This window comes from Rhodamnia argentea, chromosome 11, assembly GCF_020921035.1.
Source record: "Rhodamnia argentea isolate NSW1041297 chromosome 11, ASM2092103v1, whole genome shotgun sequence".
Classification (NCBI taxonomy): domain Eukaryota; kingdom Viridiplantae; phylum Streptophyta; class Magnoliopsida; order Myrtales; family Myrtaceae; genus Rhodamnia; species Rhodamnia argentea.
Genome location: NC_063160.1, coordinates 21,005,265 through 21,125,277, shown reverse-complemented (window position 1 = coordinate 21,125,277; position 120,013 = coordinate 21,005,265). Strand labels below are relative to the sequence as shown.

General features: G+C 41.0%; 14 protein-coding genes, 1 long non-coding RNA gene and 1 other non-coding gene across 27 annotated transcripts; 6 read left to right on the top strand and 10 right to left on the bottom strand.

The window, feature by feature from the left end:
* Positions 1-8,349: 8,349 nt before the first annotated feature.
* LOC115735689 (auxin-responsive protein SAUR50-like) lies at positions 8,350-9,165 on the bottom strand. Its single transcript, XM_030667070.2, has one exon. It carries the CDS (start codon positions 9,090-9,092, stop codon positions 8,655-8,657), a length of 438 nt encoding a protein of 145 aa, XP_030522930.1. The 5' UTR covers positions 9,093-9,165; the 3' UTR covers positions 8,350-8,654.
* Positions 9,166-12,331: 3,166 nt separating this feature from the next.
* Positions 12,332-14,552, bottom strand: LOC115735698. The gene is made up of 3 exons (XM_030667079.2): positions 14,379-14,552; positions 14,155-14,220; positions 12,332-12,627 (listed from the first exon to the last, which is right to left on the bottom strand). The coding sequence occupies exons 1-3, from the start codon at positions 14,424-14,426 to the stop codon at positions 12,580-12,582; spliced, it is 162 nt and encodes a 53-aa protein (XP_030522939.1). The 5' UTR covers positions 14,427-14,552; the 3' UTR covers positions 12,332-12,579.
* Positions 14,553-17,284: 2,732 nt separating this feature from the next.
* On the bottom strand, positions 17,285-21,145 carry LOC115735686 (bZIP transcription factor 29-like). The gene is made up of 5 exons (XM_030667066.2): positions 20,967-21,145; positions 19,373-20,776; positions 19,124-19,256; positions 18,951-19,035; positions 17,285-17,919 (listed from the first exon to the last, which is right to left on the bottom strand). The coding sequence occupies exons 2-5, from the start codon at positions 20,656-20,658 to the stop codon at positions 17,702-17,704; spliced, it is 1,722 nt and encodes a 573-aa protein (XP_030522926.1). The 5' UTR covers positions 20,659-20,776; positions 20,967-21,145; the 3' UTR covers positions 17,285-17,701.
* Positions 21,146-31,862: 10,717 nt separating this feature from the next.
* LOC115735688 (protein BASIC PENTACYSTEINE4) lies at positions 31,863-33,093 on the bottom strand. 2 transcript variants are annotated; one of them, XM_030667068.2, is made up of 2 exons: positions 32,950-33,093; positions 31,863-32,843 (listed from the first exon to the last, which is right to left on the bottom strand). In XM_030667068.2, the coding sequence occupies exons 1-2, from the start codon at positions 33,019-33,021 to the stop codon at positions 31,971-31,973; spliced, it is 945 nt and encodes a 314-aa protein (XP_030522928.1). In that variant the 5' UTR covers positions 33,022-33,093; the 3' UTR covers positions 31,863-31,970. The 2 variants fall into 2 exon arrangements, with proteins under 2 accessions (XP_030522928.1, XP_030522929.1); XM_030667069.2 differs by having other exon boundaries at positions 32,983-33,093.
* Positions 33,094-36,285: 3,192 nt separating this feature from the next.
* LOC115735915 (NADP-dependent D-sorbitol-6-phosphate dehydrogenase) lies at positions 36,286-39,559 on the bottom strand. Its single transcript, XM_030667354.2, has 6 exons — positions 39,306-39,559; positions 38,655-38,749; positions 38,454-38,571; positions 37,814-37,946; positions 36,923-37,142; positions 36,286-36,817 (listed from the first exon to the last, which is right to left on the bottom strand). Exons 1-6 carry the CDS (start codon positions 39,436-39,438, stop codon positions 36,587-36,589), a joined length of 930 nt encoding a protein of 309 aa, XP_030523214.1. The 5' UTR covers positions 39,439-39,559; the 3' UTR covers positions 36,286-36,586.
* Positions 39,560-43,827: 4,268 nt separating this feature from the next.
* LOC125312814 lies at positions 43,828-47,710 on the top strand. Its single transcript, XR_007196885.1, has 3 exons — positions 43,828-43,838; positions 44,821-44,822; positions 47,472-47,710. It is a non-coding gene; the product is annotated as an uncharacterized LOC125312814 (long non-coding RNA).
* A 12,974-nt stretch (positions 47,711-60,684) lies between these two features.
* Positions 60,685-63,298, top strand: LOC115735670 (V-type proton ATPase 16 kDa proteolipid subunit). The gene is made up of 3 exons (XM_030667047.2): positions 60,685-60,973; positions 61,588-61,873; positions 62,886-63,298. Exons 1-3 carry the CDS (start codon positions 60,895-60,897, stop codon positions 63,016-63,018), a joined length of 498 nt encoding a protein of 165 aa, XP_030522907.1. The 5' UTR covers positions 60,685-60,894; the 3' UTR covers positions 63,019-63,298.
* A 755-nt stretch (positions 63,299-64,053) lies between these two features.
* LOC115735671 (30S ribosomal protein S31, mitochondrial) lies at positions 64,054-64,583 on the top strand. Its single transcript, XM_030667048.2, has one exon. It carries the CDS (start codon positions 64,102-64,104, stop codon positions 64,405-64,407), a length of 306 nt encoding a protein of 101 aa, XP_030522908.1. The 5' UTR covers positions 64,054-64,101; the 3' UTR covers positions 64,408-64,583.
* Positions 64,584-67,229: 2,646 nt separating this feature from the next.
* LOC115735662 (kinesin-like protein KIN-7E) lies at positions 67,230-74,898 on the bottom strand. 3 transcript variants are annotated; one of them, XM_030667029.2, is made up of 15 exons: positions 74,747-74,898; positions 74,113-74,302; positions 73,165-73,423; positions 72,375-72,464; positions 72,144-72,244; positions 71,918-72,031; positions 71,761-71,842; positions 71,620-71,687; positions 71,457-71,522; positions 71,238-71,362; positions 70,184-70,520; positions 69,622-69,726; positions 68,625-69,530; positions 68,014-68,315; positions 67,230-67,728 (listed from the first exon to the last, which is right to left on the bottom strand). In XM_030667029.2, the coding sequence occupies exons 3-15, from the start codon at positions 73,382-73,384 to the stop codon at positions 67,401-67,403; spliced, it is 2,844 nt and encodes a 947-aa protein (XP_030522889.1). In that variant the 5' UTR covers positions 73,385-73,423; positions 74,113-74,302; positions 74,747-74,898; the 3' UTR covers positions 67,230-67,400. The 3 variants fall into 3 exon arrangements, with proteins under 3 accessions (XP_030522889.1, XP_048128159.1, XP_030522892.1); XM_048272202.1 differs by lacking the exon at positions 74,747-74,898 and adding an exon at positions 74,426-74,714; XM_030667032.2 differs by lacking the exons at positions 74,113-74,302; positions 74,747-74,898 and having other exon boundaries at positions 72,375-72,460; positions 73,165-73,302.
* Positions 74,899-86,425: 11,527 nt separating this feature from the next.
* LOC115735668 (B-box zinc finger protein 19) lies at positions 86,426-90,700 on the top strand. Of its 5 annotated transcripts, none has more exons than XM_048272820.1 (6): positions 86,426-86,869; positions 87,168-87,264; positions 87,393-87,508; positions 87,599-87,838; positions 87,981-88,070; positions 90,526-90,700. In XM_048272820.1, exons 1-5 carry the CDS (start codon positions 86,777-86,779, stop codon positions 88,062-88,064), a joined length of 630 nt encoding a protein of 209 aa, XP_048128777.1. In that variant the 5' UTR covers positions 86,426-86,776; the 3' UTR covers positions 88,065-88,070; positions 90,526-90,700. The 5 variants fall into 5 exon arrangements, with proteins under 5 accessions (XP_048128777.1, XP_030522904.1, XP_030522903.1 ...); XM_030667044.2 differs by lacking the exon at positions 90,526-90,700 and adding an exon at positions 90,313-90,501; XM_030667043.2 differs by lacking the exon at positions 90,526-90,700 and adding an exon at positions 89,562-89,700.
* Positions 90,701-91,199: 499 nt separating this feature from the next.
* On the bottom strand, positions 91,200-115,064 carry LOC115735665 (fructose-bisphosphate aldolase 1, chloroplastic). The gene is made up of 8 exons (XM_030667037.2): positions 115,031-115,064; positions 105,339-105,346; positions 93,758-94,037; positions 93,022-93,291; positions 92,655-92,764; positions 92,436-92,526; positions 91,862-92,131; positions 91,200-91,725 (listed from the first exon to the last, which is right to left on the bottom strand). The coding sequence occupies exons 3-8, from the start codon at positions 93,932-93,934 to the stop codon at positions 91,447-91,449; spliced, it is 1,197 nt and encodes a 398-aa protein (XP_030522897.1). The 5' UTR covers positions 93,935-94,037; positions 105,339-105,346; positions 115,031-115,064; the 3' UTR covers positions 91,200-91,446.
* TRNAE-CUC lies at positions 94,850-94,922 on the bottom strand. The gene has a single exon. It is a non-coding gene; the product is annotated as a tRNA-Glu (tRNA).
* LOC115735664 (endoglucanase 24-like) lies at positions 95,465-98,790 on the bottom strand. The gene is made up of 4 exons (XM_030667036.2): positions 98,122-98,790; positions 96,891-97,190; positions 96,604-96,765; positions 95,465-96,466 (listed from the first exon to the last, which is right to left on the bottom strand). The coding sequence occupies exons 1-4, from the start codon at positions 98,536-98,538 to the stop codon at positions 95,855-95,857; spliced, it is 1,491 nt and encodes a 496-aa protein (XP_030522896.1). The 5' UTR covers positions 98,539-98,790; the 3' UTR covers positions 95,465-95,854.
* On the top strand, positions 101,530-105,998 carry LOC115735667 (CCHC-type zinc finger nucleic acid binding protein). 3 transcript variants are annotated; one of them, XM_048272814.1, is made up of 4 exons: positions 101,530-101,674; positions 103,236-103,441; positions 104,258-104,347; positions 105,204-105,998. In XM_048272814.1, exons 2-4 carry the CDS (start codon positions 103,317-103,319, stop codon positions 105,745-105,747), a joined length of 759 nt encoding a protein of 252 aa, XP_048128771.1. In that variant the 5' UTR covers positions 101,530-101,674; positions 103,236-103,316; the 3' UTR covers positions 105,748-105,998. The 3 variants fall into 3 exon arrangements, with proteins under 3 accessions (XP_048128771.1, XP_048128773.1, XP_030522898.1); XM_048272816.1 differs by having other exon boundaries at positions 101,539-101,674; positions 103,242-103,441; XM_030667038.2 differs by lacking the exon at positions 101,530-101,674 and adding an exon at positions 102,322-103,087 and having other exon boundaries at positions 103,235-103,441.
* LOC115735669 (protein FMP32, mitochondrial) lies at positions 107,351-110,315 on the top strand. Its single transcript, XM_048272817.1, has 7 exons — positions 107,351-107,753; positions 107,908-108,039; positions 108,155-108,214; positions 109,466-109,542; positions 109,624-109,680; positions 109,802-109,868; positions 109,944-110,315. The coding sequence occupies exons 1-7, from the start codon at positions 107,559-107,561 to the stop codon at positions 110,061-110,063; spliced, it is 708 nt and encodes a 235-aa protein (XP_048128774.1). The 5' UTR covers positions 107,351-107,558; the 3' UTR covers positions 110,064-110,315.
* Positions 114,044-119,033, bottom strand: LOC115735663 (subtilisin-like protease SBT3.9). Of its 3 annotated transcripts, XM_030667033.2 has the most exons (11): positions 118,708-119,033; positions 118,511-118,602; positions 117,975-118,072; positions 117,701-117,856; positions 117,479-117,590; positions 116,656-117,199; positions 116,305-116,402; positions 115,951-116,190; positions 115,403-115,517; positions 115,127-115,325; positions 114,044-114,802 (listed from the first exon to the last, which is right to left on the bottom strand). In XM_030667033.2, the coding sequence occupies exons 1-11, from the start codon at positions 118,792-118,794 to the stop codon at positions 114,234-114,236; spliced, it is 2,310 nt and encodes a 769-aa protein (XP_030522893.1). In that variant the 5' UTR covers positions 118,795-119,033; the 3' UTR covers positions 114,044-114,233. The 3 variants fall into 3 exon arrangements, with proteins under 3 accessions (XP_030522893.1, XP_030522894.1, XP_030522895.1); XM_030667034.2 differs by lacking the exon at positions 117,975-118,072; XM_030667035.2 differs by lacking the exon at positions 118,708-119,033 and having other exon boundaries at positions 117,964-118,072; positions 118,511-118,535.
* Between the last annotated feature and the right edge of the window lie 980 nt (positions 119,034-120,013).

Sequence of the window (120,013 nt, the reverse complement as noted above, 5' to 3'; positions counted from 1 at the left end):
CTTGCATCTATTGTGTGTACATGTGTGATGCATAAACATACATACTTATTAGGTTTGATGAATCCAATCGGACATAACATGGACCTACTGAAATAGATGGTTCAAATGAACGCGAGTTGCATCCAATTAGTCCACGTAATAAGATGTTCAGATCGAAAGTTTCTGTCGACGCTCCTCTTGTTACCACTTTCCTCCTCGTGCTTTCAATTTTTCCATAGCGTGGAATGTACGTCGAGTGTCCATATTTCATCTAACAACTACAACTTTGTCAACAACGAGCGGTGGTGAGCCCTCCTTGAAGGCAAAAAACGCTCTCTCTCTCTCTCTCTCTCTCCCTCTCTCTCTCGCTGCCCCTATCCAACTTATTTAAGAAGTCCCTCAAAAATCGGACGCATCAACTTGACAAATCAATTAATGGTGAGATGAGCGTTGTACTTTGACTTTAGCTGCCACTATAAACCAACGATGCAACAGACTCATCCAGGAGAGTGGACAGGAATCCGTCATCGATCACAGCCAGGAGAACCACCCATGTCCCCATTTTTCAAAAGCTGAAGGGATGTTAGTGAAAATGAGAGGGACATAAGACGCTGTACCCCTTTCTTCTTCTTAAGCTCCTCCTTAGGTATCACGCTTGTCAGATCAAACAAGGGCCTTAACGATAACAGTTTCCCCATTTTCATTTCGACAAAACGGGCAACAGTAAAAGCCTGTGCACTTTATGCTTACAAAACATAATCAAGAGGAGAAAGAAAGAAACTCAAGCTCTGTCATGAGTTCCGTGTCCCTCCCTCTCTCTCTCTCTCTCTGTCTGAATGACTTTTGGCCAGTAATGTAATTACCAACGCCAAGGTCGATGTCATGAGTTCATTGAACATGTCTCTGTGATTCTGCGAGACGGCAGCAGCTCTTCGACCTGTGTTTTCTGTGATGAAAAGAGACGTAGCAGAGAAAATGTACGACAGAGAGAGAGAGAGAGAACTGGGCCTTTATGCTTGGTGTTATTAATGTCGAAGGTGTCTTTACTTAACAGCCACAAACTCCTCTCTGACAATTACCACCTCCTCTTCTTCAACTGCTTTCCCCGGAAAGGAAGAATATCTTCCCTGTTCCCCCACCAAAAGAGTCTCATCTTTGATTCCAGAGGATCTCCCTCCACACAATGAATATCTCTTCATGCGCAGCAGGGCATGTTATGATAATTCTCTCTCGCCCCACCGTTGCTCATATCTAAATGTTCAAACTAGTAAATGAAGTTCGGGGTTTAATATTTGAACGGTTTGATACCTTCCCTCATGCACGAGTTAAGAAATTTGGCCTGAGGTTTAAAGTATAGAAATCTATAATAGGAGAGACACCCAAAAAACAAAAAAAAAGCGACATGAAATATTAGTATTTTCTTTTTTTTTTTTTTTTAAATTTCTTTTCTTTTCTTTTCTTTTCTTTTCTTTTATATATATCTCTCGCCAGCAATCGCCTGTAGAGGTGTTAATGGGCCGGGTCTCAGCCCGGCCCGAAACTAAACAGTGCCAAGCCCGACTTGGCTCGAACCCTCTTCGGGCCGGGTTGGTTTCTTTTTTCTTTTCTTTTTTTCTTCTTTTTGAATCAAAATCACTGGACATGTCGCTCAAATGAAAGAATATAAAAAATGAAAATGAAAATAAGATAAATTAAAAAGAAAACGTGAGTAAAAAAAAATGGCGAGAATCGGGCCGGCCCCACCTAGCCCGATCCTAACATTACCAAGCCGGTCCGAAAGGCCCGAAAATTAGGATGAATTTTCAAGCCGGCCCGGGTCAGGCCGACGCGGGCTTTTTTGACACCCCTAATCGCCGGCCACCGGCAAGTGCATCACTGCATGTGCATGTAGGAGACGACCTAAGGCCCACAATCCTGCGAGATGCATCAACTTTATATGCACTTGGTTATGACAAACAAGGTGTTTTGGTTGGTGCTTTGCATCTATTTAACGTTATCTTATAAGCTGGTTCATTCTGGTTACAGAACAAGTCAAGCCATCGACCAGGAGAAGAGGAGGTGGGTTAGATATGTGGAAAGTTGTCTAAAAAATTCCTAGACCTGATGCATTTTTACCGATTCAATTCTAACCATTTTAACTTTACCAATTGAATTCTAAATCTTTTCACCTTTTACCAAATCCAAATATGACTTAGGCCCTTTGAATAGAAAAAAAAAAAGATAAGGAAAAGGAAAAAGAAAAGAAAAAAATAAATAGAAAATGCACCGATCGTGTCATGTAGGACAAATGGTATCCACGTCGCGGTGTCGGGCTAAAGTGGCGAGATAGACTCAATTGCCAAAAGGGAAAAAGATTTAGAGCTCAATTAACAAAATTAAAAAGGTTTAAAAACGAATTAACAAAAGTGTAATAAATTTAGAATTTTTTAAATAATTTTCCCGATAGATCTCCAAAATAGGGAAAATGCCAAAAAAAGGCCCCAAGTGTACTTGTTTTCTCAATTAAGGGCTGAAAGTACAACTTGTGTCAAAGAAGGGCCTCAAGTGCCTTTTTTTATTCAAACGAGGGCCTGAACACGAACATTTTTGTCTTTTTACATTTTGTGATTGTTTTCCTTTTTTTTCTTCTGTTTTTTTCCTTTTCTTCTTTCTTGTTTCCTTTTGTTCTCTTCCTCATCACCAGTGGCCGTGGGTTGAGTAGTCGCAAGGGCTTGCCTCACTCGGCTCGAGCGAGGCCGGGCCGAGTCGCCGAAGTGGCGGACGGCGAGGACGTGGTGACGGCGGCGACGAGGCCGAGGTGGAGGCGACGGCGGGAGTCAAGATCTGGTTGAGGGCGAGCTTCGCATTCGAGATCGTCGCTCATCACGGCTAAAGTGACCTTGCACCCGTCTGCGGCCAACGACGAGAGAGCCGCGAGCCGAGCGGCCGTGATCGCGGGCGGCGAGGACGCGAGGCGGAGAGGCCGAGGCAGGGGTCCTCGGGCCCGTTTGCGCCCTACGGCCCACTTTCTCTCTCCAAGTTTTTGCAAAATCTCTCCTCGTCGCGGGCGAGGCCCGCGCCCGGGCGGAGCGAGGGCTTGCCTCAAGCGATCCGGCAAGGGCTCCCCTCGCGCGGCGGCCGTGAGGCGGGCCCCTCACCTAGGCGGAACAAGGGCCAACCTCGCTCGATCGGCAAGGGCTCCCCTCGCCCGGCGGTCGCAAGGTAGGCCCTCGCGGGTGACCGGTGAGGCCACGCGGCTCACGACGAGACGGTGCAAGGGGAAGAAGAAAGAAGAAAAGGAAAAAAACATAAGAAAAAAAAGGAAAACAATCACAAAATGTAAAAAGACAAAAATGTCCCTGTTCGGACCCTCGTTTGAATAAAAAAAGGCACTTGAGGCCCTTCTTTGACACAAGTTGCACTTCAGGCCCTTAATTGAGAAAATAAGTACACTTGGGGCTCTTTTTTGGCATTTTCCCTCCAAAATATATTGCACTACATTTCCCTCTTAGGTTCTTGTCGCGCGCGCTCTCTCTCTCTCTCTCTCATCAATCATCATGCACATTATTTTTCTTTTCAAAAAGTAATCTCTTCTCCGAAATTTCAACATGTATAAAACTATGAGTTCAAGACTGAAGTCCGAGCAAACTGCCATGGGATGATCATGAATGCATTCTCTCTCCTACTAAATATTATCCAAGTGGCCTATACACGCATATGGAATAACGATGCCCTAGAATCGACTTACGATATTAATATATACCACGTGAAATCGGTGTGTACCTTTCAAAACGTCGAATTTCTATCGGATATTCAATACGAATCTCTTTAATTCTTACTCGATGATCTTTCATAAAACAACATGACTAAGCGTAAAATAGTTCGATTAGGCCGGTTCCCACCTCTCCTTTAGCTAAATAGTTCGAAATCAAGAACGACAAGGGCAAAGTGCATCTAAATAGTCGATGATGTTAAAATTAACTTGGTAGTCCATAAATTCGGAGGGAAACGTGGCTTTCAAGGAGAAATACTCTCTTCGAACTTTGCTTCTATTTTCTCTTCAAAATTGTTTTTCAGAGGCTAGGAAGGAAGGATGAAGCCATCGAAAGGAATCAGCCAAAGGCATAGCAAAAGGTGAAAGAAAGAGACAAGTACGCGTTGCTCTAACGTGGTACGAATCTTGTACCCAATGTCATGCCAAGCCGCAAACCTCGCCATTCTTTTCGTTGGCTTCGTTTTGTGAGGCATACCTAGAAGGGCTCGCTCGACGTATTGCTATTTTTACCCCTTCAATACCAACCCTCACTTTGGAATTTCAAAGCAAAACTTACCCTTACATCAAAATGCGCTTCCGTAAATTAATTTCAATTTTCACATGTATATTTTAGAATTGCCCTTTTCAAATTCGATACACAATTCAATTCATTTCTATCATTTTCATCATCTTAAAAGCCTGTTATGGGTCGCTCCTTATTCGGGCTCTCATGCCCCGATGATCACTCTCTAACCTCGTCGGGTCAGGTTGTTCCATTTTGCGTATAAATTATAGACATTGAAAGAAGGGAAAAATTCGATAAAAAAAAAAAAAAAAGGAAGAAGGGAAAAGTATCTTCTTCCCGTCAGTTAGCATTGATTGATCATGGCACGACCCCAAAGCATATGCAAGTGTACGAAGTGGACGGCCCAATTGTTTTGGTATGTCTACGATTGTTGTCTAATATCTACTCTGTCGATTCCTCGCATCACTGTCCTCGCCGCGTGAGGTGCACGTGATCCGTAGGCCCCTCGGGTCCCACCTGGCATTAGAATATTGGCCGGGAGATAGTTCGCGCACGGGGTTGTCCACGTGACCGTGTCGGGAGGGAGCCCACGTCTTGGGTTATTATCGCACAAACCCGTACCTTTAAATCGGATTGATCGGGTATTAAGGAGCGATGAGTTTCGGGTCGATCTCCAAAGGAAAAGGAAGAAAATTGTCGGCACTGCGACTGGTTCTCTCCACGGTATAACTCGTAAGTCATAAATAAGTCCGCCGGCGAAGGGGCGGTTTGACTTCTAAATTGGTTGTAGCTTCTGCTAAGATTGGAAGTGTATTGTACTTATTACCAGACATTTAGGCTCGGAAAAGGGTTGTCATTGACTCATTGGTTGCTATTCAACCCAAATCCATCCTTCATCTAAAAACAATCTTTAATACCCATTTTCGAGGCCTAATCCAGGGACCTTCTAGATTGAATTTCACTGAATTATCGATTCCTACTTCTGATTTCATGAGGGAGAATTGTGATGCCAAGCAGCAGCTCGGCCCGGTCCAATATTGACCTCGAGGTACACCGAACGTCAGCAACTATGACGACCTCTTTGATGTCTTGTTGGTGTTGAGGTTACTGTAAGGACGACGGAACATGAAAAGAAACAAATAAATCTGCAGCCCACAAAAGGTTTTAAAAAAAAAAAAACATATTTTTCCAACTTTGCCCTGGTCATTTTGAAATTGGAAAAATAATTATTTGTAATGTCTCATGTTTCTTAAAAGTTTAAAATAGAATGTCGTTTTCAATTATGCTTTTGCCCTCTTTTTCTTCGGTCATGACCACATCCAAGGAACACTAAATACCAATGGTCCAAGTTTCAATATTTCCGCCTTTCATTAGGTGTTGTTGAATGCGTTACGTTGTTCTCGAGTAACAGGGAAGGCTGTGAAACAAAACTATTTCAAAATTTATCGCTGAAAACGAAAGGAGACGATTGAGAATTTCGTCGGGGACCAAATGCAACCTCTGTGGTCACACTTGTGAGATGGAAGAATGGTGAACATAGACCTTATCTTGATAATTTCAATCAATATGTCGAAAAGCCTAGTGGCACAAATCAACATCCTCAAAACGCATTCTTAAAAAAGAGGGTTTCATCTCGTGGTTGATACTTCCACCACCCTTTTGTCTTGTTTTCGTTTCCCTCACGCAAAGTCCTAAAGACGAAATGGACAGTTGATAGTGGTCAATAAGATCAAAACGCCATGTTTCTGTCAGACCAATCACAAACTATTGAGAATTTTCAATTTGATTGATCCATCACTAATCCAAGATCAATTGTTCTCTCTCTCTCTATATATATAATATAGATATAAATATATATGTATGTGTATATATATACATCTAATCTAGTTTTTTTTTTTTTGGTCAAAGATGTATATAATCTAGTTCAGGCGCAATACTTTTAGTCTACTTCCAAAGTAAATCATTAAGAATTTCTCTCTAAAACCCCATATTTCTTAAGGCACTAAATCCCAATGATGGTATCAATTACAATTTTACGGGATTTTCTTACTTTTAGATGTCAATCGGGGAACCTCGTAATACTTATCGAACACGTCTTTTATCATGGCTATTGAATGTCTTCTACAATGAATTATTTAGAGATTGACTCGCCGGGTCAAGTTTAAATGAAATGAAAGAAAGATTTGAAAGAGTGAATCACGCACTCAAGATAGACTGACTGACAATGAAATTTCAGTCGGGGAAAAGAAAAGATCGACATAACTTTCATCATTAAAAGTGATAACAGTTTGGCATGATAGGGACCCTTTCTTCCTGATTGCACGAAAGAACTAGCCTAGGAATCATCCGTCCTCAATCGCACCTTCTCTTGACCCGGTACGACTTTGATTCATATGTTTCCCCACCGTTTAAATTATCCCACTTGAGATTTACACTATAAAAAAGCACGTCACAAGGTAGGAAAATAATCTCGCCAAATTTGGGCAAGGGTCACCTTGCCCACCGCACATGGGCACGGCGAGGCCGTCCCTCACGATCATCGAGGGCAGCCTCGTTTCGACGGCCACAAAGTGAGGCCGCCCAGCCCTCGCTAGTGGGCCAACGAAATCAAAGAGAAATAAAAAAATTAAATGACGAAAATATCTTTGATCAGATCATTTTTTGAAACAAAGAGCCACTTCGGAGTTTCATTTGAAATAAGATTTATTTCGAGTTTTTATTTAAGAAAATGAGGTCATGAATTTTAAAGAATAAGATTTCTGTAAGCAAAAAAAAAAAAAATTTGCTGGGTAAATTTATTTGTGCTCGACCCTTAAGTCTAATCACACTCTACCATCAAATCAATCCTTTTTCTTTTCCCTTATCTCGAATGCTTTGTGGAGTCTTAGGCAGGAGACATCACGAAAAGGGAGACCCTTTGGCATTAATGAAACATATCATTCCTCAAAAGGTCCCATTCACTTAGCAGAAGGTCCAAACAACAAAGCTTTGTTGCCCACTTACGATTAAACATCCATAATCATGCTCAGCCTAAAAGTAAACAAAAATTGTCCTGACTAAGTTTCTCTAAATCATTAGTTATATATAAATGGAGGAGTTTTTTTCGCTTTGGCATGTTTGAACCCCACCTAATTAACCCGTACGGCCCCAACTAATCACGTAGGAACATCGATGATTAAAGGGACTCCGTGACGACTAATCTAACTATTCTAATATTTATATATCAAAACCAGGCATTTATCCAACAATTGGATCCCACGATATTTTACAAATGCTAATAACTTCTTTTGTCTGTCTTATCTTTAACTCAACTCTTTTACTTTGTCTCTCCACCCCCAATCACTTTACCAGGGCGGCATGCCCATTGGCTTTTGGTTTTTTCCTTATGGAATTGATTTCATTAGCATTACCACCTCTTTGAAATATCTGCTCTTTGCGTGACCGCTGCTCGCGTAAGCGTTGCTAATCTTAGCGGGACTTTCGGAATCGAATAGGCAGCTAGACTTTGCCTGCTTGACTGCTTTCCAGCTTAGATTGATTTAGTGAAGTATGCCAGTTTGCTAACTCCTTGCTTTGACTCTGCCTCTTTGGACTCACTAGCCTAAGGCTTAGCCAAGACTTCTTTTTTTCCACGCAAAGATGTAACCCCAGCACAACCGGTCTTTGCAAGGCAATTTTTCACTTGATCATCTATTTATTTATTTATTTATTTCCACACGGATCCGCGAGGGTAAAGGACCTTATCTCAACCCTATTCTCCTCGAAATCAAATCAATCATGGATTTGTATCATGCGAAATGACCCGAAATATAACCGATCATCTATTCCATGCATGAAATTTTATCCTTTTTTTTTTCCTTTTTTTTTGTGGAATCGCAAAATCTTTTCAAAGTTCTATGATTCAAAAATTTTCTTTTGGGAAATCTGGGATTGCCTAATAAGTACAATTGCATTCGGCACATCACAAGGTTGAATCTATCAATAAAAGGAAAGAGAAATATCCGAAAGGTATTTGGAAAGAAAAGGTTGCAATAAAAGCATGGGAATATACCACCACAACCTCCTAATTCAAAATCCAATAGTTGATAATTACAGGAATAATATTCGAACATTATGAACACGACAAACTTTGGTTAAAACATAATAATTTTCATTCTTTCAACTAATTCGATATTCTCCGAGATTTCCTACAATTAGTCAACCACTGAATATACAACAGACGTTGACCACCAACTAATCCTACTAGAGCTTCTGATGAAGAAATAAAATTACTCAACAAGCCCATCCTACTAAAAAAAGTAAAAGGTAAAAAGAAAAAGAAAAGGGGGAATATTAAAACACAAAAAAAAAAATCAAAAAGGAAAATAGAAATCGTCGAGAAAAATTCAGCCCACGCGCATCTCGGGAACTCCAACCTCAATCCGCGACGCCGTTGAGCAGCGGCCTCGACTCGCTCAAGATGCCCTGGGGCCCACTCCGGAATCCAGCGTGGCAACACCTTTGGAGCTCCTCGGGCCGGGACACGGTCCGGAGGATCTCCTCGAACGCCGCCTCGTCGCAGGGGATCGCGAGCGGGCCGTGGTTCGCGAACCCGTACTCCTCCTCGGCGCGCGAGAGGAGCCGCCTGAAGACTGGGTGGTTCAGGTACGTCGCGGGCACCACGTACCTCCTGCACCCGCCCCCCACGAGCACGGCCACGTGCCCCGCCGGGACGTCGGGGGGCGGCGCCGTCGACGCCTGGGCGGCCTTCCTGCGCCAGCGCCGCAGCATCTGCCGGATCGTCACAATGCGGCGGATCTTGTTGGAGCTCCCGAAGTCCGACGACATCCTTTCTTTCCCGAAGTCCGACGACATCCTTTCTTTTCCTTTCGTCTCCTCTTGTTTTTTTTCCCCGGGAAAGCGAAGGAAAGTGAGTGAGAGTCAGTGGAGAGAGAGAAAGAGAGAAAGCAAAGCGAGTTGGTGGGGGCAAGGGGGGAGAGAGAGAGAGCCTTTGAGGAGAGAAAATTGGTAGGATGATCTTTATAAGGCGAACAGGTTGGGCAAGTGCCACTGGACTTGAAGATAATTACGGAAAAACCAGAGAAGTTTCAGTTGATTTTGGGCCCCAAAAACTGTAAGGCAGGATCGCAGATTTTTGTTTTTCTGGATGCTTAGCAAAACGCGATCCACACCGTCATTGGCTCGTTTAAAAACTCGACGGGGATTGACGGATTTTATAGATTTAAAAGGACTTTAGCGAATTCATAAACAGGGAGAGTGATTGATTTGGATGGATGGAATTATTGTGCAAGTCGATACAAAAATCGGCTCGCGATCGGGTAGGACCGGGCAGCTGGCTGGCTGGAAAGGGCAAGCGTGACAAGAACGGGGTTAGTGGCATCGCTAGCTTTGGTCGGGGTCAACGAACGTGCATGGAATTTGACTTTGGGGAGGGGTTGCCATAATAACATGCAGACATTGCCGTGGAACAAACGATCGTTTGTGTCCGAACGCATAACCTTTGACCACAGCCTAGGCTGTGGGAGCAGGAAGGACCCCGAAAACAAGCGTAGGGCATATATGAAAAGCGGAAAGTTTTGCCAACGTGGCATTTCGTGGCATTCTTTCTTTGGTAGGTACAACTTTTTTTTTTCAAATTTTCCTTTTTGGTCGAGAGGTACAATTGAATCCGAGGCCGAATTTTTTATGGTATGGTTGAAATTTCTCAAATCGGGATTAGAACTGAAGATGTTGAGAATCCCTTCTTTTTTTTTTTTTACTGTCCCAATTACAATCTTGCAATCTTCGCGTTTGTATTTACCATAATAAGCATTAGATACGCTAGATTTCGAGTTTTCCATGAAGGGTAAGTACCAAAAATTTCGTTCATCAAAAAATCACTTCTTTCTTTATATGTAGGTAATAGATAAAATGTAATCATTTATCAAAGCTGACCAGATTTGGGAAATGCCGGGAAGTTGCGGATCATGTCAAGTGAGTCTTGGCGAGTAAAGATACGATTCGATTCTGTCTGCCTCCTTCCAAACATTAAGGCCGCGATCCACAACCTCGGACGGTGTCGCCATCCAACTGAAGCTACCCCCACCGACCGTTCTCTTCCATTTTAACATCCTCGTGACGAATGTATATGACTTGATAAGATCAACCCAACACTACGTAGTTGACCAGATCAAATCCAGACACCAAGTTCGTTATCTCCGAAAAAAATAGTAAAGCGAGACGAGAAACAAGTCAATCATCATCATATACTTAAATACATCATAAGGGCACCAACCAGAAATTTGCTCAATGGTGAGAAAATTTGTCCAAAAAATCTTAAACTTGTTGCACTTTGGCCAATTTAACTAGTAAAATTGAAATATTTAGGACTGAATTGACATAGGTCCAATCGATTTATGACTTTTTGAACAATTTTCCCCCCTTAAATGATTAACCTAGAAATCTCTCACTTTTCTTCGGCCAAGCCGAAGGACACTCAAATTTACTTTGCCTATAATGTATATCTCCACAAGAAAATAATGGTCATAATTGAGATTCTGCATGAACGAATTGATTGTCTTGCTGCTCGGCTAATCATGGATTCATACACGCCAAAAGCTGAAGGCTGAAACGGACAGATTTTTTGTGGGCTTTCTTTATTGGGTCCAGGATAAGTGTTTCTCTAATGCCATGATCTCTTGTCCCCCCCCCAACATCTTTATGAAACGGTAAAATCCCCGATTGCATTTTAGCTCATTGGGCAAGATTGAGGGGAATATATGCGGGGCCCACCAAATTAATTTGCTAGATGAGGCCCCCCACCCCCCCTTCCTTAATTTGCTCAATCGCTTTGGATCTTAGATGCACAGTCGAAGTCAAAGATCCATAGAATAAACGCCCAATCAAGATGCTCGTCGAGAGTGACCTTCGCAAACGGGGTCGCGTTAATCAATACCTTCGAATCACTTTTTGACTGTGCTAAAAAATGATTTTTTTCCTTTTTTTTTTTTTTTTGTTCTTAATGCACCGGAGGCAACGGAGGAAAATCAAATCCGATTTGTTATGCCAAACCGATTTTCCATGCCAAACGACGGAAAATATTTTTCTTGTCTTTTTCATAATTTTGTCAAATATAAAAAAAAATATTTTTCGAAAATCTCGCATATTCCTCGAAACAAATCAAACGGAGCCTTTGAAGAAAATCAGTGATGCCATCGTCTTCTTCATGCGAGAGTCTACCAACACTGTCGAGATAAGATTGTAAGACTTCGCGAACAATCAGGAGAAATTCGTTCGCCGTACGTCACGCAAATCTAATTTTTCAATCGAAACTTCTAGCGAGAGGAATTGATTACTCCTCTCCTGCGCCAACTTCATACCCATTAAACAATAATTGCGTAAGAGAGGTAGGTGAAGCCAAGAAGGGACCCCACAATGCCATTAGCTGAATTAGTTTTTTAATGCGCGAGGCGGGAGGAGCTTTATCTGAGCGTCGGGAGGAAGCTGGAATCCTCTGGCAAAGCGTGACTTAAGTAAGCCACAGCTTGTTTCAATCATTGGCTGATTAAATAACTAAGCGCACTTAACTCTCTTTGAAAAAAGATAAGAAATGTGAAGCACGTACTACGATTTCGTGCGGATGGTACGATTTCGTTTGCTGCTAAGCAAAAAACGAGGCGTCTCTTTCAGCGATTCTCAGTTCAACCGCTCGATTCTTTTGGGCTTATCGGTTACGACTGCGCCGGTTCTCGGCCGAGAATGACTTCGGTCCACGTGCAGTCTAATCGGCCTAGAGCACCACACTTAACAATTTGTTGTCCAAGAATCTGACCTAGAACTCCATAAGTCGAAAGAGGCGAGAAGAAAGAAACAAGTCCCATTATCATACACTGAATTTGATTGAAATCGCCATACTTCGAGCTTCAGGTCTGACCGAAATTGTCCAGAAGAAATCCTACCTTTCAGGAACCAAAATAACATTGACTAGGTGCATGAGCGTACCGCAGTAAGAACTTCGGATGAATATTCACGACATATATTCCTAAGAGACGCAAGGAATAGCTAAGCAGAAGCCCGAACTGAGGTGAAAAGACAGTAGTCAAAGATGCCATTAGTGAGCAAGGAGAATTATTTTCTCAGGAGAAAGTATGAGACAACCAGTGAAAAAATTCCGATGTTGCCCATTGCCATCAAATGGCAATGCCCAGATCCAGTGATTCTCAGAGATAAAACGAAAAACAAAGATCTACAAGCATTTGGAAACAGCCCAAAGCTATCTATGCCATGTTAAGCTGGTGAAATTCCTACCAATCCATTATTGTGACTCTTCCTAATCCACAACATAAAACAACGCCCAAACTCTTCAATGATGAGCCTTCGCTTCAGCTTTTCTTTGAGACTTCGCCTTTGCCTGGTAAGACAGAAGGGTGCAATGAGCTTTGAAGTTGTCTAAGCGTTAGCACAATTTCTCAGTTCATCCAGTAATAGGTAAGACAGAGCTTGCTGCTTACTTAGTGCACTCTAACTATATCTCATCTGAATGTCAGCAACACTAAAGCAACATTGCGAAGGGACAAATATAGTCATGCCATTGGATGGTACCTTTTTACAAGCAAGCATATGCATCCGACACTTTCAAAACATATTGCAAATTTACCATCCAGCGTCAACTCTCGGCCTAGAAAAACGTAGCTGAGATAGCGGTGGTCCTGGGATTCAATATACATTTTCAGACTACCCCTACATGCTCTTTTTCAACTTCTTCCTCAAGGTCTCTCTCTTTAAGTGCTGGCAGATGAAGTGTGCAGTAACGGAGATAACAAAAAATGGGGCAGTGTTAGGAGCAATGCAAGGCAAGTAGTGAAGAAACTCAAGCATATAAACAGCCCCATGTCTAACTGAATCAGATCTGCTATCAACCATACGAGGGGCTAAATCCAACAAAGCAATTCTAATCATCAGTAACATTCCGCCTTAACAGTCATATGTTGATATGTGTGAGAAGAAAAACTTGAAAGGTGAAGGCTATGCCTCGAGCGTTTCATAAGACCAGGGACCGCACAACATGTGAATACGCTTGCACAGAGACTGCCTTACTACTTGCAAGGACTTGAGTGGATAAAGAATGCCTCCCATGAGCGTGCACGAAATGCACAACATGTCAACAATGGGTGCAGCTAAGTATCTACCATGGAAGGAAGCATCATCACACTTCCAATGCAACTCTCGTGCTGACTTTTTCAGAAACAGATCAAGTGATGATTAAGGTTAAGTAATGTGTGCATCGCAATAATCGCGTGGACCTCCTCACACCAGAGAAGTTCATATCAATTTGCCCACATAACTTTGCCATAAATACTTCAAGTTGTAAACTAAAACCTGAAATCCTTCTATCCTTCCAAGAGGCGAAAATGGATTCGTCATGAAAAGTTGCATTTGCGACAAGAGAATCCTATCTTCCTCGTTTCATCTATACCGAAAGAAATAGGCGGAAGCTGAAAGCATGTAAGATATCCCTACACTGAAAAACGGTAACCAGTTTCTCGTCACCTGGAATCAGCTTCCGTATGCCACAAAACTCTCCGCAGATTCAACAAACAGATATGCTCAAGCACATTAACTCGATGATAGCGTTCGTAAGTACTAAGTAGCAATTCAGAGTCAAAGCTAGGCGACTGCACAAGCAAGTTGGAAAATCTTGCGCAATTGAACACAATCACGTCATCCCAATAGCCAAAATCACCTAATTTAATTTCTTTCGGGCGATTGTTACGCGCTCATTTGCCCGCCCTCCGCACGCAAAGAGCAATGACACAAAACAAGAGCCAATATCCCAAAAAACTTAGGGAAACTTCATCAGACCACCACAGATTCGCAATTGTAAAGGCGCTTCGTTACATAAAACGCGGCCTTCAATAATCAGACAGGATCACAGTACCTTCAGATACTTGAGCTTCATGTTTCCGTACACGACTCCGAAAGTGAAAGCCGAAACACGGGCGACCTGTCGCCATCCAAATCCACCCAAAAACACAGATTCAAACTAACGCTTCATCAATCATGCCTCCTATCGAGCTAAAAGAATGGAAAACTCATCGAGATCTAGAAACTTCGCATCACGAGCCGTCGTCGCGCGATTCACAGAGAGAGAGAGAGACTTACAAGAGCGAGGGTGCTGGTGCCGGAATAAGGTCCAGGAGGCGGAGCCATTTGTGCGATGACGACGCTCACCGGACGAGGATGGCGGTCGGTCGAAATCGAGAAGAAGCGACTGTGTGGGTGTTGGAGAGAACGGCGCCCTCGCTGTTAGCCCTAGATTTGGGATTAGTAATCAGATGCGGTCGAGTCTATGGGTTAAACGTGAATCGTTGACTGCAGGACAGTTGGATTTGACTCGCCGAGGGAAAATACTTGCATAGAACTGATAGAAGTGCATCGACTCGTCACACATTTCATGGCGCTTCCAAAAAATATAGATGCTATTAAAAAGTATTTCGAGGACTATTATCGAATAAATAATTTAAAAAAGTATAATCTCTTACATTTTCTTTTTCAAATTTAATATTTTCGTCGAGTATCTACAAGAATTCTTGATATTATTTTTCGCATTCGGGGCCGTCAAACCTCCTTTATTCCATAATGGGGAAGATACTTTTTTGTGAGAATGTAGAGAAAACGCACATGTCTTTGATAAGTCAGCACACAAGGTGATCAATGTGGCAAACAATCAAGAATTCAATGGTATTATGATCCATTGTTTGGAAGTGAAAGGGATCTCAACGGAATAGAACTTTCCTCTAGCTAGCCACCCACAAGCCACGGTTGACTAATGAATTGAAGACGTCTCGCAATTTGGGAGGTAATCCGCATTGCTTGAGATGTCAAATCTCGTTGGTAAAGGGAGGTCGAATTCTTCATGATTGGGGCATATTTTTTGGAGTGTGTGTGACTTTTCTGGAGATGGAAAACAAGTTGTTTTCCCTCCGAGTCCAGTACAAGAATTCGGTCATACACGGAAGAAATCAAATAACTCGACATTAATTGGAACACTCGCTTTTCCGATGGGATCCTCCACCTTCAAAGGAGGGGGTTTATTCAGAAACAAAGGGGTGACTAGCTTAGAGGTTCTGGCACATTTACAGGGATATGTTCGTCGACACAAGCACAACTTTGGACATTGTGGTCGGGACTCGACTTTGCAAAATAAATTGGGCTTTCACAAGATCATCATCGAGGTTGACCATAAAGTTATGACCGATTTTGTTAGTCCAGGACTTATCATTGGTAATGCTAGTTCTACTTGACATGAAGACATCGAAAAAGCTCACTCTGAGTTCAAAATACAACATAACCTTCTAAAAAAGAAATCATCCTGTCTGCCGACTTGTTCATTCTGAATTGAATACTTGCTTGGACATTATTTTCATTATCTGCTAGAGAGTTACTTCGTATTTTGTTCGCTGAGAAAATGTGGATGTTTTGTAGATTTACGACATTAGACTAGAGTTAGGGTTCAAGTTTAGGCATTTGTCATAGCCGAGTGCTCGATGCTGTTTTGATGAGACTGTGATAGCGGGCCGGGTCCGATTTGGATATGGGTTTTGTGTTCGACCCAACGGGAATCCCCGTACAGTTTTGCGGGGAATTGTGATTCCTTTTTCCTCGTGATCTTTTTAATAGAAGATTCTGACAGATGTAGATAAGCAAAAAAGGAAAGGCCTTGGAAAAAGGACCATAAATTTTAATCATGGGAACATGCAACTATTCGTGATAGAAAATACTTTAGTACTTACGAATCACGTGCTCTGTCTTGCAATAGTTTCAGTGAAGAATACAGCCGTCCAATGGTCTAAATCACTTCCAACTTTTTTTATTAATTCAATTGGGCATTTCAGTTCGCTACTTGGATTTAAGAACGTAAACAATATTAAAAGTTCGTCGCCAAACTTGTTAAACAATCAAATACGAAAAGTTCGTGATTTTTAGCGGCTCGTTTTCTGAAAATTTATCAAAAAAGTCATAAGCTTGTTGTAATTGTGTCAATTCAGTCTTGCACTTTTCTTTTGCCAATTCAGTCATAAAACATTAAAATTTGTTCATATCAAGATCGGTTGTCGACGTGGCACGATCGGTGTACACGTCAGACGATTTCGAGCCAAAATTGACGGATGAACTAAATTGGCAAAATGTAAAAAGGTCCAAGACTGAATTAATACAATCAGGATAAATTTAGGACTTTTTAAATAAATTTTCCAATCATTTTCTCAATGTTTTCCACCGCCACCCGCTACCACCGTACGCTTGCCACTTGACTTGAGCAACTCCATCACCACCTCTAAAACACTCCACCACCACCCCCACTGTCTCTCTTATTTAATAAGGTTGCAACCTTAATTCTAAGTTTGCACGCCCCCACGATCAAAAAACTTTCCGACCATCAATTTCATCACCCTATTTTATAACCCAAGTGGTCAGTAATTGTCGTACCCCCATCAGAAGTCTTTCTTTCCTCGTTCTAACAACATTGCATTTGCTCTTATTTAAATTCAGCCAAGTCTCGGAGGGTTAGTTTTGCCATTTCCCACAATTGCAATTGGTCTTTTAATTAATTGTGCCTAAGAAGTGTAGCGTACCCAAGACAATTTATGCGGAGAACAAACGCAAACGAATGATTACGATACCCACGTAGACGACCACCCTTCCAGGAACATCATGGGCGACTTTCTGAATGATTGATGATAATGAACGGCGATGTTCCCATCGCGACGGGGTCGTTTTGTCGACCCCACGGTCTGACACCATCGGCCCACCACCCAACATACGTAGTGATCGCCATAACTGTCCATAATTTCAGCACGTAATTGTAATTGACTTTCGGTTCGCTTCACATCCGTCAATTATTGACCAGAACCAGAAAACGAGAGAGCACCCAACAAAGCTCAAGCTGAAAAATAAAAGGGAAGCATGGGCATCTTGGACTTGGTTCAAAAAACGTTCACCCCAAGGCAAAAGACGATGATGATCATGATGCTGTAAAAATGTTTGCAAAGGAAATAGTGCCTGACATGTCGGATTACAAGAACATATGTTTATGCAGGCGAAAGAGTCGAGCTTTTAACTCTTCCAAAGCAACAAATCAAATCATGTCTACCCAGGGCGTATATTCTGACACAGGCATATCCCCCATGAAACAAAACCAGGAAAAAACAAAAGAAAAAAACAACGAATGCTGTGGACATGACTTAGATATTACAGCCTGTATAAGTATATATATATATGACTTCATACCTTAGATCAGAACTACAGATGCAAATGCAAATGGAGCAACATATAGATGTATAAAATTACCACGCAAAAGACTTGGGTTGCTTATGCAAAAACTAATGAATGAATGGATGCACTAGAAGAACTACTGCGGGGTGTCAAAGAACCGTTGACAAGTTGAGATTTGCTGAGGCGCCGGAGCTGTTGGAACCACCTGCATCCTATTGATTCGACTCCGATTTTGTGGTTGTGTTGCCATTTTGCTGCTGCGATTGAGGCTGCGGCTGCGGATGTTGCTGTTGCATCTGATGGAGCTGGAACATTTGGGAGTTCACAGTAAGCGGTGAAACCATGCACTTCGAAGGATGAGATTCTGCGCTAAGCTCCGTTGTTGCGAGCTTCAATCGTTGCACCTCAGCAGTTAATGCTTCATTCAGGGCTGTCACATGCCGTCAAAACAAAGTTAAGAGCTCTTTCGATGCAGTATGACGACCGCCATAACAAACACAGTAAATGCAAGGAGACTTCCATAGTAGATTTTTACTCGCTTCATAAGTCATCAGAAACAAGAGAAAAATACATTAAACTTAGAAATGTCCACGCATGTCTACACCAGGAAGTCAAAAAAGCAGTTTATTGGAGAGGAAGATAGACTCAGTAATAATAATCCACCTACACATAGAAGGTACGGTCCATGATATACGTTATACAGAGGGCATGACCTACTATACATTAAACTTAGACAAGTACATGCATGTCATCTACGCCAGGAAGTCAGGTGCAGCTTATTGGAAAGGAAGATAGACTCGTAATAATTATCCACCTACTGGTAGTACAGAAGAAAAATACCTTTGATATACATATGCAAAATAAGAAAAAATAATTTATCGCCCTGATTCACTATTTCCTCACATTATGTTCTGTATGTGCGAATAGAACTCCAAAGGGCTACCAAAATAGCGTGTAGTACTATTACGATGGGCTACTCTATTGCTTCATACTTTTGCCAGGACAATCAAAGAGGTGGTTGAACAAACCAATAGCCATCCAACCATCCCAATCTACTGCATCAATGGTTCCACTTCATGTGTACTTCCTCTTTAATGCATCAAATTTCAGTTAAAGAAGATACAAACTGAATTCAGTCAACCCCTTAAAAAAATTCAACTTTACTATATTCAACAAACTGCACTAAGTAAAAAAGAGTTACATACTAAAACTTCGGGCATGTTGAACATCGACAGACCATGAGATGATGACAAGGGTGAAAAGAAAGCGAGCCACTGCATCCTCTACTTTCCAGAAGATAAGCATGTTCGGGAGCATTTTAAGTTTGGTCCCAGGAGTCTAAAATGAGTGTACAACTTTTGACACCATTACCGTCTTCCAACATAGATTGCATCAGTAGATATACAACAAACTGATTGCAGATACCAAACACAATGTCAAAACTCAAAGTGCAGATCATACCATCACGTAGTTGAGCTTGTTGTTCCATGGCTTGAAGACGAAATTTCAACTCATTATTTTGGTTGGTGAGCCCAACAGAGTCTCGCTGGGTGAATAACAGGTACCACAACATCAGTTTAAGTAGAAAAGATCACTGGAAGAGTAAACTATACCAGAGAATGTGAACTCATTACCTGGAGGAGTGTAAGCTGCGCAGACAATGTTGTAGCTTCTGTTTGTAGAGTCTGAACCTTGTGCTCCAACTCCTGAATATACCTCATCTTTCGTTCTTTTGAACGTGCAGCTGATTGGCGATTCGCTAGTATCCTGAAAAAGTAAATAATTTTAGTAGGCAAATGCAAAAAAAGAAAGGAAAAAAACCAACTTTCTAGGCCAATAATAAATTTTAATCGTGCCTCGATTAAAGTACAGGTATGCCACACCTTTTAACACGCTTTGGATCAGTTAGGGCAATCTCAGCAAGTTTATCATTTGCCATAATCTTCTTCAATTCTGCCCCACTAAATTCTCCACTCCCAAACTCCAAGCTGAAAGTATTAGAATTTGCATCAATTGAATTTCGCGGGGAGAGCTGTCCAGGCCGAACTCCAGGAGAAGGAGGCAATTTTGTTGACTCGTCTGCGAAATTCAGCTTCTCCATGAAACTATCCATGGAAACACTCCTGAAGTGCCTGGAAGCTGGAGCAATATCTCCTCCGGCAGTCCTTTTGGTTCCCTCCCTCTTGTCACTTGAAGAATTCATTCCAAGTCTCTGCATGCTATTCCCACATTCATTCACGCTACTCTCTGCTTCGTTATCACTGCTGTCACCTCCATTCGTCTTTGTCCCACTTGCTCTACTGTCCAAATCCTCGCGAGTTTCAGTACCGTTTTTCTCATCGGTCCCAGAAGAGTTCAGCGCATCGATTCCGTCCAGATTCATATAAGCAGAAAACAAGTCATCTACAACTTCCCCTTCAGACTTTCGCTCACCCATGCCTTCTGCATTGCTGTAAACGCCTCTGTCCCAGCTAGATTCCTTTTTAACCAGCTGAGCCGGCTTAGCTGAGCTCATAGCCTCCCTCCCAGATACCGAGCGCTCCAACGTACCCAATCCTTTCGATGGTATAAGAGGTGGGGATGATTGCATGAGCGATGATAAAAACGGGATGTCGCTGTTAGACCGTCTATGTGCCTTACGCGGCGGCAGACTCTCACCAATCCGAGAAGGATTTCCCCTAGCAAACGGAGAGGGTGGCAATAAAGGATGCGAACTTGCATCTCGATCCTCCATTGACACATCCCCTGAAACATGGTCTGAGATCGAAGCCGACGGGGAGTCACGAAAAGGAGATGGACTCAACGGGGGCAATGTGTCGAAATTAAAGATCGATGGCTGCGACAGAGACCTCGAGTGAGTCGGTCCATGGCTGAAATTCGGAGAACCCATCTGCTGGTTCAAAGGCCGTGGCATTGGGATCTGGGAATATGGCGAAATCGGAGGGATCTGGTTCGGATGTGAAGGCGGTATACCGGCTCTTTTGTTACTGTCACCACCAAAACTATGTGGGAATTGCCGCATAGGTGCGCGCATGTCCGGAGCACTGAAGTGCGGTATATCAAGTTGGTTCATGGAGAATGCTTGCTTGGAGATTGAAGATTGCAAAGTCCCAAACGAAGATTGAAGCCCTCGCGATGTATCGTTACGAGAATCTTCAGCATCACCCATATTTCCCCTCACCAAAACCAACTCTCTTTCTCTCTCTACACAATGGCCTCGCCGAAACCTCTAATTACTTCCCACGAACAGCTCTAAGCAACAGATTTCCAACTTCAATTCACTTCACCTATCGATCAAAACCGCCCCAAAAAACGAAAAAAAAAAGAAAAAGAAGCAGACAAAATCAGACTCCAATCATCTGCCGAAGAAGTCAAACAAAATGAACAACGAAAGAGCAAAACAAACTGAAGCTAAAACATCGCCGGCCCGAGTGCCGAAACAAGACAAGCATCACCCGGAGGAGCATTCCACTTTACCTCGCAGCTCGACCCGGTCATTACAAGCAAAATGCCCGGAAACGCACGCAGGTTAAGCGAGTCCAGAGCGAGCCCACATCAGCAAATCGAGAATCTCTCCCCGAGACGATCTTCTTCTGTACCAGATTGTGGGGGTACTTCGGAGGCGGAAATGACAAAGAAGCAGGCGCTCTCTCTCTCTCTCTCTCTCTCTCTCTCACACACACACACACCCACACACACACTAAAAGGCGGAGCTTTCTCTCTCTATCTCCGTCTGTGGGAGCGCTTTCTCTCTCTACATATGGAATGGAGACGATGAGGAGTTCATAACTGGTAGAGGTACTATTACACGGATATCATGACTTAAGGCCTCCGCGTGAATTTAGTGAGAGAGAGAGGGAGAGAGTTTCTGAGGTGAATTTGCATTTGGGGCGAATTTCAATTTCATTCCGACTTCAATTTCCAAATGCAGTCACTTTCCTCCTGCGTCTCCGCAGCTTATTAAGGCAACTAATTTCGGGCCGAGATTATTTACCCGAAAAAGCACGTTTCCCTGTCTGAAAACTGAAAATAAGGGAATAAATTGAAGAATTCGTAAAAAAAAAAAGGAGGGAGGTGATTTCCCTTTCCTTTTATTTTTCTTTTCTTTTCCCTCTCTTTCTCACGCGCTTTTTTGACTCGTGTAGATCAATCATCATCGGTGACGTCGACATAACATGGAGAGCAGATCGGAGTCAACACGGTAGGAGAGGGAGGCTCTCTCTCTCCTACGACCCTTATTTATTGTTTTGATTTGACGTGAATTAACTAATTAATTAATTAGCCATTAGAGAAACAATAAAGAGAAATCCATACTCGTATGCCAAAAAATTTACGTGCTTCCCTGTATTACTAAAGTAGCTGCAGGTGTGATTGACATCCCCTCGTCTCGATTTTTCCTTTTCCTTGGAAGGTTGGTGTGGAAAATTTATGTCGATAATAACATCTACCTCCTCTCGACCTTACGAGTTCTCGATTCCTCGTCTCTGTATTTAAATCGGACTCCAAAACGGCCTTCAATAGAAGAAATTTACTCGTGTCAACAAAGTCCATGCAAGGACGGACATATGGCCTTATTAGTAAAGGGATTGAGGGTCGGGACCGGAGAGTATCGGGTCTGGAGTTCAATCCCCTTGTGTAGCACACACACACATATACATAAAAGAGAGAAGCGAGGGAAAATAAAAATAAACAAAGCACATGTGCTGTACATTCTAGATTACATCTATAATATACCAACTAATCTAGTATGTACGGCTAAGGGCCTGAAGTTGTTATATGCGCCAAACATCGTGGTTAGGGAAAATTTTAAATAAGGATATGAAGGCCCTTATTTTCTCGAAAAATGAACTTGAGTGGACCTTGTTTTAAATGAAAGGCTGAAGTGGCCATTCGGTGTTAATAAGGACCTGAAATGGTTATATTAGTCTCAAATAAGAGTCCGAAGTGGTCATGACAGTTTCAAATAAAGGCCCGACACAAGCCGACTAAATATTTCGATCGATTAAGGACATTTTCGTTGAAAGATAATTTTAATTCTTTTTTTTTTCTATGGTAGGCAAGGGTCGAGCGACCCTCGCCTAGCTCTCTTCGAGCATCGCCAGCCATTAACGAAAAGAAAAGAAAAAAAGGGAAAAAAAGTAAAAAAAGTAAAAAACGGAAAATGCCCTAGATCAATTTGAAGTTCATATCCTTATTCGAGACCGACATAGTCACTTCATCCACTTATTTAAAATGATATCTACTTTATGTCCTTATTTGAGAAAATGAATACACTCTATGCCCTTTTTCAAACAATGTCCATTTCAAGATCTTATTTGAAAAAATGAAAACACTTTAGGTCTTTATTTGAAATTTTTTCTCGTATTTATACATATGTAATACAATTTAAACGTACATTGCCGTGTTTCATCCAACGTCAACTTAAATTTATTCCATGAAATGACTTGAAAATTACTCATCTTTTACCAGGTATGCCAATATTGCTCGTGGCGATGTGCCAAGTAATCAAAACGCTACTGCCTTGCTAATCCATGCCCATGAAGTATGAACAAGCAATAGCACAGAAGCACAAGATAAAAACTAGTATTTTTTTCTATAAAAATGAGATAAATAGTTCTTGAACTTTAACTTAACTCGTATTGTGGTTCCTAAATTTTTAATTTGTTCAATGTGATCTTTAAACTTTAATCCAATATACAATATCGCCCATAGGCTTTAAATTTGTTCAATATGGTCTTTAAACTTTTGGTATATGTTCAATTTAGTCTTTGAACTATATAAAAATATTTCTTATTGCCTTTTCAGTAATTCAAGTTCATGGAGAATATTGACCATTTTCACATAGTCCAGGAACTAGATTAAATATGTACTAAAAGTTCATGGAAGTCCAGAAAAAACATTGCATATTGGACTGAAGTTCGTGGACCAAAATGAACAAATTAAAAGTTCAGATATTACATTGCACATTGAGTCGAAATTCATGGATCATTTGTGCAATTATCCATTTTTCTAACAATTGAATTTGTGTTTTCTTGAAGTTTACAACCTGACTATCTATGCCATTTATAATATGCGATATTGCGATAAAATCCAGGTCCTGCTGCAATTACATTAAAGCCCCTTTGCTTGGCTGCATTTGGTTCGGTCGAATCCAACAGGCCACGTCGTTTTCATTAGCTAATTAATAACCCCGTCATAGGAACAAACGTTTACCGCAATTTCCTTCATACGGCAGAAGTTCGCCATTTGCCTTTTGGATTTATTAAGAAATCAAAGCATTTCCTTGACGTTTTCCGTCTTTGTGGACAAGAAGTCTACGTGTGTTCACGAAATTAGTCCGATGCTCGAAGTCAAGGAATATTCAGTTTTCACGCACCAAAATTAAAGGTAAGTTTGTTAGCAGTCTGCCATAAGAACTAATCAAGATTGATACTCTAACATTAATTATGAATTAGGTTGTGTCGAAAAATGACATTTACTATACTTAGGTAATCATAATGTGTTGCTAAAGACCGCTTATGACTTATGGGTCAAAAAGGGTTTTGAGCACACTGTTAATGTTTAGTGAACTTACATGGTCGCACACAATAACGAAGTGAGTTCATATTTTCTCTGCGCCTTTATGTACTTAAGAAGTAGATTTTAATTTAATCTCATATTCCAAATATCTACGCGATCGTGCACGTTATAAGATAACGATTAAACGCACGATTAGATATAAACAGTTCGGCGAGCCCGAATCGCCCGGCCCCATTTCTTTTGCTACGCGTAAATATTGACTCTATATATAGACAGGGAAAAACCCTAAAGACGCCTGATAGAGAATAAAGAAAGTCTTGTTCTCAAGGAGAGAAAAACAAAAGAGGGATAGAGAATTGTTCTCTGTTCTTAGATCTTTGAGAGAGTCTCAAAGAGTAAAGGCAATCAAGCAAGAAAAACTCCAAGATCCGTAAGCTAGCATTTGGATCGTTGGAGACTTCAATTCGTGTGTGTGGATACTAGTAGAGGCGCAACATTTGGGGCGTTAATCCATACACAATCGATTATCAATTTATCTTCGATTCACAAAAGGTACGTCTTAAACACCTATTGATTTCAATATACGCATGGATCTTGTTTAGGGTTTTGGTTTATAAATATATTCCACTGCGTTTACCAATTTCGAAATCCTATCAAAGTTTGTTTCTGCGAAACAGGTTTTCATGACACGATTTTTCAAACCTTCACGTGTTTAGTTCACTTGAATCTGACAATCAACGAAAAAGACTTCACCATCAATAAAAATAAAAGTAGTTAAAATTGAGGAACATGATTTCTAGTACGTGGATCGACCATGTTCGTTTTGTTGCCATCGTATATATTTTTTTATCGGTCTTGTTTCTAACTTTCAATAGAGAGTGGGAGTCGAACTCAACACCCGCGATACTAGCGTCTCTATTCCCTTAATGCTCTCACCAACAGGATTGTATGACTAAATTGAACACGTACTAAAAATCTACAAATCATATTGGACAATTTAGAAGTTCAGGGTTAATATTGCACATTGGGCTAAAGTTAGAGGATCACATTGAGTAAATTAAAAGTTCATATATCAAATTACATATTGAGCAAAAGTTAAGAGACCCGTTTTCCTAAAATGTTACCTACTAATATTGTCCTTTTTGGCCAAATTTTTTTTTTATTTTAACAAAGTCAATATTTAGTTTACCTCCGTTTTTGTTTAAAGAAAAGGGAAATCTTTTTACGTGGTTGAGTTTTCTTCGTGGGCCCCATTTTTACATTCCTCAGGCCGAAGCGACATAGTTTTACTTGCTGCTTTAAGTATAATGCACGACATTGCCTAAACTAAGCACATAATAACAATGTTTTGCTGACTCTTTGTCATAATGTCTGATTATTAATGGCATCGTCTGGTGGAATACATGGGGCGTGAGAAGTGTGAAGTCCACGAAGCCTTTTTAAGCGGTGGAAAACTCGACGCCAAAAGGAAAATTACTGGGCCGTCGATGGACCTACAATCATATTTTTAAATTAAGCTTAGGCAAGACTTTTCTTTTTCTTTTTTCGCGCCTATGGAACTTTAGTGTGATTTTGGATTAGATTGATGTGTCCAGACAAACAAAGTGAAAACTCCTAAGTCGGAAAAACGCACAGACAATAACATTGTTTCGCTCGTTGGGGGGCGGTCGGTATCGAGGATCAAGAATCGCAAAAAATAATAAAAATAAAAAACAATATTATCATCTTTTAAAAAAAATTCAGATAATGACACGTGTCGAGAGTCGATTGTTTCGCTAATTCATTCGATACTTGTTGTGTTTTTAGCACTCTTGGTACATGGAAGTTCTTCCTAACTTTGGGATATTGTAGCGACCACTTCGGATTTCCCGCTTGGATGCCAAGCTACCAATGTTTTGAAATCAAACGAAGCTAAATCTTCTCATGACGGGTGCTTTTATTTTATGCCAACCTCCGTTGGAATGTTCTGTCCAAAAATCATATGCATATAAATAATATACAAGGGAGAGCGAGTGTATATACGAAACATATAACTCTGTAGTCACGAGATACGAGATACTTCAACACGATTCTCACATGCAAGTCATATTAGAAATGACAAGCAGAGCTCGACGAAAGGGGGCCGCAAATGCGAAATAAACCGGGAGAACTTTGTCTCCGATCTCACGTTAGAATTCCCAAACCAAAAATTTAAGCAAATAAGTGGGGAAGACCGCGTGTATGTTAAAAGTAGACAAATTTTGTAGACAAGCGATACAATTTAAGCAAACATTTCAATTGCGTAAAATTTTATAGTCTATAGGCAAATCACACATAACCACCACGAGATAATGTCGCCGAACCAACTACACATAGGAATATTGTAATTATGTAGACATAGACTATGACAAAGCATCTCATGGGGAATTCTCGTTTTACCGATTAATAACCCAAGTTAAAGGTGTGAAATCAGTTTAACTGAAAAATGACCATGTGAATATGACGCATTAAGTTTTATTTTACGGGGTTAATTAATCTTCTAAACCAGATGTCAAAACCTAATTACGATGTCAATCCAAAGAAGAACACCATTGGCCAAGCGTCGCTTTTCTCCATGTGGAAAAAGGCGGATTTGGTCATCTAATCAAACCCTAAAGAGCCGTGGAAAAAAAGTTCCACTAACCGCTCCCCTTTTCTCGTCCAAAAGCCTTTGCACGCGACAAGAACGAAAGCGCACGTAATTAAGAACATAACCAAACCCTAATCCAAGCCTTTCTTCTTTAATTAAGATTTAACCTTTTTTTTTTTTGGGCGTGATTTGACCCCGGCTTTTAAGGTAGGGCATGGATTCTTAGAATGCGTACTGGACAACGACTTTTGAGGACAGCGAATCATTAAACGAACTTAAGTCCCAAGCTTCCGCTAATTAAACACAGGAACATGCGCTAGTTTTTCGACATTCTCCAAGTTGCTTAAGCGACCTGCTTTACGCAAAGCTTCGTCGCTTGTTCTAAGCATGCTACGTATGCGTTCATGCACGTATGGATCGATTAAGTGGATCGAATTAACTTAAGTCGCAATGCAGGAATCTAATGAGATGCGTTGGTTATGAACAATGAGCTTATATTGAGTTTTTCACGCACAACCCGGCCTAGGTGGCACCATTAACGCTCACGTCGGCGATTTTCGATTGAAATTAGTCGGATTGACTCGATAGGCAAAACGTTAAAAGGTTTATGATTGAATTGACAAAATTGAAAGGCTTATGACTTTTTGAACAATCTCTCGATTTTCGGTATGCTATTGTGCCGTGAATTAGTGCAGTGGTAGTTTTCTTGTATACGTGGAGTTCGCATTTGTGAACCGTGAAATCTTTTGTTAATCGAACTTGGAGCACGTCGAGTGCCGTGGTGGAGTTACTTCGGTTCGGATTTTAAAAAAAAAACCAATGAGGTTTAGGTCATGTGCCCTGTGCATATGTATCTTGATCGGAGGTTGACGAAGTTGGTGTGTACCCATGTTATATCACGGTTGGAAAATGACCCTCGCTCTTATCAAATTCTCCATGCACGAGTCATATGTCAAAGGAGAAAATTGTCCAGAAAATTTTAAACATATTACACTTTTATCAATTCAGCCATATTTTTTTTTAAATTTTGTTAATTGAGTTTTAAACCTTTTCATGTTTATCAACTGGGTCATTTGGCCAATTTTAGTAGGAAACCGCTGACATAGATGCCGATCGTCCTACGTGGCACGATCGACGCCGACGTTGATAAATTTTAATTATATCTTATCAATTTTTTCTTTTATTTTTTTTTCTTATTGTGGTCGGGGAGGGTCATCAAGCCCTCACCAGCCACTTGCGACGAAGCATTGCCCGCGATCGTGATAACCTCACCCATATCTAGGCAAGGCACTTGCTCGAGGATCGCAAGAGCGTTATGGCTGGCGAGGGCCCGACGACCCTTTCTCGCCACATTAAGAAAAGAAAAATGAACAAATTAAAGAAATCAAAAAAATTAAAATATATCGAATATTGTATACGCTAACACCGGTCATGTCACTTACGATGTCTAGTATTTACATCACGATTCCAGCTAGATTTAACCGGATGAATTCAATTGACAAAATGCGAAAAAGTTTAAGACTCAATTGACAAAAATAAAAAGTCCATGATTGAATTGGCCAAAATGCAATCCGTTTAAAATTTTTTGGACAATTTTTTCTATGCAAAAGTATTGGATAAAGAACAAGCATATCGAGCATAAAACTTTAGAAAGCCACGTTAGAAAACAGCAAAATCTCGGCAATTGGATATGAATATTTAAGAAATCAACAAAAAAATTTGAACGTCTCCAATTTGCTCGAATGCATACAAAAATACATATCAAGATCGACAATTTGTGTTAGGATGTCGTAATCATATTTATTGTTCGAGTGGAGTCATGCTAGCATTAGAAGATTATACATATTACTTTATAGCATTTTGTAACCTACGTGATTGAATTACGACAAATACGTCCGATATACAACCTTTTTAATACAAGAAAACATGCTACCGATTAATTCACATTTCACCGTCCGGTCAAACGTCGCGAGAAAAATGTTGACCAACTTAATTACCGGTGGAAAAGAAAAATCGGAAAAAGAAAAAAGAGGGAGAAAAAGAAAAACCACCCCCCCCCAAAAAAGAAAAAGAAAACAAAGAATAAAGAAAGAATCGGTGCGGACCTCAAAAGTCACCGCCGGTCCCGTTCCTTGGACCGGACGGCCCAGTAGCGCGGGGCGTCGTACACGTGGCCATGCACGAGCCGTCGATGGAGGCATCGTGTTGACCCGACCGGAGCTGGGCCAGGGGACGGGACACGTGGCGGTGGATGCTGCCGAGATTGCACTGTGAGCACGTGGGCACTTTTTGTTTTCCATTTTTCCTAGAAAGACTAGAGGCTTATCCACTCGAATCGGAACACATGTAATTAAATAAAAATGGTCCCCCCCTAAAAAAAAAAAAAACGGGGCCCACGTAATAAAAGGTCGCCCCATTAATGCGACAGAGAAATGCCCTTTTGTCTTTTTATAACGAGGTCACTGGCCAGGACACGGCGTCGTTTTTACCTGCGCAGCCCCACCAAAACGAGACACATTGGTGCGCAATGTGAAAGAGCCCAACTACGTTTGCGCTCGAAAGCTCCCCCCCTCCCCCGCGATTGATGAGATGTTGACGTTGCCCGAACAGTCTCTTTAATCTGCGCACCACACGTGGCTCGAGTTACTCGAACGACCATTTCATTCTATGTACGATAAATAGCGCGCACAGTATAATTTGTATAGTATAATAAGATAGGATATAATCAAATAAAAAAAAAAAACAGCCCCTTTAAATTTGATTCCAAAGGCCCTGTTAGAAAAACACGTGCATGTTAAATCTCAACAATAGATTTTGGGCTGAGAATGCCACACAAACAACATGCAATTGAGAAAACTCAATAATAAATTCCTCCCCCTAGGGATTAGATAAGAGGCCCAAGCGGTTTTACTAACCCGACACATAAGATATGCGCGATACATAAGTAGAAACAAAAAAATAAATAAATAAATAAGAAAGTGGTCCGAGAGTATCGGTTATAAATGGAAATGAAATGAAATTCTCGATCCAAAAATGAATTTCATTGCATGCATATGGCACATAGTAAAGTCATTGAAATGGTACGCAACGCTCTTAGTATTGAAAAAAGTCAACCATAAATGTTCCAATCCTCGAGCATAGGAAACCATGAATCCGAAGGTCAAACATTGGATTTCACCTTCAATGTTGCATTCTGCGGAGTTCTCATGAATAGAATGTGGAGCGATTAAAAAGTAAAATCGAATGGGGAGAATTATCAAAAAAGTCCTAAATCCGTTGTAATTATGTCAAGTCAGTCATAAATCTTTTGTATTTATGCCAATTCAACCTATTTTGTCATTGACAATCACGCAGCTAATTTTATCAATATTTTAATAATTTTTTTCCTATTTTTGTTTTCCTTTTCTTCTTTTATTTTTCTTCCTTCTACCTTCAATCGGCCGCCAAGTTAAGAGATCGGCAAAAGGCAGAGGCCAGCCTCGCCATGGCCGGGCGAAAAAGGAAAAAAGAAAATAAAAATAAAATAATTCGAAAAAATATTGACTACGTCACCGTCAATCGGCCAAATGGATTAAATTGTCACAAATACAAAATGTTTAAGATTGAATTGACAAAAAAAAATTATGATTGAATTGACATAATTATAATATATCTAATTTTTTTTTATAATTTTTTTATTTTTTGTGGCGTATCCCGCTGTGAACGGTTCGTTAACCCCCCACGTGGAGGGGACAAAGGACAATTCTTTAGTTTTAGAGTTGGCCGTCTAAAATAATACCCATCAAACGATCCGAAAATCAATCATTGTGGGACGATGTTGAGAGGGAGATCGTAGGATGATGGCTATCCATTTGGACCGGTCTCCGCGCTGAGCCATGATAATGTCGTCTGATCACGAACATGCCAGGTGGGTTTAACCACTCGTTGACCAACATCATCCTTCGAAGATCAAATCAAGGGATCACGCAAGAATATCAATTAACAAAGCGGCAGAGCTTTTGTTTCCTCCTAAACCAGAAGATAAATTAATATAACACGGCACGATTCCTTGCATGAACTCGGTCTTTTATCTCTTACGGATCACGACGCATCAGAGCACTCGCGTCTTCGAATTCTCGATACGTAGGAAATTAGAATTTTTACCAAAGTTCACAACACTTCCGCAAATCTGTGTGCAATTCTAGGTGGCATCAGTGAAAGATTCTAAAGAAATTTCCATTTTGATTGACATGTGGACGCTCGAGAGGAAGTACTCGAATGTCAAACTATGTTTTCATTCTAATAGAATGGACTTTTTCACAAGTGGGGAGAGTTCAATAATTTTTGCTAAGCGTTCTATGTAGAAGACACAAAAGTACTTTGCCTTTGTCATGTGCTTCAGTTAACTCCTCGCGTAACAATTCGCAGAATACGCCTAGTGAAACTCGAGAAGGAGGTCAAACTGTTAAGGCAGATGTGAAATTATTGATTTTAGAATGATATTGAAAGCTAAGTAGCTGATACGTCTTAGCACGGTGTATCAAAACGATCGCGAGTGGCCAGAATGAATACACATTCAAATCCATTATGCTCATTTCATCATTCATGTATCACGGACCGAATTCTCCCGTGCTCATGGGAGAGAGACCAAAAGAAATAGAGACCATAGTCCGAGGAAGAGAGACCAAAAAGAAAAATCGAATTCCGAGGACGATTCAGACGGCTGGGCACAACGCCTAAGCCAAGACGTTGCCATGGAAATAGAAGCAAGGGCAGAAATCAAAGATGATAAATGGGAAGAAGGAAGAAGAAGAAGGGAAGAACGAAGCAACTCCAAACCTGCACTGAGGCTCGATGGTCGTCTGAGTAGATATGGATTTAATACAAGCAAGACTTTCCCGAGGCCCAGAGTTAGATGGAGAAACGAGAAATCCTTTTGCTATCTTCCAGACAGCCATAACTCATCGCAGTTCAGTCAAAACTCATGTTAAAACAGGAGATTTTACAGTCTAATTGAAAGTTGCTCGTCTATTCCAAATTCAGGCTAGAATCTTTACCAATCCTGCTTATTGATCCTACAAATAACTCTATCTCAGAGGGAGAAAATGCTCGTGCTTACCCACCCAATTGCTGGGCAGAGGAGTAAAACGAATCACTCCTCGCACTGTCATCGATACAACTGCACGACAGATTGCCCACCCAGAATCCTAAATGCGCAGCACCTGGCCGCTCCCAAAGTCCAACTTGTGTTAAAGAGGCATTTCGAGTTGGGTCGGAAACAGAGAAACATTTGCCGACAATAACACGAGTTTCAATTTTCAAACAAAGAGAAGGCTCAAATATAAACACATCTCATCCAAAAGATTCCTGGGGATCTACTTGATGGTGATGTAACGATTCGTTCCATGCTTGGCCCAGTAGTCCTTTAGATCTAAGGGTATTGACAGATCATGCCCTTCAGCTGCCAACCGACTGAGCAGTTTCGTAAATACACTCCCACTCATCTTGCGACCACTCACCCGGGCATGACGCTTGTGCGGAATCTGCGGTAGCGGATACATCGAAAGGGTGGTAGTGCAGCAAGATGACTGCCACCCGCCATTTCCCCATTTATAGCAATGCCGAGGAATGCCTGTACATGAGCAAACTGGAACTGGCATGGTGGAACCGTTAAAAACAACCAGGTTCAAACAGACATCAGCACTGTCCCACTTGGACCTCACCTTCCTTCCATGTGATAGCACCTGCACGTTCAAGTCCTCGCCTACTCGTTTCCCCTTCCTTTGTGTACTTGAGCCCTTTGATGCAATTCCCTTACCCTCTTTTGAGCGCTTTCCTTGGCGTGGTTTGACGGCATCAGCGGTAATGGATGATATGGGAAAAGCATCTGTTATACGTACATCCGCATTAAGAGCTTCAGCTATGTCAGCCTGAGAGTATGATTGCTGGTGGAGGCGCTTCAACCCGTGTTGATTTCCCCCAACCATTGTAAAGTTGATGGCATTTTCCCAGTATTGAAGTGCTGCTCTGGCATTGTCCCTCTCCATTAGGGCCTTATCACGCTCAATCAGTGCCTCATCACGCTGCCTGAGGGCCTCATTTCGTGCATCAATTGCTGCCTTCGTTTGAGCTTCCGCATCTTTGCATTCTTGAATAGCCTGCTCCTTCTCTCTAAGGATGTTCATTATCTTCTGATTCATAGCTAAAGCATTCTTTTCCTTCATTTGATGCTGGGGGGCCATATTCCACTGCACATTACATAGACATTCTTTAAGCAAGGATAATCATACAGATCGAAATTCATGAAAAAGCAACTTTTCCGTAGGCTAATAAGATATCACCGCATGTAATTACCAAAGTGTTCATCAACTTGTAAGGATAATCCACCTTATGTCTAGAATTTCCATGTTGCCCACCGTCGTCCATATTAGCTCCAGATTACTCGCAACTAAGGCATAAGCACTTGTCAAGGTAAGTATCAGAATGCTGCAGGGCGAAATCCCTGTTCACAGAAAACATAAACCAAAGCCTTAAATTCAAATTATAGCTCTCTAGCTAATGAAATACAGACTCCCGAGGATAAAAGGGATAAAAAGGAAAAGGCAAAATGGAGAAAAAATGTTGCTCGTAGAGAATTCTTTTTCAATAGAGCATGCAAATAACATTCCAATCTTGGTAAAAGCTATATAACAACTCAAACCTATTAAACTGGGAGCTCCCTTTTTCAAATTGTTTCGAACCAAAAAAAAAATGTTTCTGCCCCCAGCAGGAAAGCCACCACCACCAGGCAGGCATAATTCTGAACTAACTCCAAGATAATACAGACACTGTCAATAATCAGCTACTAAAAGCAAAGACTGCAGATACGTAAGAGCTACAAAGGTTTCTTACATAAGGATGGTAGAGTACCAATTGGCAAGAAAGAAGCTGCATTTAATGCCCGTATCCAATCAGTGGCTTTCCACACAACCAAACCAGGAAATCTCCCAGAAGACAAAAAGGAAAAAGAGAGAAGCATTCCATGGACAAGTAGACTTTATTTACGCGGACAATGAAAGCAAGAATTAAAAAAAATGACACTTAACAATGAATTTCAAGACAATTCCAGATGCCAAGTTGGATGCGTCAAGGATAAAACCAGAAGAAGAGCATTCTAGTAGCATTCCGTGAAGGAAGAGATGCAATTCATTACAGACTCTGTACTCATAATTTGTGCAAAACATTACATTAAGTGCCATCACATGATTAGCAGTGAGCCGCATATTCACACTAACACTAGTCAAACCATATAGAAACTTCCCAACACCAAGAACGAGCAAGTGCCTTCCACGTCTCCTATATGCCTGTAGCCGTTGAGACAAAGTCAAACGAATTTCCTTATTCCTTGTTCACTGTGTCTGTAGCAAAACCCTACCATACGTTATTTCATGCCAACAAAAAAGAAAGCACATTTTCCCGTATTGAAGATACTAGATAAGGCATTTAAACCATACAGTTGAACTTGGAGACAGCGACAAGCCTAGGAATTTGAACCATACCGTTGAACTTTCCTAATAAGGAATGATTCGACCCTCCAAATACAATGCCTTGTGCCTGTGATGTTAAAGGCCCATTAGTTACCAGAAGCTAATCTATTTCCAAAGTAAGCACGTCTCAAACTGCATATTCTGACGGGCCAAGCACAAGATATTTTGCTAGTATCAATATTCACACTTTAAAATGCTGTTCATTGTCATGAGGCAAACAATACCATTGACCAAGTCCGTGAAATGCAAACCTGCATTCGCACCACTGACAACCAATGAGTTGCTCAGTGCAGAGATCAACTCCTGGAAACTCTGTAAATTTTAAGACGTACTCCGCTATCCTACATTTTCCTCGTTAACAACCCAGAAATTTTAAAACTTGCAGTATGCAAGTTCAGAAACATGATGATCGGCAATCATCGAAAAGCAGCCAATCCAAGATCTTCCAGTGTATATAGCAATCCTTGCTGACACTATCACTGCCCAAGTGACCTCTGGGACAAGGCATATGCTCATGTCTCCATCCTCAGCAAATTTCACGCAAACACTTGATTCAAACACGAATGATGAAAATCATCCAGTCAACGGTTCCAAATGCTCCCTCTCCAAATTTGCCCCAAGAAAAAGGTTCCAGCTCCAAGCTGAGCAATAGAGCCTACCGCATTCCTAAACAAAGTCACCTACAACCACGCAATTCCTCCATGAACACAGCCATTCCCTAAACACCGTCCATAACATTCCTGCGAGGCTTCAGAACAATCTATACGACATACTTCCAGTTCCTCTCAGAGTGCAAGTGTATATACATATATAGCACATAAAGAGAGAGAGAGAGAGATAAATTCGCTATACACATGACTGAACCCTACTAAATCCGCGATAGTTACTGATAAAGATCGAAGTTTGGCGTAGCTAAGAGCAGAAACTCAACAGGCAAATAGAAACATGAGCAAGCCAAAAGTCCAACCAGAGAGCAGAGATCACGGTCGACAACGTAAAACACTGAGGACGTCAAAGCCTAAAGCTAACAAAGCGGAACCGACTGAGATCAAACACGATTAATGTCTTACGGTGGAATTAGTTCCGGTGATAACAGCGTCGCTGATCGAAACCACGCTTCGTTGCAGATGTATTCGCTCCAGGAGAATGCGAAAACATGGAGGTCGGGGCTATATAGAGAGAGAGAGAGAGAGAGAGAGAGAGAGAGAGAGGGAGCGATGGGGCAGAAGTTGGGGAATGCCCGTACATCTGAGATCCTACCTTCCTACGGCGTCGTTTGGACTCTCCCCACACCCCCCTCCCCCCCCCCAAAAAAACAACTCTCACCCTAAATTTATTTCATGAATTCAGGGTGCTTTATGAATAAATAACTATTTAGAAGTTAATATTCGACCAAAAAAAAAAAGATAGAAGTTAATATTATCGTCCAAAAAAAAGATAGAAGTTTATTCGACCAAAAAAAATATATAGAAGTTTATAATAAAGAAGAAGATAGAATTTATTTCGACCAAAAAAAAAAAGATAGAAGTTTATATTTGAAAAGGATGAGATTCAACTTTGCCATCGTAGGCTTTTTTAAAGCTTAGAAAGGAGTCGAAAAGGCTTAAAAAAGCATGAATTCCTTTTGCAACAGGTAAGCCAGTAACCCGAAACTAACGCCATTCTCTGGAAGAAATATATTGTTCCTTCCATTTCAACGGCCAATTCCACTGCCTCCGGTCGGTCGGTCACCGGCCTTCGCCTATCGCCTATCAAACTACGGCTGCCAGCTCGGGGCTAGCCGTGTCGCCATGACAGCACCAGATAGACACCCCTCTCCGTGCACATTGTGTTGCTACCAAGATTTATATCCGGTCTGGTCTGGTTGGTACTCACTACTCACACTTCTGGAGATTGTAAATCAAGACCTGCTTGTCTATCAAATTAAGCTTTCGGATTTAATGCAGATTGACTTTCGCTGCAGTCAATAACCGCCCCCTAACTGTACTATTGCATCATCTTTTCACTTGTTGTGCCACTTATCCATAATGCAATCAAGCAACTTCTTTAACTGTACAATGCAACAGGCAATATGAGTCCAGTTAATCTCATCTTGAATTTCTTTGCATTTCTATATGGTCAATGCAGATTATAGCTTCGACCAAAAAAAAAAAAAAATTGCAGATTGTAGCTAAACAGAAGCAGAGTGCCTTTACTTCGTTTGCCCCAGAAATGTAGCAAGAGAAGTTCACGAAAATAATCATGGAGGAGTTGTCGCGATACTTTCCGTCGAAACATTGAATCCAAACATTTTGTCGAGGTAAGTGATACAACATGCTTGAACATTGCCAGATGCGAGTCGACAAGAGACTCGGCACACAAGTGTTTCATCAAGCTACATGTATGCATTGCACCTCCCACACTATTATTCTCCATATGAAGCAATTGCTTAGGACCATGCTTCTGGACATACTCAAGCATAATACTCAAGCATAAAGGTTTATGCCCCAAAACTTCGCAGGTTGGTTCGTCCGATATGCCCGGTCGATACTCTTGATCAGGGCCATGTCCTCCTCCGCCAGCTTGAAATCAAAGACCTGAAAGTTCTCTTCCAACCTCTCAACCCTTGAGCTCTTTGGTATGACGACGGTATTGCGTTGGATACCCCACCTCAGAACTACTTGTGCCACTGTCTTCTTGTACTTTTCAGCCAGACCCTTGAATCAATAGAGAATTGAGGGGAATTGGCATAATACAGCAAAGCAGCAGAAACAAAAAGGAAGAAATAAAAGATCAGCCTGCATGATATAGACGAGCATTACCTTGAGAACTGGATTTTCCAAGCATGACTCGGAACCGAACCATTCTGTATTTGCAACTGAGCCCCCGAGGGGAGTGTGTGCAGTCACACAGATACCATGTTTCTGACAGAACTTAACAAGGGAATCACGTTGGAAATATGGATGGGTTTCAATCTGATTAACAGCAGGCTTCACTTTGGAGTAGGCCAGGCAATCTCTGGTTAGGAAGATGTCGTAGTTGCTGCACACAGTTTCCATACAATCAGACAGAGCAATCAGAAGGTCCGTAAAATGGGCAAGGCATTCAAAATTTCTGATTTGAGAAAAGAATTGTAACACATTCCCAGCCTCTTTGGTACTTATTACTTCTCATATATAGTACTGCTCAAAATAAGAATCTCAATTGCCAAGGAGGATGGACATAATGGAAAACCTAGATTTATGAGGCAGTTAGACTGCTCCTGCTCCTCCAGCATAGCATATAGCATTATTTGAAGTCTTATTGTTGTCACTTCTTCCCAGAGAAAAAATAGTAAGTGCAATCCATTCACCAAAGACACTCCTTCCATAAAAGATATATCAGTCGCTATGGAAATGTTATGCTCCCAACATCCGGTCCAAAATGAAAAAATCCAAAGAGGCAGCATCACCAAAAATGCTCTCGGCAGTAAACTCTTGCCGTGGACTTCAAACCATGAAGGAATGCTATCATTGACGATCCTTCGTTTAACTAATGCTGGAGGTCACCTCTCAATTACTAGATGTAAAGAAAATTCCGCAATGAATATGGGCAGTCCTTGAATTACAATCTCCTTTACTGTCACATTGAAGCTTCCCCTTCCAAGTAAAAGTGCTAAATATTTCGTGAGAGGTGCCTTAGAACATGTTAAACTATCCAAAAAGTTCTCAAACCTGATCCCGATGCTCCGAACTAAACCCACTGAGACAAGATCTTCCATGGCACGCCATGTTGTTTCCAAAGTTATGGTCGTGTCAATGTCCAGCACCCCCTCATCGTCCAGAGCACTAGCAGTTGAGCCAACTCCTGCATGCATGCACATTACAAACAAGGTATTTAGCATAAAAAACAAAATGCCTCTGGCAGAATCTCAGACTCTAATAAATGGAAGAGGTACTGATATGAGCAGAGTACAGATAAAGAGCTAAAGCTTTGTGAAGCAATGATGAGTGGAGCATATGGGACAAAATGATTTTTGGCAATCAAAATCACATCTACCACCATTCTTAACAAGAGCAGTGCAACATGAACATAACAGAAACTAACATGTCAATATCAAAAGACAGGCCAGGACACACACTTAGTTGATATCACCTTGTGGGGATACTCGGTTTTATTGTCATTACCAATTTACCACCTTTTGACTTTGAGCGTACAAACACCTTTTAATCAAGATGTAATGCTTTTGACCAAAAAAATAAAGATAAAAATAAGAAGTTATGCTCAGCAGCTCATTGAGTAGCTCGTAAAGTTTGGAATCGGATCACAGTTTACAAATAGAATCAGATGCCAATATGAGAGTATGGGAATCACCAGTGTGTCTAGTTGCTACTGGGAAGTGAACGAGGTAGAGATCCAAATAATCAAGCCGTAACTTCTTCAGACTGTCCTTACAGGCCTCTATGACATGCCCGTGATCTGAATTCCAAAGCTGCACGAGAGAGGATATTCCACAATACAGTAAATACTTGGTGTGGCATAGATTCAAAATTGTGGGAGGATCACCGAACCCACCTTGGTGGTGATGAAAAGTTCCTCCCTCTTGACAAGCCCAGTCTGCAACGCTTCAGCAAGTGCATCACCAACTTCCGCTTCATTCTGGTAATCAGCTGCACCAACACGAATTGGTTTAATACTATAAAATAACAATCTCAGAGGATATAGCTTGCAATGCATCACTTCAAAAATGTACTAAGTGTTACTAGAATACGGGCGACTTACTTTGAACTAATAGCGTGAATGAACAATAATCGTTTCTGAGTTCAACATAGTTAGAAAGAAAATTGTCTGAATGTCAAGGCACGCGAGACTAGCATAAGCATGGGAGAGATTTATCATCCTCGCGACTTATCCGACGAAAGCATTTAGGACAACGAGCCTGTAATTTCTTGCTCTAACATTCTCAGCAGACTCTCCGAACAGTAAAAGCAAGAGGAAATGCGCCAAAACCGTTCCTCTCAAACCGTTGATGATTGTCTAGTGTCAATCACGTTCACCAAAAGAAGGCCCGAGAAACTCCTAGTTCACACTTCTCAACACTTACCAGCACCAGATAATGAACAAAACAAACAGACACGGTAACACTAAATCGACCAGACGAGAGATCAACCAAACCCTAGGAAAACGAGGATTTGAAGACAGCTAAAGAAGACTTGGTGCGCGTACCGGCGCAATCGAAGTGGCGGTAGCCGATCTTGATGGAGTTGACGATGAGGTCCCTTATCTCCTTCTTCTCCATGCGAAACACCCCTAGACCAATCACTGGCATCTTGAATCCATTATTGAGTGTGATCGCCATTCTCGCGAGCACGCGCAATCTCTCGCGCTTCTGGTTTGCGATATCACAGCTGAAGAGTGGAGATGCCACAGCTCTTTAAGTTTCAGAGAGCGAAATGTGATTTAGCTGCTGGTGTTCTTCTTCCTTTAGACTATTAATATTATTATTTTCTTTTTTCATTGGTTTGAAATTAATTTATTATATTCGCTTTTTACATTTCGTCCTTTTTAGATTTTCGTTTGATTCCACACATGGAGAAGAGACACGTGGCAATTCCTGGACTTCTAATCTTTAAGCTTCCTGTTGGGCCCAAAAGTAAGGAACCCAAATCAGTGGAAGCCCCATTAGCTACCACTCTCAGAGTTAAAATTCAGGGAAATTTTCAAAAAAGGATTCCAAGTACTTTTATTTTCTTAAATAAATATCTAAAATGGTCCTTATTTTAAATAAATACCCGAAATACTTTTATTATATTAAATAAGGACCTGAAGTGATCATAATGGTTTCATCTCGCCGTCCGACCACCCAAAAATTCTGGTCGATCGGAGGTATTTTTGTCAAAACATACTTTTAACATAAACTTTAATTAAATTAAAAATTGAAAAAAAAAGAAGCAACAAGAAAAACACAGATGAGAGGGGATTGCCCTCTTGCTTGTGGCCGTCGCCCCAACGACGGTGGGACGGCAGCTCTGGCCGGCGGGGTTGTTGGCGCTTCGGCGAGGGTTGGTGACCCCCGCCGGGGAGAGGTGAGGGGCGGCAGGCCCTCGCCTCAGCAAGGAGAGGGCCTCAAACCTCTCCTAGATCCGGGTGAGGGTCGCCGGCCCTTGCCCGGATCCGGGGGGGCGCGACCCTTAGCTAGTCCAAGGTGATGGTCGGTGGAGGATCGGCCACCGTCTCCCCGGATCGGCCGAGGGCCGCGGTCGTCCCTTGCCTAGACCTGGGAGAGGGTTAGGGCCCTCTCCCTACCGAGGTGAGGGCATGCCGCCCCTCACCTCCGGTCGTGGGGGGAGGGGCACCTACGCACCAGCCCTCGGCTAGGTGCTGGCGACCCCCTCGCCAAAGCAGCCTTCTGTGTTTTCATCCTCCATCTTTTGTTGGTATCCGAAATTTCATTTTTCAAAGAACCATTCTCTTTTTCAAAAAAATTTCTTTCTTTTTTCAAAGAGACATTTTCATCCTTTAAGGATTGATTCTTAGATTTCAACTGCATATTTTCATTAGAAATGAGATTAGATTTTTCCTTAATTTGCGAAAATTTGCTTTCAAGAAAACTTATTTTATCCTTTTGAGAGACATCTTTCTATTTCAAATTGATTACTTCCCTTTTTAATTCATAAAGCCTTTTAAGAGTAGCTTTATAATCCGAACACAATTCATCTATATAATCATATACCTCATAAGGGATTTTTAGATGTGTTACCTCATGACAGATGTTGACATATTTCTCGTCACTTTCACATTCTATATTGTACCAAGTTTCTGCCTTCAAGGCTTTCTTAGATTTCACATCTCTTTTTTTTTCTTTTTTTATAGAGAGCAGTTCGGTTTGATGTGTCCTCTCTTTTTGCATCCATAGTAAGTAACATCTTTGTTATCATCTCCGCCTCCGGATAATCTTCTTTGGTCACTTTGTCTAACATCTCTTTTGTTTTTGAAATTTCTTCCTTTCTTAGCCAAGCTTTTGAATCTCTTAACCATGAGTGTTAGTTCCTTATCGTTTTCGTTTTCAAAATCGAAGCATCGGAATCGAGTGTTAGATTTCAAAGCAATTGATTTCTTACCTTTCGACGTTGTTTCTTCATTGATTCTTTCATCCTTGTAAGACTGAAGAGTTCCAATAAATTCGTCCATTGATAGAGGTGATATCCTCTAAGTTTTTTGAATGGAAGTTTTCACATTGTCTCATTCCTTCGTAAGTGCCCTTAGGAGTTTGTTAACTCGCATCGGTCCAAAAACAGGCTGCCCATGATAGTTGAGGCCATTCACTATTTCAGTGAATCTATCAAACATATCCTTCACTGACGCACCGGGCTTCGTTTTGAAAGCTTCGTACTCGCCAAGAATGGTATTGATATTGACTTTAGTCTCCTTGACTCTGTCTGATCCTTCATAAGTAACGCACTGCTTGTTCCAAATCGCTTTTGACGAGGAACAATCAGCAATACACTTATATTCAGTGGGAGAGAATGCATTATAAAATGAGTAAATAGCTTTAGTATCTAAATTATCTCTCTTTGCTATCTCGATAGCAGTTAGAATGGCGATGGGAGTAATGTTGGTATTATCTCCTACATTTGCCTTGCCTGAAGTGCTTGCGGTTGGATTCACAACTCTTTGAACAACATCCCAAAATTGGGGATCCTGGTATATATGCCTCAAATTTATTCTGGCAATCACGATACTCCTTTCTTTCGAAATATGGTGGTCGTTATTGCTTCCACTTTCAATCCATAGAGGAGAAAAATTGCTAGCCATAAAGATCGTTAGATCAGAAGTAATAACACTTCAATAAAATATGAGCACCGGTCTCTGATACCAATTATTGGGTCTAGCATTATCACCTAGAGGGGGTGAATAGGTGTTTACGGAGTATTTTAATAAACAATTGCAGAATTATAATCGAATAAGCTCAAGGCTTATCCTCGGATGATCAACACACGTAAGATTGCAGAATAGGCAATGTGCACAGCTTTACAATCACAAGATATAATCAGAAACGAGTAAGGGAAAGGAAAACTGCATAGGGTATTTATAGTGGTTTGGCTTTGTTCAAGCTTACGTCCACTTCTTCACTCGGCAACTAATCGGGCTGGATTTCACTAGTTAATCACTTTAGAGGTTACAACTTGGTAATCTCCCTTGAGACGAAGGACTCCACATCTAACGCTTAATACTCGTGTGTACACTTCTAAGTATTACAGTGAATAGATCAAGGAGAATATGTAAAGTTCAAGTTCTATCAATCTTGAAATTTTGAATCATATTCCCTCTTACGCCAACCTCTTTTCTCTCCAACTTTGAGATGTCTTTTATACTTCTATACCTCCAACTATCTAATGCAAGGCCTCTAGAGGACCGCTCTCCAAAACTACCCATTTAAACGAGACCGTATCCCAAAAGAAGATCTCGTAGCCGTTGAGGGATGCCAAAGGAAAGTATTCTCCGTTGGATCAAATCGCCCATACAATTATGATACTGGATTTCCATAGATGGAGTTCTTCATTAGGAAGGTTACGTTTGTCTCTCTTAATCTGCGTCCTTGATAGATCCTCAAGACAAAGAATCTTCAAGAATGATACGGCTCGATTACTAGCCACCGTGATGATATAATATATCAATTAAATCATCTTTCAATATGTTGTTCTTCTCCTCATTTCCTACATAACCTCCCCCTCTTCAAGCTCTAAATTTATCTACTTCAAGGCTCTTTCAAGACTTCAAAACCCTCACTTTTGATCTATTATCTCATAAGGCATACTCAAGAACCTTATTTTGTTCTAGTTATCTTTGTTGTTTTCTTCAGAAGAGTTGTTAATTTTAACACTTATTTGAGTTCAAGGTTATTAAGAGCTTGCTTTGTTGAGTATTAGCTCAAAGGTAAGTGAAAACCCTAAGAACTAAGCTAGAATGATCTACTTGGTACTCTCTTACTTGGTTGATTGGTTGTTTGTTTAGCGGGCAATATTTTATTCTACATGTGATTTAGTTTCAATAGTTGTGTGTTAATTTCTTGTGATTGTTAGACATGAATTTTAAAGCTTTTTACTTGTCTTGGGTGTGCTTGTGTGATTACTTAATGGTTTTGTTACATCTTGAATGGCAAAGGTATGCAAATGGTGAAACCAAGCAAAAAAAAAAGGTATTTTGGTCAATTTTGAAGAATTTTAGGGGTAATTTCGAAATTTATAAACGTAAGAGTGGGCTGTCAACATGATAATGAAATGAGTTTTAGTGTTAATTAGCAGGTTGTTATTTAATATTAACTAGAGAAAACAAAATCGGTTAAGAAAATGAGTTTAGAAGCTCTAGGGGCAAATCTGTAATTTTGCCGGGGGAGGACAAATCTACAAATACTGAGAGTTTTGGGGACTGTTCATGATTTAAGGAAACTTATCATGATAGTTGGTTAAGTTAATTTTCAGAGGCAATTGCTTAATTCAATGTAGTGTGGCCAATTACGTAAAATTGGAGGAAATCATATTAATTAAGTAAAGGTGGGTCATTCTAGTAGTTTTGCAAAATATGTGATGCATCTAGAGTGTAAATAATACGTAGTAGGTCATAGATAACGAAAGAATAGACTTTGGTAGTTAATTTATTTTATATGGCTTGATTTGATAAAAATCGAACTCTATGGATAGTAATACAAAATGAGAGATTTTATTAGGAAAAATAATCTAATTCTAAAAGTTTGGAATTGTACATGATGATTCTGCATATTCGTGGTAAAAGTGAGCTTAATCAATGAAAATATAAAATATAAAATAATACATACGTGAATTATTTAAATTATAGATTTGTAGTACCTAATGCTAAAGGTGTGTTTGTTTTTGAGAAAACCTTTTTCGGGAAAGTGTTTTCCGGATTTTCGTCTGTTTGGTTCGCAAAAATTAATCTGGTCAACGGAAAGCACTTTTCAATCAACAAAAACTTTATTCAGCAGATTAGGAAAGTGAATTCCCCAAAATAAAAAGGTGAAAACACTTTCCCAATCCCACTCTCTCACTCTCTACAGAGGTACGACTCTTTCATTCCTCCATTTTCCTTTTTTCACTTCTTCTTCACCGACGCTCACCTTCTTCATCGTTGAAGGTCCGGCTCTTCTTCACCGACACTCTTCATCTTCGCCATTGAAGCTCATCATTGAAACTGGCTCTTCTTCAACAACGCTCAACAAAGCTCCAGGTTCTCTCCCCTCTTTGATTTGAAAAAAACCTCTAAAAATTTGATGATTCTCGTTTCCGTTCATCTTCTTCAAGCGAAATCTTAGAAATCAGTTTTAAAATTTTGGTAGATCCTAGAGTTATCAAGCTTGATTGGAGATTCTACCCTACCACGAGAGCTATAAGGTAATATATCTAACGCTTGACCTTTTTGCTCAATTTTTTACTGATTTGTTCAAAATTTTCGACGGCATGTGCTTCGATGAAACAATATGAGTCAGATTCGGCGGGTGCTTCATTGTTTGATGAGTATTCCAATTTTATTAGTGTCTGTTTTATGATTTCGATTGCACAGGGCTTTTATAGCATTGGCACTTTCTTTGGCATCCTTGGGAATATTGTTTAGCTAGTCGTTGTGTAGAATTTGATTGAAAGAACTTTTTACAGTTTATTGTGTAGAATTTGATAGAGAAGGTTCATGATTATACATCTCATGTTTTGGTTCACCTAGGAGATAGACGTTGTTATCATTATTTGTTTCCTTGAACTATGTGATCCATATTGTTAAAAGAATGCAAGGTGTTTGTTAAAATGTCAAGATGGAAAGAAAACCATCGATTATAATTTATTATAGGTTTTTGCTGCCTAGAACAAATAAAAGAAGGTGCGTGTGTAAGACTTGTTAACAATGTTCTGTTTATTTGTGTAATTTGAACTTATATTCCGGTGATTGGAATTTGCAAGTAGTAGTTGCAAGAATGGAGATTCTGCATACCTTTGCTCTCTTTGATTACTCCTTCAAGGGTAATGTTCCATCTTTATCAAAGAACTTCGGAACCCAACTTTGGGATGATTTGGGTCTGCTTATGAGTTCATATGCATTTAGAGTTCCTTTAATAAACTCAACGGAACCGAGTCTTAAATCCTGAAAAGTCTGATGTTTGCTAAAATGACAAGTTAAGCTGCACTTGTTTTCACTTTTTGATGATATATTTTTTTTTATTTCATTTGAATGTTTGTTGTTGGGTTTATCTTTGAGATAAAACATATGTCTTGACTGGCTTTGAGATTAAGAAGCGAAAATTCTTATTATTGATTGTAGATGGAAAACAATGATGTTAATGGAGCAATAATGGGTGCATCAATGTTAGTAATGGCGGTTGGTTTGTTAGTCATGGAGGATGAATCTTCAAGTAGTCAAATACCTAGAGTTCCACGGGGCGAAAGAGATTTTGAGAGAGAGTTATTCACGAATCGTATTTTTCATTCTGGAGATACTAATTGTGTTAGCCAAATACGTATGAGACCACAAGTTTTCTTTGAATTGTGTAGAGTTCTTGTGTCAAATAATTTGTTACACGAAACAGTAAATGTGTCAATCAAAGAGCAATTGCTAGTCTTTTGGCATATTTTAGAGCATAATGTGAGGTTTAAAGTAATAGGGTCAAGGCTGAATAGGTCTATAGAGATTATTCATCGATACTTTAGAATTGTCTTACGAGCAATTCTAAAACTACACAAGCATGTTATAAGACCACCGGATGGCACTACACCCCCGACAATATCCAAGAATAGAAGATTTTATCCCTATTTTAAGGTATGTAATATGACCAATATCATGAACTTCATCTTGAAAATATGTTTTTACATTAACTAATTTACTTAAATACATTAGGATTGTGTTGGAGCTCTTGATGGTACTCATGTCCGTGCATCGGTTCCCCCAGAAATTCAAGGAAAATTTCGTGGTCGAAAAGACAAAACAACGCAAAATGTTCTTGTAGCTGTTACTTTTGATTTAAAGTTCATTTATGTGTTAGCTGGTTGGGAAGGCATAGCACATGACTCTTGTATTCTAACAAATGCACTTTCAAGGCTTGGAGGAATGAAAATTCCCGAAAGTATAGAATATTTCATGTTTTATATAAAATGTTTACCCTACTTCGTTGAAACATGTTGTTAAAACTTTACATAAAATTGGTAGGTAAATACTACCTTGCTGATGCCGGATATGGCATCCAACCGGGAATTATTTCATCATATCGTGGAGTTCGATATCACGTAAAGGAGTTTAGTGACCGCTCACCTGAGAATGAGAAAGAGTTGTTCAACCATTGTTATTCATCTTTACGGTCTACGGTAGAAAGGGCGTTTGGTGTTCTTAAAAGGCGTTTTCGTGTATTGGATGCGGAACCCTATTGGTCCTTTGATACTCAAGTTGATGTGGTCTTAGAATGTTGTATTCTACATAACTTTATTATGGGAGTTGACCCAAATGATCCTTTTATGCAAGAACCTAATGTAGAGGTTGAATCTCAAAGTCAAGAAATAAGGCATCAACAAACACAAAGAGAGGCGAGGGAGGAAAACAGAGAGTGGGCAGCAAAAAGAGATGATATCGCATGTGTAATGTGGGATGACTATAGTTGGCATAGAATGAATGTTTAGCACTTTTCTTAGAAGTTGCATGCTGTTTTTAATGTGATGTGAAGTATAGATTACTACTTTGTGATTGAAAGAGTTTTTGTAACGTGAACTTGATTTGCTACTCTAAATCATCATGATCTTTCCCTTTTCTCATTAGTAAAATGACATTTATTTTTGTGTTGTCCTTTATTTGTCTCAATTTCTTGTGTTGGATATATTCGATAATGTAGCAATGGGCAAGACTAGAAAAGGGAAGGCAAAGCATTTTAGATGGTCGGTTCCAATGGAGCGTATGTTTTTAGAGATACTAGCTGATGAAGCTTCAAAGGGGAACAAACCTTCCGCCACCTTTAAACCATCTTCGTTTGCTGGAGTTGCCCAAGTTATAAACGATAGATTTGGGACTGAATGTGAGCCCGACCATGTGGACAATCATCTTAGAACTATTAAAAACAATTGGGCTACCATCCAAAAATTGCGGGTTAAGAGTGGATTTCAGTGGGACCATAACTTGAAGATGATCACGCTTCTTCGGAAGGAAGTTTATGATGAAGAAATAATGGTAATATGTTTTTCAGATTTCAATGTAACTTATACTCTGAGCATTGTTACACATGGAAAAGGATGCATGTACCTATGATATTTGTTTTTATTATATCTTTACATGTCTCTTTGTCATATTAGGCTGCTAGAAATTCATTGAATCATGAGGTTTCTTTTGCAGCATGTTGAGATATGCAAGAATTGGAGGCTGCTATAGTTTTTTTGTTTGCTTATGCATCATATGCTCTTTACATATACAAAACCGAGAAATTAGTAGATGATGAGCAGATTGTATGTCTTGTTGTAATCATAACTGGCTTAATCTACTTGTTTATATACTTGTGTTTTTATGATTTTTTTTTGCAGGCACGTCCTACCCATGAGAAGTACTTGAACATGAAAATTGAGATGTACAATGAACTTACTCTGGTGGCTGGAAAAGACATAGCTACGAGAAGCTTTGCAAAACAATTTGGTGACATCGACTTGCCTCCTACTGTGGATGTGGACTGCTCAATTGATTTAGATGATAGTAGTGATAATATTACAAAAGGAATAAAAGATCCATCAAGAGTTAATAGAAAGCGAAGTCGTGCTCCTAATAAGGATGATAAATTTGCAATGCTATCGGAGCAAATTGGAGAGGTTGCTTCTGCATTAAAAAAGATGAGTAAAAATCAGTTGGATGTTGCTGAGCTCTACAAAGAAGTGATGGAGGTTGAAGGTTTTGATGAAGCCACCCTTGTATATGCCTTTGATTATTTGGTGGACAATGAGAGAGTTGCAAAAGCATTCATTGTCGGGAGTGCTAAGCTAAAGAAGTTATGGCTTGAAGATTTCGTAGATAAAAGAGGAAATGGAAATTGACAAGTGTCGGACTTTGGATGTTTGCTCTTCATACTATCGGATACTATTTGAACTATAGACTTATTCTTTGATTAGTTGTTGTAGTAGCTATCCATTTCTATCCATTGAATATTGTCATTGAGGTTTTGTGTGGCATTGAGTATGTAAAGTTAAAATTCACATCCTTCCAAACCATCCCGTACCATTGGAGCTAATTGGATGTTTGCACAATAAACAAGTACGTCTTTCTATTCCGTAGTTTAGGCACTTCACCTTTTCAGCATAATCTCATCAACATCAGTTTTGTAGCTTTTTGTGGCACAATTTATCCTAATATTTCAGGGAAAGATAGAGAAACTGGTACTAACCCAATTATGAAATGTTTTCAATCTGTTTGCTTTTTGAAATCACATCCATTTTCCATTTCAGGAGCACACGTTCGTAGATTCAGGTTTCCTTTTTATTTTGCGAGTTCAAATACTAGATTTGCTAGACTCATCGAGAAAATTCATTTATTAAGTAACATTGACTCAATAAATTAATTTGGAAGTGAGAGGGCCACTATTGTAGCCGGGCGCACGAGGCCGGCGAGCTTGATCTCATGTGGCCGATCGTTGGTCATCACCGAGGCCAAGTGATCACGTGAGAAAGAAGAAAAAGACAAAAAGAAAAGGAAATAAAATAATTAATTAAAAATTAATATATAATATAATATAAAAAGTATAAACCTTTTGTGCTAATAAAATCATATTTTTTACTTGAGATTCATGACATGGAAATCATTTTCCAAATGAAAACCAAACACCCGAAAACATTTTCGATAACATATTACCAAACAAAGGAAAACAAACCGTTTTCCGAGAAAATGATTTTCGAGAAATCACTTTCTGGAAAACATTTTTCTTGAAACAAACACACCCTAAATATGTATCTAGATTTAAAGACTTAAAAAAAAAATAGATATTAGCTTGGAGAAAAGAAAAGAAAGAATTACATAAATTGTACGTGACTAATCGATTGTTATGTTATATATGGGAAATGCCAAGGGATTAACGTCATATTTTTTTGTAATTATAGTTACTGAAATATGTGTGGTGTTTTTTGTGTTTTGTTAATCGTTGTTATGTTGACATATGATAAAGACCTTTGCCACGGCCTATTCACTACCGAGCGAATTGCCTTATATGAGTATGCGTTTGAGACTCTGGAGTTAGCCGGATGTTCTACCGTATGTTACGGTTCTCTACAAGGTTGAGATGACATGAAATTCTATGATGACATGGCTGTGTAGTCATAGTATGACATGGTTCGTGTAACCATGGTATGATGATAAGAAATGGCCATCTTCACATGGATGTACAGTGATGTATTCATCCTCACTAATGTATAGGACACCCGTGATGAATAGGTAAGAGGCGTGGCAAATGGATATGTATATTTCCATTTCCCATGATTTAGCGGTAACGATGTCTCATGAATAAAGATAGTTCTGGCCGGTGACCTATATGATTTCATTTGCGTGGATCGATGTGATATTTTGTAATGGTTTTGATATATAAAATGTCATCCACTTACACTTGAATGATTGATCTCGTGTAATATTGTTAATCTTTCAATAATATATCATGATACAAAATATTACTTATTTACTCACCATAAGTTGTTATTTTGTACTGTCCCGAGCTTATGATATTGTGGTTGTGGGTGGAGTGATAAGATGATCTTCTATTTTAGAATTAGAGATTTCATTTGTTGGATCTCGGCTCATTCCTTTATTTTTCAGACATGTAGGATGGATGTTCCTCGACCACCAATATTTGGAGCTGTTGTGCATCTTGAGTATATTTATGATGACATGAATGTTCCCGAGTCAGCTATAATGTATTTAAGGTATACCTCCATTATATGGATCGATGTTGGACCGGCTGAATGGATTCCGCATTTATATGTTGCCTGGTATCAAAACATCGAGGGTGGGTTAATTGGACCAATTAGAGACTTTGATGGTTCTCCTGATTTTGATGGCAATGATGAGTCAACGGGTGAAGTTGTCGACCCATAGGAATAGTTTGCTATGCACGGGCAAACTTTAGTATTAATGGGGTGTAGTAAACGAAGATAGATGACCCGAACCCTCTTCCCAGGACTGTGTTCTTTTGTGTGTAGTATGATGTTGCTAGCTATGTTGTAATATAAAAATCATATCATGTACATTTGGTAAACTAGTGATACAAATAAATGATGCATATATACTATTGTATGTTGTGATTATGGTTCTATTACTTCTGCATGCTCATAATAATTAATTAGAAAAAAAAAAAAAGAACACGTGTCGCGTGCGACGTTCTAAGACGTCACAAGATTCACCTTACTTCGCCTTATTCTGGCAATAATGTCCAGCTTGGATCTTGAATTATATCGGATAGATGTAAAGACTGTTTTTCTCAATAAAGAATTAGAAGAAAATATTTACATGGAACAACCCATTGGGTTTGTTACTGAAGGCCAATAGCAAAAAATATGTCGACTTTTGATCTTAATATATGGCTTTAAGCGGTCTTTAAGATAATGGTATATATGCTTTCATAATACCATAGTGGCATATTATTTTGAGATGATTAACGAAAATAATTGCGTATATATCAAAAGATTCAAATGTCATTTTGTAATTTTATCATTATATGTTGATGATATACTAATTACCGGAAGCAATATGGAGTTTGTCAAAATAGTCAAAAGTTGGCTATCTTCTAATTTTGAAATGAAAGCTATGGTCGAAGCTACATACATTCTTGGAGTTAAGATTTCAAGAGATTGTTCGAAAAGATTGTTGTCTCTTTTGCAAGAGACATATATAAATAAAGTTCTTGAACTATTTCGTATGCAAGATTGTAAATCCATTGATATTTCTATTACAAAAGATAAAGGTTTAAGCGGCAGAATATGTCCTAGGACTTCGCAAGAGTAAGAATGAAAGAAAGGTGTTCATTATATGAGTGCCGTTGGAAGCTTAATGTACGCTATGATGTGTACAAGACATGATATTTGTTGTGCAATTGGAATGGTGAGTAGATACCAATCCAATTCAGGTCAAGCACATTAAGCCGTTGTCAAGAGAATCCCGAGGTATCCGAAAGCTATTGCTGATTATGTGCTAAATTATCAAGGAAGCGATCCGCATGTTGATGGTTAAACCGATTCTGATTGGGGAGGAGATTTAGATGAGAGAAAATCTACATCTGAAAATGTGTTCTTACTGAATAATAGCGACGTATCATGGAGCAAGAAGAAGCAGGAGTGTATAGCTTTGTCTACCATGGAAGCGGAGTTCATGGCTTTGTCAGCAACAACGCAGGAGGGTATCCGGCGTAAGAGATTTCTGGATTATTTAGGTGTTACTGGTGATGTTGCAAATCCAGTTTTGGTATACTGTGATAGCCAAGCAAGAATAGCTTGCACCAAAGATTCCAAGTTCTATTGTAAGACCAAATACATAGACATTAAATATAACTATGTGAAAGATGTAGTTGCACGAAATGATATGAGCATACAGTATATATGTACGCATAGAATGTTAGCCTATCCGATGACGAAATCGAATCTTAGAGATGTTTTCCATAATCATGTGAAATCTCTTGGATTGCGTAGAATGTAATATACTAAATATTGTAATTTCCCTGAATATTCACTATTGATGAAGTTTGAAATTATTGCCTATGAATTTTTGTAATATTTATGGATAATAAAGCTTAGTGCTTTGTGTTGAGAAGGTATGTCAGACAAATGAGAGATTAGCACAATTACACGGATAATCGCCTCTATTTACTGCGTGATGAATAGAGATGAGACGAAATCTAAGCTCATTATCTATGTGATAATTGAGAGCTTGAGCTTAAATATAGATGTCGCCTTAATAGAATGTTGAGATGATGATTTAAAATTTATTATGTCCAAAAGTGAAATAACCTACATATTTTACTTTATCTCTCTTTATTGCCGGATATAAGTTCCGATGGATACTTTTGAGCAGAGTAGTTACGTGAATTCAAGTTAGACATCGAGTGTATCTAAGTTATCATTTGTACGATATTAAATAGATAGACATACGCTATATGGGGAAGAAGAAAATACCGTAATACGTATTTCATATTACGTATGCATGAGCCGACTAGTGAGAGTATGAAAAGTTTAGATCTCAACTTTTTAAGCCATGTGAGACTCTCAATGATAAGAATTCCTCATTTGGTGCCCTCACGACTTTTCATTATTCTCAAAATTTCTATTTAGTGTTCACTATCTTAAAGTGTTGTCAATGATCATGAAATTGAGTCGATATAATGAAACACTTTTAGAAAAGCAAGCCGAACCGAGATTGAAAGGTCTAATGGGAGAGGAAGATCGATTTAGAGTTTTAATTATAGATTTATATTCACAGACCGGTCAATTATGATTATTTAGTGTGATCATAACTGTGAATATAACGTATCATACATAAATGAGATGGAAAGAGAGATATGTATGTGACCGATCGATCTAGGATACAGCATACGGAAATCTATTTTTGATTATGTCCAATTTTGATCCGTCATATACTTCCAACGGATGTATGACAACAAGCTCTCGGTGTATGCTGGTCGCACGAATTATTTGTCGCTATAAACTTTGCAAAGAAGATAGAGTTGTGTTTGGCTCTCCGTGGGTGAATGAGAGTTGATGGCCCTATGTGAGCAAGTGAGAATTGTTGGAGTATGGGTCTTACGGTATGCTGCCCATGTGGACAACCACACCCAACCTACTATAGATAACTACTAAGGCGCTTATTAGTAGTTACATTTTGAACGTGGGAAAGTCACGTCTTTTAGTAGACATAACTTCTCCCTCTCTTCTCCCTTGCGGTTAGTCGTATTCTACATAACAAGAAAAATAAAAATAAATAAGAAACGGACGACGCTCTCTCCCCTCTTTGTTGAATCGCATTCAAAGCGAATGGAACTCTCAAGACTGCAAAATCGACATTTAATCAGTGGCAATTACGGTATGTTCTCATGATGTATTCGTTCCTTGATCGGTGATGCATGTTGTGTTTTGGGTAAGTTTCCGCATGTCCGATGTTTAGAACAGATGATCTAGTATCTATCATGTCATGCCCCATTCCCGGGCACGTAACAACCCTACAAAATCGCCTTAGGTTATAAAAGGACGACGTCCCGACACGTCATCGACCCATTCATTTTATCTTTGTGTTAAACGCATGCGGAACATGCAACTCCCGGACAACGGTTCAATCAACGTAAATAGATAAGCAAGACATCACATCTCAACACCAGCTAACTAGTAAAAGACTACCATTTTCAATAATAGAGATTCATTAATCCCGGGAAGTATGTTTATATGCACAAGCTCCACTTTAGGACTACTTCCTATAACCCTAAAAAATACCAGGTCGGGATTAACGCTACTTCCAAAATTACTCCAATAAGATCTACGTCCACTTCCAGTTCTCCACGCCTAAGGGCCTGGAAAAAAAATGGTTAACAGCAACGGGTGATATATAAAATATCCACGAGTCAACGCGTAAGTCCGACTAGAGCGCCGATTCATTCAAGGCGGCCTATACATGCAAATAACTATCGATAATAGATCAGTAGCGTGCAACTCACATCACGCTCTAACTATCACATGACCAGGCACAAATACAATAGTGTGCTATTAACACCAATACACTTACCCCAACCTTAGTCCACACACTGCACAGCACTTAGCATGACAAACAAATCACATGCAAATCGAGGTAAACAATCAGAACACTCATTACAATTCGCATACGCAATGTATCACACGCGTTTTGATTGATAATGACTCACCCACGAGACACTCCCGAGTGAGGTTTCATCCACGAGACACCCCCGAGTGACGTTTTATTCCCGGGATACTCTCGAGTGACGTTTTATCTCCGGAACACTCCCGAGTGACATTTTATTCTCGAGACACCCTCCAAGAACGTTTTATTCCCGAGACACCCTCGGGCTATTGATTTGATTCCTAGGACATCCCCGGGTCACTATCCTCGTTCCTAGGACCCCCAGTGCGACTTAACCATCATGTGACCACGCAAGCACGCTAGCCAATCAATCCAATTTATATCTTCGCATTTAGCCCAATGCACACGCGGTTGTGCTCAAAGTTAGGCTTAAGGCCATTTTCATGCTCAAAACTCGGTCCACACATGGTTACATGAATACATTTTATCCACTAGACTTTGCATCTTAGACAGGGTGACTATTCATCCGAATTATAAAATTCTCAGTCATCAAGGCACCCAACAACCATCAGACAATTACTCAATAATCACCTAACAATAATTAATTAATTAATAATTATCTTAATCACGGTTAATTAGCCCGACTGAAATTAATTAATCCGATTACACTTTATTAAGCCCATCTTAAATAATCGGTTCAACAATCTATAGTCCACTCGACTTGAGTTAATTAACCTGCTTGCGATCGGTTAAACACGGTTTGTCGGTTAAACACGGTCTACCATCAACTAGCCACAGACCATATTATCTAATCGGGGTCCACTTAAACTAACCGTGGTCATTTAGCCTAACCAGGGTTACTAACCTAACTCGACCACAATTAACTAATGAATCCGTAATTAACGTTAATTAAATTAGTCCTAAGCGCAATTAAAGACCTAATTAGAGATTATGGGTTAACTCACAAACTAACGACATTTGTCGACGACCACGACAACACATCGGCGCAGGCGGCTTACGGCGACTATAAGGGTCGGTTCGGGTCCACGGTGGCCGATGGGTTCGGATCTCACGAGCTCGGGTTGCGGGGTTTGAGGGTTTAGGGTCTTGGCGGCACAAGTTAGAGGGAAGTCGCAAGGGCCCGAGGCGATTGGGGGGAAAGGTTCCACGGCAAGCAGTAGCAATTCCCCGGTCCGACTTGGGTAGATTAGTTGGTCGTTGGGGGCTATGACGGAGAGCGGCAAGGCCGGGGGATGACGGGAGCTCGACTGGGGGCAAATGGACAGAACGACGGCAGGACGAGCTCGAAATCGGCCGAATGATGGCGATGGAGGCGGGTGGTGGTATCTGGTCGCACGGGTGTGGAGAGGGGGGTTGTCGTCATTCAATAGGGGGAGAAGAGAGAGAGAGAGAGAGAGAGAGAGAGAGAGAGAAGAAAATAAAGAAAAGAAAAAGGAAGAGAAAGAGGGGGATTGACGTGATGGGAGGCAATTGATGTGACTTGGCTAGGGGGACCTATATGGTCAAATCAATTTTGAAATTTTTGTCTTGTAGTACAAAATATCCGAGGGCATTTTGATCACTTTGCAAATTGGGACTGTTTGGTCATTGGGCTCAACCGACAGAGGGCAAATTGAGATTTCCACATCTTGGGTTCGGTCCGGGCTAAGTTCGAGCGCGAAGGGTCCTAGTACTATGACTCAGCGATTGACCATTCTAACTTAACTTTCACCGATTGATGTCTCAAAACAATGCATTGCGCGGAACAAGCGATCGAACGATAAAATAGACAGAACAAGAAAATAAATTGGACACCGGATGTACATGGTTCGGTCGTAGAGACCTACGTCCACGGGGAGAGCAGCAACGAATTCCACTATAGAACGAGCGATACACGGAGATTACAGACCAAACTCGAGTAATTCAAACACTCTCGGTGTTTCCCAAGCCCCAATTACATCCAAGAACATGCACAGTGTTTAGCCCCAAATTCCTAACGAAATAATCTCTTAATCTCGCAAAGGAATTAAAACAAATCTAACCTCAAGATTTAATCGGCTTCGACACTTGAATACTTGATGTAATTTCACGAAATAAACCCCACGAACAAGCACTCGATAAACGGTGCTTCAAGGACTCTGCATCAACTTCAAGACACCAAGCACTCACACGAAATCGGTGATTCAAGGCCTTCGTGCTTCTTTCTTTAAGGAACGCAAAAACCACAATATATATTATTAAACCCACCACCAGAAGGAGTCCAAGATGGGTCAACGAAAAGGTTCCTGTTTGACCGGTCCAAGAAGAAAAGCTTATCTTAGATTTTTCCTCTTTTGTTGTTATCTTGACAACCTTTAGTTGTTGACCTTATCTTTTTTTTGCTTTCTCACGATCAAACTCATATTCCAAGATGCGGTAGATATCTTTAGACTTCAAACAAACTTCATCCAATCTTCCCAAAAGATATCAAACGCATGCATATTGTGTTTTGCTCGATTTCAATTGTCCATAAAATATTTGATTTGGAATATTCACAATTTCACTTCGGGCTCAAACTCGAGACATATTTTAACAATCTCCACCTTGGCTCGATGTTTGAGCCAAGTCACAATCGCTTCGTTAAAATCCGAACTTCGCCGCTACTACTCTCCCATAGCCCCATTGGGCTCAACCGCCACAGATATCATCCAAGTCCAAGTTACGCTTTAACTTTGCCATAACCGTGAACCTCATCAGAATACCAACTTCACATGCACTTTTAACTGCTCTACAAGGACATTCCGACACAAGCTCCTTAATCGCAGATAAAGCAAAACCACCATTGCATCCATATCTGTCGGTAGATCGAACACGTACCTTATCAATATCAGCGGCGATAAAGAATCGTTGGCTCTACAGGCTCCACCTCGCTACAAGCACCATCCGTGTCGATTACCACGCTAGTATCCGCTTCCTCGGGAGTTTCTGGTTGCAACTCCACCTCAAGCCGAACACCGTTCAGATTCGTATTTAAACCGCCACAAACACTCCTACCCCGAAGTACGGGAGACTCGTCAAAGGTAACTTTTCTACTGCGAACAGGTGAATTTATATTTGAGCACCACAACCGATAGCCCTGTTCACCTCGTGCATAGTCATGGAATATGCACATTACCCTCACATCGAGCTTACCATCACTTACTCGATAATAACACGGGCAATCAAGCATTCTAAAAATAGAATAATCAGCAACATTACTCGACCACACTTCTTCGGGAGTCCGAAATCCGATCGTAGTCGATGGAGATCCGTTCACCGGGTAGCTCACCATACTAAGCGTATCCGCTAGAACTCTTCTAGCCATACCAGCACTAGAGATCATTTTACGGGTCATCTCTAGTAATATTCTGCTCATCAATTCCGCAAACCGTTGTGGTCTACTAGCACTAGTGCGATGTTTCACTATGCCCTTCGTCATGCAGAATTTATTTACCAGCTTCGAGCAGAACTCCATGCTACCGTCGGTTCGCCCATGCTTGATCAACTTACCAGTCTCCGTTTCAATCAAAGCTCTCGATCGCGTATTCCCGACAACAAGATCAAACTTGTGCTTCCGCACGATCACCCAAGGCTTCCTCGAGTAATCGCTATACCCTCGAACGGATACCGACGTCTCCGAGCGAAACCCCATCAATGTCTCACCTTGAAGTTCATACAGGCTTCCATGCTTGATTCCTTTCATTATCACCAAGGCACCTCGAGCAACCTTCGAAACTCCACCTTGTGAAGAATACCTGCATCCAGCTGAATCTAGGGCACCCAAGGAAATTAAGTTCTTTTTCAATTCTGGAACATATCTTACTCTAGTCAATGTCCTCACAATACCATCATGCATTCCGATTTTAACATCACCAACACCCATAACATCGCATTCGGCGTTGTTCCCTAACTGCATTTTACTACTATCCGTGCACCGATAAGTAGCAAACTAGTTCCCGTTTGGTGTAGCATGAAAAGAACAACCAGAATCCATAATCCATCCGTCAAATGACGAATTCTCAGTGACGAACAAGACCATATCGACACCATCGGAATCATCGCCTACAATTGCAACATCATCTGTAGATTCAACTCTAATTCCATTACCCGTTTCGTTTTTCAGCTTTAAGCAATTCCTTCTAAGATGCCCTCTCTTGCCACAATTCCAATAGACAAGACCACCGGTCCTAGGATGATCGCGTCTATTCGAGTTTATACTACTTCTACTACCACGAGTATCAGTCCTTCCTCTATTTTCACCTACTAAAGCAGTAGATACATATTCGTCAGATTCTCTTCTACGGATGTCCTCACTTAAAATCAAATCTCGAATACCATCAAACGTCAAACTTGTTGACCCGGAGGAATTACTAACAACAATAAGAGTAGTATTCCGGCTATCGTGCAATGAGGATAATAGAATCAAAGCACATACCTCATCTTCAAAGTCAATATTGACTGAACTCAATTGACTAACGATCACATTGAATTCATTGATATGATTAGTAACTAACGCACCTTCACTCATCTTCAAATTAAATAGATGCCGCATCAAATAGACCTTGTTGATCGCAGAGGGCTTCTCATACATATCCGACAGGGCTTTCATCAAATCCGCAGTAGTCTTCTCTTTGACGATATTAAACGCAACGTCACGAGCCAACGTCGCTCGAATAACACCCAACGCTCGTCTATCCAGCAATTCCCAATCGCCTTGCTTCATCGTCTCCGGTTTCTCCCCGGACAGGGGCAAATGCAGCTTCATCCGATATAGATAGTCTTCAATCTGCATCTTCCGAAAACCAAAGTCCTTCCCCTCAAATTTGTTGATTTTCACTTTTACTTCTTCTGTCGCCATCGATTCGCTTAACTCGTCAAACCCGGCTCTGATACCAATTGTTGCGCGAAACAAGCGATCGAACGATAAAATAGACAGAACAAGAAAATAAATTGGACACCGTATATACGTGGTTCGGTCGTAGAGACCTACGTCCACGGGGAGAGCAGCAACGAATTCCACTATAGAACGAGCGATACACGGAGATTACGGACCAAACTCGAGTAATTCAAACACTCTCGGTGTTTCCCAAGCCCCAATTACATCCAAGAACACGCACGGTGTTTAGCCCCAAATTCCTAACGAAATAATCTCTTAATCTCGCAAAGAAATTAAAACAAATCTAACCTCAAGATTTAATCGGCTTCGACACTTGAATACTTGATGTAATTTCACGAAATAAACCCCACGAACAAGCACTCGATAAACGGTGCTTCAAGGACTCTGCATCAACTTCAGCACACCAAGCACTCACACGAAATCGATGCTTCAAGGCCTTCGTGCTTCTTTCTTTAAGGAACGTAAAACCCACAATATATATTATTAAACCCACCACCAGAAGGAGTCCAAGATGGGTCAACGAAAAGGTTCCTGTTTGACCGGTCCAAGAAGAAAAGCTTATCTTAGACTTTTCCTCTTTTGTTGTTATCTTGACAGCATTTAGTTGTTGACCTTATCTTTTTTTTGCTTTCTCATGATCAAACTCCTATTCCAAGATGCAGTAGATATCTTTAGACTTCAAACAAACTTCATCCAATCTTCCCAAAAGATATCAAACGCATGCATATTGTGTTTTGCTCGATTTCAATTGTCCATAAAATATTTGATTCGGAATATTCACAATTTCACTTCGGGCTCAAACTCAAGACATATTTTAACACAATCCAATTATTATCTCTTAAATCCTTGAAAATCTAATTTTATTCTCCACACTAAAATTCATGATTTTTCTTATAGACATCGAAATTTCGGGATGTCACACATCGGATTCAAACTAGGTCTTGACATCAAGGGAGACAATAGTCGTGATTCTATGGATGACTTGGAAAGTCCGAAACTCCCACATCTTTTAAGCTCGCCCACTTAGCCTAACCGCAAGTGTTGACGCCACTCTCGCGTTAATAAAAAATTTTGCAAGATGGAACCCGCATTTGAAGAAAGAGAGGGATGTATCGACGACCTCACCCGAATTGTGGGTACAACCACCTGAGGGCTCCCTCAAGCTCAATACCAACCGCTCGTGGTTCAAAAGAGCTTCGAAAGCTTCAATTGCTAGTATTGTGTGAGACTCGAACGGGATGATGTGGACGGCTTCGTGAAAGAAGTACGAGCTCCCTCGGCGATTGTAGCGGAAGCCTTGGCCGTGAAAGAGAGTCTTTTGTTCATGCATAGAAAGAATCGGCGGCACGTGAGAGATTTTGGTGTATACTTGCTACAATAATCTAAGCAACACATGAAGGTTGATTTGCACTATACAGTATCAATCTAGCGATTGTAAATCTGTTGTGTAATGCTTGATGGGTCGAGAAGAAAGCCCTTGGGCTATTAGGGACATTATGGAAGACAATTGGACATTGCTAGTCCAAGGCGACAAGGTGCAAGTTGTCCATTGTCCCCTAGATACTAATCAAGCTACCGAGTGGATCACTAAGGCCCATCGAAATAAAATCCTCCAGACCAAATGGTTGTCTTTACTCCCTCAACCCCTTTGAGATTTTTTGTGTTTAGAAACTTACTTGTCTAAGTTCAGTAGAGCTTGCTTTATGAATGAAAATCGAACTGAATCGAACGTGGTTTTTTTATTTATTTTAAATCTCACAAAAGAAAACCCAGTCGAATCACCAAGCCCATTGGGCTTTTGCCCAAAATCGGAAAAAAAAGAAAAAGGAAAAGGAAAAAGCAAAAGCAAAGAAAGAAAGCAATCTCAATGATCGCTCATGATCGGATAGAGCACGATCCTGCCAATCCGAAGTTGCTGGGCAATTTCTCTTCCACGAGCTTCTTCTGCGGCTCAGAGAGGGAACGAAAAGTGAAACTCCCCAGAGAGAGAGAGAGAGAGAGAGAGAGAATTTTCACCGATCCCTCAAGCGACGAAGAAGAACGAGAAGGACCTTCTATCACCAGATCCAGCGAACGACGTCGGAGAAGGAAGAACCGAGGATGTCATCTACGTTCAGCGGCGATGAAACTGCGCCGTTCTTCGGCTTCCTCGGCGCAGCGGCTGCGCTCGTCTTCTCCTGTAAGATTCTTATTCCCCCCCAAAATTTCATTTCTTCCCTTTTGATTATGTTTCAATTTTGATCTCCAATTCACCATCTTCACTGAGATCCGAATCATAACGCGGTTGCAAGATCGGTGATCGCTTGTTTCATCCCTGCCTGTTTATCTTGTGTCCTGTGCTTACCAACGACCGAGAAAACTGATGAATGACGCCTCTGGAAAGAATCAAATTGTCGTGTTATGTGTCTGAGATTGTTCGACCTACTCGTTCGGGTGCTTAGCATTTTGTGTTACCAGAATGGTAGATAATGATTATTTATTGAGCTCTATGTTTCTGATTGACTAATTGATACGAACTTAATTTCTTTTTGGTTGCATTTAGAAAATCAGATACAACGATCAATTTAGTAGTACCTTGTGCCCGGGTGTCTGAAAATTGCCTTTGGGTCTGGCACCAAGTTGCGCACCTAGGCTTGGAAGCCGTAGCTTGCTACAGTTCTTTGGCACAAAGAATAGTACTTGCCGAGTAATCGAACTTGCCTTTATATGTACACTAGAGATGATTATGATTGCCATTCTTTGGTTGTTCACGTGTGTTAATGATTTGGGTCTGTCTTCGATATTGCTGAGCAGGCATGGGAGCTGCATATGGGACAGCCAAGAGCGGGGTGGGTGTAGCTTCTATGGGTGTGATGAGGCCCGAGCTGGTTATGAAGTCCATTGTGCCAGTGGTTATGGCAGGAGTGTTGGGAATATACGGGTTGATTATCGCCGTCATCATTAGTACTGGGATTAATCCCAAGGCCAAATCTTATTACCTCTTTGATGGGTATGCACATCTTTCGTCTGGCCTTGCTTGTGGTCTTGCTGGGCTATCAGCTGGGATGGCAATTGGAATTGTCGGTGATGCAGGCGTCAGGTATGCAAAACCTGTTTCTCCTACATTTTTTCACATTGAGAACTTTTGCAATATATGCCTGTACGATTGTTTCAAAGAAATCACCGCATAAAACGTACACCAAAAAAATAGCGAACCTTATATCGACTCTTTTCTTTTTAACCCTTTTAAAAAGGTATAATTCCAGATGAAGGTTATTTAATCTAGGGTCTGATTATTTAATTGGCGCATAAACAATATTTATCCCTCAATGAGCATGTTTTGTGCGTGGCTTCCTTATCCTTTGACATCAATTTCTGACTCTTGTGTTCGATGATCTGGCATGTTCTATGCATTTCTCAAGCTCCTCTTGCATTTGAGTGAAAGAAAGTGCCTACTGCCTATAATGGTGGAACCTCTTTGTGAGGCACGGTATCAAATGAAGTCAAATGAGTATCCTTTTGTATGTTGAAGTCAGGAGAGACTCAAATTGTGTGTCCACACGACTGTGGAAACATTATTGTAATTCCTCAGCATACTCACTAGTTGGACTGGAATGGAATTTTAGTGACAATGCTTCGCATGGATTTGTCAAAAATATTTATAGAGGCGGGAATATAAAAAGCAGATGACGAAGACTGACTCCTTTGTTGAGTTGCTTTGCAGTCTGATTTGTTAACTAGTATAATAATGTTAGTTGCCTGGAGCAGCACACGGAAATGGCATTTCAATACATTTTAACTGCACTGGAAACGTCATTTAATAGCAGCATTTATGCAATTCTGTGCATTACCTACAGCACAAGAAGTCTATGAGACATGACCAGTGATGTAATGGGGAACATAATTTTGGTTTCCAGTAGACTTCTTAATTATACTGAATGTATTGTTGGAGCATGGGATATGATCTGTTGCCAATTAGCTCATCCTTCTTTACATCTTGCCCTTTGGTTTGTATGTTTTGAAAGAAAAAGATATGAAAAATACATGTGTAATGTTAAAAACTCCCTTCTTATTTTAAAAAAACCCATGACCGCAATCTTCTTGTTATGCAGAGCTAATGCGCAGCAGCCAAAGCTATTTGTTGGGATGATCCTAATCCTGATTTTCGCTGAAGCACTGGCTCTCTACGGCCTTATTGTTGGCATCATCTTGTCTTCTAGGGCAGGCCAGTCCAGAGCTGAGTGAAGAGGACCAAGCAATGCATTACCGAACAGATCAACTTGTTCCGCAGGGGGCTCTTTGTGGAAAGGTTACGTAGTCTCAGTTTAGCATTAGTTGGACAGCCGTCGCAAGAATCTGATTTCCTTAGTCTTTCCGAGATGAGAAAAGAGCGTCTCTCTGCGCGAGAAAGGCTTGTGAAGCTCTTCTTCCCCCTCCCCCCACCCTCCTTTAATTTGTGTGTTATATACATTGTAAACCGTGATTCTGTAACTAATATTCTTGAGATTTCATGTGCATCTCATCCGTTTTGCATGCATGTTACATGGCTTGCAATGCAATTCTCTTGAAGAGTGGATTTTCGGTTTCGTTCAGGAGCTGATCTTTGTTCCTTTAATCCGATATGCCCTTTTTCTTGCTCATCGGCAGGAATGTCAGGTAAGTCGGTCTTGATATCTGGACGGACATATGCTCTACCTAAACGAGCTATGGAACCAGGTTGTAGTTCTTATGGCCAAAGCCTGAAACAAGCCAAACCAGTAATTGCTCTCTCTCTCTCTCTCTCTCTCTCTCTCTCTCTCTCTCTTCCGCGGTCGGCGTTAAAAGCCAACTGGTCGGTCATCACTCATCGGATGATTGACATATGATGGTGTTCACCAATAGGATGATTGACATATGAAAGAATTCGATTCCATCACTAGCTTCGTGGTAACTCTGCTAAATTATTTTTCTAAACAGGCGATGGACGTAAAAATTTTAAAAAAATAATCCTTTAATTTCATTTCGTGAAAATGTCGAGTATCAGGATCAGCATTTATATAGTGAAAAATTGTAAAAAGTCAAACTATTTTTTTGTTATCAGGAAAAAGTCAAGTATGACTGATGAAAATCTTAATTCCCGCAAAACATTTTCATGAATGGTTTATAGCAAGCGAAATAGCAACCAACGGGGCCCACTGGACTCCGGGTTCGAGATCGAGCCCATTGAACTCCCTTGTCGAGGCCCAATCACCGATCTACACCTTCGATCCACCTCCTCACTACTGTACAACACCGCAGCTTCGAAAGGCGCGGTGTGTGTGAAGCATCGGGTCCGCGCGTGCGTCAAGAATGGCGATGATGCAGTTGTTCGGTGCCGTCGCGAGACGAGCTACGAAGATGGCGAATCGACCGTCTCTGGCTTCTCCAATCTCTTCGCTGTCGTCGTCTTCGCTTCCTTCTCCATCGTCGACCGTAGCTCCTCCGCCGTTCCCGGTCCTGTGCGGGAGGGGCGACAAGAGGACGAAGAAAGGGAAGAGGTTCAAAGGATCGTACGGGAACGCGAGGCCGAAGAAGGAGAAGAAGATCGAGCGCATCAAGGACAAGGTTGAGGTCCCCAGGTCCACTCCTTGGCCGCTTCCTTTCAAGCTCATTTGAAATGAATTTTCACTCTCTTGCTCTTTTTTGAGTTTCGTTCGCGTACTTGTAGTTGTACTTCTGATTTACTGATTGGCAATGGATGGAAGCTGTTTGTGCAAATTGTCGGGGGATCTTCAGTTGGGATTCGCTTTATATTTCGATTTTGAGATTGGAGAAGTTTTGATTGTCTCTGACTCTGAGGTCGATTATTCTGCTGAGTTGAAGGTGTGCAATTGCATGGTGATACTTAGGAACTTTTGGATAAGAACGAGAGTTATTAGCATTTCGAATCACAGTGTTTTTGTTATTGGTAGTCCTCCTGGGCGTGTGATGAGACTGTTGATGACTGGAAAAATTGGAGAATAAGCCCATCTTTGGTGCAACTTTTAGTCCGAATAAGCAGTTGAAGTATGTACATAAGCGAGGAAAAGCAACTAAGATTAGTTCTTCACGCAGCAAATATGCTTTTACAATTAGCGGGTAGTGGTAAAGTCTGCGGTTGTAATAAGCTTTGGATCCGAGCTGTTAAGAAATTATGGAACCTGACATGCCAAGGTATGAGATAACTTGTCTGCAAGAAATTGAAATGTGAGGTTGCGGTATATCAATTTTTATATTTTAAAATGACAAGTTGCGTAAAGCTAATCCATCAGCGACCACCAGCCTCATTGGGAGGGATGGAGATCATGGCCATCCTAAAAATTTCAGCATTAAAATGGTAGATTATCGTGCTTACAAAACTTGGGGCTTACTCCTATGGCACATCGATCGTCATTAGTGCTTCTGCTGATAAGAGTGGGTTGTAATGCAATCAGATTGTGGAAAGGATATATTTGGCATCGCTGCTGTGATTGTCATGGATGACTCTACAATTTCTATATTGGAACTTGCCTGACAAATCCAGGGTTAGCTCCACAAGTAGGTCAAGTCCAATAATGAAATAAACCGGACCGAAGAAAACGGTGGCCACTCCAATTAAGATTGTTGAAGTATAGCACGCGCCCTTTGTTTCTAGGTTCAGTTGCAAACTTGTATCCTGTGTGAATGGCCCATATGTGGATGACCATTGTGACTGATTATGGAGATTCTGGCAGCAAGTTTATAGGGTGCCTTCCTCTCCTCCTCTGCTCCATAACATGTCCCTTGAGATTTTGCGGGAATACTAAACAAACAGATTAATGGGTGACATTGACAGGAGGATATGGATGCTGGAATTCAGGTAAATGCGAAGTAATTGGTTACAAGATCTGCATGTTGTCTCTTTAGTGAAATGGAACTGGATTTATATACCCTAGCTTATCAAAGCTGTTTTGCTCTCTTCTTATGACTGAGCTGAAGGGTGTAAAAATCTAAGTGCTTGTGTCTATGGTGGGAGCCATGTAACGTACTTTCACATGTGCTTGTCCTATTCAAGTCATATGTAGTGCATGCATGTGCAATCTTACACAGGTTCTTATAAACAAGAATGCTGGGAAAGAATCCAATGTGTGAACCAGAGCAAGAAGTTTTGGAGAAAAGATAAATTGTATTTTTTCTGTCGATAGTCTATTGTTGTGTAGGTTTTATCAGTCTCTAGATTCTGATAATACTAGCATTTGAATCATGTAAAAGTGATGGATGATAGAGATGGTTTCACATTTTTGGATATTCAATCTCTTACTGTGGAAATGTAACTCACTGCATAATAGGTGTCTTGCTAAACCTTTTTAGCAAAGGTGAAACTTATTCTACTACTATTTTTCAGGCTTACGGCAATACATAATCGCGGTAGCTTGTTTGCAACTATTAGTCTGTCAAAGGATGGATGAGTGCGAGACTCAAGCTATTTGGGCTTTGAGATTTTGAGTGCCTGCCGTGATTGATTTTATGGCAGCAATATACCATCAGGAGTGGGCAAAAAGAGGATCGGTGCTGTTAATACTTTATTTTCTATACCCTTCCATGAGAACTCGATAGAATCTTTTGGACAGTCATCAGAAAAGGTTTTTTTTTTTCCATTTGCTTGAACAAAGATTGAAATTAGGATAGCCATGAGAACAATCACCACCCTAATGTAGGAAGCCCAAGCACTATATTCAGCCGCTCTGGGCACCGTTTCCCTTAGTGTCTTGAAGAGAATTTGAGAAAATTAGTTCAAATTGTATAGGAAGCACGAAAGAACTCTGCTGAGGGCAGAACGGGCAGGTGGAAGAGAGCTTACATACAAAAAGACCAAGAGGATACAGTTAAATACTCAATTCAGCTGTCTTGCAGATTCGAAAGCAGCTCCAACTCAGGGGTCCAAGCAAACTCCAGATCTGCTTAAGAATGTCCTTTTAACGTCTCTTTCCGTGTTCCTTCCAATTGGAGGAAGTCTCTTCCTGCGGACTTTGGCAGTGATCTTCGATGCTCCAACGGAATTTTGGTGTGAGATTCATGATGAGGGAAGGCCAGGCAGGTTGCATCTGGACTTTTTTTTTCTCTTTTCCTTTTTTTGGGTCACGAGCAATGCTTTAATATGAATTCTGCTACCTACTATTGTACTACTGACACGAGCGAACTTATTTCACGTTTCACGTTCCTTCATTGTTATTTCACAGCTGAGAGATCATCAACTCCTAGGCCTGACCCTGGCATCCTCCATCTATTTACGTGGGTCATCCTTGGATTAAACCCTTTCTTCGTTTCAAGTAATCAAAGCTCGTCATTGGTATGAAACTACAAATGGGGTTCTATTGATATTCCATTAGGTAGGGAATGCGGATATGCATGACTAAGTTGCTTTATGGGTTTATCTCTTCGTCCAATACCGAGGAGAAAAAGTTGTTTGAAGAGGTACTAGACTCTGGCAAGAAGCAAGATAGAAAACCAAAAGCTTGATAGGATTATAGAATCATAACAATAGCTTGTAAACTTCAAATGTTTTTACACAAACAAAATGGGTCTGGAGGCTGCGTGGAGAAAGCGAGAGAGAGGGAGCTTGAAATAAAAAATGTAAGATACCAGATGTGGCATGACTCTCGTGTGACTACTTAACCTAAATAAGAAATGGCACTCCTCTGCCTCCAGCCGTGGGATCTCCTTCCCATGCTGGGAGAACTAAAGCTAAGCCCCAGCATCCCTCTAAGAGCCTTTCCTTGATCTTCGAACCGGACAAGCTTCGCGACCACAGAAGCGCTCTCCATAACACGATCTATGTCTTCCGTGTCGCTCCACAAGCGACTGGCCAGTTGAAGCCGCCTCCTCTTTGACTCCAGACTGATACCCCACTTCTGGAAGAGTCTCTCCCTATCTGCTTCCGAGAGTCTCCTGCGCATCAGCTTGCTCAGCTTCTCCCTCTCCCGATGAAGAGCCTTCAAACTGACCCATCGAATAAATGTCATTAGAATTCTGCCCCTAATGGCTAAGGCATGATATGTACAGAGGGTAAGGGATTAAGCAATGAATTCTTTTTCTCGGCCAAAGGAAAAAGATACAGGAAAATGCAACAACTGAAAGCCTTACAAGTCCGACCAAAAAAAAAAAAAAGCCTTACAACAACCGAATTGCTCCAAGGAAACCAGACCCTCTAAAGTATAACTCAAAAGGCACACAGCATGGAAGAGAGAGAGAGAGAGAGAGAGAGAGAGAGAGAGAGAGAGGAACCTTGAAGCAGGTGTAAGAACTCGTCCATCTGCCACTGCCTGGCCTCCGCTAGAAAATGTTTCCTTCAGAAAAGTCAGTCTTCGGAGCTCCACTTCCATGTAGATGGAATCCGCTGGATCGCCTCTAAACAGCAGAAAAAAGTATGTTCTGTGAACCAATGGAACGTTGCAAATTTGCCAGAGCCCCAGTATTGATCTTTGCTTTCTCTCAAATTCCGGTGGCCAATCTAATGGATTTGTCAACGCCTCTGAAGCTACTTCTTTCACATTACTTTCACAATCGTTAGATCTCGACTCCGCCCCCTGAATATATTTCTAACTCATGTCAGCAGATGTTTATGAACTAATACATTTTTTTTTCCCTGAAATGAACTAGTGCATTTTACAGATGTCCTCAATGACATTCTCAGCATATATAATATTTAAGCAAAACTTTAAACAAAATCAGGGCAGAAAGACAGGAAGGAAACTACATCTAAATTTCAACGAAGCCATGACAACTTTTAAAAGAGGCAGAACAAGCCAAATGCTGATGGATATATTAGAAGCAAAAAAAAAACACAATGATATTTTACCCTCATATGCACAATAAAAGCAAATGACTGCGTTTACCTGCTCATCTGCTAGTTGCTTCTCATAGGCACTGGCCATTTCCTTCAGCCCAGAAACGAAAGTATGAACACTAGTGAGATCTTCATCTGCAGCTGCACTGACACTCTGAGCAACAGAACCACTTTCCAAAGAAGATTGAGAATTATTTCTTGACAGCCTTGCAATGCCATTGTCGTAATTTAACGGAAGAAACTTCCTTTGAAATGCTTCAGGTCTTCCAGGAAAGATCCTCTCAGACTCATTAGGTGGTGTTGCGTTGATGTCTGCCTCCTCAAAGTTGGGAGAGGAGGAACCAGTTACAAGATTTGCTCTACAGCTCAAGCTCCTACTTAGCTTGAGATTTGTAGAACTCGAGTTATCAGCTGCTGGGACTCGTGGGGATGTATCACCATGAGGACTGATAAAAGGTTCAATTGTCCTCTGCACATCATGGAGGCTCTCTTCAAGGGCCCCATATCTGGAGTGATTCTGGATGTGACTCCGTTCTCCATTTTCATTGAATGTGGTTGATAATGAAGTCTGACTAGTTCCATCATGATCTTCTACTTGTCTCAGAGCTGATACTGCACTTTCACCAAGAGGACTGGAAAGGGCTTTAATATCGTTCTCCCTGCTCAATACTTCCATGTCAACACACTGAACATCTTTGCAGTAATCATCATATCCTTGACCAACTGATGGTGGTGAATATGTATATTCTGCTTCAGAATGTTCTTCAGTGTTCTCCCATATCGAATTGCTTAATTGTTCAGAGTTATTTCCGTTCATCTTGTTGTGATAGATGGTTCTGTTCGTTTTTCTAACACTCGAATCCAGAGAGTGAGAATAGGTGATGCCTTCTGACAATGAACAATCATCTTCCCATGTATCATCTGTTTTCCCATTAGATTGATGTCCATTTCCAATCTTTGTGGATAGAAGATAGTGAGAGTTAGAAACAGTAAATACCAGGGTGCCACTCAACTTAAAATTCCAAGACAAAAAAGTCAACGTGTACCAGTTTTTTAGGATCTTGATAATTTTCAACAAACTTCAGCAACTCTTCAGTCCGAGATTGTGCTACATCCCTTTGCTTTTTCAAGTCCCTAATCTCCTTATCCATCTGTAAAAGATTAACAGCCACAATCAACATCTCCATAACCACAAGTGATAAATAGGTGGACCACCTGTCCTAAAGGCTAAGTTTTCTGGATGAAGCCATCATTAAGAGGGTTTGCATTCTCAGTGATACTCATCCACAATAATATCCAGCATACAAATAATAAATCCATCTACCAAATCAAAATGTACTTGGCCACAGAAACGCTTCCATGTAATCTACTTCTCATTAGGACATTGAATGGTTCCTACTTAGTTATAGATGTCATGATCAAGGCACTGATATTGCCCAGGCTGAGCCATTCCAAATTGTTGCAGCTAAATACATTTTGGCACTCTAAAATGGGAATTGAATAAAGCTTACCTGCTAATTAACTTGGTCAAGAGTTACGATGTTGGTTGAAAACAAAATTTTCTTTAATTAGGGATTTGCAATTCAAAAAGTTCACAAAGTAAATTACCTTCTCAATTTGAAGATCTTTCTTCTTCAGTAGAGCTATGTAGTCGCAATTTGATGAAACAGGACCAGGAGCTCTCAATTCATTCTCCAATCTAGCCAACTCTTTCTGCAGATGTTTGACCAGGGCCTTATCAGACATGACCACATTAACTTGTGCTTTGGTAGTCACTTCCTTTGCACAACATGCAAACAGTAGAGTGTTTCTGGTCTGCTCGACATGACTACGAGCAGGGCTCAAAGTGCAGATAATGGCAGTCCTCGCATTTCCACCCAAGGCAGGTTGCAGTATGCGTGTCAGCTTTGAATCTCTGTAATTGATATGTCCATGTCTCCCTTTACTGCATTAATCAGTGGCATCAATCGTCAACTACGTCAAAAGTCACCATGCTAATCACATTCCTAATCCTGATCTCTAAGTAGAGCTCATTTTATACGCAGATTGGGAATAACAAGGAGCAAAAGAAAAGAGTACAGGACATGTTATAAAATCTCTAAACTCCCACATAAGTAGAATAAACTACGTTTTTTTTTTTACTGTCATGTGGTGAAACACTATTATTTTAATTGTCGATGCCCAATATGTTAATGACGTTGTGGAGAATCCTTGATTAATCTGAGCTCGGTTTTGAAGATTAGAAATTTTCAGAAGATATTGAGGCAAATTACCATCACAGAAACATCACTTGAGACCATATTCTTCATATAATAGCAATCTACAGGAGCGGTAACTGTTATATCTTTTTTAACCGGAAAAAGGGTAGAGCTATAATTCAGATATTCAAAAAAATAGTCTGTCGTTTCTTCCCTTGATGAATGGTCTTTGAACTTTGAAACAACCAATGACCACAATAAATATACAGTTTCACCTCAATTTGTGTGCTATACGTTAACTTAAGGCAGATATGCCATGACTACGTAAAAACTGAGCTTATCCATGCGTACGTTATCCAGTGAACAGCTAGAAAATTATTCAATCACTAGCAAGAAGGGACTTCAAAAAATGGGCAACCAAGGTTACGAAGGCACTTTTCCCTGAAAAGATAACTTTTGCTGACCTTAGCTTGCGAATGACGGTTCCCAGGGTCAGTAAACTGCGATTTATGTGGCAACCTTCCTTCAATCTAGCTCCAGCTGATAATGCTTGAGACGCACGCTCACTACCAGCCAAATCTACGAAGTTCTACAATTTCATGCAAGAACAACTTACTGAACTGGACAAGAAGGAAGAATTTAAGATACAAGCAACTGCAGAAAACTAGATTAACAGACAATACCACACTGGCAGAAAGGGTCGTGGAGTTGTCCTTGCCTAAAAACTCACGAGCAGAACTTTCAACTGTCTGTGGGAATCAGCATCCAAAGGATAACTTACTTAAGTGAACAGATGTGTTGCATGTAAATAATTGCACAGACAAAGGATGAGAAAAGAGGACGGACCAATTTGAGAATTTGATGAGATCTGGAGCTTCTCTCATTTAATAATGTTTCCCCAATTTGTCTCTGAGCTGTGAAAATAAAATGCTGAACTTAACACAAAAGATTGATAATGTAATGGCAGACCGCTGTTAGATGATTTACCTTCACAAATGGATACGAGCTCGTTAAAATGGTTCCAGTCCCGCAGAGTTTCCTCTGTTACTTTTTCCACAACAGTCCCTCTCTGATCAAACCGAAAGTCATATTACCATCTCTCAAGCATTGGACAGATAATACAGGAGACGAAAATGAGATGTACCTCCGGGTCATCCAGCAGCCGCAGAGAGGTGTTATCAGGGCTGAGGAGGTCTCTGACGACTTCATTATAGATTTCAATGGCAGAGAACTTCAAAACAAATGCTCTTTCTTCATGCTTTCCTCATAACAAGTAGCTCCATGTCATTGAGGTTTGCAGAAGAAAAGTAACAGTGACAGAACAAACTGTTGGATGTGGAGATATAACTTCAATGAATAGTTTTCCTTACTTTGCATATATAATCAAATATATCAGCTACAGTGAGCTCTGTTATTCCATTCATGGTGTACGTCTTTCCACTACTTGTTTGCCCATAAGCAAATATACTGGCTGCAGAGAGAGAGAGAGAGAGAGAGAGAGAGAGTATTAGACTAACTAGTTTCTCTTCAGATGAAGAAACTGGAAGCATACATCACACATATTGAGAAAGGTGAAAAAAAGGGGGGATTTCCATACGTACAGTTAATGCCACTGACAACTGAGAGAGCAATTCCCCTTGATCCTTCTTCATAAACCTCCCTCGTAGAACAGTCACCACGATATACCCTGTCTATCACACAAAAGCATATGCAGGAGAAAGATTAGGTCATTTAAACTGGTCTCAGAAATCTAGCCTTACCAAGACATAAATATGTCTTAGAACGTAGAGAGCAAAGTCAAAATAGCTAAGTTTATTGCATTGCTCAAAGACAATGAACTCCACATCTGAAGGCCCACTGCTGTACAAAACAAGTAAATGCCTGTCTAGACATCGCCTTCAATACAAGTTAAACTAAAAAAACAATGGGATTGATTCAGAATTTAAGTAAGATTCCAGAACTTTTTTAAGTAGACTGGTTGTTAGCAGTGATGAACAGTATCCATTTCTGTACATTCAATGTACTCTACGGATAGAGGTATACATAGAGTTGACATGTGTTTTTATTACTATGAAATTCATAAATGAAGTACTGATACAAGTTCTACCCTTCTGAATCAGATGTAATTCTTGGAAAAATTGTTAGAGACTCAAATGGATAAAGTACATTCCATAGTCTGTTTTAGGGATTGGCGCCACCAATCAAAGAAACTACGCAGTCATCCAAGATTAGACATTTTCGAGCTCTGGAAAAATTAGGAGATTCTCTAGAAGAAAGACGAGGTTCTGCTTCTGGCGGCAACAGAAGTTGAAATATGACACATACATAAAAAGTAACAAAATGAGCCCATTTCTATGGAAAAAAAAGGCAGATTTTTCAACGTTTCCTCACCAAATGTGTAGGCAGAAGGAAAAGTAGACCCTTCCCTAAGGGTGTTCCTGTACAAGATCGTGGTGTCATTGATGCATTCCCAGTCTGCTACTTCATTGGCCGCGGCCTCTTTTTCACTCAAAGGCCTCAACCTCACCAAAACAAGAATTTTCTCCTCGCAAGCACCCAGTCCTTGCATCTTTTCCCACTTCAGCAGCTCCTCCCCACTAATTGCTCCCATTTCTCACACTCCTATTCCCTATGCTCCTTCTTTTCAATCCTACCATCAATGAGAACAGAATGTCTATAATATCAAGGTCCTCCAAGAGTAAAACATACTGCAAGCACAAGTCAGTTTTGCTTTCCCGAAGGTTTGGACAGTTTAGACGTTAACAGCAAAGTGGTTGCACTAACCAATAGTTTAAAAATAAGAAGGAAGAACAACCAGCCCTGGCATATGGGGAAGAAGCTCGTCATGGTGTTTACCCAACTAACACAGAAAAGGATAACAACGAATGGAAAAAGATAACTACAGTTTTAGCAGCAACAAGATGCCGATTATGTAGCCCTCCAACCACCCACAGAAAGCTCAGAAAAAGAAAGAAAAAATACGTCATGGTTAGTTAAGGTTAGCCCCTCTTGCTTAACTTTTAATCCTGTTGCTTTCTTTCATCGTCATCCGAAGAGAACATCAACTATCAATTTTGTTCTTTTCCTTTTCAAGTCCTGCAACGACGATATGTTGGAATAGGTAACTTTCCTTTGTGGCAACCTCATCATGCTTGCACATGAAGTAAGCATTCCACATGTTCTCAATCGCACAGCGAGTTCTGAACTCCGTCAAGACATGGTCCTGGTCATACCATCCCGCTCTCTCTCGCACGCACACACGCATGCACACGTATTGACGAATGAATCCATCAGGCTCAGTTCATTCTTATTGAGATAACTCCTTCCCAGAACACATACCTCCAAAAACGCCTGTCGTCCGAACACGGCTACTGACATCCGATGAAGCTCCTCGGCTAACTCCGCATCCCTCCGTCGTTTCGGTGCTTCTTACTAGCTACGTGTCACGCGCTCGGTCCTCTTAACGCTTTCAATCGCTGCCTCTCCGATCCATTCTCCTTCGAACTCTCGCTTCGAATCTCGAGCAGAGCTACACGAAAACCAAAACGCAGAACAAATTAAATACTGAATGGCACCTAAATCGCCAGAGCCTCCCTGGCATTTTCACCGTTCGCCATTAATAATCGAATCAACCGCAACGGTAAGCAATAACATCGACGAAATCGCATTATCTCCACAATAAATCCACGATTAAGCGCAATTTTCACATTGGAAAACCGCAAAAATCCAGCTCGGCATTCTCCGGAACTAAACACCTAAGAGCCGAAAACTTCCCCGACAACATTGAACCCAAACGTTGCTTGAAAGACAAGAATGAGCACGCAAAACAACAAGCACCAGCTTTACGCGTGGAGGAGTCGCTCAAAAAAGAGCATGCGGACTGAAAGAAACTGCATCTAATGTTACAGTCCCAAAAGACAAAAAGCAGAAGAAGCAGAAGAAGAAGAAGAAGATGAGGATGAGGAGGAGGAACCCGCAAAACTTCTCGATGCAACAGTGAGAGATCAGCGAGAACTCGCGGGCCACGATCTCTGAGCTTGGAAACCACCACCGAAATCTAAGAACAGTGGAAGGAAAAAGAAAAGAAAAAATAGGCGAGAGAGAGAGGGAGAAAGGCTCTCGGAGGAGAGAAAGAGAGGCGAGCGACCGACGGAGCTCCGAATCGGGTGTGGCGTCAACGTCGTTGAACTTTCTCTACACTTGTTAAGTCCCACAATGTGTGTGTGTGACGTGCAGTTGAAATGACTACATTGTCCTCGACTTCCTCGACTTCAGGCGCTTTTTGCGTCGTAGCGGGTTTAGATAAAGAATGAGAGGGAGAGCAACGAAACGAGCGCGTGCCGGGAAGTGGGGTTTGCTTCGGCCTCGCGCCACGGTGGATTTTTCTGATAGTTAAGTGATGGCAGGCGATAAAAATATCACCGCCGTTGGATCTGAGACAGGTACAGCCTTTGGTCCCTTTTTGCCCGTTGGGATGGACCATTCTTTCAGTTACGCCAGCCGCTTGATTTTTCTATTTTTTCTCTCGTCAAGAATTCCAGAAATCCTTTTTTTTTTTTTTTTGGTTTTGTTAAAATATGATATCGAGATTGTAAACTGCCCGAGTCAACCCCCCCCCCCTCCTCCTTCTCCCCCTCCCATTTTTTTTTTTTTGAGATATGCTAATTAAAAATCCCAAATTTTATCACAAATATGCAATTAAGTCCTAAAACTTACAAACAAATATGCAATCGAGTATTAAAACTTATCAAATTAGTGCAATCGAGTCATTCCTTTAATTCCGTCCAATTTTACTAACAAAAAATACTGACATATCTTTTTTTAATATTTTCTCTCTCTTACGTGGCGATGATATGGCTAAAATGACGTCGTTTTGGTCCAAATCTAATTTTTAATATAATTTTTATCCAAATTAATTTAAAAAATTAGGAAAAAAACAACAATAGAACCAGAATAAGCGAGGATCGCAAAGCCCTTGCCGCCGCCGCCCCATCAATGGTGGGAGGGCCGATGGGGATTGGTTGACGCCCCTTGCGCGACCACGGCGAGGGTGGCCGATGGTGAAAATATTGAAAAAAATCATGTCGGCATTATCCGTTAGCTAAATTGAGCGAAATTAATAGAAAGACTCGATTGCACTAATTTGACAAGTTTCAAGACTTGATTGGACTTTTTGCAAGGCTCACGACTCAATTCCACTTTCGTGACAAATTTTATGATTTTTAATCAACATATCTCTTTTTTCTTTTGGACAAAAAACATTAAAGAAAACAAAAACTGCACGGGCCTCTTGGAAGAAGTCGAAAATAATGTACAATGGCGGGAGATCTTTATATTTCCCAGTTGTGATGTCTTAAAGTGCGTGGAAGAATACTATGACAAGTACATCTCAACGTATTTTTCTATTTAATGAGTATTTGGATCGACTTTTTTTTTTTTAATGATTGAGAATCCGCACGGCCGCATCAGCTTACTCCTGCGTCCCGCAACTATACCTCGAAAGGGACTAGCCCAGCAACCTACTGCCATGGCCCCCACCTAAATCACGAAATCGAGTTAGGAGTTTCGAACCCGGAACCCGACAAAGGGAAAGCTCGCCCTCACCAACTCAACCATGCATGGGTGGGTGTATTTGGATCGACTTTCAACTATACTAAAAAAAAAAAAACTTAACTAATTGGCAATTTTTTTAAATTTATTTTTTGAAATTTTGCTCATTCTACTAACCTTCCTAGCTTGTTTCGGTTGCGACCAATATATGCCTTGTTTAGTGTTAAGATAGAAATGTACCAACTCTATCGGCATTTCCAACTCGTTAAGCTAGCACGAGGTCAATGTTGATCAATGGTATTTTCAACATCAAAAGGAAATGTACCTTTCGGCCGTTCAGCTCGAATAAAGATATTCCTATCATTTAGCTGATCAGTCAAATCAAAATCCAAATTTTGAAAGAGTACCGATTTCAATTTGGTTTGATTGTTGGGCCTCTAACCAATTTTGACAAATTAGGTGAAGTTATTCACTAGTCTTTGAAATTACTTGTGTGAAGTGCACATCAATCTAAAGTCAAACCTAGCGACCACAACTGGCCGCTGCTATTCCTCATAGTGAATATTAAAGCTAATGAATTTACCTAGACGCGGCCGGTTCGGTGGAACCGCCGGTTCCGGTTCAGGAACCGGCGGTTCCGGTTCCACGAAAAGGTGGAACCGGAACCGGCCGTGAAAAATGGCGGTTCCGGTTCCGAACCGGAACCGGCGGTTCCGGGCCGGTTCCCGGGCCGGTTCCGGTTCAGCCGGAACCGGCGGTTCCGGTTCGGAACCGCCGGTTCATTCCAATTCATTTTTAATAATAATTTTTAAAATAATAAATAATAAAATAAATATAATAAATTATAAATTATAAAATACAATTAAATTGTACATTGTAATAAAATATGGGAAAAAAAAAAAAGAAGGAATGGGCTTGAACTTAATGAATTATCATTAAGCGACCTACATATCTTCTTGGGGATAGAAGAATCAAAGCCCATGTAGTTCTTTTTACCTTTGAGAACCCCAACTTACCTCATCGTCAATCGTCGCTACCCGTTGTGGTACCCGTGGCGGTGGTATCTCCAACATCATCGCTAAAAAATTCGTGTTCACGATCTAACTCTTGGTGTCGATATTTCGCCCTCGTCCAATCGCCGACACAAGCTTGAGCTTCCACGAGTCCGGGCTTAATCTTGAACGGCGAGAGTCCAAAATTAATCCTCCAGAACTAAATGCTTGTTCAACCGCAACCGTTGAAGAAGGGGTTGCTAATATTTGACGAGCGATGAGGGCGAGAACTGGATACTCGATTTGGTGACTCTTCCACCACTTCGGGATTTCGAAATCTGTACTATGTTACGCATCACGAAACTCAAATTGAGTGGTTAAATATTTTTCTAATTCAGAAATATTACCTGTTGCCCCTTTTTGTTTTTTTTGCCTACTCTTAAGCATATTATACCCTCTACTAAGTGAACTACCACCTTCGCTACGTGAGGCAGTAGATTGTAAAGATCCAGAATCACTTAAACCATATCTACTACAAAATTCTCCATATAATGCTACTATAGATTCTTTAACATGTCCTAATATATTTAAAATATCTATTGAATCATCCAAATGTAAACAATCATGATAATACACATTCAAATAATCTTGTAAACCGTCTAATTTAATACGTGGATCAAAAACAATACCAACTAAATAGACAAGAGGAATTTGCAAATAATAATGCAACCATTTTTCTCGCATTACTAAAATAGTTTGACCTAATTCGGTATCTTTTTCATATTCACTAAAAACACTACTAATATTAACACACTCTATTAAAAATAAATGCGTTGTAGGATAATAAATACAAGATAAAGTCTTAGTAGCATCATTAAAAATTTTCAAAATATCTAAAATTTTCTTGCAAACGTCCCAATGTTGAGGAAGTAAAGTAATTTCGGGAATATTTTGTGAAATAAACATACATAATAAATCTTTATATTCAAAAGTTTGCCGAAGCAACTCGTACGTAGAATTCCAACGAGTCGGAATATCTTTTGGAAATCTTCTTGGCCTTCTCCCATTTTGTTTACAAAATTTTCCCCATGATTTCATACATTGGGGACGACTCCATAAAAATTTAATTGCACTTTTTATTGGGGCGAGAGAAGTGTCAAGAGTTCGTAAACCATTTTGTACACATAAATTTAAAACATGACAAGCACATCTAATGTGAAAAAATTGTCCGCCAAAAGTGGGTTTGCAAATATTTTCTAATTCGGGAATAGAAGCGGTATTTGCGACGGCATTATCAAAACCAATTGAAAATACTTTATTTATTAAATTATATTCTTCTAAAACTTGCCTAATTATTCTATAAATATTATGAGCCGAATGGCTTTCATCAAAAACTCGGAATGCAATAAGTCTTTTTTGAATCATCCAATTGTCATCTATCCAATGACACGTGACACCCATATAAGAATGAATTTGCCAAGGATCACTCCAAATATCGCTACCTATATGCACACGTCCATTGAATTCCGCAAAAAATTTTGCTAAAGATTTTTTTCCTTTTTTATAAAGATGAAAAACTTCCCGTTTAAGAGTATTTTTTGGAATAGTTGGCGCTTGGGAACCAACGCAGTATTTATCAAATATTTCATATTAAAATTTTCACCAGTATTAAACGGAGCATGATCAAGGGCAACATATTCACCTAATGTTTGTTTATAAAGTGCTTCAAAGTGAAACGAAATAAAGGATGAGGCTTAGAAGTGGCGTACCCGGAAATTTGTTGTTGCGTATTGTCGATCCCCGCTTGCGTTGGATGTTTTTTCGTCAAATGCCGACGGAATGTTCCGTAACCGTCTCCTTTCGTGAATTTATAAGTTTGCGAACAATATTTACATTTTACATTATACTTACCTTCGACTTCATCACGTACCTTGTCGAAGTGTAGCCACAAGTCCGATGTATTATCTCGGCCCTTCCGTTCCGGCTCATTTGCCGTTGACGTTTCTTCGACACCGGTGGGAGGATGAAGACTTTCTTGTGTTGGGATGTGCTCGACGTTCGGAATCGGGACATAGTTGATATTATCGTCGTCGTCTTCCCAACTTGCATACTCACGAGGATCGTATTCATGAAAGGGATAGTCGGAATCTCCCATAGCCATCTTGCCCTTGTCGGCATTTCGCTTCCACTTGCCATTTTTTGAGAGAATTGATCGGGATTGAGAGAATTTGGAGAATTTGAACGATTTGAGAGGATTTCGGAGAGAATTCGAGAGATTGTTCGGAGAATTTGTGACAAAAATGAAAGGGGAAGCATATGTATTTATAGGCAAGAATCATTTTTTTTTTTTTTATTTTTTTTTTAAAAAAAAGAAAAGCAACGGCCCAAAGCGGGGGGGGAGGGGGCCGGGGCGAGAGCCCAACGGCTCTGCGCCCGGGCCCACCAAAATTTTTTTTTTTTTTTTTGCGGTTCGGAACCGGCCCGGAACCGCCGGTTCCGGGCCGGTTCCCGCGTTTCCGGAACCGTGGGCCCGGTCAACGGGCCGGTTCCGGGCCGGTCAACGGGCCGGTTCCGGGCCGGTTCCGGGCCCACGGGCCCAAATGGCACTCACTAAATTTACCGATGTATTCTCCATCGTTTCTGGAGAAAGATTAGCACGGCGAGATAGACTACTATTTCACGGCCGAGAGACCAACCGCTCGGTTTTATCAGCATCGATTGATTGGGCCGCAATGTATTTTGCCGAAGCTCGCTCACGATGTCTTTTCCTCGATCTTATTTTCGATATTGAAATTGAGCGATGCTAATCGTTTTGAGTTTGAGGCGATACTAAAGACGCACACGATAATGCTTATCTTCTCGTGGTGCTCTTGATTTCTCGACATACCTACTCGGAATGGGACACGAGAGAACAAATAATTAAGAGTAATGAATCCGACACCTACAATGACAAGAAATTAAGAGTAATTCTATCTCCGTAAGAGCGGGCAATTAAAAATGGTAGAAATTCGTGCTCATGCATGGTAGGTCGCGGACACTCAACACAACGATGGTTGTGCTTGGATCACCAACTGCACTTAACCATACCTGCTTTCTTCCATGTTTAAATCTAAAAGATAACAGATTAAATCCATTGATGCGGAGAAAAAAAAGAGTCTGGCCACCAAAACAAATTTCATTAACTAGGAACCTTGTACTTTGTGTAGAAAATCCAAAATATAGTTGTACTTTTGCATTCGGGGTAGCTTGATTATCGATGTCGGCTCATATCTCGTTTAAGCTCCGTTCGTTTCACGGAAAATGTGGCAATTATGAAAAATGTTTTCGAGAAAGTCGTTTTTCAGGAAAATAACAATATATTTCGATGTTTGACTGAAACCATAAAATGAACTGAAAAATATTTTTTTCGATATGTAGTATGAAAAATTCAATTTGACGTCATCCGTGCACTCCCTTTAAATTTTTTTTATATAAAAAATTAATTTTAATCATTTTTGTTTTATTTCTTTTTTTTATTATTTTCCCTTCTTCTTCAACGGCGACCGGCCCCAGGCGACATGGAGCCTCGTACCGGCTTGTATTAGCTAGTCGATGTCATTGGCTTGTGATATTTCAAGCCGCTGAGAATGTTTTCTAAGTCACAAAAAATCTGTCAAATGATATGATAATGCCGACTTGTATTAGCTAGTCGATGTCATCGGCATTTAAGAAATGCGGACCCGGCGGAATAGACATCACGAGAACATGTGAAAAAGGAGAAAGGCAACCATCTTTTCAGTTCATTGCTGGCATGAAAAGGAAAGGAAAAAAGTATCAAAAAGTTTTAAACATATTGCATTAGTACCAATTCAATCCTAAATATTTTCACATTTTATCAATTAAACTGACTAATTTAGAAAGGCAACCATGTTTTTCCCCATTGTTTTGCTTCGCTTAGATGGGGGCGAGCTGCATGTGGTTGCGGGAGAAGGCGGCGATGCCTAGTGGAAATATTGCAATTTCCAATGTATTGACTGACCATTGCTAGGCAGCAATGGGTGAAGGCGGCCATAGCCTCGACAATCGCGGGCGAGGTTGCCTTCACCCGTGGTCGACTAGGCCAGGCAAGGCCGGCATTGCCCATGGCCGTTTGCACCTCGTCCACCGCTTTGCGAGGGCTTCACGGCCCTCGCTAGTGGCCGAGAACCTCTGGTGTCCCTCGCCAATCATAGCGGAAGAAAAAAAGAAAAGAAAGAAAAAAGAAGATTTTTTTTTTAAAAAAGTAAAAAATACGTAAAAAAAAATTTCACATCAATGTCGGTCGTGTCACGTAGGACGATCGACGTCCACATAGCAATTTCCGATCAATTTGGATCGAATTGTTAAAATGCCAAAATATTTAGAACTAAATTGATCTAATTGAAAGATTTATGATTGAATTGATACAAATGCAATAGATTCAGGACTAAAAGCGTGTAATCACGCTAGGCAATGATATCGGGTACTTGTGCCGGAGTGAGCGGCAAGACAGAGCGCCGGCCGTACTTGGTCCCGTGGGCAAAGCATGACAATTCAGCTGGGTCTCTGCCAACAAAAGGTTAATTCTCTGGGGAATATGATTCCATTTCTTCTAAGGAAATGGATAACGTGCTCTCGACTTTCCAATGATATTTGTCGGAAGAGTTGTTTTACATGCTTGTCTTCTCGCTATTAATGTGTTGCGCTCGATCGATAGTTTTCTACGTACCCATTACTCTCGATTCTAAACACGAGATGCCACATTTGACCTCCTTATCTACTCATTTTGCGTAATTCGTCCTCATCAGATAGAATGCGTCGAACAGGAAAAAAATTATCAAAAAAATCGTAAATTTATTGTAATTATATCAATTCGGTCATAAATCTTTTACATTTATGCTAATTTAATTTTTTTTTCTACTAATTTTGTATGGCCGGTGCAGACGTAATAATTTTTAATAATGTTTATTAAATTTTTTATAATTTTTCTTTTCTTTACTTTTTCCTTTTTTTTGGGCTTGGGGCCGACAAGAACCGCGACGCCCTCAATTTCCTTTTAACTAATCAATAAAAACGAGTCTAATTTTCGAAACCAATTCCTTAAACTCCTCCATGCGCGTCTACTGTTGATTTTTATCGATTTGCGGGGGTTCCATATTAGAAAATAGGGTTAGTACCACGGAAAATCCCAAGGCGATATGCATGTGGCAAATTCACCCCAAGTTATTTTTTTGACCACGGAAAATCCCAAACCGGTACACTCGTGACAAATTTACCCCAAACAGGTACATATGTGACAAATTTTCCCTCCGTTAGTTTTCGTCAAATCTAATTGTCAAATTGCTAAGTTTGATGGCATGTGGCGGTTCACGGATATACTAGTTTGTGATTTTTACCCTCTATTTATCACAGATTTATCAAATTGTAATTTTTTGTTGTATTAATCCAATTTAATGGAGGATAAAATTATCACGGGTATACCGACTTGGGATTTTTCTTAGTCAAAAAAATTAGTTCGGAGTAAATTTATCACAAAAGTACTAGTTTATGATTTTTTGTGGTCAACAAAATATTTTGGGATAAATTTATTATAGGTATACCAGTTTGAGATTTTTTATGATCAAAAAATAATTTGAGATAAATTTATCATAGATATATCAGTTTGAGATTTTTCATGATTTTAATTCTAGAAAATATTAAGCTCGTGTCAACAATCCTCAACCAACTCGAGGAATCGCCACATCGTGCAATGATGGCAGGTCATTGCTTGCGAGCGCTGACGTTAATATGGACCGCACGAATTCAGACGGTGGCAACATCGAAAGTCAAAAGATAGCGCATTTCGATTTCCATGTCGCACGCGGAGTAATTATTATATGCAAACCCCATTTGTCCTAAGGGCGAGCTTCAATGTGGCAATGGAGTATCCCGAGATTTTATTAAGTATATTTAGCAAAGAATATCTCGATTTTCTGAAAGTTTGACTGTTGAAAAAAAAAGAGAATACGATTTTCCTCGTCCGATCATTAAGAGAATTCGATTTTCCTCGTTCTGACCAAGTACAAAGAAGGTAGAAACTGGACATATCATAAACCGCCAAATACCAAACCCTAACTCATTGAAAAAAACAGGAAGATATGTTCACGGAAAGTCTTAAAACTTATCATGAAAATGTAATTGAGTCCTAAAACTAGTAAAAAGTGCAATCAAATCTTAAAATTTGTCAAATTAGTACAATCGAATCATTCCGTTAACTCTATCAAACTTGGTTAACAAAAAATGTTTATGCGATTTTTTAAAATATTTTATCTCTTACACGTGACGATGACGTGGCTAAAACGACATCTTTTCGGTCCAAATCTAATTTTTAATATTTTTTCTCTCTTACATGCCTAAAACTTTGTCGTTTTGCACCCATTTAACAAGTTTTACAGCCCAGCGAAAGCTTGGTCGTGGCGCAATTGTTGCAAGCTCGCCCCGCCAATTGCCGCAGCAAGTCCACGGGCCCAGAACTCATAAGCATTGCTTGGGTTCAGATTGGCGGAGAAAAAGTTAGCAAAACGACCGTACGTGAGACATTGTTGGGTCACATGCAATGCAACTTTAGTCGAAGCACTTGCTTTAATCATTGCTAAAGCTTCGAGCGCCAGCAAAAGCTGAGATTGTCGAGCACGATTGACGGTGTAAACCCGAAGAGGTAAAAGGAACCTCCGGAAGACAAACCTCTGAAAAGTTCAAAAAGACGAATCGGTATCCTTCAGATGGGTCCTTTTCTCATCTTCCGGCCCAGCCCATTAATCTAAACTCAAGTAAGCCTCGGCCCGTTGTGGTCCGATCCTGGTTCGGCCGGAAAAGGCTCACTTGGAATGGAAAGCACTGCGCCCAGTTATCACAGCGAGTTTTTAAGCTGGATCGGGCGACTCATGCCGTTTTACGTTTGAATTAGTCCGATCGCACGCCGCCCGTGCGCCATCGAGGTCGACCGGCCGACCTCCAACACGAGGTGGACGTTGGCGAAAGCGTCCAGTCGGATGTAGAACGACAATAGCTGGGATGAGCTGTGTAACCATGTAAAATGTCCTTAATGGAGCTGCCTTCGTTGAGACTAAATATATCAAAATTGATCATAAACCCATTTCTTTAACTCTACTATGATGGGCTAAGTTATTAAATTAGTTAATTATATCAAATAAATGAGTTATAAATGAGTTCAAACATAATATGGATGTTAAATGGGTCGTATACGAATCGTAAATTGATTGAAAAAATTATTGAAAAAATCTTAAACCCATTGCAATTGTACCAATTCAGTCTTAATTTTTTTTTATGTTAGTTCAATTTTAAATCTTTTACGTTTGTACCAATTCAGTCCTTTCAGCCAACTTTGAGCGGCGACGTGGATAATATTTAATGATATTTTAATATTTTAATATTTTAATTTATTTTCCCTTTTGTTTTCTGCTCCTGCTTCCTTTGAACAGGTGTGACTTCGTCAACAGCACGAACTTCACTGCCTCTGGGCTCAATATCATCACGCGGGGACACCCCAGTATTTAAGTCTTGATTATCGAACCATACCTGCCGAAATCCAGGATAAATCCAAACAAAAAAAAAAATTCAACAAAACACAAAAGCCCAATCTCAGTAACTTTCAAGTATTTTGAGAATTTGGAGCAATTGTTGGGTTTGAAATTCTTTGCGAAGAAGACGTTGGGATTCTGGGAGTACGTCTTGCCGACATTAGGCTAGCCGAGGGTGGCCGGCAGGAGGGGGAGTTTCTCGACAAGCAGAGGTGAAGAGGTGGAGAGCCAGACGGTGAGGTTCGACCTGGGAGAGGCCGACCTCGCCCCTGCTGGCTTTGGCTTTGGCCGGTTGTCGAATCAGGGACCGACTAGAGGAAGGAGGAGGAAAAAACAAATGGAAAAAGAAATTTTTTTTAAATTATTAAAATATTATTAAAAATTATCCATGTCAACATCGACATCGACATTAGCGCCGGTTAGCGTCTACGTCAACGTCGACCGGCCAAAGTTGATCGGAAGAATTGAATTGGCGTAAATATAAAAGGTTTAGGACTGAATTGGCACAAAAAAATATTTAAGACTAAATTGATACAATTGTGGTATTTTTAGGATATTTTTTGGTAATTTTTCCTAAATTGATTTGCAACTTACTTAAACCCAACCTACCTCTATGACTATCTCTTTATTTTCTTTCTCCCTCACTCGACATTGTGCTCACTTATTTCGCATTGTATGAGTTTTCCTATATTATGTTTATAAAAACATTTTAAGAATACGAGTCGAGTTGAGATGAGTCATTAATTTTGCATTATATAAAAATGGACTTAAGTACACTACAAGTTTCAAAACTTATGTACGGTTCTTACTTGAGTGCTAAAACTTTAAAAAACGATCACTTAAATGCCAAATTTTTTGAAAAACACTCACATTTAGGTGCCAACTCTGATTTGACCCGACATGGCTTGTCGAAAATCCGACGTGACCTATTTTTTTTATTAATATTTGAGCTAATGTGGCTTGCCGGAGTTAGCACTAAAGTGAGCGTTTTTAAAAAAATTTGGTACTTAAATAATCGTTTTGAAAGTTTTTGTATTGAAGCGTTCATTTTTAAAAAAAAAATTGATAGTTAAGTGATCGCGTTGAAAGTTTTGGTACTAAAATGAGTACCGTACACAAGTTTTGACATTTATAGTGTACATTAGCCTATAAAAATGTGTCGAAAATATGTTAAACATGCCTACTTGAGTTGGATTATTTTTGACTCGATCCAAACTCAATACGATTCACCTGTTTGACGGATGTAGTATAGACTCGTGTATATGGCCTTTTGAGGACAATTGATAGAAAGCTGCTTCGTGTGGATAATTCACACATCATTAAATGCTCTGCTACTCAAGGTCGTGAATGAAGGAGCAAGAAGCAAAAACTCAGACGGGGGACATGGTGGAGATGGAAACTGGTGGTTGACATTGCACTGGGGCGGAGCTTTACCAACCTTTGTGGAAGCTTGTGGCTGTGAACGAGTGGTCGTGCCACCTAAAAAACACACTTACTGTCCAAAGACTCCCAAACAGGACCTCAACTTCTCGTTGCTTTTAAGGCTTATTAGGCACGAGTGATGTTCGGATGAAAACCTCGCAGACTCGCAAACTCGTTAAATTTTGGATTTCGCGACTTGGGCACGGCGAGGCTCGTGGGAGCTAAAGGGTCCACACCGGGCGACATTCTTCATCGACCTTCTCAAATAGAAAACCTCCGCAACACTGCCATTTTCCTCTTCTCTCTCTCTCTCTCTCTCTGAGCTGTGTCTGTCGAATCAGAGAGGGCTGACAAATGAAAAAGAGGCGGAGGAGGAGATGCTGATGATGGAGCAGATTAGCTAGCCCGTAGAGAATCCGATTGTTTTGCCGGAAATTGAGGAGACGGGGGTCGAAAGAAAAGATGCGGACGATCTGCGACGTGTGCGAGAATGCTGCTGCCATCTTTTTCTGCGCCGCCGACGAGGCTGCTCTGTGCCGTGCTTGCGACGAGAAGGTCTCGTTTCATTTCGTCGTGTTCATGTAATTTGCTGTGCTCTATTCGGGGTTATTTCCGATGGATATTCTTTTGTACATCCGACGCGTGACGATCTTCTGCTACTATGAGTTAGCATAAAGATTGATTTTTTAGGTCTCTCGTAATCACGTTCAGAAATTGCAACTTTCTGATTAGTCGACTTATGCTTATTGTTGTGCCAAAGCTCGTGTGCGATGGATGATCTTGTTGTGTTTAAAACATGGGTATGGCCGTGATGTTCTCAAAAGTGTAAATTGCTGGGCAATTGGCGTTGCAGGTTCATATGTGTAACAAGCTGGCGAGTCGGCATGTGCGCGTGGGTCTCGCCGATCCCAGCGAGGTCCCACGTTGCGATATATGTGAGAATGACCCTGGTATGAATGTGTAATGTTTTTTTGTTCTTCTGTTCCTTTTCCTCTCATGGTTACAGGATAGTGATTCATTATGAGTTCCTGAGCTAAGGTTTTCGATTTGCTGTCTGTTTTGGACACACTTTCTGTAGCTTTCTTTTACTGTGAGATAGATGGTACTTCCCTCTGCCTGCAATGTGATATGGTTGTGCATGTTGGCGGTAAGAGAACCCACGGGAGATATCTCTTATTGAGGCAGAGAGTCGAGGTTTGTATCTTTTTTCATTAGAGAGAAAGGGTACTGTGAATTTATTTGCCAAAGCCACTGAGATTTCTTAATCTTTGTCTGCTTTTATAGTTTCCAGGGGATAAACCTGGTCGCTTAGAGTTTGGGTTGCAAACACATAATCAGAATGAGGTGAAGAGGGAAAAGGATCAGCCACCTAAGACTGCAATGAAAGAGATCCAGCAGAATCACAAGGCGTCTCCAGTACCTGTTCAAGATGCTAGTTCTAGTGGCAATGGCAAGATGGAGGACGAATTGATTGATCTCAATTCTCGGCCTCAAAGGACTCGAGGGCAGACTTCGATGAAAGAGGTATGCAGTTTATTGCGATCATTGCTGGCCTCCCGAGTTCCTTTCTTCTTTCAGAGTTGATTTATGTGAGATAATCTCCGTTCTGCATGTTGTGAAATCTGATTTCTTCACTTAAAGCTGTCTTTCTCAACTGATGGAACAGGATACGGATGTAACGAATGGCTCTAATCACGAATCTGCTGGCATTGTTCCTGTTGGATCATTTGATAGAAAGCCTGAAAAGTGAGCAAATGTATGTTCAATAATATTCTCCCTCCGCCTGTCCTTTCTGTAAATTTCTAGATTTAATGCTCTGCGAATCCAACAGTTGTTTCCAATATATGGAGAATTTCTATACCAATGGAGTATGATTTTATAGGCGTTCTCCCTTATGTTGTTCACTGTGCTAGGATGTTTTTTTGTTTTCCTAAGAGATGCCATTAGTTTTTAGATAAGTCCAATTTAAATTCTACATAAGATAACTATCTTAAAGATAATATAACATCCACAGTATATAACATTCATTTTATAACAGAGATGCGGGCACTTAAGTGAGATAGCCCTAGGATATGCTGGGTAGCTTGAAAATTAGTCAAAATTGAACGACCAAAACTGTATTTTCTATAATTAGGTCAAGCGATGGTTCAATTTAGAAGCATTGTCTTTCAATGGTGATCTGCTCCTGCCAATAATGCATATCCGAAATTTAAGTATGCAAATTCATTCATGCTGTTGCAATAAAGCTAGTTACTCTGGGTGCACTAAAAGTTGATTAAGCGAGCAAAGTGGTCAGCAGTCTGAAGTATGATCGGAATTGTTATCTTGTCCATATTGAATTAGATAAATAAGGCAATGAAATGACTTCCAGGGAAATCTTTGGTACCTTTATTTACTCTTCCTACTAGGCTGACTCTTCCTTGCTTTGGCTGAATTATGAAAGGAAGCAGAACGCACATGAAAAACTTTTATTGCTTGTCCGGCAGCATCTGCACTTCGATTTCTTCCTTGTCCTGTTAACCATCTGTGCCTTTAGCTGGGAGGTTCACTTAACTTTCTGAAGGAATAAGGATGCGTGTGTTTTGGTGAGAGAACGGATTTCAGACGATTCTGATGTGTGTCACAGAATGTTCTGATGTGCTACGACCTAGTTAACAGAATTGACTCTTAGTGCATGGTGGCTTTTGTCAGCTTCATTGTTAATGGACTCTCTGTGATGATAGAATAACTTATGATATCCAAGAGTGAGTGGCAAACACAGTTAGTCGATTGATAGTTTTGCTGGGATCCGCTTTAGGTTACTCATTGGGCGAGAGATATTTCTTTAAACTTGTGGTTTGTCTGTCCTACTTGTTTCAGTTGGTGTGGGGCCTTTCAAGGGACAATATGAGAGTTGCACTAGATGGAATTAGTGGGATATTGAATATTACATTGCAGACTACTTTTAGTACTTTTGCGATTCCTTCACCTTCTGTAAACTTAAGGATCAGCATCGCGTTCGACGTCGGTTTTTGCATGGACAATTGGTTAATTGCCAGGCAATAAAGTGAATTATCTACTTGGATGGTGAATAATCATTTTGAATCAGGCTAGTTTGTGAAGTAAATGGAGAAATTAGATTGTAAGTTCTGTTTCCTCTCCGTTCTTAATGCGGAGATGTTGAAGCCAGTTTCTCAGAGCTGGAAGTCATGTAAACTTTGATGTGAAACCATATCCATCCTCTAAATTTTGAGGTCTAGTTTGGTAAGTTTGCTACTACAATTCAGTCGCGGTTCAGACTGAGGGGGAAAAAACCGCAAAGAGGAAGTGCATTATGCACTAGATGTCTGATGTTATTGCTTTTTAAGGCTTATATAAGCTGGTGCAGAAGGTAGCTCGACTGTTATTGCATTTCTTTCACGGTAAAAGTGTACTTGTTGACCTGAAAAGAGAAAAAAGACAAAAGATGCTAGACTGTCTTGTGTATTTTCAACCGTTTTATCTTCTGATTTCAGAATTTCAAATGGATTCTTTACTTTTGATGTCCAAAGCTGATAAAAAGTAGCGTCTAGTCTGCCTCCTTGTAGATTGGTCCTCCAGGACCTTCCATCAAATATGTGGTCAGAACCGAAAGTTTCCCTTGGGTGTCTTAGGAGAAATATTTCTGGACCCATGATAAGGTGATAGAAAGCTACCCTGTGAAACCACTGGTTCTCTTGTAGGGATCATCGGTTGTCAATAAAAAAAGGTTGGAGGCTGGAATACCAATAAAAGGATTTTGTTTATTTATTTCAAAATGAATGATTTGGAAAATATTTTCTTAAAAATAATCTGTTGCATTGCTTGCAAAAATGAATGAAAGGAAAACATTTTTATTGTTTCCACGAAACAAACGGAGTCTAAGTTACCACTCTTCTTGTGACTGGCTCATCATCTGTAATAGTGTAATTGGGGACTCATTAATGCCAAAGACTGGGAAAGAAGTGAAGTCGTTAATCCATCTTCATTTTACTTTACAGCTGCAGAATGTATTGGGCAAGTCAGTCTCATGCTGCCTGTTACTGAGTGAAGGATTCATCTCTTTCCTTTTAACAATTGCTTCAAGTTCCATATGCTTCCATTTGTTTACTTAGGACCCTGAAGTTTCTACATTTGATATTTCTTCTTTAATTTCTGTACGAAGGGCAGCTGTAATGAGTTCAGTCATTCGGCTTTATTGTGTCAATTATTAGGTAAAACTCATGTTCACCACAAGTATAAAAGCTAAGCTGTCCTCAGTAAAAGTTTCTGCATCCTCAGGGGAATCTCAATCCCATTGTTGGCTTGAACCATCTGCAATTGATTTGAGAGAACCCTTTTCTTTCTGTAGCTTTAGAACTAATGCTCGCGGAACAGTATCCGCTACCCGTATTGAGTATATGGACATTTGTTGCTGTAAAACGAGAGACACAGTCTATGTAAAGCGATTGAACAGTCATGTCGATATATGTATCGGTATAGCGGTGCCACATAACATTGGAAACTCCAGGTTCTTTCGGATTATAGGTGCATGTGGATGTAAGATTGAACTTTCCTCTTTTCTTGCCGAGTCCTGGCGATGAATACTTTTTAAGTGCAAATCTCTGCTGAGTTATGTGTACTCGCAGGTCCATATCCGGAATCGATTAGTCTCTAAATTATCGAGGTCAATCAAGCCGGGCTCTCAGCTTTACTTATGGTTCTGACTAGTAGCACGTAATGCTTTGATTGACCAGTAATTATCTTACTTCAGTTCCATGCAATTCGAGTTTCTTTCTAAGATGAAGATATGATTTTTCACCAAATTGCAAATGAGCACGTAAACTCCCTGAAGAAGAAAAGGCTACCGGACATACTCATAACTACAGAAGTACAAACCCAACCGATCTCGTCATCAACAAGTTTTATTAAGCAACTAAAGAGTGGCAGACCATCAACAAACAAAAATAGTCACCAAGCATGTATATTCATATATAACACATCGAGATTCGAGCGAGAGAGAGAGAGAGAGAGACTGAGAGAGGGGAATTAGCAGTTCTCCTTCTTTATAGCTTCCAATGCTACATCCGCCACCATCGCCATCATAAGTAAATCCGTGATCATCTTCTGAGCTTGTGGAATTCCGGTGCATCGCCTTAGTACACGTATCCCTTCACGAACATTCCCTTCTTCGCCTCCTCGGACTCGCCTTCACCGGTGTACTTGCCGAGCTGGGCGAGGGAGTTGGCCTTGGCACGGAGCAGGAGCACATCCTGAGCGGCCTTCACGTTCTCAGGCCTGCCTCCCCATGTCTTCAAGCAGGTGTTCTGGAGGGCCCTAGCGTAAGAGAAGGACACATGCCATGGGTTCGGGGACTGGTTCATCGCATTCAGGTTCAGGGTCGCTTCGACCTCGGATTGCCCGCCAGACAAGAACTGCTCAATTCAGAAAAAAATTGTCACATGTGATCAAAGATGATTCCTAGGACTCACTTGGCCTAAGCGTTTGTCATAGAACATGAAGACAGTCAATAAGCGAACGCCTTTAACTAGGAAACTAGTAGAGACTTGCCATGATTCCAGGAACGGCAGGCGGGATCCTGCGGTGGAGGAGCTTGAGAGTGTACTCAGCGACTTGCTGGGGAGTGGCCTTCTCTTTGCACTCGGCGCCGGGAGTGACCATGCTGGGCTTCAGGAGGATGCCCTCGAACAGCACATTGTTCTCGGCCAGGTAGTAGAACACCTCAGACCACACCTTCAGGGCCACCTCGAAAGTCCTGTCGATCCCGTGCTCTCCATCCAACAAGATCTCTGGCTCCACTATTGGGGTCAATCCGTTGTCCTGTGCATCATCGTCAGTCACACGAATGTGGTCAGTAAATTGACCATCGTCCGACCAAATCTTATCCCATGCATCTGAAGACGGGCCAGCTGAACCACAAATGTACACATTGACTCTATCTTATGATTTGCATCAATTGGGTGGCTGGCTTTGACATGGTTCAAAACTCAGACTATGAACCGACCAGATAGCTGACCAAATCTGTCTAATTGCAAGACTGCATCAACTAAATGGCCGGCGTTGACATAGGTGAAAGGCTCGAAAAATTATTAAATGAACCGAGCCCCGATAATCAGCGACTTACTTGGCAAATGGCAGCGTAGCGGGCAAGACCCCAGGCAGCTTCCTTCACGGCCAGGGCAGATGGGCCATTGGGGATGCTCACCACAGTTCTCCTGCAGATGTTTGTCTCAGGAGTTAATTTATGGAGTTTCCAATTAACCGAAGACAAAATGGAACTAAGGTGACGAGAAATAGCAGTCGAATTCGAAAACAAATATAAGAAAGAGGAATGCCCTCATACCATTTAGCGAAGCGAGCGCCCTGCTGGTAGTAAGCAGCCGAGCGGGAGGCCAAACCATCAAGCCCTTGGCACCACGACTCGTCATTCGACCCAGCCAATGGCACCAAGCCCTGTTGTCCCCAAAAGGCAAAAGCATCTTACGTTCCTTCTGAGAGTAATCAAGATACCAAAATCTACATGTCCAAATGAGCCTTTTACAACATGAACTAGCTGCTATATTGTCAGCGTCACAGAGTTTTTTGATTCAACATGTTGACTCTGTTATAGCCAAAAGCCTACCTAACAATTTGATGCAACGCGAGACTTTGGAAACGCATCAGTCATTGCCACACTCTGTTAACTGAAACCGGTGTAAACAGGGACTTACCTTGTCGACTTTGATACCAGGGACGATGTTCTGCTTGACGAGGACATCGACCATCTTGCGGCCATCAGTGGTGGATTGGTAGAGAGTCTCCTCAAAGAGGATGGCACCAGAGATGTACTGGCCGAGTCCTGGAGCAGAGATCAGGAGTGTCCTGTAGGCTTGGCGGTTGGCCTCGGTGTTCTCTAGCCCGATCGACGCCAAACGCTTCCCGCAGGTCGCGTTCGACTCGTCCATGGCCAAGATTCCTCTGCCGGGCGATGCAATTGTTTTCTGATGCAACGATCCCCCAATCAAGAAAGAACATGACCGTTAGCTTATAGCTTTTTGGTATCTCATCAGCAATTGCATCTATTTTCGCGATATCTTCCACTTCGCCGACTTCATGGATACTACCATCCTTGTTTCCGGCTTTCTTGCAATCAATGTTTTGGTAGATTCATTGAGTGACGGAGTTCGACATAACACGAAAAGTTGCATTAGACTTGGTTGGAATCCTTACAATATCAGATTTTTTTTCTCAGCAGGAGGTAGTAGTGTAGCATGCTAGCACGGACCATATTCCTTAACGAGCTGTGCAATCACTTTGCTAAAGTTTGAATGTCTAAGGTGACGATATTCATATATTCTCTAGGCTTTACCATCAAACTCATATCAACTCTCGCAAGTTTCCTGACTCACTGATGTACTTGTGAGTAGAATCCTTGACGTTAATGAAGGAGACAATCGAACCACGTACCGCAGTCTTGATGAGCTCATCGGCGTAGGCGCTGGCTTTGACGGTGAGAGCGGAGGGGGCGGTGGTGGGGTGGCAGCGGACGGCGGCGAGAGACGGGACCCGGAGAGCCTGCCCGCCCTTCACGAACTCCGACTTGTCGAGCACAGGAGATGGCTTGAGGAGAGAAGCTGACGCCATTGTTTTCCGCTCGTACAGGGCCAAAACTCGGAACACAGCCCAACAAGCGAAAAAACTGGTGTTATCTTATCACTTCTCAAAGCCTCTGCTAAGTCTCTCCTCTCTTAACCACACATGCACACACGCTCAACTGATCTCTTAAATAATTGCTCCAAAGTGTGTTTCCTAAAGATGTCTCATTTGAGGCTGCTGCGCACCAGCCAATCGAGCCCTGCCACGTGGATGATAACCCTTGCTTTACTTGGCAGGGCTCGCATCAAGTGGCTCAGATGACAAGTTCAATCATAACCTTTTAAAAAAGTCATTTTTTTTTCTTTTATAATTGAAGACCTCAAAATTGCTATGATATTTTTGTTTTTTTCTCTACTTGCTGTTCGGGGAATTGGACAAATTGCCATAATATGTTCACCAAAATGAGGCCATCTTGACTCAGTGCAAGTTGTTTGATTGAGAGAGATTCTTTCTGGAAAGTGAATGTGAGGCTTCAGTTTTCTTCCAACTCTCTCTTTTGCTGCTTCCTCCGACGGATGGCCTCGGTTTAGCCCCGGAAGATCTTGAGGCGATTTCAGGGATCCACGCATTGACGGCGCACAGCTCGCCAACTCAGAATTCGTCACGTGGTCAGAGTCGATATTTTGTCGCCACGCGGACGTTTCGCGATCTCCTGGGGTCCGGTGCCCCCCCCCCCAGTTCACTTCATCATGCTTATGAATGATGCATCAAACTTGGAAGGGAGAAAAGGAGGGAGAAAATGATGGAAACAGAAGCGGTTGAAGGGAGGGCCTCGAAAGATCTTTGCATTTCTTTCGAAGCTCGCTTGCTAGGAACTCTGTGTCTCCACCAAGAAACAGCATGTGAAGGAGCAGGTTATATGAAGTCATAAACGGAAGATTATGAAAAATAATTAAAAAAAAATTCCGTTGCCGGGACTTGAACCCGGGTCTCTCGGGTGAGAGCCGAGTATCCTAACCAACTAGACTACAACGGATGTTGAGATGCTATGGAGAACCTAATTTTTTTCAACTATACTTGGAAGCACCGACATTTTCTAGAGCCTCCATACCGTGTCCAACACTCTTCGACATACGACCAACATGTGGTCGGTGCTCCGAACACGTCAGCGACATACGAGTCCATCATCCGGACATGTCATTTCGACACGCACATAGTCAATTTCAAGCATATTCAATAAATTAGAGGTCAAAATGTCAATTTATTAGAAATACATGTACTTAATTCATATTTCCAGTCACCCTAAAATTAATATACCCAACCATAAAAAAGAAAAAATTAATCGTGAATTCCTAACATAAGAAGAATAAAGTCACCGCATGATAATTTATTATGTATATAGAAAACATACATTTAATATACAACGTGTCGAAATTCTCTATTTTGTCGTGTCGGCTATCCGTATCGGTGTTGGCACTACTTAGGTTTCTACATGTTGAAAATTAAGACATCATTTTGTATTTAGATCTTTTAAGCTGTGAAAGGACTAAGCAGCTCGAGTCCTACCACTACGGACTCTCAGAGAAAAACTGCTTCATAACGTAAATCGATGCGCTCGGTTGTTCCCTCGCGAACACCTTTGACTCATATCAAATGCAAATAATAACAAGAGTGACATGACAGAGACATGACATGTTTCTGAAACACGACATGCCTGTTTCCCCTAAAGCTTGCTCTGAAGCTTTGTGCCTCAACGACAAGCAAGGCTAAATTCAATCGAGAAAAAGAAATCACTCTCCCAGTCCTTAAAAAAAAAAAAAAAATCCAAAAGAGGGCAAAAAGGGAACAGCCTCTTCCTTCTTTGGTATGCCCAAGACGAGAGACCTGCATAATTCCCATACCCTGACCTGAACTATTCCTGCAAAAGAAAGTAGCTCCTAGGAGCTGTGCTCCTCCCACAATTCTTCATCAGCTAAGATTTGGGTTGGCAGCAAAATATGCAAGCACACCGACAAATGGCGCATTGATGTAAGTGGTCGGCTCGGACTTCCTGTAATCGGCTCTGTCGTCCTCAAACGCGTCGTCCTCGCCGGGTCCGCCCACTAGTGCCCCGACGAGAACGTTCGGGTTAGGCCCCGGCGAATTGAAATAGACCGATCCTTCCTTGCAGCCGATGGGCTCCAGCCGGTCTTCGATCGACGGGAGCGAGGACCCGCGGTGGTGGATCCTTTGCGGGTACTGCTCGCCGTAGCCCACCATGTAAGACATGCCCTTTGGGTTGTCGCCCAAGATGTAGTCGACCTGTCGCTTGGCTTGCTGCCGCAGCGTGGCTGGGCCCATGGTCACGCCGCCGCAGCTGGCGGACTGCGAGGTCCGCTCGAGGTAGTTGGCGTAAACGAGGAGGAGGAAGGAGATGGAGGTCGAGTGCTGGAGGTTGCTGCCGCCGGGCTTGTAGATGAGACCGCCGGGAGTGAGGTCTATGTGGTAAGCGGTCGATGATTCGGGGATGAGCGTGCACATGAAGCTGTCCGCCGATGCCTTGTAGGATTGGAGCGCGAACATGCTGCTTTCCAGGAATTCCTGAAAAATATGCCAAATTCTTTCGATGTCACAACGACAAACCACGCCTAAGTCCACTAAGTAAGGTCCCCATTTAAGCATTGGATATGGAATGTGATCAGATGTTGAGAAAGTTGGAGTTCTGGGTTGTTATGTACCTTGGAGACGAGCACGTTGAGACCGGCGTGCTTGTTGTCCCAGCCGAACTCATTGATATTCTCTTCGGCGCCGAGTGTCTGGCCGTTGTCTTGGATGTAATCGAGGTAAGAACTGTCCTGAGTCGCCCTCCTGAGCCATGCCGCACCCCACAACAGCTCGTCCTGTTGCAGCAAGAGAAAGTCCCGAAGCCAAATTAGTTAAATAGAATCACTTAGTCTCGTGATTACGAGAGTCTTAATTGACAAACGCGAGCACAGGACTAACCGAAGCACACGTTAGCATTTACCTGGTACCCATCGAAGTCGCAGTAAAAAGGGCAGACACCGTCTTTGACATTGGCATTGTCACTGTAAGCTCCCCTGTGATTGTCGGCGTACTCGAAGGCCTTGATGGCATTTCTCAAGAGGGTCTCGGAATATCCCGGGTCTGATGACTGGAATGCCATGGATGCAGCTGCCAGAGCTGCCGCGGTCTCCCCGGCGACATCCGAAGCTGGATTAGGGGCATCGACCACGTAAGCTGTTCTCGCGGTGTCCATGTCCTCCGGCCTTTCCCAGCAGTTGTGGTCGGTGTTTGGATCACCCACCTGCGCGAAAAAACCGTCCAATTATCAAAGCCATCGCTTGAATTCACCGGCCATTGTCATCGAAGTCGTGATGCCCATCCTAGAAATATCATTGATGCTTTTGCTCTGAGAACTGAATGTAAGATTGAGGACCAAAATTTTCTCCAGAAAGGCGGTCCAAGCACGTTTCAACTTTTCTCGAGTTAACTTTACTCAACCGTTGCAGCCCCTGTTGATGATGTGCAGGGCAGTGCAGCACGGCGTCTTACGCAAAGTGAAGTGGGATATGATTCTCGCGCGAAAATTATGTTGGCATTTTCTTTCTGCCGAAACAAACTTCATTATTTTTATCGAAACGCAAAACAAGAGTGTCGGTATTTTCTCCCTTACTGCTGCCAGATTTGTAGAGAGGTTTGAGGAAAAAGAGGAAAAAAGAGATGTACTCGCACGTCAATACAAGACAAACCCATGAGCTGCGCTCGTCATGAGCGGAAAGGGAGTAACTATGTTCTTGTCTTTTTCACTAACCAATTAGCTGAATCGGGTCGCTAAAAAGAGAGCAAATGGAATGACGAATCTTCTTGTTGGCGCAGAAAGCAATGGTGAATAGTTGACTTACTGTTATTAAACTCACTAAGTTAGATCTCAAGAAAAAGTAAAGACTTGCACCGAGCTTCCCTTACCTTAAACTCTACAAATGTTCTCCCTTATCTATTTAAATGTACTTTCTTTTTTTGCATGAACAATGCAAAATTGGGCGGATACTAAGGTTTCGTTCCTTCCACGAAAAATGAAGGTACGCTCTGTTTAAGCAGGAACATCTCTGCATTCTCATAGGAGGAGGAGGCCCAGCGTGGATAGATTGCATCATTGTACACGGTGAAGGCACGCTCTGTTTAATCACCACAAACGGCATAGAAAGTAAGTGAAAATGTATAGCCTTCATTGTTACCTGCACAAAAATCCGGTTAGGCAGCTGAGAGATGGACTTGAGGAGATAGTCGGTGCCCCAGCGGACCGCCACCTGAGCGTTGCGCAGCTCGGCCGGGGGCATCATCTCGCCGAACTCGATCACGCTCCACGACAGCATGGTCGTCGTGAAGGCCATTGGGAAGTTGAACTTGACATTGTCCCCCGCGTCGTAATACCCGCCGGTCAGGTCGGCGTGGTGCGTCCATCCGTCGCCGAGGCCCGAGCTGGCGCGCCAGGCCATCCGCTGGTCCTGCGGCAGCCAACCCGACCTCTGGCCCTCGAAGAAGAGGATGGACTTGGACAGCGCGTCGCCGTAGTCGTGGCTGGCTGATCGGTGGAGCGGGAGTTGGGTGGTGAGTAGGAGGAGAATGATGGTGAAGAGGAAGTGCTGCTTCATTTCCTTAGACACTGGATGGATTTTCGGCGCGTGATTCAGTGGTTATGCTCGACAGTATCTGCTCGTAGGTGGCTGGTTTCTTGGGGACGTGATGTTTGGATGGTCTCCAAGGTGATGCTTTTATGGGCGAGGGACGAGAGAGAGAGGGAGAGAGAGAGTTCACGGGAGATTGGAAGACAGGATTGGTGGAGTGGGGTGGCGAGTGCGTGCGATTGCGGCTTCTGCGGACTGTGGAATTTTGTCAGTAACCTCACATGCATGAGATGACGCTTCATCTTTTCATGGAACACGGACATGGATTAGGATTTGGTGTGCAGTGTAGCACACTGCTTCGCCCATATTAACTACGAGAATCTACTTGCAATATAATGTGACATTATATGCGCTGTTGATTTAGCTAGACCAGCAAGCGCCGCGCCCGACAGATCTTTCTTTCATTTCTTTCTTTTTCCGGAGTTGAATATCACCTACGCAGGGCAAGCCACTTACCATGATAGAAACAGTGAGAGTATAAGTGATCGGGTTATATAGTAACGAAGGGAGAATCGTCTTGAGGTCACGAAATGTCTGAGAGTGCACGAAATGGCTTAAGCTTTAATACAGCGATGGTTGCTCCTTTGTTTTTGCTCATTAGGAATCTTGACGAACCAATCGCAGTGGCAGTTCAAGAAAAATCGAGCTACGAAGTCGCATTTAAGTTTTCACCATATTCTAACTTGGGCATTCTAAATCGTGCTCAACATGCTGTCGTACGTGACTAGTCCACTTTCCCGAGCGATACCTTACGAATGCCTTTGTTTTGACTGAATTACACTCGAGAAACAGAGTCTTTACGCCCTGTTGAAGCATCACAAGCTAAGAACACAGTACACCGGTGCGAACAAAAGCAGATATGGCTGGATTCAAAGCGAAGCAAGCCCACGTTCTTTTCTTCCTTCAGGAAGATGAAAAAGATTTACACCCAGGCCGCGGACAAATCTATCGTCGTACGCTGAGAAGATAAGTTGATTAAAAGAGGGAAAAAAAAATAAAAAGAATATTCTTACCTCTAGTACCAAGGTAGCTTAAAGAGGGCCCCCCACCCTCCTTTCTTAGTGTTGTCATCAACTTGCTTTCACTTTAACCGGTGAAAGTGAACAGGACTAGGTGTTTGCTGAGCGACCATGGTTAAGATGATCGGTTGATTCTTGCACCGATATCATTATCGTGTCGGGTTGTTTTCGTCAATTTGCGGTAAACGGGCGTTCCTCTCGTCGAAAATAAGCGAGAAAGCGTAAAATCACGTTAATTTCAAATTAAACGAGTAGCGTCGGGGTTTCGAAGTCGTTAGTCATTAGTTGGGGTCGGAGTAATTTCTTCCGAGGATTGTTGCTCGAAGTAGGGCCTGTGAAACTCGTTACGCGCACTTATTACAATCTCTCTGCAAGTCTTATCTTCCTGCACACGCAACAAAGAAAAAGGAAAATGTTCTATCTTTCTGCAAGTTGCAGTTGCAGCGCAAGTGACTCTGTGGCCAGTCGCTTCGCTGGTTGAGCTCTCTGTGAAGATGAAGATAGAATCTGCCGTTGCCTCAGTTGCAAGAATGCGACAGGGAGGCCAATTTGCAGCTGCAGTTGCGGTTAACGACCTTTCCCCAACCGTTTTAACTGTATCCGTTAACTACGGTTAGGTTCGGTGGGACTAGGAGGGTAGTGGCGGCCTATGATCCTGAAAGCTATCATGATCGGGAAATTCAGCTTTCATTGGGACGTGTGACACTGCCACTGTTTGACAACTTCGAGGATTCGGTAGTTGAGATATTGTTTTTCAAATTGTTTGTTCTCTTGTTAACTGATCCAATTAAAGAATATGTCATTTTCGATATCCCGTCTTTGTCGGGCCAACTTGCGTGATTAAGCATTGTCTAATGTTTAACTTTACATATCGCGTGCTTAAATCACGATATCTGACCGAGAATAATCTTAATAGAAGAAGAGTTGTGCTACTAATTAGCCTCACAAGAAAGTAAGTTTTACAAGATCAATATGATCATGGTACCGGTTATGAAAATAATATTAAAACTCACACAAGTGTATGTAGCGATTTGTCTTGAGAAAAAATTAATTACGGAAATGTCTATAACGTGTATTTTAATATAAAAAAGTAATTAGATTAGGGATTCTTTCCAAAGTAATTTAAACAGCTACATGGATAAGTTTTCGAAAACCTCGTTTGTTTAGTAAGAGATAAATATTAAAAAAAATGAAAAAATTAACCATCTGAAATAAAAATTGCTTCAACGGTCCCACACCTTCATGAACTGTTTGGATTTCGCCACAGGTACGTCGCACCGTCGGCAACCCAAGGTTACGAGATTTGAGAACATGTCGCGGCGGCTCCATCGAGATGTTGTTAGCTATGAAATCTTTCCACACGAAATATATCGCAGCAATGAATTAGTTCAGCTAGTCCTCTTATACCTTGAGTTAAGGATATTATATAAAAAGCATCTATGTAACCATGATCGTATGACCAATCATATATCACATTCATTATTCTGTCTCCTAAAATTCTATTAGGACCTCTTTTAGAAAACGAATTTAGTAAATTCAAATTTTGTAAAGATGAATAAATAGGCTTATATAAAAAAAAGAAGATGATATAAATATTCCGAAAAAGCTTATCAAGCATAGCACGAGCCATGCAAAGATCCGTTCGTAAAAAAAGATATTAAACTCGTGATCTCGTGGAAGGTGGTAACGTTTTACTACGCGATTAATCAATCATTTGTGTGGTTAAAAGAACTTTGAGAAAAACCCTAATTTTCTTATTTTTCAAGCACTGATATGGTGATTTAGGAAATGAGATGTTTGAGAAAATGTTTCGCTCCTCATGGCAAGCTTGATTCTTTATCGGACGGTCCACGTTGTACGATGAATGGACTGAAGTACGGACGAAGGCCCGAATGACTTGTTGGGCTTGGGCTTAAACCCTCAAACAGTTGCGTCGGTCGCTCGTACAGATACCCTTCCATGGCTTCCCTCCGACGTTCTGATCGAGTCTCGTCCTCGCTCTAGCCAATCGCTTCACGCATAACCCGTCCATCTCCCTCCTTGTGGCCATTTCAGCTGGCTGATTGAAATCGAACCAGACCGAGGTACGAGTGACGTTATTTTTCCTTTTCTTTCCATGGGTGCTTCGTTATGGTTTTAGGGTTTTCGTTGATGGTGTCGTCGTGGTTGCATGTCGCGTCTCGCTTCAGTTAGCGGATAAGGTATCTGGGAACGCTTGCTGTGAGATTATGTCGTGAATTCGATCTCTTTTGGGTTGAATGCTTTGGTGTCCGTTGGATTCGGTAGCACTAATCGGTTGAATCGATTCGTGGTGATGGCACATGTTTGCCTCTTCTGATCGAGCATTTGGCCATTTTCTCTTTGGATGCTTCTTTTGGAGGATCCCTTTGTTTGTACAGATTGTCTCGTGTGTGTCGCAGGATCGATTCCTCCCATTTTTTGTTTTCCTGGTCGTGCTGTGTTTATCCTTGTGCTCCAAAACCGTCTTGGGCTACCGCTGATATATGAAATACAGAAGAGGAGGGACAAAAAGGGTGCAATGAGTAAATATCTGTAAGGCTTTGATCTGGATCAGCGGAAGGGTTATGACAAGTCGAACCTGATGAAGGGACTGCGATGATGAACATGCTTGGGAGTATGGATGAAGCTAGGAGATTTTTACCAATGGGTGCAATGAAGTAATAACTTCTCATGTGTAATACACCTAGAGATATAATCATTTTACTTATTATTACTAATCAAGCATATAAAATGAACTATCAAAACGTAACACAACGAGGAAGATATGATTACCTTTTTCTTTCATGATTGAGAGAAGAAGTAAGTGACTGAGTCGATTTCTTGATGAGCATAAACTCTTCAAAGTTTTGAGTCAATAGGAAAAGGGTGTGCAATGAAGGTTGGAGCATCTAAATTGAATTGTAGCTTTGAGGAAAGCATATTGGGGACCTCATTATTGTTTAAACCCCAATGTAGTGGTTATGGCTTCCTCTTTTTTTCCTTTGAAGTACGGCCCCACAGTTCTGAATTTAGTCAGATGCTATCTTACTAATTACTTGCGGCATCACGAGCTAAATCCCTGTAGCGATGTCAAACCATGATGGCTTTTAATTTTTCTCTCTTGCTCTCTACAACATTTTTTTTTGGTCGGCTCTCTAAACATTTGAATAACTCCTTCAAGTGATGGAAAATATATGTGAGCTCGAGTAAGAATTCAAGATGCATATGTGTATGTGTGAGCTAATTACTTGCGGCATCACGAGCTAAATCCATGTGGCGATGTCAAACCTATGTTGGCTTTTAATTTTTCCCTCTTGCTCTCTAAAACATTTGAATAACTCCATTGCGTGAAGGGAAGATATTTGTGAGCTGAAGTACAAGTTCAAGATGCATATGTCTATGTAATCCTCGGGCACTTTCATTACAATGGATATGGGTGTGGGATAATGAAGGATGTGGCTGAGCTGAGGAAAAGAATTGCTACCTTTTGCTTCTAAGTGTGTGGCGATGTGATTGTATTAGAAGGATTTCTTATCGAGATTTTGATGTTAGGAATATGGTCTGTTCCGTTTCTGAAGGGGAAGGATGGAGGTGTGGTTGGACTGATAGTTATGATATGTGGTGTGATATTGTGATGTGGACAGGGAGCAGGTTGGAGCTGTGTTGGTCTTGGTGGAAGCAAGTGCGGACTTGTGGTGGTGAATATTGGTAAGGGGAGTTTTGAGAATGACTTCAATGAGCAGGAGCCCTAGCAGGAGCAGGTCCAGGAGCCCGATTGATCGAAAAATGCGTTCTGAGCGCTTTTCATATCGTGATGCGCCTTACAGGAGAGACGCTCGTCGTGGTTTCAGGTGTTTCGATATTGGCTACTCTGCTGTTTTTGGATTCGATCTTATTCCTCTGTGGAGCAAGGAGCAAATCATTACCTTGTGCCTTAAATCCATGGAATTGTGAAATGATCAACATACTTAATAAACTTTAATAGTCTTCGGCCAAAGAAAAAGGAAGATGTATATATACTTCTCTTAATGACGTTTGCTTGTTTGGTAATTTCAATTTGTTTGTCGACAGATAATGAGATGATTATCTCTGCGTGAGCATCCACCCTTTCCCCCTTCTCCTTTGTGTGTGTGTGTGTGTGTGTGTGTGTGTGTGTGTGTGTGTGTGTGTGTGTGTGAGAGAGAGAGAGAGAGAGAGAGAGGGGTTTTACTGCTTTCCTCTTCTCATTTTTTTTTTTTGTTTTGTTTTTTTTTTTTTGGGGGGGAGAGGTGTTGAGGGAGGTTACAGGAAATGCCCTGAAAAGGTTATATATCGGGACTTCTGATGTCCTAGCTGTGTGAAGTTACTGTACATTGCACTAAGACGTGACATATATAAAATGTTGCTGCATAAAGTATGGGGGATTTGCTGTTTTTCTTTTGCTTTTGCTGCATCCTTCTCAATTAGAGTTTAAGGAGGAACCCTATAAGGGTTGCGATCTGCTGATAGACATGCGAAAGGGAGACGTGCCACACTTTTGACTATCTAAATGCTGTGTTGGATTTGTATCAGTATGCTTTTTCAAAATTCTATCGCCTTCTGTGACCCCGAATCAGGTGAATTCATTACGACATTAATACTGTTTTGTCCTTCACTCTGCTTGATCAGTGTTTTTTGACTTTTTCCAGCCGAGATCTGTGCAAGAACTGTAAACGTCCTGGGCATTTTGCTAGAGACTGTCCCAATGTGGCAATTTGTCACAATTGTGGTCTTCCAGGGTGAGTAACTCTTTTCTTGAGTAGTCAGTGTGATTTGTATCAGGTGCAGGTGCATATAGGATGCGTCTATTTTGTTGAAACTTGATAAGGATATGCTACCAGAGTAAGTGTGTTGAAACCTGATAAGGATATGCTACCAGAGTAAGTGTATTGCATTGGCAAGGGAGTTTTTTCTGAATAAAACATTAGCTGGGGTTTTTGCTGTAGAATATTCAGCGGAAAAGTTAACTTGTCGATCTTGCTCCACTTTCTGGCCCATTTCATAGGGCCTGGAATGGTTTATGAAATCTTTAACTCGATGTGGATCTGCATGTGGTGGAATGATATATTACTAGACTGATTCTTCTTAAGGATTCAGATTGTCAGGTGGCTTTTTCCCCAGATTTGGAACTCAATAACTATGGTCCTCCTAATCCAGTCTTTTTCGTGTCTATGAATAATGAATTCACTAGTCTGTGCTAATCCAAGGAGTGATAAGCCCTACCAAGTCTAATGACTTGAGGAAACCAATTAACCCTTAATACCTATGTACAGAATGAACAAAGAAAACCATTGAATACACTACCAACAGCAGAGAGTTCTCTTCGTGTTCTTCGGCTATAGCCTGAAGAAGTATAATGACTTGGGACTATGGTGAACTGTTATCGAAACTAAAGTGATGCCATGTAGAATTCAGATGTATTGTTTTTTGGTACCATCATCATGTCAGCAAATGTGGATTGCCAAGCTTCCTATAGAGTGATGATGCACTCTTCTTATTTAACTAGGCAGCATCCCTTTTTCAGTGGATGGATGGGGTTTGTAGCGCTACTGATGTGCTTCCATTTTGTCTAAATAATTCCCAATGGCTTGTCAGGCACATTGCTTCAGAATGCACCACCAAATCATTATGTTGGAACTGCCGTGAACCTGGGCACACGGCGAGCAACTGTCCAAATGAAAGCATCTGCCATACATGTGGTAAGGCCGGACATATTGCCAGAGAATGCACCGCTCCTCCTGGTGACTTGAGGCTGTGTAACAACTGCTACAAGCAAGGGCACATTGCAGCTGACTGTACAAATGAGAAGGCATGCAACAACTGTAGGAAAACTGGCCACCTGGCACGTGATTGCCCTAATGAGCCGGTCTGCAACACGTGCAACATATCTGGGCATGTGGCTAGGCAGTGTCCTAAAGGCAATGTTATGGGAGAGCGAGGTGGTGGTGTTGGTGGTGGTGGGCGCAGCAGCGGTGGTGGTTTCAGGGATGTCGTGTGTAGAAACTGCCAGCAGGTGGGTCATATGAGCAGTGAGTGTGTGGGAGCTTTTACAATGTGCCGCAACTGTGGAGGACGAGGGCACATGGCATACGAGTGTCCTTCAGGGAGGTTCATGGACCGTTTCCCTAGAAGGTACTGATATCAGATGGCAAGCTGTGTCAGTGTTTGGCCCTTGATAGATTTGAGATGTTGGTTCAGCAGTTTTATGTGGCAGCCATTGTTTTATGAGAATCTGGAGCTTTTACTTTTCGTGAAGTATCGTGACCTTCTATTATGGACTGGAGATTTTTGCTACCTCGTTCGTGTTGGCACTAACGGTTATGTATTGAATCTTCATCCGGAATCTTTTATGAACTTAGAAATTTGTATGGCAGTTAAATAATCTGCAGGGAGGTGGTCAGTGTGATGGGCATAGGGGCCGAGCTGCTGAAGATTTGTCGTGGTGGCATTGCTATTGTTTGTAGGCCTAGTAGTTTGCACTTTTTATAGTATAAATGCTTCTGGATTTGGTTATCGGCGGCAGGTGATTTGGCAGGTTGAATGTTTCTTTGAGTAGCAGTATCAATAAGGAGTAGCAGTAGAGAGATCAGAGTTGGGCGTTTTTCTTATAAACCTTGAGATGGCGAAAGTTTGTGATTTCTTCCCATGTGCAAGAAAAGATTATTCAGAATCCAAGATATGTGATGCACCCGGTGATCTGTTACGCCAAAAATTGACCATGCAACGATTTATGTGCCAACTCTGGTTTTTTTTTTTTTTTTTTGTCCTCCGACCTGACCCACGAATGGAAATTGCTAGCAGGCAATGCATACATAGAAAGTTCCAATAACTGATCTCGGATTTGAAAAGTTCTGTGTATTTGGCTTTTTCTTCACGATGATATTTGAACAAAGGAAGATTCGCGCCATGCATAAAATTCAACTCGAAGCTGTGTGTTTTTTTTTTTTTTAATTTATGCTTTTTGTTCTAGCGCGTCCTCCGTTGTGGACTGATTCATTATGAACGTTTGAAAGAAAATGAAACTAATAAATCCAGAATTTTTAATATGATTCATAATTAGATTAATATTACGAAAAATTTCAAATTAGTACGTTTGTGATAAATTTATCCTAAATAAATTTTTAGATAATAAAAAATTCTTAAATCCAGAGTTTCTAATATGATTCTAGTTTTAGGTTAATATCACAAAAATATCAAATCAGTACATTTATGATAAATTTACCTTAAATTAATTTTCAGACCATCAAAAATTCTAAACTGATGAATCTATCACAAATTTAACTCAAATTAATTTTTTTACCACAGAAATCCCTAAATGGGTATATATAAGTTTTTGTGGTATTAACCCTTCGTGATTTTACCGTGTATTATTCTTTAAAATAAAAGCACAATTAAAAAAAGTAATACATACCTGAAGATGAAAATCACAATTAAAAAAAAACGAAAAGTAATACGAACCCGAAGTTCAAAATCACAATAAGAAAAAAAAAAAACGAAAAACCGGGTTTTAACAGCAAGTCCCTGACGCGCGTCAAGGTCTGCAGTCTGCACCATCCTGGAATTTGCTCGCGTGCAAAAACCAGCCTTTGGGAACAAGCAACCAACCCAATCGCTGGAAAAAAGAATAAAAACTAACGCAGAAATAGGGGCAGGGCACGCAAATTAGCAAAATCGTCGTGTGTTCATTTCGGTTTTTTCTCGATTTAGGTCTTCGAATCTCAATCGTCCTCCTTCGCCGAAAGGAAGAAAGGGAATAAATCATCCGACGCGAACCCGCCTTTCTTCCCGATCTCGATTTTCATCGCGGAATGGGGCGAGATCTGTCGCTCTAGTTTCGTCGCCCGGGGGCGCCTCTTCCGATTCCGCTCGTGGTTTTTCCTCTAAATTCGTTCTTCCCTCCCCGTCTTCCTCGAGCTTTTCCAAGGTTCTTGTTTCGAAGCTTTCGCTTTTATGGCTGCATTCAAACGCGTGCTTCGACTGGGGATCAAGCCGGAGAATTGTCTGAGGAGCTTCCGCGCTTTGACCGCGTACTCGACCTCGAGCTCGCCGTCGTCTGCGCCGATCCATAGGTTTGATCACAGACAGTTTTCTCAGCTCGTGAAGTCGAATGGGACTCGCGCGTGTCTCGTGGACACGTTGGCCCTGGTAATCTATGATTCGCGCCCAAGTCGTCGCGTTCGTTAAAGTCTTTAGATCTCTTGTTGTGGGAGAAAATGGTTGCTCTAGGTAGACCGAAGCATTTGTCCTTGGACGTTAATTGTTTGTTGTTTGGGTACTGTTTTCTCCCTCTAACCAACAGGTTAGGAGCTTAGAAGCACAGGACGTGCCGTCCAAGCAAGCTGAGGCGATTACATCTGCGATTATTGAAGTTTTGAATGATAGTTTGGAGAACGTGGCTCATTCTTTCGTGTCCAAAGTAGAAATGCAAAAAGTAAAAATCCTGTCTGTACTGATTTTGTCTAGTTCTTGTGCGTTCCGACCGTTTGATAATATTCCCAAGCTGTGATGTTAAGTTCCAACTCTAATCTCCTGTCTATGATTTGCAGACTGAAATTCTTCAAGAATCTAACCTTTCAAAGTTCAAATCTGAAGTACAGAGTTCGCAGGTATGCATCCTTTTGCTATGCCTATTTAGCGATTAGCAGCACATTTCCCTAAAAATGCGTCATACAGTAGACAAATTGAGAACCCATGTAAGTCGTTATTCTCCCATGCTCTAGCAATTGTGCTCCCCATCTTGGAGTGAATGGGAGAGAACTCCACTCATTGCCCGATCTTTTCGTAGTCATAGAAATAAGCGAATTTAGAAGACTTTATCTGTTCCAAAATCATGACCCGTTTTGAATTTAAGAAACTCTGGCTTTAGTTCAGTTCTCTGTGAATATGGTCTTAAATTTTGTCAAATGCTTGACATTTCAAATTCCTTAGCATGAACGAATGCATCTGCGTTAGTGGTGGTCATAGTGTACTCCTTACTTTGGTAAGAGTCAGTGCTCGAAAGTGCAATAAAAGAAGCATTCTGGGATGTCTGAATTCCTTCATCTACTCTTGAGCAAAAGTAACTTTTTTTCTTCTGTTACCTTCATCTTCTCTTGAGCACACATGTTTGTACTCCAATGGTCAGCTAGTGGGAGGGGTTTTTACCCTATAATCTTGTTCTGGCTTATCGATATTAGTGCAACTAGTGACATGATTTTGAAAGCCAGTTAAAGAGTAAACCAATACAAACCCGAAGTTGAAACTTTCCCTTTGGCCTTTGGCTCTTGCATTTCACTTTTTGAATGAAAATAAACTTGAGAGTTACCAAAGTTATCATTTATTATGTGGAAAGCTAGCTTACAATGTACTTTCATTTTTACTGTAATTTTTAAGTGAAAAAGGTAACAATTTGGAAAGTTGTACATTCCAAATACACACAGTCGAAGGCTACACAAGAACAGGCTCTTCGTCACATGTTTCTTTCTTCTATGTGCTTGGGCGAGTGTTCGCTGTTCAGCAAGCAGTTGTCATTGTGGTTTTCGATTGCTTGTCTAGTACAGATGGCTATAACTTTTGCCTTTTGGTTGTTTAAGTGCCTATCAAACACGGCTTCTATTGATTCTTTGATGGCCTGCATGAGTGTTACCGTATCGGAGATGTATTGGCATTACTATCTCACTGGAAACTATTGTGCTTCTCATTTCCTACTTGTTAATCCTATCTATTTGCCATTACAATTCAAGGCGCTTTTGGTCGAATTTAACTTGTTGACTGTTGTTCTTTTCTTGAACATGAATATTCTTATGTCCGTCAAAAGTGAATCGTCTTATTATGAAGTAGATTATATCTGCCATGACTAACTTTTTTAAACAATGCAGGAACATCATTTATCTATGTTGCAACGTGAGACTGAAAAACTTCGGGGTGATATAGATAAGACGCGTAGTGAATTGAAGTATGTCTTCTGAAAATTGTGGATTGAGAGGGTTGAATTTGGTTTGTTGATTCTAATTCTTGTATGTGATCTTTTGATCAGGTATGAGATAGACAAAGTTACTGCTGGGCAAAGATTGGATTTAAATCTTGAAAGAGGGTAAGGAGTAAAAAGCTTTCTACTACAGTCTTATAAAAGAAACTTTTTATTACGAGTTATTCATTGGTCATACGGTCCTTCCGTTCTTTTTCTCACATTATTGAGTGGAAACTTACGACAGGCGGATACGTGATGAACTAGCCAACCAAAATGCTGAAACCACCAATCTCACAAACAAACTTGATCGGGTGAGGTCAAAATCTTCATTTCAGGAGCTTACGTCTCTTTGAAATCTGGTTATTAATACTGAAACTCGTTTGCAGGAAATCCATGCCTTGAGAGCTCAATTGGAAGCAGCAAAATACGACGTGATTAAATACTGCATTGGTACTCTTGTCTCCATATCTGCCGTTGGTCTGGCTGTTCTTCGCATTTTGATGTAGGGGATATATAACCCGACAAGACTTAATTTGTGATTCTTCACACAAATTTGGATGCCGAGGATTTGGAAAGATCCAATTTTAGAGGGTCAACATGTCCAAAAGGCAACTGGTTGGCTGGAACTATGCTCATGATTTTCTTGGGATTTGTTCAATGAATTGCTTTCAAATTTGTATTGTAGTTCTCAGCAAAAAGTTGATCGATATTTGCACGTCATGTTTCTTTGTTATACTGGCAGTTGAAAGTATTGTACAGCAGTAGACTTTCGTTGGTGATTCTAGATAGGATGCAGTCACTGCTTATAGGAGTAGAAGGATGTTTCATTTGCAAATCAAAGCGTTCCATGGTTCTACAACAGAAAAGAGAATTACTTACGACTTTATGTCCTGTCGAAACGCTAAAATGTTTGCGGCATTTACAGTGAGATGACAACAGGGGCATACGTTTCAACGAGAAGTAGAGCCAGGAATGAGGGTAGCGTGTCAATTTCTATGTCGAAAAACGTAGAATTAATGCAAGCACCGGTGTTTTTAAAATTTTTTTTTTGGGAAATTACACATAAGTATCTGAATTTTAGAATATTTTTACAATCAATCTAAACTTTCTTTTAGTCAGTAACTGTACTTTCCAAAACACTGATTCAGTTAAATAGCCGTTAATTGTCCACGAGGTCATTCAATGTGACCTCTTGAGATGACATCGTGTTAGCGGAAACATATTAGTCGTCTAAGTCACTACTTTATTTTCTTCCTTGATGCCCAGCACCTAAATAGAGATGGCATAATTTTTCTTGGATAAACGAACTATGTCGGCTATGGGCTATCGAGCTTAAGCTTTATTAGGTAAACGGGCAGCGATATCGGATAGCATGATAAATTTTTTCAAGGGAAGTCTCATATTGAGCCAAATTTGAATAGTTAAGTACTTGATTGAAGAAAAAAAAATGTTTTTTAGTAATCAAATGTATAAAGGACAAAATTCATGTACTCATTATGTACTTCTTCATTTTTTACAATCTCGCGAAGGGTAATTGATCATATTTGTAGACATTCTTATGAGGAAACACTTATAATATTCGAACTTATGCCTTACCGAGGGTGTTATCTCATTTTTAAATTGGTTTATTCTGCAGCAGCAAATGCTAATCATAATATAGGTTTCAATGAAGCAAGTTTAATCATAATATGCATCATGTCTCTTTTATGATGATCCAGGCGACCAACGGGATCATTATACCCAAAAGAGATTTCTGAATGAGTAGAGGAACCCTTAGCAACGAATTGAAAATGACTCCGAACTTAAGGTTTGTTATGGAGGAATTGAGCGGCGAAATCAAAGGTTGACTATAGCATAGGTGCCGATCGGCGGTTCGCCGTGAGCGGTGTAGATAGGGAATGACAATGGAAAGGCAGGTTTGTGAGGCAATTGGTTGGTTGTTTGCATTGGTGGTGAGTATCTCGGTCATTGAGCTAATGGCACTGTTGTTTTGGCCCATGTAACCGAGCAAACGAACGTGACCTGATATTTCCACGTCAAAGACCAGACCGGGAATCGCCGCCCAGTTAGTGTTAGAAATGATTAAAATTGATTTTTTTTTTTTTTGTTAAAGAAGAAGAAATACAAGTTGGCTTCTTTCACTTTTTTTTTTAATCGAAATATAAGAAGAAATATGACATCTTTTTTCCATATGAAAAAGATAAGATTGCCTATAATTTTTTACTTTGAAAGGATAAGAGACAATCGAGTGAGTTTTTTTGTTCAGTCAATAATTTTTCGTTTTTCATACTGATGCCCGCAAACTTCAACGAGCAGGAGTCGAATGAGTCATAAGATGCGTTCGGCGCGCTTTTCATACCGCGATGTGCCTTTACAGGAGAAACTAAGGTTGGTCTCCAGGTTTCGACGTCTTGTCGGCCTCGGGGATTTCGATGTTGGCTGCCACTCGCCTGTTTTAGGATTCAAACTTGTCCCGATTTGGGAGAGGGAGCAAATCATCACGTTGTGGCTGAAATCCCATTTTCCCTCCACCACACATCATTGTTCGGTGACGCCATCAACTCCCCCCTCCCTATAGTCGTCGACCCCTATCGCCCAATCCAGATTTGCCGCCACGGCCGTGAGCTTCAAGGCCGCAATTTCAGATCTGGCAAGACCATGGCAGCCAGCTCAAATCTAATGCGGCCATGGCCGCCAGCCCAAGGCCCGATATTGCGTGTGAGAGAGAGATTTATGTTTTTGACAAGTGGATAGTTTTGCCAGAGTAAGGGAAATTTTCAAATAATGACCCGAAATATCCTTATTTTTTTTTCAAATAAGAGCATGAAGTACCATTATTATTTCAAAGAATGACCCGGTCAAAAAAATTTTCGTCAATTTCTTTTTTTATTTTTTTTATTTTTATTTTCCTTTTTTTTGTCCTTCCTTCTCTCCGGTGATCAACCACCGACAAGGGTTGCCTCACCTAGGTGAGGTTGCCCCTGAGCACGGCGAGGAGAGGGCAACCCTTGCCCAAGTCTGGCATGGACGAGGCCGAAAAGCCCTTAGCTTGCCTAGGCGAGGTAGAAGGGCAAAAAAAAAAAAAAAAAAAAGAGAAAAAGGAAAATAAGAAAGAAAAAAAAAAAAAAAAGATGAAATTGCCATTGGTTAAGCCCTTCTTGAAACAATGAGAGCACTTTAGACTTTTATTTAAAACAAAATTCATTTTATGCCATTCTTTGAGAAAATGATGATAGTTCAAGCCCTTATTTGAAATTTTCCCCCAAAGGCGGGTATGTAACTTATGATTTTGAAAATAGATTTTTTTTTACGAAAAAATTATCAAAAAGGTCATATCACTTATTGCATCTGTTCTAGTTCGGTCCTAGAGCTTTTGACGATTTGTCAATTTAATCATTCCGGCCAATTTTTAGCCAAAAATTGCTAACTTGGATGAGGAAGTGCTGCGTAGTAGGGCTAGCCTTGATGTAGACAACATTTATAAAAAAAAATTTATAATTTTCTGATTTTTTTATTTTGAGGTTTTATATTACTTTCTTTCTTTTCCTTTAATTTTCTACGAAGTACGGCAATGGCACCGATAACAATGGAGGGCCGTGAAGTCTAGGTTGGCGCCAAGCGAGGGTCGTCGGCCCTCGCCCATGGTTGGCAAGGGTCCACCGCCGACCCTGACTCAGCTTAGAAGAAAAAGAAAAGAAAATAAAATAAAATAAAAATTAGTTATGAATGGATGTACTGGACATGTTTGGAATGTCATGCTTAACCAATAGTACCGGTCGCCTCCTCTCGGGGAAAAACTAGATATACCCAACAGCACTTATTAATCCACGTGATTTGTTCCACTGTCCTCTCATCCATGACTCGAGGATAACCAAGGTGGGTTCGATTGCTTGCCCCCGACAAATCAAAGTAGTGCTGGTCAGGGCGTTCGTAGCATCATGTACGACAAGAACTTTTTGATTTGGTAACATAATGACATGGCGATTGTTCATGTTCCTCTGAAAGGCTTCTTTTTCTTCAACAGAAAAAAAAATGCTTATTTCTGGAGGTCATGCAAGTCGTTCCTCGCATGTCTGTGCGCGAATTCATTGCTTAGACGACTCCAGCAAGATATTATTGGACTAACTTGTAAATGGAGATGGCATATTTTTTCTTGAATAAGCGAATCATTTCGGCAACAATGCTTAAGTTCTAGTGAGCAGAGCCACATCAGCAAAATCGAGTGACATGACATTTTATTTAACCAAAGCCTCACATTACCCAGATTTAAAAAAAAAAAAAAGTTGAAGTATTCGATTGACAAAAAAAGAGAGGTTAAATGTTCATATGTGTAATAATACTTACCCTTTTTTCATGATCACTTCTTGACTTGAACGAGAATGGAAATGGAATCCTGGACTTGATCTGTGCTCGCAATTGCATGACACAAAGATGGATGTGCTTTATTTGCTGCTAGGAAAGCAAACGTTGTATGGATGAACAATTCTGTCGGAAACTGTTCATTGGGTATCGCAGAGGTCAACCAGAAAGCCAGAAACCAGTGCTCATCGCCTTAGGATAGAGAAGAGTTCCCAACCCCTTTTGCTGGACGTATGAATGATCAACGTTCAAATTGACGAATACCCTGAACTATGAATATGATCATTGCCTACATAATACATGAGATGGCATGTGCATCAAGTTTCTGCATAGGAATCGTCAATTACGGTCCGGATGACCAGCGGTATCCGCACTTCATGCAATCCATCCTCCCAAAACAGATTCCCGAACGAGTATCTTCCCTGAACCCTCAGTAGCGAATTGAAAATGACTCTGAACTTCAGCTTGGTCATGGAGGAATTGAACGACAAAACTGATGGTTTAACTCTAACATAGGTGCCCACTGGTGCTTCGACGCGAGCGGTGTAGATGGAATTTACAGGACCAACATTCGTAACTACTCTTGATACGGTCACCCCTCGCTTCAGATTGGGAATGACAATGGAAGGCAGGTTTAGGTTCACGAGGCAATTGCTTGATTCTTTGCACTTGGTGGGTTTCCCTGTCATTGTGCTAATGGCACTGCTGTTGTAGCCCATGAAACAGAGCAAACAAACATAGTCTGATATTTCTGCGTCGTAGACGAGACCAGGATTCACCGCCCGGTTAGCATCGACGTGACCGCCTCCATAATCAAATGCATCGGCCTGCTTGTGAGGTGCTCCCTCCGCAACAATGTTTTGACTGTATTGATCCTTTGTGGAAGCTGCATTACAACCAAAAAGAGAGACGCTGAGCGGCAAAACACATTAGCATGCAACCAAATGCATTCTGCATAATATCTGTCTCTCGCTCTCGAATACTTGAATTTGGCCTTGTGTCCTAATTAAGAGAATCATGAACCATTCTTTGGTAATCAGATTTAATAGTGAATTCAAAAAGACTGATGCATGTGTAATGTATATCCAAAATGCGCTTTGGGAAGTAATGTGACCCCTCTCTCTCTCTCTCTCTCAAATTTGAAGCAACAGATGCGTTTCTTTTTAACTTTCTCATTTGAAGCAACCAAAAGGAAACATAGAATAAGAACCTGTTGTGACTAATGCAGACTTGATCATAGCAGGAGTCCATGATGGATGGATTGCCTTAAGAAGTGCGACGATGCCGGATATATGTGGACAAGACATGGATGTTCCCGATTCCATTTTAAAGTTGAGTGGGGGATCCAGCTGAGATGATGCAGGAGACCATGAAGCGAGGATGTTAACCCCAGGAGCAGCAACATCAGGCTGCATATTTCTTCAGATGTTATGCACTTAGTAACAAAGAAAGTACGATAAAAAAAAGGGGTGGGATAGATATATACCTTCAGCACAGAGGGAGATAGAGAACTAGGCCCTCTTGAGGAGAAGACGGCTACTTCAGGGGATATCTGTTTCCTGATGACAGTTCTTGAAGATGTAATCTTGACGAGCGGGTTTCTGTTAGAGAAAAACTGTGAGGCAAGACACTGAATTTAATCATGCATGCCACACACCGAATGATAACTGAAGTGAGTTAGCTGAATAGTCGGCATTTTGGATCTTCTGAAACTGTCATAGGTCTACTCAAAAATATATTGAAGCATCATCAACCAAGGAATACATTGGAATGCTAGAGACTCACCTTCCTATAGATACACATAAAAAGTTGTTTGTTTACACTTTGTATTGCGTCAAACTTCGATTGTCCAAATATGTTTTTGTTCAAAGACGAAAATATTGCCAAGGGGAGGCATCGCTGTGTGAGGTGGTGAAGGGTGCAGGAAAACAGGGAGTAGTTCAACATATAAATGATCAGCACGTTTGCATTCATACATTTCAACAGGATGACATTCTCCATTCTTCATGAAGTACTTGTCGCATTAGAACTTACCGAGTTGCCTCCATGTAAGTAAGCAAAGAAGTTCCGATTGTAAAATCCACCTGGACACAGGGGATGCGAGAGGAAACAGTAACATCTTTTGATGGAAACTGTGCAAAGATCAATCCAATGCCCTCAACTGCAGTTACAGTGCTTATGGCAACAGTGGCCGACCTCTGAGATCGAGATTGGAAGCAGAGAACCACTTTTCCTCTGGCTAAAGTAGCATTTAGTGATCCATCGTCGCAACTCCTGCACAAATAAGATTCACATCCCATTGTCTGTTTATACTACGTGAGGACTTTATAATCCAAAAGTTGCCAGCTTGTCGATAGACAGACACTGTGACGGGATAGTTGTTTTGACCTTGCACTATCTTCGTCAGAGATTGTAGATGCAATATCTTCTCCATACACGATGGGGTAAAACCTGTCCCTGAGCCCACTTGTATAGAAAGCCTGACCCTGTATGAGAAAGCAAAACATGTCTAGTTCTGAATCATATTAAGCAAGAACATCCATCACGTGTTCAAAAATTCTATCTAAAACATTTCTACATCGAATTCATCCTCATCTTTATCATTTTTCCTCTGAATCCCACCAACTTACCCTTTGGCTAACTAGTTATTCAGAACTTTCTTTCCAATTATGCCAAAGTCTACATAACGATAATACTGATGCACTTAAACTGAGAACAGGAATGGAATGAGAGAAGGACCACGAAAGTCTGGTTGTTTCCCAATGTGATCGCAGTAGGAAAGGCTCTATCAATTGTGCTGGCAGCGACAGTTATAATCCATGGAGCAGTATTTATTACGGTTTGTGGGTAAGGACCCGAGTTTCCACCCGAGCACACCACTGTGATTCCTTTAGCTACAGCATGGAAGGAACCTATCGCCAAAGTATCATCGACATAACTAGGGAGCGGAGGAGGAGCGCCAAGAGATACAGAAAGAACATCTACACCATCAGAAATTGCATCATCAAATGCAGCGAGAAGATCAGCTGAACTGCATCCACCAGTAGACCAACAGATTTTATAGACGGCCAACCAAGACGCCGGAGCACCCCCTCTAGCCAGTCCTCGAGCTAGTCCGGCAAAACTCACATTTTCCACCAACGATCCAGCGGCAGTCGAAGATGTGTGCGTGCCATGGCCAACAGCATCTCGGGGAGACAAGAATTCGACTCCCTGGGTCGTGTTGAGCTTGCCGAATTCAGCTTCATACCCTTTGATGTACCAACGTGCGCCGATGATCTTCCTGCCAAAGTGTCATGTAAGATTGTCAGTAGATCCTGGTGATATCTTTCCCTCCAGAACTTTCTTCAACGACAGTTCACATGACACTGTTGTAGTATCATGAAACATGTGGACCATTGAAGTCACGGAAATGCTGATTACATACATCTGTCATTGCCTCGCCACATGCATTCTATCATCATGTCTATTAGCTGAGGCTAATGAGTTCATGATTGCGGAAACGAAGCAATGAATTTATCAGATTGCTACACCGTGATGAATGCACATAAAGTAGTCCAACCTACTGCAGTCGGATGCATTAAATTCTTCTCCTGCTTGACATATCCCCTTCCAGCGAGTTGGAGCGTCTGCCATACCATCATCTCTAAAGCTTTCAGATTCCGGCCAAATCCCTGAAAGCCGACAAAAAAAAAAATTACAAAGAAAAAGAGACAGGGAAGACAAATCAAGAATCAGACCATTACATAGACTCTTGACAGCTAAATCATATCTCAGTACAAACCTGTGTCCATCATGCCGATGATAGACCCTGCTCCAGAGTGACTCCTTGAAAGAATTCCACTCCGGATATCTGGGTTGACATGAAGAAAATCCCAGCTTCGAGTGGTTTGCACACTGAAAATTCTGTTGGGAATCACATGAACCACTCCAGGAAGATCTGCATCGAACAATTCATTTCACGAGAGTCTCGATTAAACCATAATGGCAGGGTTCAATGCCAGTCCAAGCTAGACCAAAAAAAATCAGAGTTGACATTGCACCAACATTTATGACACCTGCAATAAGCTTAGCTTGAGAATGATCTAAGATTGCCGCAAACCCCGAAAATCCATGCTTGTAGCTGTACAAAATTGAGTCCTTGGCAGCCTCTTCACTATCAAATATTAAACATATGCACTCTTAAGATGCCACTGCAAAATATTTGTCTTCATTGTATAAACTATATAACACACTGAAGGAATAGGCTCAACATTATTACAAAAAAAGCCTGAATGTCGAAATTTTCAAAGAAGCATAAAAATGTGTCGAAACTTAATTGAGCTTTGTACAGCTGACCAGACAAATTATTCGAAGAAGAACTTGAAGTCACCCAATAACTAGATTCTATGGTGAATTAAAAATAATACCCATTTATGATGTACTTAGGCGAGTTTGATAACAAGTGTACAGAAAGAAGAGAAGTGATGCATTTTTACAACAACACGAGCATGTTTTCTTCCGAATTTGACACATAAATTGTAACAGATGGGAATGCAGGAGACAAAATAACCGAAATACAATCCCATCAATGAAAACTTAACGAAATCAAGACCTTCCCAAAATGCCTGATAGAATCTCATGATGGGACTCTGGAACCAGCTCCGGTTCATCGTGTTGGCGAGCTCCCATGTACACGATGTAAGCCTAGAGGAAAACCCACATATCAAAACCACATAGAAATTCCGTCGAACAATAAGTCAGCACAAAATGCACCCACAACAACAACTGGACTAGTTAGGATTTGCTCACATTGCTGGAGGCAAGAACCCCGGCATCGCGACAACATTGCACAAGCAGATGGGAAACAAGAATGCCAAACATCCAAGGACAGGCCATTGCCACACTCGCCGTCCTAGATTGAGCTCAAAGCAATGCAATCAAGAAAAAAACACAGCGAACATGTGGCTTTATATATCTGGTGCAAGGGAAGGAGGTCGGTGATGGAAGCATGGCGAAGTGTGCGTATTAGCGCGTGGGGACAAGACAACGTTCACCTGCTCGATTAGCGGAAGGGCAACTGGTGCTGCCACTTTGATTCTTAAGCTGAAATGGTTGACTGATAGGTACTCCGAGAAACCACCCGCAAAAAAAAACGAACTAACATGGTGGAAGATTATAATACTTGCATGAACATGGACAATTCAGAGAAGGTGTACGAATCACATGTCGAGATTTCCGGAGATAGGATTTTTCTAGGAAAGAAAATGTGAAGAGGGGGGGCCGTTGACTGGGACTTCCGCATGGGGGACAAAAAGTGGTGCGAGGTCTTCTCATTTTATCCCCCCCATAAAGGATACTAGTTTGCTAAGTGAAAGATATTTTTAATTTTTTTTTGGCGAACAGTGAAAGATATTTCAAGCGTTATAATCGGACACGAATGGTGTGCACCGTCCGTTGTGTACTGCCTAAGCGTTGACTTTGACTGTTGACTTGCATCAATGATCATACAATGTTGTCGCTGCTGCCTTTCGTGTTTTTGCCACTTCTTCTAAATTCAAACTTATGTCTTCATGACGCATTAGACAATGAAGTATCGCATGAGATCTATCGTAACAAAAGCCGTCTTGCGACCACTTCTGCTGTTGAATCGGTATGGAGGTAAGTATGTCTTCATCCATTAAATAGGGTTCTCAACAAAATGTAATAAAGATTTAAACGAACAATGTCACGAATTAGGCATATCGACTCCATGAGCATGTGCGAATGAATGTGTTTTAGTTCTCTCCATGATTGAAGGAAGTTTCTACGAATTAGTGTTTTGATCGGTGGTCACCAAACATAATAGGCAAAAAATAATTATTTTTCAATCAAGTTTACATGTAGATGGTGTTCTTATATGTAACCCACCGATAAGAAGTTTGATCGGAGATAATCTTTACAATTAGGGATTGAAGAGACGACTATCAATCATATTTAACTACATTTCTCTATGGTAATTGTTTTAAGATTGATAGCTCCCACGCTGAATACAATTTAGCCATTATTATTGAGGTGTGGTTCATACTTTCCTGCAACAGAAAAGTATTTGGGTCCTGCTCATTTTATTAAAAGCCCC

Coding starts and splice junctions, on each gene's coding strand:
- LOC115735689 (XM_030667070.2), bottom strand. CDS start 9,092: ATGTCGTCGGACTTCGGGAAAGAAAGGATGTCGTCGGACTTCGGGAGC.
- LOC115735698 (XM_030667079.2), bottom strand. CDS start 14,426: ATGGCTCCGCCTCCTGGACCTTATTCCGGCACCAGCACCCTCGCTCTT. Junction 14,221..14,378: donor GCACCAGCACCCTCGCTCTT/GTAAGTCTCTCT, acceptor GGATGGCGACAG/GTCGCCCGTGTTTCGGCTTT. Junction 12,628..14,154: donor TGAAGCTCAAGTATCTGAAG/GTACTGTGATCC, acceptor CTGTCTTACCAG/GCAAAGGCGAAGTCTCAAAG.
- LOC115735686 (XM_030667066.2), bottom strand. CDS start 20,658: ATGGGTGATGCTGAAGATTCTCGTAACGATACATCGCGAGGGCTTCAA. Junction 19,257..19,372: donor GATCCAAAGCGTGTTAAAAG/GTGTGGCATACC, acceptor TTACTTTTTCAG/GATACTAGCGAATCGCCAAT. Junction 19,036..19,123: donor CGCAGCTTACACTCCTCCAG/GTAATGAGTTCA, acceptor TTATTCACCCAG/CGAGACTCTGTTGGGCTCAC.
- LOC115735688 (XM_030667068.2), bottom strand. CDS start 33,021: ATGGACGACGGTGGGCAACATGGAAATTCTAGACATAAGGTGGATTAT. Junction 32,844..32,949: donor ACAAGTTGATGAACACTTTG/GTAATTACATGC, acceptor TGTAATGTGCAG/TGGAATATGGCCCCCCAGCA.
- LOC115735915 (XM_030667354.2), bottom strand. CDS start 39,438: ATGGCGATCACACTCAATAATGGATTCAAGATGCCAGTGATTGGTCTA. Junction 38,750..39,305: donor CCGCCACTTCGATTGCGCCG/GTACGCGCACCA, acceptor GTGTTGGTGCAG/CTGATTACCAGAATGAAGCG. Junction 37,947..38,453: donor AGTAGCAACTAGACACACTG/GTGATTCCCATA, acceptor GCATGCATGCAG/GAGTTGGCTCAACTGCTAGT.
- LOC115735670 (XM_030667047.2), top strand. CDS start 60,895: ATGTCATCTACGTTCAGCGGCGATGAAACTGCGCCGTTCTTCGGCTTC. Junction 60,974..61,587: donor GGCTGCGCTCGTCTTCTCCT/GTAAGATTCTTA, acceptor ATTGCTGAGCAG/GCATGGGAGCTGCATATGGG. Junction 61,874..62,885: donor GTCGGTGATGCAGGCGTCAG/GTATGCAAAACC, acceptor CTTGTTATGCAG/AGCTAATGCGCAGCAGCCAA.
- LOC115735671 (XM_030667048.2), top strand. CDS start 64,102: ATGGCGATGATGCAGTTGTTCGGTGCCGTCGCGAGACGAGCTACGAAG.
- LOC115735662 (XM_030667029.2), bottom strand. CDS start 73,384: ATGGGAGCAATTAGTGGGGAGGAGCTGCTGAAGTGGGAAAAGATGCAA. Junction 70,521..71,237: donor ACCGTCATTCGCAAGCTAAG/GTCAGCAAAAGT, acceptor TGATTAATGCAG/TAAAGGGAGACATGGACATA. Junction 68,316..68,624: donor AGCAACTAGCAGATGAGCAG/GTAAACGCAGTC, acceptor AAATATATTCAG/GGGGCGGAGTCGAGATCTAA.
- LOC115735668 (XM_048272820.1), top strand. CDS start 86,777: ATGCGGACGATCTGCGACGTGTGCGAGAATGCTGCTGCCATCTTTTTC. Junction 86,870..87,167: donor GCCGTGCTTGCGACGAGAAG/GTCTCGTTTCAT, acceptor TTGGCGTTGCAG/GTTCATATGTGTAACAAGCT. Junction 87,839..87,980: donor GGCAGACTTCGATGAAAGAG/GTATGCAGTTTA, acceptor CTGATGGAACAG/GATACGGATGTAACGAATGG.
- LOC115735665 (XM_030667037.2), bottom strand. CDS start 93,934: ATGGCGTCAGCTTCTCTCCTCAAGCCATCTCCTGTGCTCGACAAGTCG. Junction 93,292..93,757: donor ATGAGCTCATCAAGACTGCG/GTACGTGGTTCG, acceptor TCGTTGCATCAG/AAAACAATTGCATCGCCCGG. Junction 92,527..92,654: donor GGCGCTCGCTTCGCTAAATG/GTATGAGGGCAT, acceptor AAACATCTGCAG/GAGAACTGTGGTGAGCATCC.
- LOC115735664 (XM_030667036.2), bottom strand. CDS start 98,538: ATGAAGCAGCACTTCCTCTTCACCATCATTCTCCTCCTACTCACCACC. Junction 97,191..98,121: donor CTAACCGGATTTTTGTGCAG/GTAACAATGAAG, acceptor TTTTTCGCGCAG/GTGGGTGATCCAAACACCGA. Junction 96,467..96,603: donor TCAACGTGCTCGTCTCCAAG/GTACATAACAAC, acceptor CATATTTTTCAG/GAATTCCTGGAAAGCAGCAT.
- LOC115735667 (XM_048272814.1), top strand. CDS start 103,317: ATGACTTCAATGAGCAGGAGCCCTAGCAGGAGCAGGTCCAGGAGCCCG. Junction 103,442..104,257: donor GACGCTCGTCGTGGTTTCAG/GTGTTTCGATAT, acceptor GACTTTTTCCAG/CCGAGATCTGTGCAAGAACT. Junction 104,348..105,203: donor CACAATTGTGGTCTTCCAGG/GTGAGTAACTCT, acceptor ATGGCTTGTCAG/GCACATTGCTTCAGAATGCA.
- LOC115735669 (XM_048272817.1), top strand. CDS start 107,559: ATGGCTGCATTCAAACGCGTGCTTCGACTGGGGATCAAGCCGGAGAAT. Junction 108,215..109,465: donor CTGAAGTACAGAGTTCGCAG/GTATGCATCCTT, acceptor TAAACAATGCAG/GAACATCATTTATCTATGTT. Junction 109,681..109,801: donor GATTTAAATCTTGAAAGAGG/GTAAGGAGTAAA, acceptor AACTTACGACAG/GCGGATACGTGATGAACTAG.
- LOC115735663 (XM_030667033.2), bottom strand. CDS start 118,794: ATGGCCTGTCCTTGGATGTTTGGCATTCTTGTTTCCCATCTGCTTGTG. Junction 118,073..118,510: donor CTATCAGGCATTTTGGGAAG/GTCTTGATTTCG, acceptor AATATTTGATAG/TGAAGAGGCTGCCAAGGACT. Junction 114,803..115,126: donor GTCTGCATTAGTCACAACAG/GTTCTTATTCTA, acceptor GTTGTAATGCAG/CTTCCACAAAGGATCAATAC.